Source organism: Haliotis rufescens, unplaced genomic scaffold, assembly GCF_023055435.1.
Source record: "Haliotis rufescens isolate VD_foot unplaced genomic scaffold, xgHalRufe1.0.p SCAF_19, whole genome shotgun sequence".
NCBI classification, from domain to species: domain Eukaryota; kingdom Metazoa; phylum Mollusca; class Gastropoda; order Lepetellida; family Haliotidae; genus Haliotis; species Haliotis rufescens.
The window spans coordinates 15,491,211-15,635,389 of record NW_025963879.1 but is presented as its reverse complement, the minus strand read 5'-3'; the positions used below and the strand labels follow the sequence as shown (position 1 = coordinate 15,635,389).

General features: G+C 40.1%; 8 protein-coding genes across 15 annotated transcripts; 4 read left to right on the top strand and 4 right to left on the bottom strand.

Annotated features, from left to right (window-relative positions):
* Positions 1 to 1,985: 1,985 nt before the first annotated feature.
* LOC124127553 (methyltransferase-like protein 27) lies at positions 1,986 to 7,217 on the bottom strand. Its single transcript, XM_046490952.2, has 6 exons — positions 7,149 to 7,217; positions 6,128 to 6,276; positions 4,645 to 4,773; positions 4,033 to 4,168; positions 3,010 to 3,108; positions 1,986 to 2,662 (listed from the first exon to the last, which is right to left on the bottom strand). The coding sequence occupies exons 2-6, from the start codon at positions 6,269 to 6,271 to the stop codon at positions 2,475 to 2,477; spliced, it is 696 nt and encodes a 231-aa protein (XP_046346908.1). The 5' UTR covers positions 6,272 to 6,276; positions 7,149 to 7,217; the 3' UTR covers positions 1,986 to 2,474.
* A 20,458-nt stretch (positions 7,218 to 27,675) lies between these two features.
* LOC124127551 lies at positions 27,676 to 49,883 on the bottom strand. The gene is made up of 7 exons (XM_048398737.1): positions 49,843 to 49,883; positions 49,026 to 49,142; positions 31,440 to 31,597; positions 31,105 to 31,233; positions 30,511 to 30,646; positions 29,247 to 29,345; positions 27,676 to 28,090 (listed from the first exon to the last, which is right to left on the bottom strand). Exons 2-7 carry the CDS (start codon positions 49,081 to 49,083, stop codon positions 27,903 to 27,905), a joined length of 768 nt encoding a protein of 255 aa, XP_048254694.1. The 5' UTR covers positions 49,084 to 49,142; positions 49,843 to 49,883; the 3' UTR covers positions 27,676 to 27,902.
* Positions 49,884 to 61,963: 12,080 nt separating this feature from the next.
* Positions 61,964 to 66,315, top strand: LOC125381704. Its single transcript, XM_048399148.1, has 3 exons — positions 61,964 to 62,357; positions 62,896 to 64,286; positions 66,283 to 66,315. The coding sequence occupies exons 1-3, from the start codon at positions 61,964 to 61,966 to the stop codon at positions 66,313 to 66,315; spliced, it is 1,818 nt and encodes a 605-aa protein (XP_048255105.1).
* Positions 66,316 to 71,382: 5,067 nt separating this feature from the next.
* On the top strand, positions 71,383 to 95,047 carry LOC124148249 (methyltransferase-like protein 27). 2 transcript variants are annotated; one of them, XM_048398929.1, is made up of 6 exons: positions 71,383 to 71,421; positions 87,455 to 87,588; positions 92,236 to 92,364; positions 93,164 to 93,299; positions 93,382 to 93,480; positions 93,800 to 95,047. In XM_048398929.1, the coding sequence occupies exons 2-6, from the start codon at positions 87,457 to 87,459 to the stop codon at positions 93,985 to 93,987; spliced, it is 684 nt and encodes a 227-aa protein (XP_048254886.1). In that variant the 5' UTR covers positions 71,383 to 71,421; positions 87,455 to 87,456; the 3' UTR covers positions 93,988 to 95,047. The 2 variants fall into 2 exon arrangements, with proteins under 2 accessions (XP_048254886.1, XP_046375195.2); XM_046519239.2 differs by lacking the exons at positions 71,383 to 71,421; positions 87,455 to 87,588 and adding exons at positions 87,861 to 87,991; positions 89,695 to 89,799.
* On the top strand, positions 84,687 to 85,869 carry LOC124148242. Its single transcript, XM_046519230.2, has 3 exons — positions 84,687 to 84,809; positions 84,973 to 85,043; positions 85,505 to 85,869. The coding sequence occupies exons 1-3, from the start codon at positions 84,751 to 84,753 to the stop codon at positions 85,867 to 85,869; spliced, it is 495 nt and encodes a 164-aa protein (XP_046375186.2). The 5' UTR covers positions 84,687 to 84,750.
* An 8,360-nt stretch (positions 95,048 to 103,407) lies between the features above and the next one.
* LOC124148250 lies at positions 103,408 to 110,680 on the bottom strand. 6 transcript variants are annotated; one of them, XR_006862941.2, is made up of 7 exons: positions 110,531 to 110,680; positions 108,231 to 108,377; positions 107,289 to 107,417; positions 106,386 to 106,521; positions 105,909 to 106,007; positions 105,296 to 105,381; positions 103,408 to 105,004 (listed from the first exon to the last, which is right to left on the bottom strand). XR_006862941.2 is itself a non-coding variant. In XM_048398928.1 (6 exons), the coding sequence occupies exons 3-6, from the start codon at positions 108,369 to 108,371 to the stop codon at positions 105,721 to 105,723; spliced, it is 693 nt and encodes a 230-aa protein (XP_048254885.1). In that variant the 5' UTR covers positions 108,372 to 108,377; positions 109,269 to 109,355; positions 110,531 to 110,680; the 3' UTR covers positions 103,408 to 105,720. The 6 variants fall into 6 exon arrangements, 4 of the variants coding, with proteins under 4 accessions (XP_048254885.1, XP_046375197.1, XP_046375196.1 ...); XR_007221950.1 differs by having other exon boundaries at positions 105,296 to 106,007; XM_048398928.1 differs by adding an exon at positions 109,269 to 109,355 and having other exon boundaries at positions 103,408 to 106,007.
* A 571-nt stretch (positions 110,681 to 111,251) lies between these two features.
* LOC125381633 lies at positions 111,252 to 115,569 on the bottom strand. Of its 2 annotated transcripts, XM_048398736.1 has the most exons (5): positions 115,420 to 115,566; positions 114,161 to 114,247; positions 113,123 to 113,269; positions 112,181 to 112,309; positions 111,252 to 111,413 (listed from the first exon to the last, which is right to left on the bottom strand). In XM_048398736.1, the coding sequence occupies exons 3-5, from the start codon at positions 113,261 to 113,263 to the stop codon at positions 111,267 to 111,269; spliced, it is 417 nt and encodes a 138-aa protein (XP_048254693.1). In that variant the 5' UTR covers positions 113,264 to 113,269; positions 114,161 to 114,247; positions 115,420 to 115,566; the 3' UTR covers positions 111,252 to 111,266. The 2 variants fall into 2 exon arrangements, with proteins under 2 accessions (XP_048254693.1, XP_048254692.1); XM_048398735.1 differs by lacking the exon at positions 114,161 to 114,247 and having other exon boundaries at positions 115,420 to 115,569.
* A 12,834-nt stretch (positions 115,570 to 128,403) lies between these two features.
* On the top strand, positions 128,404 to 132,108 carry LOC124148235 (methyltransferase-like protein 27). The gene is made up of 5 exons (XM_046519224.2): positions 128,404 to 128,605; positions 129,074 to 129,202; positions 130,031 to 130,166; positions 130,599 to 130,697; positions 130,973 to 132,108. Exons 1-5 carry the CDS (start codon positions 128,474 to 128,476, stop codon positions 131,158 to 131,160), a joined length of 684 nt encoding a protein of 227 aa, XP_046375180.2. The 5' UTR covers positions 128,404 to 128,473; the 3' UTR covers positions 131,161 to 132,108.
* The last annotated feature ends 12,071 nt before the right edge of the window (positions 132,109 to 144,179 follow it).

Here is a 144,179-nt window from a genome sequence, read left to right as displayed (position 1 = left end):
AATTTATTGTACAGTTTGATTGTTTTAACAGTTCAGATATATTAATCGTGGGAGGGATACAGACAAGTACCGGATTCTAGAGCCACGATGTGACAGACAGTGCCGAGCGACTGATGTTTCGAGTACAGTTCAAAGCCGGTATCACGTCCCGCGATCTCGAGACCAGGTACAAGATTTTTTAGTTCATTGAATAATTAATAAACTCGTTATTGAACTTTACCTACTTGTTGTGTGATCCTTCTGCATTTCGCTAGTTTCGACATTCGTAACTTTGTAGATCCTTGTGATATATTTTCGCTGAACCTCGTCTCCAAGCTCTGGTAATTATTTTGTCACATTTTGTGACTCGTGGCAGCATCCATTTATTTTAGTAATTTGTCCACAAGTAGTTATCGACCAGTCTTTGGCCGTTCCGTTACAATAATCTCTTAGTTCCTGAGAAGATGTCGTTTGAAGCAATAAAGCCAAATTACCCCTATCTGGCCCCGCCCCTCAGCCCACCATTTGTAAAATTTAGAATCCCCACCACCTAGGGATGTTTCCAGTCAAATTTTGTTAAGTTCCAATTAGTGGTTCAGAAGAAGAAGTCGTTTGAAAAAATAGTTGACGTACGGACGACGGACGCCACGGTATGGCATAAGCTTACCTTGGTCCCTCGGACCCGGTGAGCTAATAGTTGTAGCGCTAATATAAGTTCATTCTGTGAAAGTGGATCCAGGAGTTCATCTTTTGACAGTGCTTTGGAAAGGTTGGCCCCTCATTTCTTACGATCCGGGGTAGAATAGGTCTTCAGCAACCCACGCTTGGCGTGAAAGGCTACTATGCTTGTCGTATGAGGAGACTAACGGCATCAGGTGGTCAAGCTCGCTGACTTGGTTGATGCATGTCATCTTTCCCAATTGCCTGGTACCCGTGAAGACCCGGGTTAGAATAGGTCTTCAGCAACCGAATCTTCACGGGTCTTGCCATAAAAGGCGACTATTCGTGTCTTAAGAGGCGACTAACGGGATCGCTTGGTCAGACGCGCTGACTTGGTTGATGCATGTCATCGATCCCAATTGCGTGGATCGAGGCTCATGATGTCAATCGATGGATTATCTGGTCCAGACTCGATTTTTACAGACCACCGTCATTTAGCTGAGTGTGGCGTTAAACAACAAACAAACAAATTTGACAAGCATGACATCTTGTGATTTAGCCACCATGACATAGCCATCTAAGAGTTTGTTCTTTGTTTCCCTGTTGTCATATAGCTGGAATATTGTTGAGAGCGACAAACCAACCAACTGTTGTTTAACGTAGCACTCAGCAATATTCAAGCTATATGACGGCGGTCTGGAAATATAATCGACTCTGGACCAGGCAATACAGTGATAAATGTCATGAGCATCGATCCACGAAATAGGGTTGCGAGTGATTGAGTGTGTTAAGGTACATCGCAGTGTTTCAGCCATATCCCTATTGTTTATCAGCCGATTGCAATGACCGAGAATGAGCCACTATTGAAAATGGAGAAGGAAATGAGTTTCAAAATGTTTATTGATACATCAAAATATTCAAGTAAATAAGTATATTCTTATGTAAATTCAGTAAATAGGACCGTGACGATCTGGGGTAGAATAATGTCTCCAGCAACCCATTAGAGCCGTAAAAAGCTTGTCGGAAGAGGCGACTAACGGTATTGGGTGGTCAAACTCGCTGACTTGGTTGATACATGTCAAGACACCGCCGTCATATAGCTGAGTGTGGCGTTAAACAACAAACCAACCAACAATCTTTATTATTGTTAGTTCAGATCTTAAAAATAATGTACATTTCGTGTATTTGATAGTGATTCATAAATACATGCCTATTCAGTCGGAATGGTAAGCGACTTCAGCTTTTAGCAGAAAAGTATTATGATTAGTTTGTTGTTGTTTTGTTGTTTAACGCCGCACTCAGCAATATTCCAGCTATATGACGGCGGTCTACACTTATATAATCGATTCTGGACCAAACAATCCATACATTTTGATATCATGAGCATCGATCCACGCAATTTGGATCGATGACGTGCATCAACCAAGTCACCGAGCCTGACCACCCGATCCTGTTAGTCGGCACTTACGTTGATTATTATAAGTATCGCTTTTATGTTCATAACGTTCAAGGAATGTGTTGCTTCAACTGCTTTTCCTAACATTGTAAGACAAATATAAGATACGATGAAGCAAAAGAACAGAAGGAAGTTTAAAATGTCCATATGTATAATGAAACGGTGCTTATTACAAACGTAGATACAACTTGAACCAAAGTAATACATGTACAATAAAAGATAACGTGTTCAAGCGATTATGAACATTACTTCTTCGCACAATGTATCTCACCAAGCCATCAAATATTAATGAATTACCTTGTTACACGAGTACATCATTACGACTTCTTGCACATACACATGTACAGTTCCAAGATACATTTTGTTTGTTATCTTTGCATTAAAGGACTTTGGTGACAAAAACAGCACCATCGTCACCACTAACATAACCCTTAAAGCGCCTCAGCTCCACTTGCTTCCACTTCCCTTGGGATTCTAAAGTCTTCATGTTGTCTCGAAATATGACTGCTTCAGCATCGCCGTCGTCAGAAAACAGCTTGTGGTAAACTGTATTAATGATGTATCCTCCTGAATTAAAATACAGGTAAAATGTTACATCAGAGCAAAACTAATTTTCTATGGCTAATCTTAAAATTTTGTAGATCCGGAGTATAATAGGTCTTCAGCAACCCATGCTTGCCGTAATATCCGGCAATATTCCTGCTATATGACGGCGGTCTGTAAATAATCGATCGCAATTGGGATCGATGACATGTATCAACCAAGTCAGCGAGCCTGACCACCCGATCCCGTTAGTCGCCTTTTACGACAAGCAGAAACACCTTTTACGGCAAGCATGGGTTACTGAAGACCCTATTACCCCGGAATCTTCACGGGTCCAAGACAATACTAACCTGGTTTTACACAATACTTACCTGGTTTTACAATTCGGATAAGCTCCTCAAATGCTTTTCTTGGCAATCTTTTCATTACCATAACGCTCAACCCCGATATAGTCACAGCATCGTAAGTATCTGAGGAATATATGAAACATAACTGTACTCGTCGTCTGTATCATATTGTGAAGGCATAACTTCTGTTCTGAACGCAAATATGCATTCCTACCGTATTACGCGAACCAACGATAAACACAACATGTGTACATGCCCGACGATGAAAAACTAAAATATCATCAAGCTTTTTCATTTATAGTTCAAACTGCTGCTGACACAAATACACACATTCTTTAAATAGATAAACTGTATTGAAGGACCTTCATGTTCTTCAACTTGATCTGAACATCACATTGGGATGAAATACACTGGGGAGATACTTCTCTTGATTTGGTTGGTTGGTTGATTTGTTGTTTTACGCCGCACTCAGCATTTTTCCAGCTATATGACGGCGGTCTGTAAATAACCGAGTCTGGACCAGACAATCCAGTATTTAATATCATGAGCATCGATCCACGCAATTGGGATCGATGACTTGCTTCAACCAAGTCAGCGAGCCTGACCACCCGAAGATTCCGGAGTATAATAGGTCTTTAGCAACCCATGCTTGCTGTAAAAGGCGACTAACGGGATCGGGTGGTCAGGCTCGCTGACTTGGTTGATACATGTCATCGATCCCAATTGCGTGGATCGATGCTCATGATATTAATCACTGGATTTTCTGGTCCAGACTCGATTATTTACAGACCGCCGTCATACAGCTGGAATATTGCTGAGTGCGGCGTTAAACAACAAACCAAACCAAAAACCACCCGATCCCGTAAGTCGCCTCTTACCACAAGCATAGACGCCTTTTTCGGCAAGCATGGGTTGCTGAAGACCTATTCTACCCCGGATCTACTCACGGGTCTACATTTCTTGAATCCAGAAAACATGTTGCAGCAATAATGTTCGCAGATCAATATACTCGATCATGGCAAATAATTATTACAGAGAAAGACTCACCACTTTTAATGTCCACGTTATTTTCTCCCAGCATCACGTTAAAGTACCGACCATAAATGCCTTTCTTCTTTGCCTCTTGAAGCATTTGTACTGACGGTTCTAATGCATCTATTTTGCGAAAACCGTGCGAGTAGAGCTGAGAATTAAAACGACTCGTATTAGCATTCATATTTGATATTTAGACACATTAAATGCAACCACAAAGTGTGATCCCGTGACGTCACTTTCTGAAAGGAACCCTTCAGAGTTCAAAACCATGCTCTTCAAGATAGATTAACTTGTTTGTTTGTTCGTTGTGTAACGCCGCACACAGCAATATTCCAGCTATATGACGGCGTCTGTAACTAGTCGAGTCAGGACCAGACAATCCAGTGATTAATATCATGAGCATCGATCCACTCAATTGGGATCGATGACATGCATCAGCCAAGTCAGCGACCCTGACCACCCGATCCCGTTAATCGCCTTTTACGATTAACTTGAAATTAAGCTATGTCATACACACTAAAAACAGTAGTGATGATTCGTTTGTCAATTTTACAAAGCAAATTACAGAGCATTCCTATGATTGTGGATTTAACCAGATCAAAGAAGCAACTGAAGTAGGCTGACCTTATCTGCACAAAGTCCTGTTCCGGCAGCAACGTCCAGAACATAAACGTCCTCTCTGTTGCTTGGAAACCATTCAGCAGCAGACTGGGCACTCTGGACGTGGCCTGAGAAGTTCATCGTTAGCAAAACCTTCATAGACGATAACAGAAGCCTTTGTAGGAATGATTTGTATTTCAGAAAAAAACAACAAAAAACATAAATGAAGATATACTATTACGATCGATCGGGAAGGGTTAACGAAAAAACGGCAAAACATCGCGACTGGGCATCAATATAATTATTATGTATAAAACATCGAACCAGTTCCTTCAGTTTCCCTACTCTGTATTATTCATTTGGTTGATAAAACTCGACCTTCGTTGGCGAGGCCTTCTAAATTAGTGTTAAATGAAGGCGAATTGAATTGGTTAAATTACACAAGCCTTAAAAGGCACCTAACCATATGGTTTGATGTAAACGCTAAAAGCTTAATATATGTGCAAACATTCAAAGATCGGTTTGTTGGTTTGTTTTTTAACGCCGCACTCCGCGATATTCCAGCTATATGATGGCAGTCTGTAAATAATCGAGTCTGGATCAGACAATCCAGTGATTGACATCATGAGCATCGATCCACGCAACTGGGATCAATAACATGCATTAACCAAGTCAGCGGGCCTGACCACCCGATCCCATTAGTAGCCTCTTACGACAAGCATGGGTTGCTGAAGACCTATTCTACCCCGGATCTTCGCGGGCCACCTATTGCCTACTCGGATAGCAGGAACAATCACGCAACTCCAATCAACACGGCGTCAAAACGCCGTTTCGCAACCGGTTGGTAGGTTTACGCCGCACTCAGCAATATTCCAGCTATATGACGGCGGTCTGTACATAATCGAGTCTGGACCAGACAATCCAGTGATTAATATCATGCGCATCCACCCGTGTGCAATTGGGATCGATGACATGCATCAACCATGTCAGCGAGCCTGACCACCCGATCCCGATAGTCGCCTTTTACGACAAGTATAGTCACCTTTTACGGCAAGCATGGGTTGCTGAAGACCTAATCTACCCATGAATCTTCACGGGTCGTTTCGCATCCGGACAACATTAGTTGAAGTGAGAGAGTATTAAAGTGTTGCACGTTTCACTATCTACATAACAATACATAGTATTCTGTCTGTTAAAACCGTTCTCCAGCGTATATGGCCATTGTCCTCTTTAAGCCTATTTACTATAAATGTGAAAATAAAATATTAACATACAACCGACCAGTGAAGACATGCTTGCTTGTAAATGGCGACTATGCTTGTCGTAAGAGGCGACTAACGGGATCGGGTGGCAAGGTTCGCTGACTTCTTGATGCATGTCATCGTATCCCAATTGCGTGGATTTATGCTCATGATCTCAATCACTGGATCAGGGTGAGAAAAGATCTTTACCAACCTATGCTTGCAGTAAGAGGCAATGCTTTATTAAATTTTTTTACAATACCCACCTTCTCGTACTGATGACTGTTTTCGGAAAACCTGTCGATGATGACGCTTGGGGCAGTAGAATCATCTCCGATTAAATAGTCAAAGGCCTTTTCGGCTTCCCCTCTCTCTTTCTGCGTTGTGTTTGCTGCGAATTTCTCACTCATGGCTCCTGTTAATTCGAGAGTAACAATTTAAGTTGGTTTGTTGTTTAACGCCATATAACGGCGGTCTGTAAATTTTATAATGGAATCCGGGGTAGAATAGGTCTTGAGCAACCCATGCTTGCCGTAAAAGGCGACTAGCGGGATCGGGTGGTCAGGCTCGCTGACTAGGTTGATGCATGTCATCGATCCCAATTGCGTGGGACCCGTGAATATTCCGGGGTAGAATATGTCTTCAGCAACCTATGCTTGCCGTAAAAGGCGACTAACGGGATCGGGTGGTCAGGCTCGCTGACTTGGTTGATGCATGTCATCGATCCCATATGCGTGGATCGATGCTCATGATATTAATCCAAAATAATCGAGTCTGGACCAGACAATCCAGTGATTGACATCATGAGCATCCATCCACGCAATTCGGATCGATGACATGCATCAACCAAGTCAGCGAGCCTGACCACCCGATCCCGTTAGTCGCCTTTTACGACAAGCATTGTCGCCTTGTACGGCAAGCATGGGTTGCTGAAGACCTATTTACAGGCCGCCGTCATATAGCTTGAACATTGCTAAGTGCGGCGTTAAACAACCAAACAACCATACCAATGCATGTCATCGTATCGCAATTGCGTAGATCTATGCACATGATGTCAATGACTGGATTGTCTGGTCCAGACTCGATTATTTTCAGACCGCTGTCATGTATAGCTGGAATATTGCTGAGTGTAATAATAATTAATAATAATTAACGACAAACAAACACATCCCAGTCTCGGGTAAGTTTTTGGTTGTTTAACGCTGCAGCTTTATGCATAAATTCAATAAACATTTAAAAATATTCCTGATCCCTAACATATTTTTGTTGAGTATATATGTTACTTACCTGTATCCCTCTAAATAAAAGTGAAGCCAAGTGACAACCTAGCTGATTTGTATGGCGTCAACACTACAGTCGAAGTTTATGTAGGGACTGTTCATCCAATCATATTTAGGGACGTCATGAATAAACACTCGTTTCTGATCTGATAATGGCTATGTCGCATCTGCAGGCATAAATAACACGAGCATGTGATAGTTTCTATACATTTGCATGATTCTTAAAAAACTTTGTTAACTTAAGCCATACATTTCGTATGATGCGAGAACATCATTTCCGATAATGTGTATTTGATTTTCTTCAAACTTTCTGTTTATGTTACATTTGCATTTGACAGTTGAGCATATTACACATATAGTTGTTGTACTTTAAGAGAAAAGTAAATGATAGCTTGACCAGTACCTGTTGAAATATCCAGTAAGAAAATGTTTTTATGTTTAACGCCGCACTCGGCAATATTCCAGTTGTATGACGGCGGTCTGTAAATAATCGAATCTGGACCAGACAATCCAGTGATTTTGTATGATGCGAGTACATCATTTGCGATAATGTGTATTTGATTTTTTTTAAATTGGTTGATTTAGTTGATGCATGTCATCGGTCCCAGTTGCGTGGGACCCGTGAAGATCCCGGGGTAGAATAGGTCTTCAGCAACCTATGCTTGTCGTATAAGGCGAGTAACGGGATCGGGTGGTCAGGCTCGCTGACTTGGGTGATACATGTCATCGATCCCAATTGCGTGGATGGATGCTCATGATGTCAGTCACTGGATTGCCGGTCCAGACTCGATTATCTACAGACCGCCGTCAAGGTTAGAATGGTTGGTAACTTGGCTGGTTGAATGTCTCCCAGGGTGCAAAGACTAGGCCCATATATCAATAGCTGGTTTGTATGTGTCAGACTGCTTTAATTAGTTTAATATTATTAGAGGTCGCCGTCATATTTTGAATATTTCTGAGTGCAACGTTTCACAAACAAAACAACACGTCCCTAAACATTGAAACATTACTTTCGGTCGTTTCTCACATTTCCACGTTCCATTGTCATTTCCATGTTATTACATTTTCTAATCTCCTGTATCATGCTGTGACAGTTTCACATTGCGAATTCCATTATCGTGTTTTTATCAAAGCAATAAAACAGAGTCCATATTGAACGATTCCGACAATATTATAGACATAGACATAATTAAACGAACATGTGTTGTCGACATAATTTTATGCAACGAGTGTCAGAATTTTGTATTTACCGAGCGAGAGCGAGGTAATACATGAATTCTCAAACTAGTTTCGTAAAATCAGCGTAACATACATGCGAGTATAATAATGTATATATTACCCATTATTTCTTAATTCTTTTGAGATCCCCTTTGAAAATTGCTCCGATCACGACTGCCGTCTCAGGAAACCACAACTGTTGAATGACGTCAACAATCTTCAGCTGTAACGTCGTTTCTAGTGTGACGTCATTCCGACCTTACGTCACAATCAGATTCGAAGGACGTTAACAATGCCGTCAACATAACGTAAACAATACGCTGGTGCGCTTGACGTGATATTTGTTCCAGTGCATGTACAATTTTTATGAACTTAGTTATTGTTGCTATTTGCTGGACCCGTGAAGATTTGGGGTAGAATTGGTCTTCAGCAAACAATGCTTGCTGTAAGAAGCGACTATGCTTGTCGTAAAAGATTCCGGGGTAGAACAGGTCTTCAGCAATCCATGCTTGCCGTAAAAGGTGACTCTGCTTGTCGTAAAAGGCGACTAACGGGATTGGGTGGTCAGGCTCGCTGACTTGGTTAATGCATGTCATCGATCCAAATTGCGTGGGAACCCGTGAAGATTCCGGGGTAGAATAGGTCTTCAGCAACCCATGCTTGCCGTAAAAGGCGATTAACGGAATCGGGTGGTCAGGCTCGCTGACTTGGTCCATGCCCAATTGCATGGATCGATGCTCATGATATCAATCAATTGATTGTCTGGTCCAGACTTGATTATTTACAGACCGCCGTCATATAGCTGGAATATTGCTGAGTGGGGCGTTAAACAACAAACCAAACCAACCAACTATATTACGAAATAGTGTTAAATGGGGTGTAAAGTACATTAACTCATACATGAAACTGTAGGTTGGAGATATAATCCTGTTAAACAGTTTTACGAAACAGACAGCGAAATATGACAACACATATGTACAAAGATAATTTTCCATTTAACCCTATTGGTTTTGGTTTGGTTTGTTGTTTAACGCGCACTCAGACATATTGCAGCTACATGACGGCGGTCTGTAAATAATCGAGTCTGGACCAGACAATCCAGTGATTTACATCGTGAACATCATACACGCAATTGAGATCGATGACATGCATCAACCAAGTCAGCGAGCCTGATCACCCGATCCCTGTAATCGCCTTTTACGACAAGCATAGTCGCCTTTTACGGCAAGCATGGGTTGCTGAAGACCTATTCTACCCCGGAATCTTAACCCTATTGAAAGAGTTTCAAACGACATGAAGTTCAAATAAAAGAACTGTTGATTTCTACCAAAACATAACTTTTTTCAGTTGCTGACCATGACCTTTGCTGATAGAAGTCATTTCGAAGATTCGGATTAACATCATAATAATGACAAAGCCAACACACTGTGTTTGGCTGATACAAGTCCAGACTCACTAAGAACATGGGACGAGTTGGTTCAATGGTTTAACCTCATGGTGCCTGGACGTCAGGCAGCCTGTACACCGCTCAGTGCCGCACTGTGGTGACGTCGCGGTTACAAAAACGTATTTATTTTATAGAAAGTGTACAACGTTCTTATTTCTTCACACGACGTTACAAAATTCTACGATATAATAGATTCTTATATTGTCTTTCGGTAAGTTGTTGGAAAATGAGTTTATTTTCATTCTGGTGCCATCGTTGAAAGTGTGAGTAGTCATAATTTCGTGTTTTTCTTACTTGTGAATATTGAAACATCCCCATGGCCGGGCCTGTGTCTTTGTCATGAATATATATGTTTTTAGAAATGATAACATTTGACAGGAAATAACTTTATGGTTCTAACAATATGACATTTATTTATGTGTTCCAAAACAGAGAGACACGTGAAGATTCCGGGGTAGAATAGGTCTTCAGCAACCCATGCTTGTCGTAAAAGGCGACCAACGGGATCGGGTGGTCAGGCTCGCTGACTTGATTGATGCATGTCATCGATCCCCATCGCGTGGATCCCAATTGCGTGGATCAATGCACATGACAATTTCATCGAAAATGTACATAGGCATGCTTACACGAAAAGGTAAAGTATACATAAGTCTTCAAGTGAAACTTTTGTTGTCAGTAGGTTTAATATTGATGTACCGCTCATGTATTCCAAAGAATCTGGAGCCGATGTACCACAGGCGAAACCGATTTGGGCACAATTTTGTTAAAAATGGCGTCGAGTTCCATTTTCATTTTATGAGGACATGTTTAGAAACTTAAATGTTCGGTAAAATGGCAACAGATGTGAATATTTATACACATAATCATGAAGTGTAATCAATCGTGTGTGTCAATTCATAATATTCTATGCTTAATGATAAGTGTATGGAGTCGAAATTAGTGGCCAGACAACGCAAACTCACTGGAATAAAATTATGCACAGCAGTCATGTAAAACTTAATTCGTTATATTGTGTTGTAAAATGAAAATATATTTTTACATGTTTTCTAACTGGTGTTTTATACAGTTTAATATATATTGTTAATGTCAAATTTTGTTTCGTCACGATATGGCTGAAATATTGCCGATGTGACGTTAAACTTTAACTCACTCACGTTACGTTCTTTCGTATGTCACACATTTTCCAATTGTGGATCATATCCATAACTTACACTAAAATGGTGTCCACCATCAAAGCATTCTTTCTGTACGCTTGCTTTTCATAATTTCATTCAGTGAACGTCGTAAATGTAATGGAGGTAGACACTGTCATTTTCTCATGTGTACCGACCGTTCCGCCATTACAGATAGTCGATAAAAATATACAAAACGTGTAAATAAACCTGTTCGTAAAGGAGTGAACGGTAATGTATTTACGTGAATAAGTACACAGTTGTGAGAAACATGTCTTTCTGACCACTCAGGTCATATTATTTCTTATGAACAAGGATTTTGTCTGAAAATATTTGCGTGTACGTGACATGGATGCATAATCAAAATTCGCCGTCATTCGCTTGGAGTTCAAACATGGCAGAGAAAGGCCGAGAAGCGGGGTAGCCACTTTACTAGTCTCGCCACATTTCGCAATCCGTAGCATTGTATAAAGTATGAGTTGCACGATGTTATAGCTATGATGATTGGTATGATGATTTAATTAATTTTGACTTTGTGCACTCAGAGTTTGATATCTAAATTTACAGTTACATGTAAAAAGGGCGTTTTCATGATGGTCCCTAGACACTATGCGGGTGTTGGTTGGTTGGTTGGTTTGTTGTTTAACGCCGCACTCATCAATATTCCAGCTTTATGACTGCGGTCTGTAAATAATCGAGTCTGGACCAGACAATCCAGTGATTTACATCATGAACAACGATCCACGCAACTGGGATCGATGACATACATCAACCTTGTCAGCGAGCCTGACCACCCGATCCCGTGTGGCTTTAAAGAACAAGCAAACAAAACAAAATAAAAAGAGACATTCTTTTGTCAAAGAGACTATGTGTACAATAAGGTTGGTAGTGTTATAATAATTATTATGTAAAATTCTTAATATTATGATAACAATCATTGTGACATTATAGGAACTCCGATTTAACCCATGTTGGGACTCTGAGCAGGCATTCAGTGTAACAAGTTTATTTAACCGTCTTGGTGCCACGGGACCATATATGGTCCCCCCCCCCCTTTTTTTTTCACACCCGCATAGGACCCGTGAAGACGCCGGGTAGAATAGGTCTTCAGCAACCAATGCTTGCCGTAAAAGGTGACTATGCTTGTCGTAAGAGGCGACTAACGGGATCGCGTCTGTTGCAATAAGTACGGTATTAATTTTTTTAGTGGCACCTATCTTGTACATCATTAATATATATAATTATATACTCCTTAGTCAGGAGTGTGAAAGACAATACTTATGACGAAACGTGATTCGTCATTCAGTAATTCAGACGCCAATGACGAAAAATAAATTATCGGTTATTCTTTTACTTGGGGAATAACGTTTCCGCAATGAATATGTTCACATACTGGTCGGTAATATGGGAAGTAGGAGTGCAGCCATTTTAGATTTTGCATATTATCATTCACATTCACAGCTACTTCAATTATTTCATTTGATTTCTACCCGTGCAGATTCCGGGGTAGAATAGGTCTTCAGCAACCCATACTTGCCGTAAAAGGCGACTATGCTTGTCGTAAAATGCGACTAACGGGATCGGGTGGTCAGGCTCGCTCCCTTGGTTGATACATGTCATCGATCCAAATTGCGTGGATCGATGCTCATAATGTCAATCACTGGATTGTCTGGTCCAGACCCGATTATTTTACAGACCGCTGGAATATAGCTGGAATATTGCTGAGTGCGGCGTTAAACAACAAACAAAACAAAAAAATAATTTGATTTCTTACATATATCCGACGTGTCATTGATGAGAGAATGGTCACAATCGGTTGTTAACAGCATGTTTTGCGGATGCAACAGATGTTTGAAATGCAAAACTTGATATTATTAATTGGTACGGTGGGCTAAACACAGGCTATGTGCATGGAATCTTATCTTAGCTATTAATTATAGCAAACAAGAATATCATATCATTATGTCCGTTGCATAACTAATTAGGGAAGCTTTTGTGAACGTGTGTTGTAGCAATTTGAATACTTTTTATTGTGAATATGGTTGAACAAATGTATTTGATATTGACATCGACTAATCAAGATTTTTTAATATTGTTAGAACCTGCCTTAATATGTTAGAATACAGACATAACCAATTTATATATATATATATATATATATATATACTGAACAGCATTGAAAACGCACCAGCATTAAATCTTGAAATATTACAAAATCAACTTGAGCAATGACCGATTTTGATTAGAACAGACATAGACGGTTTATTAAGAAAGACTACAAAGGAAACAGGAATACCACACAGTAATTACAATTACGTCATCAGTGTAAGGAAGACACATAGGGTTAAAATGAAAAGTCAATATCTGGTATGTCAGCCATTGACAGTGTTCTGGGGCATTCCACTCTTGACTTCAAGTTCTCTCAGGTTCTGTACTTGCGGGGGACGTGAGAGGCGTTGACCCAGGTAATCCCATAGATGTTCAATTGGCGATAGATCGGGTGACAGGGCTGGCCATGGAAGCGAGGCACATTATTGTTCGCTAGGTACTGTGTTGAAACACGTGCTGTGTGCGCTCTTGCATTATCTTGCTGGAAGGTGTGCATACCCTGGTGCTGATGAAAGGTTATGACTGATGCCGCCCCACACCATGACACTTCCCCCCCCCCCCCCCCCGTCATTGTGGTAACGTTATCCACGTCGACGCCACACTCGCAGTCGACCGTCAGCATTCCGTAAATGAAAACGGGACTCATCAGAGAACAGCACACAATGCCACTGCCGCAATCTCCAATAACGATGCCTTTTGGCCCAGCACAGACGTTCATTTCGATGTCGATCAGTGAGTATGGGTCCAACATTAGGACGTCGAGCACGTAGCCCTGCTGAGCGGAGACGTCGACGTACGGTGTGAGCACTGATCAATTCCGTCGGCTTTGTACGGTTGCTGCAGTCCTGGTAGCAGGAAGTGTACGATCACGAAGATGCCGACGAACAATATGGCGATCCTGAAGTGGTGTAGTTACACGACGTTGACCCGGACGTGGTCGATCTCTGGTGGTTCTTGTCTGCTGGTATCTGCTCAGTTGCCTGAGGACTGTTGAATGATGACATTGAAACCGTTGTGCAACGACTCTAGTTGACGTACCAACTTGAAGCATGCCCAAGGCACGTTCACGTTCCTCTGCCGTTAATCTTGGCATTTCTTGTGTCAGTACCCTTTACGTCTGCAGCAACAAGTGATGTGGCTTTTAAAAGTCTGTCTTTTATAGCCCTATTTCTGCATGCTTCCCGTGAAACAAAACACGTGTTCCATGATGTGCACGCAATTTGTTGCGCTTTGGCGATTTCGCTCACAAAAAAATTAGGAATGTGTTTTGACGAGCTGTTCTTCTTCATGCTTCGTTCAGAACGTCGTATATTACTCATTCACTTATATATTTTCATATGACAAGCCCGGATAAAAATACATCCATTTTCATGGTGGTGCGTTTTCAATGCTGTTCAGTATGTATATATAGTATATATATATATATATATATATATATAATGTGTGCATTAATTTGAACTTATTATAACGTCTCTCGTGGATTCATGGGGGCACGGGTGGCCCAGTCGTCTAAGGCGCCGCGTTTCGCAGCGCAGAGTTGCGTCCCTTGGGTACGCCAGAAGCCTATGATTGTGGGTTCAAATCCCGGTTCGTTTCTAGGTTTGTCAGGACCATACCCAAGCTTGTGGGTTTCACTGAAGTGGTAAACGTCTGAGACCTGCATCACTTCGGGCTTTCCTCTTACATTAAGCTGACACGTCGCGATATAACTGGAACACTGTTAAAAGTGGCGTTAAACCCAACTCACGCACTCACTCATGGATTCATGGATTCATAGTAGATCTCATCATTCTGACATGGAGGTATTATAACATGAATTGTTTTGTAGAGCATTGTTTTAACGGCAGCCCTACCCTTTAAGGCTAGTTACCAGAGTAAGGTATAAAAGTTGTGAGCATGCTGACCCCTCAAAACTTTTGTGAATTGCTTATACATCTGCTATGAATCCTTTTATAACTTTGTGTTGTGCAGTGTTTACCGGTGTGCCATTTAAATGAAATAAGAACATATAACATAATAATTAATATATTTAAAGAACAAAGACTCTATAACAGCCTTAGACTGATGTACAAAGTTTCATGGAGAACTACACAACAGAACTGAGGTAAAATTGTTAAGATTGCTTCCATTTAATTTAAGTCTAAATGTAAAAAAATATATTAAAAAAACAAAATAATTGGGGGATCATAATAGCAAAATGCACATATACACTACATGGGCAATGTGTTTACCACGTTTCTTTATAATATTTCAATTTCCATTTCTACTCCGGAAATGAAACCCATTGCTTTCATTCAGTTCAGGGACTAAGTTCAAATTTATACACTACACATAAAATAAAGGAAACATTCGTGGGAGTCATAAATAGCACCACTATAAACCCATGAAGATCCGGGGTAGAAAAGGTCTTCAGCAACCCATGCATGCTGTAAAAGCCGACTATGCTTGTCGTAAGAGGCGACTAACGGGATTGGATGGTCAGGCTCGCTGACTTGGTTGATGCATGTCTTCGTATCCCAGTTGCGTGGATCGATGGTCATGATGTCAATTACTGGATTGTCTGGTCCAGATTCGATTATTTACAGACCGATGTCATATAGCTGGAATATTGCTTAGTGCGGCGTTAAAGAACAAACAAATCCTATCGTCCGTCGCAAAACTGTTCTGTTCATTGACATGTTACACCTAGTTACACCTAGTCCTTCCTTTTTCTTATCCATCCATTACCATCATTTAAAACCTCTTTCTGTAATCATCGCTAAAATATATGATAGTATATCTTCTGAAAGGGTAGAATGATCGTATGATATAACTTTTCGACATTAAATCATGTGCATTTTAGCGATTCTTAATGCTGACTGGTCAATTAACGCCAAATGGCGTCACAGTGCTTTCATCCATTGTTCATGACGTCATAAATTTATTACATTACGTCATCTGAACAATGGACTGCCACCAGTGACGTTTCTCTGTAGGATTGACATTTCATACGTGTTTTTCTTCATTATTTCTTTTAAATTGTCAGCGAGTGACATAAGGAATACCCTACAAGAATATACCCATCGGAATATCAGAATATCTGTATTAACACCACTCATTCACTCGCGACAGATAATCCGTAATGCCTCGTAGCTTGTTGGTTATTCTTTAATATACGGACATGTGTAGGCTTTTTTACTTCAAAGTAACAGCTCAGTGAAGACAAACACAGACACACACAAGGTTCGATCTTGGCTGCCGTCGAGTTCGGACGTCTTTTGCTTCTCAGCAACTTGTCTAGTGTTATACAACACACTTGACTGTTTATGGTACTTCCTTTTTGGTTCTTTTGGCTTTTGAATTCTCTTGTGTTGAAGTGCATTCAAACTTTTATTTGGTGTTTGCTGTTTGTTACAGTTCGTTGTTGTCCTCGACAATGGCTGACAACAGAATGGAATGTGAGGAAGGATTTAAGGTGAGGGTGGGTTCAGGGAGGAAGCGAAAAATGGTCGTATTCCAGATGGTACTTCTAAAAAAGCTTGTGTTGCCAATCCACCAAATACTGTACCTCCTACTGCATTGTCTGATCTTACTTTTGTATTTGATGATCCAGCACGGGTCAAATCAACCACTGTCATCTTTAAAGCTAATGTAGATGAGTATGATGATGGTTCAACGACACTCTGTCAACTTACGACAGATCGTGCTTTGGCTAGAGCCTTCGGTAAGGTCACTTCAGAAATAGTCAGTGTTAAGCAGATGGCCATAGGAGATGTTAGTGTTACATCAAAAACTGTTGAGGCTGCCAAAACACTTTTGCATGTCACAGAACTTGATGAACATTTTTGTCACCACTCATGAACCTGAATCATTAATGAGAACACGTGGAGTGATTTACGGTATTGATCTGGATATTGAGATGAGTGAAATGAGGACGAGTTAAAACCTGTGTTACCTCTAATGTGCTCTGCTGTGCGTCTGACTCGTAGACCTGATAAAGTTCCCACCAAATCTGTTCTGCTTACATTTACTGGTCAGTCTTTACTAGATCATGTTGTCATTTTCTTTCAAAGATTTCCAATCCGGGTGTATGTTCCTCCTGCTCTGCGATGCTTCAAGTGTCAGTCCTTTGGGCATGTCTCTGCTAAGTGTAGGAGCACTCATCATGTTTGCGCTAAATGTGGAGGGAAGCACAAATATGAGGAGTGCAATGAAAGTTCTCTTAAATGTAAGAACTGTGGTGGTGCTCACTCTGCAGCATATAAAGGTTGTATTAAATACCAGGAAGCTGTTCAGATCCAGAAGGTCAGAATTGTCTTATTTTCAGGCGGTTAGAAAGGTGCGTGGAGATTTAGATGTTGATCAGGTTTCAACAGTCCCAAAACCACCTCCTGCAGCTAAACCACTGTCTCAGGTTGTTACAACTTCTGACGTTGTATCTCCTCAAGTCATGGTGACTGCTAGTACTCAGACTGAAACTCTGGAAGTTGAATGTCAGACTGATCCTGTTATTGACTTTATATCTGAATCATCTTGAAAACCTCTCTTCAACAATGTGTCTCCTGTCTCAACTTTGTTATTTGTATAGTTGCTAAAATTGGCACTGCTCGTGCATTCAAGTCTGATGGTCTCCCATCTTCCCGAGGCAAGTGAGTTAACTGACTATAAAAGTCCAGTTTCCACCCTTGCCGAACTAGGCTGGTATTATGGAGTTACATTTTGGCTGGACTAACGAGTCTATGCATAGTCCAATCAAAATCGCGCAACGAAATCCAAATCCTGTTTGTAAAGTGTCATGCAGATTTCGGTCGACTGCAGGATTTGCAAAGCATGTGCACCGCTAACTCGTTGTCGACAGATATTTTCTAAATCTTTTCATGTTTTTAATCAAGGTGCTCATGTGATTTGATGCACTTCGCGATGTAAGACTCGTTTTATCACAATATTGATCTTGATTATCGATCAGATCGTCTTGACTGTGCGCCACCGTTTTGTTTGAAGCAAATGCAAGTGATACGAGAGTTTGAATCTGATTGGTCAATAGGAGAGGCATAGAAAGGACATAACTCGTAAAAGCCACGATCGAGCCCAAGAATTCCAGCTAAGTTCGGCAAGGGTGGAAACTGGACTTTTAAAGTCAGTTAACTCTCTTGCCTCGGGAAGATGATGGTCTCCAGACGATCGCGTTAGCTGCCCAGTCCCTCTTGGGGTTAAAATTGTCCCCTGATGATCTCACGAGCATGGTTAAGGGTCAACAATGGAAGTCTTAATCCTTTTTATGGCTCTCTTGATCCTTCAGTGGAATGCTAGATCAGTAAATGCTAATGGTCCGGGATTCAAGGTTTTTATTAACAGTCTTGACCCAATGCCTGATGTTAAAAGTCAGGAGACGTTCCTCAATCATAAACAGCAATTCCGTTGGGAAGGTTATGTCTGCCTACGTAAAGATCGTCAGGTTGGTTTTAAGAGGTGGTTGTGCAATACTCATAAAGAACACTTTGTCACTTTGTAACTCAGGTTGTCAATTAGAAGCGAATGCAGTCAATATTCATTTGAAGGATAAAAAGGTCAGTCTCCATTTTTAATGTCTATAATAATGCTCTTGCTACATATGATGACTATATTTCTCTTTTGAACATGTCAGACAATCTTACAGTAGTGTGTGGGGATTTTAATAGTCATAGTCCATTGTGGGGAGCTAATAAATTGGATGCTGGAGGTAAAGCCATTGAGACACTACTTGATGAAAAGAATCTGCTAGAGTTAAAGCCATTGAGAAACTACTTTATGAAAAGAATCTTCTCCTTCTTAATGATGGTTCTATGACCCGGTATGACTTGGCTTCTGTTTCATTTTCGGCCCTGGATTTGACCATTGTCAGTCCACAACTGGCGCCATTGTGATTGGGAAGTGTATTTGCAGGATTCTTTTGGTAGTGATCATTATCCTGTGTTTACTAGCCTTCAACTTGACCCAATCGCTGAACTGAGTGGTACACCTCAGCGGTCAAATACTTGCAATTTTAGCTATCATTTCTGAAACCGGAAGTACGTACCGCATGACGCATCGATGCAAAATAGGCAAAAGTTGGTAAGCTATCAGAAAACAAATTCCGAAATAGATTCAAATTCAAAAGAATATACATAGTTTACTATTTTTCGATAACTGTTTACTATTTATTGATGTGGATAGCAGTCTTCACTCCTATATGTTTCATACTTATTCGTGATTGCCGCCGGTGCGTAACATCAAATTTGTAAGTCTAAATCCGAAACCGTAAAGGATTCCACGCTCGATGATTTGAAAACAATTTTCTGAAAACGACGGCAGCGGGAAGCGATATAACATATTGATATGCCATAATAATAACAACAAAATATTGTTATTGGTCTGTCATTGAAAGAAGGACAATTTAGAATATAAAGGAATGTTTTTAAAACGTTTACTCCCCCTCCCCAATCTTCAGAACGGATGAAAGTAGACACACACTTCGACTGGATGAATGTAGGGCCTATGTGATTTTGTACCCAAGAAAACTAAACTAAATCTGTTTGATCATATTTATTTGTTCATGTTTATTGCAAACAATGGGCTGAACATTATGATAAAACATTTCATCAAGTTCATAATATGACTAACCTCAATGTACCTGGTCCTTGAGTGAAGTCAGTCCACATTGGCACAACTCAATATGACTGATTGTGATATGAAAGTAATACATTCTTGTCACTGGAGAAGGAGGCCAGTAAATTGGAAAACCGTAAGTTAATTGTAGATCTTGTGTTTTGACAGAAAAGAGATAATAAATTAACTTTTTTCTTACAAAAAGCAATGTATAAGTTTGAAACTACAAAACTGTAATGCAAAAATATTCCGGGCACAAAAGCACATGCCTGTTTGGGTACAAACTCTCAAGACATTTTAAGTGGTTGTCGTAGAGGAATTCCATATAACATTTTAAACAAAGTATTTGTTTACGTAACCAAGCTCAGGTAGAGCTCAAATCTGAAAAATATGGACATCTCAGAAATGAGGGTTTTTTAAGTTATAATTCTATTTAACCTGTCAGATGGTTTGATGTTGGTCCATCAAAGAAAAATCCTTATGAAATTTAAAAAATAATAATTTACGATACTAAAAATTTCAAGCACCGAACCTAAGATTATTCAAGGAAGGACAAATGTGGTTTTTTTTCCATTGCAAATGCTTTTGTTTTTGGCATTTCTTGTTTCATGATGGCAAGGGCACTTTTATACACGCCACTTGAGGAACCTTGGAGACACCAGCTGATGAAGTTTGATTGCATATACAAGGGAAAAACAGGTTTGCAGCAGTACATGTATGCGAAAATTAAACACAAAAGGTGACATAAAGTCAGGGTGTGTGGCTGACAAAGCTAATCATGTATACAGGGACATTTCTTTTCATTCAACCCAGAATGCTGAGAAACACAGAACATAAGGACATATACTGACTGTATATTCAGAAACACATCAAAATGATCAAGGATGTCAGATCCAAAGCTGGTGATCATCTGCATATATTTTGAATTTTTGTACATTATATTGACTGATAGATGAAAACCTGTTGATCACATTTCACAATGGTTCATGTTCCTTCAGGGGACATACATGAGTGTCACTGTCAAGCACACGAGAGCATACTGCAACAAAAGTCCTGCCACACTAATTACAAATTATTTCATTGGTGAGAACCCAGAAAAAATACATCAGGTAGGATATTTCCATGTACTTTTCTCCAACAGAACAGAACTGCACGAATTGTCAATGTACGTATATGTGCCCTATTCCTTTTTCAAAAGATAACATTCTCTTAAAAATATATATACTCTTAAAAAAAGAAACTTGACATAGATGTAAAACCACTTTTTGCCAAATATCTAAAATAATTACATTAAATGAGAACCAAATAAGTCAAAAAGAAAGATGATGTGTCTATAATTCGCGAAAACACATGCAAAGCACATAAACGTAGCGTTTGGGGATCAATTTTACAGCTTCATCCAAACGCAACCGCCTGTAAAAAACGTGCAGCACAGGATCCTGCATTTAGGCATGCAGGCCCCCCTGCTGAATGGGTATAAAAATCCACATCAACGGCTGTTCATACAGTCCTTATAACGGCAGTAGAGGCGGTGACAGAATGCCAAGACTGAAGGCAGCTCAACGGAACAACGCCATTGGGAGATCACAAGCTGGAGCAACTCAGCAAGAAGTGGCCAGGCACTTTGGCGTATCCAGACAGACAATCTCCGCACTGTGGACCCGATACAACAACACCAACAGAGTTGCCGACAGACCAAGGTCAGGAAGACCAAGGGTGACAACCCAAGCACAAGATCGATACATCCGGCTGCGACACCTCCGAGACCGCACTACCACAGCCACGTCTACAACCACACAGATCCCTGGGGTACGCAGAATATCAGATCAAACGGTACGCAACAGACTGAGGGAGGCTGGACTTTTTGCACGAAGACCTGTTCGACGTCAAGTATTGACCCCACGTCATCTGGCGGACCGTCTGCTTTGGTGCCAACAGAGGGTTAAATGGGCACGTGCAAGGGGGAGAAATGTACTGTTTACTGACGAGTCCCGTTTCCTACTCACACGTGCTGATGGGCGCGCACGTGTCTACAGACATCGGGGTGAACGTTACGCCCCCAACTGTGTGCAGCAGGTTGTCCCATTTGCGGCGGGAGTGTCATGGTATGGACCGGAATTCATCACGGTGGTAGTACGCCTCTCGTGCATGTGGCAGGTGCATTGACAGGTGTGCGTTACAGAGACTTGATCCTACAGCCTTACGTTCTTCCTCACGTCAACGTTCATGGCGGACAGTTCCAGCAGGACAACGCTCGACCGCATATTGCACGTGTTTGTCAGGACTTCTTACAGCACAACAACATCCAGACATTACCTTGGCCAGCCCGGTCACCAGATTTGTCCCCGATTGAGCATCTGTGGGACGAGTTGGATAGACGCGTTCGCAGAAGGAATCCACCGCCCCAAACACTTCCGGCGCTTCTTGATGCACTTCAGCATGAATGGCAGCACATCCAACAGCGTGTTATTGACAACTTGATTGCATCTATGGGTCGTCGGTGTCAGGCGGTGATTGATGCACGTGGTGGGCACAACCGATACTGACATTTTCTGTACCCCTGTGACATTAACTGTATCGTGTACGTGTGTCTGTCTAGGTGACACGATTAATGTTTTGAACATTGTGTACATTGATCTTCAAACAGTGTTTCAATTATGGTTCTATGTCCTATTTAGAAACAATCGCATTATATTACATTTTGAAAGTCAGTGTGAAGTTTCTTTTTTGAAGAGTATATGTGGCCAACTCACCAGCTTAAGTGCCACCGTGGTTCTTGTGATTAAACAAACAAAAATAACATGTTCTGTTACAAGAAATTAATGTATCGTAGTCATATTACAATTATATTTAAAAATTAGTTTTTTGGAAACAAACAACTTCATACACAAGATTAATGTCCTTGAGTTGTGTATGTATAGGTTCATAAGGATCTTATCTATTTCTTTATTTTTTATGGAATACTAAAACTTAAATAATGACATCAGACAGTTACTTATTCACATAATTTATGTTCAGGTGAACGATAACAATTGATGAATAAAATATGTTTAAACTAAAGATAATAATTAGTCTGATCAGTTACACTGTGCATTGACCTGTTGACCAATATTTAGCATCCATACACATAATCATTGTGGAAAAAATAGGTACTAAATATAACTTAATATTTTAGAAGCTGTGAACAGATGTTAATATACTCACACGCAAAAGAAACGCAAGTCGAGTATGCAGTATACATGTTATTTATTTTCACCAGTAAAGACAAGAAATAACAATTAGGGAAGATTGACCCAAATTTGACTGAAGACAGTTTAATGAATTAAAAGGCAGATGACATAATTGTTTTTTTTCAAATGTTGAGGGCTTACACAGTTTCGGGTCAATACCGAAAATGTCAGTCAATACCTGGTGTGACCACCATTAGCATTGATCACTGCCACACATCTCCTGTACCATGAGTGAATCAGGCGAATTGTGAAGGCCTTAGGGATCCCCCTGCACACACCCAGAGCAGCTGTGCGTAGTTCATCGGCAGTTGTAGGGACTGGGCGCACATTGTGCAGACGCCTTTGAACCTCATCCCACAAATGTTCGATTGGGTTCAGATCAGGGCTGAGGGCTGGCCACGGTAGAACACGGTTGTTGTGTTGTTGCAGAAAGGCCGTGGTAGCTCTTGCAACATGGGGACGAGCGTTGTCCTGTTGATGTGCAAAAAATGGAACAACGTGGGGTCTGATCACTTGGTCGATATACCTCTGAGCAGTGACTCCGTGTCCCCGACCTTGATCAACATTCAGAAAGCACATGGGTCCAAGTCTCGCATTAAGTCCAATCCCTGCCCATATCATGACGCTAGGTCCACCCCATGGATCCCTTTTCCACAACGTTTCCGTCAGCGAAACGATCACCTCGATGCCGCCTTATTCTGACTCTTCCGTCTGCATGGGAGAACCAAAAGCGACTTTCATCAGAGAAGATGACACGCCTCCACTCACGATGACGCCAATTGCGATGACCCTGTGCCCACTGAAGACGTGCTTGTCGATGCCGTGGTTGGAGAACAGGACGACGTGCTAGTCGGCGACATCTGAGGTTGTTGGAACGGAGACGTCGGATCACAGTGCCCCGGCTAATGTGTCGATTATGTGTTCCTATGGTCTGTCGAGCACTTTCACTTGCTAGCAGTTAGGAACGGATGTCGCTGGTGTTGACGGGTAATCTGCCGATCTTGTCGAGGTGTGGTGACCCTAGGACGACCGCTACGAGGAAGGTCATCTGTGGTCTGTGTAGCATTGTATCGGTGCAGGAGACGGTAAATTGTGGTTATGTTAACGTTGAAATGACGGGCAACATCTTGGACAGACTCTCCAGCTTCCAAACGTCCGATAGCCTGGTTTCTCCGAATTTGAGTTAGGTGTGGCATTGTTGACCAAGGAGTGGTAGGTCCAAGAATCGGACACAGTTTTATACCCACTACAGTTCGTGACAGTTCGTGCATTTTCGATTTCGCGAGAAATGGGTGCATGATACCCACATGCATGTTCATTGAAATGGTGCGTTTTGGCGATTCGTTTTTTATGTTGCGTTTTTACTCGGGGCTTCCAAAATGCAACTAAAAATATTGATAACACCATCAGGCTTCACTACATGCTAAAACTCGTATCAATTTATGGTTCCGTGTTTGTTAACTATTTGCTTAAAACCACTTGCGTTTCTTTTGCGTGTGAGTATAATTAAACATTAACAAATATATCATCAATAGGCAATCATGGCGGTCTCTATATTGATGGAATAAATTTTCAGATGATCCGTTAATTGTGAAATCATGCTAGAATCGATAAATGTATTATAAAAGGGAAAATTCTTTAACTATCCCACATTTAATTAGAAACTAACACTAAAAACATGTATATAGTATTTTATTGATATATACATCACCCACCTGCGTATATCCTATCATATTCGGCATCTCATGAATGCTAGTTTAAAACACGTTTTGTCACGCCTATTTTCGCACACATGTTGTGGGTTGTGATCGTTGCCGATCGACGATTTCTATGGACTTATTGCTTCACACACATAATTCTTATAGTGAAAACAAAATCATCAGCATGTACATCGCAGATACACGAATCATATCACTTTGTATTAAACGTAACATGGAATGGTGATCCTTATATATCAACAAAAGTTCAAATAAAAGATACCGAGACACTTGCATGTGGCGTGTCGATTCATCTTCTCCCGTTTCCGGGTCACGGGAGCATGTAAGGTCAAACAGATAAAAAAATGGGCCAATTATATCGTGAAAATCACTTTGTAATATCATATTAGTGGTGATTACTGATAATATGTAGTCATTTGTGTTTATTCTGTATAATACAGGCGAAATATTTCAAAATTGACTGTAATTGTTTTGTTCCGAATGATTATCAGCAGACTACCCCTGTCTGTGACATCATATCCGGTGACCTTTGCACAAACTGAAATATTGCTGTCAGAATTTACGATCTTTATTTTCGTTTTTCTCTCGTCATAATGAAACAATCTTCGATTGAGAAGATCGTCAACTTTCGCCAAGGCATATACAATGAAGACAGTGTAAACTTTGTTGATATTTAAATAGCAATAAGTTTTGCCGAGGTCGGGCGAAGCGCGCCATGTTTGATGTTCGAACGTCTGCTAGCATCATGACACGGTACTTGTATTTTCGTATATCGCAAATATTCAACCAAAACTCTTGAAATAAGGATTGGTGAATATTAATGAGTCATTTATTGTTTCTTGCAAATTTGATAACATGACATGTTAGATTAACTCGAATGTTCGTATTTCTGCAACTGACATGATGACCTCGAAAATTTAGTTTTTTTCTGTTTAACGTTTGGATAATAAATTTACAGAAATGGTTCATAATTTACCATCGCGCTGTTATTTACCAATAAAAAACATCGAATTTATACTCAGTGAAAATTAAGACATCGGAGATCTGATTATTGAAATCAATTTGCACAAATTTAACGATTTAAAGAGGTTCCTAACATGAAACGTAAACCACCTTCAATAACGTCATTCAGGCAAGATCATGAAAATTTACAAATTTTGTGTTCGTTTTTGTCTTAACCTTGGTATGATTGAAAACATCAGGAATTATTTACATAGTAACGTGTATTTTTCTATCAGGAATAAGTGTGCAAAATATTTCTTCAATTGGCCCTTGTATAATAAAGCACCAACTGTTTGAAATCACCCACCCTCTTTTACAGCGCCTTATGCTAAAATTAATCCAGCAGGCAGGGCTAAGAAGTGTGAAAACAATTCAGCAGGCTAAAGGTTAAGGATAAAACCGTTTGACGTCTCAGCACCCTTGTACAGTAGTAATATGTGAGGCTAGAGGAAATCATTGATTTTAGGCACCGTGCCTGTGCTCTTGGTGTTTTTTTTAATTTGACCACATAAAAACGTGAAGGTTTTGCTGCTAACTCTTGGTGTTGAAGCCAACTCACCCAAAAGCAAACAAAACCTCATGCAGAAAAAAATGCATTTCTTCGTGTCGACACTAAAAGTTAACATGTTACATAGACCCGTAAGTGAGTGAGTGAGTTAAGATTTATAGTCACATCGGCAATATTTCAGCCATATCGTGACTAAATCAAGTTGGACATTACTAATACAGAAATATAGACATTAAAATCTGTCGACAAAGGACAGTAAAAACACTAGCCTATCACAGATGAAGAATGTAAAACTAGCATATCATAATAAAATTCATAACAATACACAATAAAAATGGGCTATAGATCACCAATAGTCAAAGGTAGGTCACCATACTAGGTACCATGGGGACTTACGATACTTCTGCTACCTACATGGTAACCCAGCAGGATTTACACCATCGCTCTGGCTACTGGTGATTGTCAGTAAGTTTAAGCCAAATCAGTTAAAAACAACAAGAATTCTACGATTAAAAACATGGAAAATGAAAAATACTTTGAATGAAATAGGACTTATTAGACCCGTAAGTGTACTCAAACCGGGTTCATAATGAAATGGAAAATATTGCTTCACTTATTATCCCCCGCGAACTTTGTTGGGCGGGGGATATAGAAACGGGCCCCGTCCGTCCGTCACGTTTCGTTTCCGGAGCATAACTCAGAAACCGTTAAAAAATTTGTCATCAAACTTTGCAGGTCTGTCAGGTACATGCTGAAGTGGTGCTATTGCTATTTAGAAATTTTAGAAATTTTAATTACTTTTCGTTTCCATGGCAACAAGATGGACTTAGGTTCTGTGAGGGTAGGGTTCGTTTCCGGAGCATAACTCATAAAGCGTTCAATATTTTTTCATGAAACTTTGCCTGTGTGTCAGGTACATAATGAACTGGTGCCTTTGCTATTTCGATTTTTTTATTTTTTACGTTTCCATGACAACAAGATGGACTTAGGTTCCCAAACTCTTCTTTTTTAAAAATTTCCATGACAAGTTCCACCTCGGTTAAAAAAGGTTAGTGTTTGTTTAGATTTAATTATGTCATAAATTCTGCAACAGCTGCGGGGGATATAGCCACGTTAGTGGCAAACTCTTGTCTTAATTTTTGTTTGTTTGTTTGTTGTTTAAGGCATCGAGCTGGAATAATCGAGTCTCGACCTGAGCATGGATCCACGCATACGATGACATGCATCATCAACAAAGTCACCGAGCCTGACCACCCGATCCCGTTAGTCGCCTCTTACTGGAAGCATGGGTTGCTGAAGACACTTATCATAATGAAGTAAGCATAACATAGTGTCTCATGACGTCTGGTAGTCTAGTGATTAGGACGTTGGTTACACCGAAGACCCGTAGTTCGATTCCCCAAATGGGTACACTGTGTGAAGCCAATTTCTTGTGTTCCCCCACTTGGGAATTTGTAAAAGGGCATAAAACCCTCCTCATTCATTTACTACAACATCTGTGTACAAACATTTAAAAATAACATATAATGCATAATAAGTTTGTTTTATTGTCATGAAGGGATTGTGACAGTTTTCCAGCAATCAGAAAATGTAGAGCATTTATCGTACCAATTTTCTCATCGTTGAGAATTTCAAACTTTTAGCAAATTATCAACATAAATACCGTGTCGTTATGAACAAGCAGTCAGTGTTTAGAATTCCAGAGAGTTAATTGAACGACGTGTGTTTCGATTTTCCAGTTAAACGTTTGTACATTAAAGGACTTGGTGAACAGCAACACCTCCGTCATCACCGAACAGATATCCTTTGAAGTGTCTGAGCTGGACCCGCTTCCACTTCCCTTCAGACTCCAGCGCCTTTACGTTCCTTCTAAATATGGCCGCTACGGCATCGCCATCTTCCGGGAAGAGCTTGTAAAAGGACGTATTGATGATGTACCCACCTGAAACAATATTCCGGAGGTAAATAAACGTATTGTGCGCTTGGTCTTTCTATCTAGACCTTGGACTGGTTGTTGAATGCTGATCATCCCATGTTTCACATACTTTCCGTATTCGTTTGTGTTTCAGTACCGACGACCATATGAGTGACTGGATATGGAGTATAGACGTATGCGTGTCCTCGGGGGTTATGTGGTCATCACGAACCTTGCCCATGAATAACTATTTCATCAGTAATGAAATACATTTATGCATGTATTGCGGAACATTGTTACCACAAGATTTTGGACGAACATCTCTCAACCATTATGTGACGGGGCACTGAGAGAACCAATGGCAATTTAAATTATCCAATTGTGGTATATGAACGTTAATTATTTTTTGTACGTTGTCAACATAGTCTCGATCCCTACAGAAGATCCATATGATGCCTCCTACACCATCTCTAACATTAACCCCCAAATCGTTTCGAATCCATAAATTTATCAGTGCAGCCAGGCATTCAAATTATATGTTTTCAGCAATGATTTTGATCTCCAATGTCACTTTATGTGTTCATATATGTTTGTGCCAACCAAACATCTGCCATTGCAAAATGTGTGAAAGAATCAGCCTAGACCTATTTCCGTATCTGTGGATCGTTACATGTCATTACTAAATATCCTTAACATGGAGACACCAAAACTGTTGCTAGTTACACCTAGTTACACCTAGTCCTTCCTTTTTCTTATCCATCCATTACCATCACTTAAAACCTCTTTCTGTAATCATCGGTAAAATAAATAATAGTGCATCTTCTGTAAGGGTAGAATGATCGTATGATATAACTTTTCGATATTAGATCATGTGCATTTTAGCGATTCTTAATGCTGACTGGTCAATTAACGCCAAATGACGTCACACTGCTTTCATCCATTGTTCATGACGTTATAAATGTATTACATTACGTCATCTGAACAATGGACTGCCACCAGTGACGTTTCTCTGTAGGATTGACATGTCAACCGTTTTTTTCTTCTTGTCTTGCTTGACAACGGTATGAGGATTTAACCGAAACGTCGCTATTACAGTATGATAAAGACGTTATCATTCATAAATTGTGTCAACTTTGTCATCCGCCAACTTCTAAACAATGTGTATCAAACAAAATATACTTTCCTGGTTTAACGATTCGGATGAGCTCCTCGAAGGCGTTTTTTGGCATTTTTTTCATAACCATTACGCTTAACCCAGAAATGGTCACAGCATCGTAGGTATCTAAAACAAATCTGGATATAATCAGGACAACACATTTTATTGTACACTCGATCACTCAGAAAATATTTATGCATTTATTCTGATGTTCAGAAGAAAAGCCAAGACTTAACTTTAGTAAAAATGAATTTTATTAGCGTCATGGAGGTTTTCACGTTCAATATAATTAATGTTGTAGATGTGAGGTGAAATGGGGATTAACGTCGCATTTAAGATTTCTGCACTGTGTGTGCATGTGTCTGCTAGTCTGGACTAATGCCGATTTATAGTGTTAGCCCACTGGGATACCATACCATTGTTTCATCCCTTTAATGCCGAGTGCCATCTTTAAACTTATTTTGGTGTGACGCGACCGTGGATCGAACCCCCGACCTTCCGTTCTCCAGGCAGACGCACTACCACTAGACCACGGAGGCAAGATCCGGGGTAGAACACGTCTTCAGCAACCCAGGCGTGCCGTAAAAGGCGACGATGCTTGTCGTAAGAGGCGACTAACGGGAACGGGTGGTCAGGCTCGCTGACTCGGTTGAAGGATGTCATCGTATCCCAGTTGCATAGATCGATGCTCATGATGTCAGTCCATGCAGGAAGCCAAGGCACTGGAAGTCCCCATGGTCCCTTGTATGGTGATCTCCGTCTAGTTACTGACGATCTCTTGCCAATTTTTATATTGTGTTGTAAACTTAAACTTTCTGCTTTTAAATATTCTCAACTAGTTTTAACTCGAATCTTTGATATTCTAGTTATTGTACTGTCCATCGTCGTCAGCTTTTTATTTAGTCGAAATGTATGTATTATTAATGTATAACCTCTCGTCACGATATGGCTGAAATACTGCCGATGTGACGTTAAATATTAACTCACTCACGATGTCAATCACTAAATTGTCTGGTCCAGAGAAAATTCTTTACAGATTGTTGTAGATATTGATTGTGGTAGTACAGAGTAGACAAATTTCACAATCCTAATTTGTTTAAAACAAGACACGGTTTGATAATACACAAATGGGTTAGAAGGGTATATATTTACGTTACATTCGGAACAAATATATGTGAGGCAAATGGTAACAAGAATAATAACAAGTAAACTGCGACATACCTGATATGAGATGATGTGCAGATTGAAACGAACAACACAGACATCTTGTCAGATGTTATGTACTACTTACCACTTTCAATATCCAAGGCATTCTCGCCTAATATAACGTTAAAGTAACGACCATAAAGGTCCTTCTTCTTGGACAGTTCAACCATTTCTGATGACGGTTCCAAGGCATCTATTCTGCGAAATCCGTGAGAGTGTAGCTGTAAATCAAGGACGAGTGCGTTTTACTGACATTTCTATAAATTTCTGTGTCGTACACTACTGTTCATAAGTAACGCCCCCTCGATTGCGATCGGGACTCGGAGGAAGCCCTCGATGCAATTGAGACCCTATCCTGATTCGAAAATTAAAACATAAAATCTCTATAGGATCGAGGGTTATACAACGTACTCTTCGACTCAATTGAACATAAATCCAAACCTACCGGTGATACCTTTGTCCGTATCACGTAAAAACGTAGAACTGGTCTTCAAACTAATTAAATAATGCAGCCGGTAACAAACTCCCCAAAACGTAGTAATCGCACAGTCTAAACTAAAATGAGTTTTTCTTGTTATTCAGCTTGATGATGTTTGAGTCATTGTTACAGCTATAACATAGCATTCATATGACATCGACATGTCAAAATTAATACATCACTCAACTGTTTTCCACTTACCTTTTCTGCACATTGACCAGTTCCAGCAGCAACGTCAAGAATATAAACATCCTCTCTGTTGTTAGGATAGAATTCAGCAGCAGACTGGGCAGTCTGAACGGGTCCTGTGAAGTTCACCCCTCCCAAAACCTTTATCAAACGGAAACAAGAAACATGGTGCGAAAAAAGGATCTACCACCTGTTCCATTTTGAGCTTTCCTTCCACCTAACGCTGACTCGCCGTGAAGTTATAATCACTGAGAGTTAGTATATATTACAATGACTATATTATATGTCGAAAATTCGCATTCTAAATACATGTGTAAAGAACAGTTGTCTTTACAAAACTACTTTACCTTTTCGTATTGATGGCTGTTTTGGGAAAATCTGTCAATGATGTCCTCACTTCCAGTCCCATCATCTCCAATCAAATAAAGAAAGACCTTCTCGACTTCGTCCCTCTCCTTCAACGGTATGTCTGCTGAGAACTTTTCATCCATTGTTCTTGCCGGGTCTAGGATAACGATGTAAATGTTGATATACACATTTGTCATATTTGAAAGAGAAGTTAATGGTTTGTGTCTCGTCGGTTTGTTAAAAATGTTTCCCAGGTGTTACTTTAAATCATGTCTATTGCCAATAAAATCTTAAAAAGTCAGTTTTCCGAGTCATGTGAAGGAGACTTTGTTATCCATACTTGACAACTGGTATTGTACATTGTATATTGAGCCGAGTTTCATGTGTGCCCGTATGTGCGCTTGTTGGTATTGTTGGAGGGAAACAAAGTGATCATACGTCATCATGTTCGTTTTAAATGTTTGTTTGTTTGTTGTTTTTTAACGCCGCACTCAGCAATATTCCAGCTATATGACGTCAGTCTGTAAGTAATCGAGTCTGGACCAGACAATCTAGTGATTGACATCATGAGCATCTATCCACGCAATTGGGATGCGATGACATGCATCAACCAAGTCAGCGAGCCTGACCACCCGATCCCGTTAGTCGACAAGCATCGTCGCCTTTTACGCCAAGCATGGGTTGCTGAAGACCTATTCTACCCCGAATATTCACAGGTCAAATAGATAATGCACATCGGACATAATCCAGAAGCAGTATCTCTCATTTTGCTGGTCAGATAGAGTGTGGCTAACAATTTTTAGGCGTTAATACCTTTATCTGTATCTTCGGGGTCTTCCCAGTTAGCTCAAAACTGAAATTCGGAAGGACATAAGGGCCTGGGGATTATAATCTGTTCCTGATTGGTGATAGATATGCTTCTTACAAAAGCTTAGAAGCTGAAGTAAGCATTTGACAGTTGAATTTTGTGTGAACACCTATCACCAACTGTCTGCAACTGTTTATCATCCACCCTTCAAATCACACGTACCACGTTTATCTCCGTGGCATACTAGCCACTGATAAGCTAAGTTTCTTCATAATAGACATAATTTATAAACACTTTTATCACCAATGCATCGGTCAAACTAAATTATATCATTCTGTCGCCATCAAAGTTTACAATAACTACTTTATCGTCAGTATAATCAGAAAATGAGGTAGTAGCTGTAATGTATCACCATATTCAATGTCTTTAGCGACTCGCTTTTGTTGGATGTGACTTCCTGGCATAGACATGCGCATTAAACGTCTTCCGTACCCCTCCAAACTTATGATCGTCAGTATACATAACATGGTGTCAGAGGCCAGGATTTGTGAAAGGATTACATCACGTTATGGCTGAAATATTGCGGATGTGACTATAAATCTTAACTCACTCACTCCTAAAAGATTACAAGCCATCTGACAGTTTAAAACTCTGTACATTGATACGAGAGACGATATCAAGAGGAATGGAAGGCGATTCAAATGAGGTAAACCAAAGACATGGAAGAACTTTAGAACACACGTGGATTCCATGTTAGGAGGGCCGTTGAGTAAAAACATTGAAGAGGAAAAATCCAATAACCTCAAGATATCGGTCAGGGAAAAAAGAAGAATCATATTTTCGACCTGGACCTTGAATGATGATCAGGGGAAACTTCAACAGAGCTATTACGGCAGGTTTGAGTTTCACGTTGCCCCTAAATCAAATTGCATATTTTCCAGACACAAATTTCACAGCAGAAGTCAGTTAGAGACAGATACAGTTGAAGAATGTATTATTACCGAACTCAGAGTGCTCGTCACAGATTGTGTTCACAATGATCCTGAAGATATGGTACGTGATAGAATTAAGTTTGGGACAAAACATGCTTGGGTGAGAGAGAAATACAGAACAGAAACACTAGGTGAGTGTTTCAAATAGAAGAATATAATGTAGTAGGACAAGGAAATGACTTGTTCTTTGGCATAATCGTCATGATTGGAGAGCCAAATACAGATTTGTATTCAGATTGGACGGAGGAAGTAACAATCAATCTTAGAACAGTAAGATTTCAGTTGGATACAGGTGCAAACCTTTTTTTTATCCGAATGTAGTACTGAACAGTAATGTTTAGAGGCCCACTCAAGAAGCCACTGCATTATGGATCAATCAGGAGTTATTCAGGTTCCATGCTACCCATAGAATGGACTGATACCCAGAAGAGTGCAGTTGGAAGTAGAGACAATGTTCATAACATTACTTTTAATGTTCATAACATTATTTTTTATGTTGTTGATGTGACTGAAATACTTGTGCTTGGAGGTGCAACCTGTTCAGAAATTGAGCTGGAGAGTTTGTCTTGTAGAAACAAACAGTCAAACTGAAAACAACATGCAGAAAGTGATGAATGATGTATTTGAAGGTTTGGGATGCCTACCAGGGACATATGCCATTAAACTGAAAGCAGAATACATTCAGTGACTCACCCTCCCCTAAAGCTTGCTGTTGCTCTTCGTCCCAAAGTCAAGATGCAGCTATACAGAAAGGAGAGCTCAGGTGTCATAGTCAGACAAACAGCATGGTTGTAGTGGTGAAACCCAACAAAATGCGGTTTTGTCTGAATCAAAAAGATTTGACCTCTCCTATTCGTAGAGAATATTTCCTTTTGAAGACCACTGTGGAAGTCGTGGCTCTTATGCTTAATGCTACAGTGTATTCAAAACTGGATGAAGTCTACGGGTTTTGGCAGATTTGTTTAGACAATTAGTCGTGAAATCTGTGCATGTTCAGTACCCCCTTTGAAAGGTGGGGGCACGGGTTGCACCGTCATCTAAGGCGCCGCGATTCGCTGTGCAGAGTTGCGTCCCTTGGCACGCCAGAAACCTATGATTGTGGATTTGAATCCCGGTTCGCCCCGATTATGTTTCAAGGTTTGTCAGCACCATACCCGTGCTCGTGGGTTTCACCAAAGTGGTAAACGTCTGAGACCTGCTTGGGGCTTTCCTCCCACATTAAGCTGACACGCCGCGATATACTGTTAATAGCCACATTAAACCCATCTCACTCACTCACTCACCTTTGGAAGGTATAGATTCGCGAGAATGCCGTTTGGTATTAAGTCTGCAGCTGAAGTGTTCCAGAAAGTTATTTCGAAGATTTGCCAGGTGTTGAAGCTATAATGGATGGCATACTGGTATGGGGTGTGAACACAGCAGAACATGAGGCAAACCTTGCAAGGCTACTTTAGTGAGTGAAAGAATACAACTTGAAGTTGAATGAAGAGAAGTGCAATTTTAGGGTCAACAAAGTACAATATGTTGGACATGAAATAACAAGTGAGGGTTTATACGTCCAGATCGAGGAGAGATCCGTGCAGTATCCCAGAGGGAACAACCCAGGAACATCAAAGAACTCAAAACCTTTCTTGGCTTTATTCAGTATCTTTGAAAGTTTATGCCCAACATGTCAGATGTCAGCCAGCCACAAAGAAAACTGACAGTCAAAGATGTGGAGTGGCAGTGGGAAGAGGAACAAGAGCGCAGCTTTCAGCGTCTGAAGACCATGGCTACAACGGCACCTACACAAGCGTTTTGACCCAGAAGCACCACTTACGCTGTCAGTTGACACAAGCTCTACAAAACTCAGAGCCACAATGATACAGAAGGGCAAGCCTATTGCCTATGCGTCAAGAGCTCTGAGTGACGCACAGACCAGATACGGTCAAATTGAGAAAGAAATGCTTGCCATCTCATATGGCTTTCAAAAATTTAGTATATGTACATGCGAAAAGTGGATGTTAAAACCGATCACAAGTGCTTCATGATGCACCTCTATGGTTACAGAAAATTCTGATGTCAATGCAGAAATATGAACTGAATGTTCATTATCATCCAGGCAAGAGTTGCTGATAGCTGATCATCTCAGTAGACCTTACCTGAAAGAGGTTGACAAGACAGAACTGCCTGAAATAGAAGTGAACTTGATTGCTTTCCTGCCTACTTCCGATGAGAAGTAAAAAGAATTTTAAGAAGCGACAACCGAAGATCCTAAAATGAGTGAATTGAGAAACTATGCCAAGGACGGATGGCCAATGAATTCAACTGACGTCAGCACAAGAGTCAGAAGATACAGGACGTACAGAGAAGAAATCTCATGTGTGGCTGGTCTTCTCTTCAAAAATCATAAATTAATAATGCCATCTAGTCTGAGAAGAGAAATGATAAACAAAATTCATGAATCACACCTTGGAGTGGTGAAATGCAAGGGCAGAGCAGGGGAAACACTATTCTGGCCTGGAATGGCCAGTTCATTGCCAGGTGGGGTGTATGTGCTTCATACAATAAATGCAACCCAGCGGAGATGCTGATCAAGAATGAAGAACCAAACAAACATTGGGACTGATCTATTTGAGTACAAGGCCAAAGAGTCTAAACAGTCTTCTACTTCTCAAAGTTGCCAGATATAGTTATCCTGGAAGACACAAGCAGCCTGAGAGTGATCAACCACCTAAAGAGCCAATTTGCAAAATATAGGATGCCTGAAACTGTTACGGTCCACAGTACAACAGCGAAGAATTCAGGAAATTTGCTGAGGACTACAAACACGTTTCAAACACGTAACATCAAGTCCCGAGTTCCCACAGTCGAACGGACAAGCAGAACACACAGTTTAGTCTCTCAAGTCAATTCTGAGAAAGGACAAGGACCCCTACAAACGACTTGTAGATTATCGCAACAGCCCTATTAATCGAATTGGTAAATCACCAGCTCAGATATTCCTTGGCAGAAGATTGAGACCCAATCTTCCCAACTCAGTTCCATAACTGAGATATGGTCGTTTAGTTTCAGACATCCAGTCTCTCATGACAAGAGAAACCAGTTAGCAAAAGTATCATGGAGGTAAAACAGACCTGACCCCATTGTTCACAGGCAGTCGAGTCATGATGAGAGATGACCACAAATGGGTTCGAGTGGAAGTTGTCAAAAAACATGAAACGACGAGATCCTACATCATACAGACGAGTACTTACCGACGCAATCGTAAAGATATCAGACTGACTCAGGTGGAAACTGCAAGGCAACCTGAGATAACATGTACACCCACAGTACAACCACCCACACTGCCTACCTCGATAACACTACCTAGACAACCTACATTGCACAGTCGGAACGACCAAAAAGTCCACAGTCACATCTGTGTCCACAAAAGCCAAACCAATAACAACCAGGTGTGGACGACAGATTATAAAGCCTGTCTATTCACAATGACAGACTTTCAATGTATGAACGAGTTTAAAATCCGAGGATTTCAAGATTTAAGTCCGAGAAGTGACTTTGTTGGTGTTGTGATTTATAGGTTTATTTTGAAGGAAAGACAAGTGACGTTTGTGCAGGTCAAAATTACCCGAGGACTTTATTTTGAATTTAACCTCAGTATTATCGTGATCGCAGTCAGTAGTATTATAGTTTATTGGTTGTATAGTTTACCATAAACAGCATAAGACGGGTCTCGAAAAGAGAAAAGATGTAATGTATCACTATATTCAATATCTTAAGCAGCTTGTATCGCATTTGTTGTATGCGGCTTCCTGTCATAAACATGCACAGTAAACATCTCCCGTACCCCGTCCTTGTGATCGTTAGTATACATAACAGTAGCTACAATAGGTAAAAATACGGATGACAGACACAAATCATGTTGTGGCTGTCTACTAAACTAGCCGTTTATACCCTCAGGTAAGAAACGTTACAATCTTGTAATATGTTAAATGTTAACTATATGTCCCGAGGCAATACTCCAATTTTATTTAGTAATTGAAAATGTCATACTTTTGTGTATATTTTAAATATTCCCATTGCTGAGAACAGATTATGCCAACTCTGTTAACTTCAATACGTTGTATACCGTTGACTATGTATCGTGACTACTGTAAAGTAATCGATTATAAGTTCTCTATTTTTGACTGATGATATACTGAATCGCAAAAGAAACATCACCCCAAGTAACATTGCATGAAAAGTTGTCATTTAGATAGCATGGTAATTTTTTTCAAAGCTTCTAAGATTTAACATAACATGTACCTTGTCCGGAAAAAGGAAATTTGATAATAAAAACCCCCAAAGCAGATGACAATAAAACCGATCGCCCAAATGCATCACGGCAACGGCCATGGTAACCCGATGCAGGTGAGTTCCATACAAATTGAAATGCACATGTGTTCCCCCATTTCTTGCCCTATAAAAATCCATCCAGATCGGATAACATTCATTCGTTATTGAATTGCTAACACATGCCAATTTGACAAGAAATCCGCTACACCAAGCCCTTGGACGATTGCAAGCTGGATAAACCTCCCGGCAAGCAGCCAATGCATTTCAAGTCCACGTAAGAACCCTATACAGGTCTAGCAACGGTACCAGACCACCAACACTACAGATGACCGACCACGTAGTGGAAGACCAAGGGTCACCACCCGACGTCAGGATCGTCAGATTGTGCGACAGCATCTTCAAAATCGCTTTGTTAGAGCTGCGGAAACTGCTCGACAGACCATGGGGACACACCAGCGACACATTAGTGCGGACACCGTGCGTCGACGATTGACGAGCAGGCATCTCCACTGTCACAGGCCATACCGAAGACACATTCTTACACCTCGTCAGCGCCGGGACCGTCTTCAGTGGGCAACACTGCACCAGCATTGGCGCCACCAGCAGTGAAGAAGTGTCCTCTTCTCAGACGAGATCCGTTACTGTATGTCAAAAGCAGATGACAGAGAGAGGGAGAGAGAGAGAGAGTCTGGCGACGCCGTGGAAAACATTATTCGGATGCTTGTGTTGTTGAGAGGGACTCGTGGGGTGGTCCGAACATCATGGTGTGAGGTGGAATTGGTCTTGCACAGAGGGTCGGCCCTGTGGTCTTCCAGAACATCGGTCCTGGGAGAGGCAATGGTGTCACAGCAGCTCAGTACATTGATCAAGTCTTGAGACCAAACGCAATATCTCATTTGGCACGTCGCCACAACCACGAGTTTCAGCATGATAACGCCCGTGCCCACATGTCGAGAGCCTTCCTCCAGCAGATTGGCAGCAGAACCATTCAGTTGCCTGCCCTCAGTCCCGATTTAAATCCCATTGAGCACCCGCGGGACGAGATTCAAAGACGGCTGAATGACGTTCGACCAAGGAAGACAACTGCAGCTGAACTTCCTCACAGTGTGGGCTCAAGTGCCTATGGCCTTCATCAACCACCTCATCCATTCCATGTATCGACGTTGCATGGCAGTCATCAATACACATCGCGGACACATGAGATACTGACTTGTGATGCCATTTTCTCAGAGACTAGTGTTGTGTTTCACTTTAAGAACATTTGACACTTTAATTTCAACCTTGATGATCAGTTTTACCAAGTTTCATCTTTTTAATATGTCTCAAAGTACGTTTATAGTGTTTGGACAAATACGGTTTCTCATAAATCTATCCATGGTGACGTTTCTTTTGTGGTTCAGTATATAAACGATTATGTGGCTGTCCAATAAACTGTCTGCTTGATTCAATAAGCTCTTGTACTGTTGTGTGGCCATGGGTTGGCTGAGCATATGGTGCCTCTGCTAACTCTCGATTCTTAATACATTCATTCGTTCGATGTTCAAACAACGTACGTCGAAAGAAATTTGACAGTATAGCACATTTTAATATTACTACTTCAAATATTCGTCCTTTAGCTCAAACCGAAATTTACATTGACTAACAAACTGAACCTATTGCATGCGCATTTAACCTCGAGACAATCTCATTAAAATCAGATCTAAGTTCTCGCTGCCGTTTAACAAAGATCTGAGGACATTTCATTACGGGTCACGTCAGAACGACCTTTAGCGAACTTTGACCGACGACTGAAACGACTAAAAAGAAGTCAACACCATCCAATTAGAAAGCAGCTTTCTGAAGCTTTATGGCACTCGTTTCAACCTGGCGACTTCCATTTTAGACTACGCTTGAAAAATATGTTGACACAGTTCTCGATAAAAAATTTGAAAACTGAACAAACGAACATTCCGGAATGTCTAATATATGGTAGCGATTGTATGGCATTGCTTCCCACGTACTGTGCAACGCCTCCTCCGTTCAAATGTTTATCCAACGGAAGCGAGAGAGAGACGATAATTTTGACGGAATCAGTCGTACGGGCCGTAACTGTCGTTTGGAGTACCCCCTTCTAAAATTTTAGAGGTTGCATGATAAGAAAATACATTCCGACTGTCACTTTCATGATCTGGTAAGCGACGCTTTGATTGGTCGGATGAAAGGTCGTTCTGACGTGACCCGTAATGGGATGTCCTCAGATCTTTGTTTAGCCATAGCGAGAACTAAGATTTGATTTAATGAGATTGACCTGGAGATGGATTTTATTCAAAATCTATATGGTGTGAAGTCTGTCCAAGATCCAAGTTTCATCACTTCGACTTAAGCATTCAATATTACAAACGACTCAACTAGCAAATTTAGATTCTTTATCGAGCTGCGCTGTGCCGACACGCATGGTTGAAAACGATCTCCTTTCATGCTTATCTGTCTGCAAAGTCATTTTTATAGCTATAGAGTTAATTACAATCAGACCCGAAAAGATCCGGGTTAGAATAGTTCTTCAGCAACCCATGCTTGCCGCAACAGGTGACTAATGGGGCCGGATGGTCAGGCTCGCTGATTTGGTTGATACATGTCATCGTATCCCATTTGCGTAGATCGATGCTTATGATATCAATCACTGGATTGTCTAGGACTAGAAATAAAGAAGACCAGTGACACCGCCTCGTCTGCGCACACACGCACACACACACACACACGCACACACACGCACACACACACACACACACACACACACACTCTTGTTGGGTCTTTTTTACCTCGAGGAGAGATGGTACATCACTGGGAAATGCATGTATATTTTAATAATTATACATTTAATTATAAATTTTGGTTTTGAACGCAAGTTATCGCCTAGGAAACCTAGTTATGCGATAAACTAATTTTAGACGTCATTGCATTGTTTACACAGGAAAACATTATCACCTCTGTGACGTGATAGGTTGTTTATGTCACTGATGTATTCGTTATTGTTATCAAGTGTACGTTCGTCTGGAACCTTATTACGGAAATAAACAATTATGCTATGCATTTCTCTGTCACCCGTTAATTAAATGTCAAACATATATGATTAATAGAGAGCGGAGTATTCGCATCATACATAAACTATTAATTAATTGTTAACTAAAGACCTAGTGTTAAACTTGTCTGCAGATTTGACGTTGTTGAAAATCACAACCAAGTCAGCGAGTCTGACCAACCGATCCCGTTAGTCGCCTTTTACGACAAGCATAGTCACCTTTTACGGCAAGCATGGGTTGCTGAAGACCTATTCTACCCTGGAACCTTCACGGGTCCCACGCAATTGGGATCGATGACATACATCAACCAAGTCAGCGAGCCTGACCACCCGATCCCGTTAGTCGCCTTTTACGACAAGCATAGTCGTCTCTTACGGCAAGCATGGGTTGCTGAAGACCTTTTCTATCCCGGATCTTCACGGGTATAAGGTATGTGTAGGAACTGTTCGTCCAATCAGCTTTAGGAGCATCCTCTATTTGTAATGTGATGCATGTCATCTATCCCAATTGCGTGGATCGATGCTCGTGATATTAATCACTGGATTGTCTGGTCCAGACTCGATTATTTACAGACCGCCGTCATAAAGCTGGAATATTGCTGAGTGCGGCGTTAAACAAACAAACAAACAAACAAACAAACAAACAAACATCTTCACGTGCAATGTATAACATGTCAAATTCCGAGATTAAAACATGTAGGTTAACCCCAGATATTAGGACATACAAAACTGAAATGTGAAATCAATAAATAACCACACACGATCAATAAATAATTTCCGAATTACATTGAAACACTCAGGATTAGGCTAAACATAAAAACCAAGGCCATGGGTCAAACTATGATGGATGCAGCAATACCTAACAGGCCCTATTACATTCGTCAGTACACTTACGATGTCCACTATTTGTCTTGATCACGAATGAGGCCCGTGCTCCGTTCGAATCAAGGAACGGTGTTGGAAGCAGGCAGAGTTAGTGAGTGAGTGTTATCAGATAGGTATCGCATTACACTTTCAAGACTTGAGATTTTATTAGCTCCTCATAATTGCTGCCACTAACAATCATCAGACATGACCGTACACTATATTCTGCCGCATAACAAATGCCCTTACTGAAAATGTGGAAGAGTATTGGAATAAGCCCATTCCGTCCCAGCCCGGTGTCATATAAAGTCGAACAACTGTCATTCTTACAGTTTCACGATTCTCTTAGGGTGTATCATTTATCTCGGCAACGGTCTAAGGGGTACAACTCCATCCTTCTTCCAGGATCACGCGACTTAGAGTCACCTCACGACCAAATGCGTTTACCTCATTGGCTGATGCAGCTTTTTCAGCGTGGTCTTATGAATACAGATATACTGACCCAAATACCTCATGTTTTTAGGATAGTATTACAATGTATGGTCGAAATAAGGCCACATTATGAGTAATAATGTATATCAGATTACCTAGATTTGAAGTACTATATTTGTTGACCCTGGTAAATGTTTAAATTGAGTGATTTGATAATTTCATGTTGGCACTACCCGCTCGGTACGCCAGGTTTGTCCAGACTACCTGGTGGCAAAGGTCGTTCAAAGTAAATGTACTTGTTTTATCACTCCATATAGGCATATGTGAGGAAATTCGTTACCTGACCTGTATATACGCTAAAGCAATATAATCTGGATTGCTAAGACGCGAACAGTATTTTGTCCAAACACCGCTGTTCGTGGGTTACTGAGGTGATGTGACCTGACATCATTTCACGCACATGCTTTGGGCGTAATACAAGTGAGTGCGTGAGTGAATATGGTTTTACGCCGCTTTTAGCAACATTCCAGCAATATCACGGCGGGGGACACCAAAAATGGGCTTCACACGTTGTACCCATGTCGGGAATCGAACCCGGGTCTTCGGCGTGACGAGCGAACGCTTTAACCACTAGGCTTCCCGACCGCCCCGCGTAATACAAGTAGATGTTGAAGATACAGAATTAAATCTTTAACTACCTCCCTGCTTCTTGTGCAAATATTGTTAATTAGCCCCTTCTATTTAATTAGGTACATCAAATTAACTTCCCATAGCCATTATAATTCAATCTGTCCCAGGGATGACTCTGATTGTCCTGTTTTACATAGTGATTTGAAGGACGCTTCAATTATGCTGTGATGTCCTCTCAATGTAATATTCTTCACTCGTGAAGGAATAAAGCATCGGGAGGATCTATTTTTGTGAAGCAGGGTGTCATTTACAGCCCCGTTCCTCTTGATGCAAATCTTCAAGCTGTTGCTGTTCGTTTAACTTTGCATATAGGGTTTACTCTGTGCTCATTGTACATTCCTCCGTCCACTACACTTCAACAATCTGATCTTCAAAATCTATATGATCAGCTCCCTAAACCATGGATAATCATGGGTGATCTGAATGGACACAATAGTCTACGGGGAAATGTGAACACTAACACTAAAGGAAGATACTTGAGGAATTAATTTCTGACAATAATTTATGTATTTACAATAATGATTCAACCACCTATTTACATCTTGCCACTGGAACGTATTCAGCACTTGATTTATCACTCACAGATTCAAACCTATTAAGCGATTACTTTCCCACCATTCTTAAAGCCATCGACCCCACTGCTGATCCATCTACATCTCGCTGGGATTTTACAAAGGTAGATTGGTCTTTGTTTGAAGTATTACGTACTGTACAACTAACCCTTGTACAATTCAAAGATATTGAAGATCTGATTAAATTGTTTTCAGATAAGCTCAATGAAATAGCTGATCAAACAATTCCTAAGTCCTCTGCAAATCCACATATTTCATTGTATTCTGATGACTGCAAATAGACACATAAATGTAGGAAGAACGTGGGAAAATATTTCTGCCGGCATCCTAAAGTTCATAATTTAGATCATGAAAAAATTACAAATGTAAAAGCATAGCGTGCTTTTAAAAAAAGGAAGCGTAAATCTTGGAGGAACTATGTCTCCAAAATATGTTCCCGCACTCCAATGTCGAAGGCATGGAACATGATACAAAAACTCAAAGACAAAGGATAGAAGTCTTCTGTTCACCATCTTAAGGAAGGTGATCAGTTATTAACTGATGTATTCAGACATTGCCAATGAACTTGGTGAAACATTGGCAAAACATTCGTCATCGACTAATTATGTCCCCGATTTTATAAAATATCAGAAACAACAGGAAATAATAATTATAATTCTGATGATGGGGAAGACTATAACGAAGTATTTTCATTACATGTGCGACATACTGCCCTTGGGCAAGCTCATGATACAGCGTGCTGATGATATTCACTATCAGTTCTTCAAGCATTTGCGTCAACCATGTTTCGAAATAGATATGTTTGATCAAATATGAATTTTCCCCTTTCGTGGCATGATGCCGTTGTGGTCCCTCTACCAAAACCTAGATCGGATCATACGGATCCGTCTAATTACAACCCTATATCTTTAACCAGCAGCTGTGTCTATACAACCATGGAACGTATGGTAAATATAAAATCAGGATCAGGGTGTTGCACAAGGCAGAATCCGTGTAGATCCGGGGTAGAATAGGTCTTCAGCAACCTATGCTTGCCGTAAAAGGCGATTATGCTTGTCGTAAACGACGACTGACGGGATCGGGTGGTCAGGCTCGCTGACTTGGTTGAAGCATGTCATCGACCCCAATTGCGTGGATCGATGCTCAGACTCGATGGTCCAGACTCGATTATTTACAGACCGCCGTCATATAGCTGGAATTTTGCTGAGTGCGGCGTAAAACAATAAACCAACCAACTAAACCATCAAGGCAGTATTTTGTCGCATTGGCACAGTCGTTACACCCGTGAGTATTTGTTAAACGGTGAGGATCCTCCGTTCTGTGTCCCTTGTGATGAGAGAATCACAGTCAAGCATGTTTTGCTTGACTGAGTTGATTTTTCTCTCATTAGGGATAATTACTATCATTCAACGTCATTGTGCCCATGTCGGGAATCGAATCCGGGTCTTCGGCGTGATGAGTGAACGCTTTAACCACTAGGTTACCCGACCACCTCGAAAAACGTCTGAAATTCCATTGTGTAATATTGAAACACTTATAATATCTCCATGTCAGAGTGATGAGATCTGATTGGTTCACGAGATCTTCATTGAATACAACATATCTCTCACAGACTAAGTACAACATTTATACCCACTTCTAAGCACACAGACGCACCCAAGTCAATGAAAGTCACGTGACATAGTACACGTTACCCTCAACTCAATCCAACAGCTGTTTTCTCTCAATTTTGAATTTGTAGTAATTCTTTTACAACGTCATATCAAAACATGTTGGTGAGACAGATTCTTTGTTTCAGTATCACTCGGAGTACATTTGGTTATAGACGTCCCTCGTAAGATTTTATACCACTCACCCCGGCTCGTGGCATGTACCCCGCTTGATACTCCTACAGCTTATATCATACTTACAACATATAACTCACATATTTCTCATTTAAAGTCCGATTATCTACGAATATATCTACGTTCTTGGACATTCTTTTCCCAGAGAATAAGAGGATTTTGTTTCCAGGAATGTTTCAAACATCATGTTCTACATGCCGTTGTAATTTGTTCCTTATGTTGTAATCACCCCGAAGCAAACTAATACAATTACGAGGAGGATACAGAGATTCCGATCAGAAAGTAATTAACATCCTTATACCTTACAAACAAAATTGATCAATTCAGCATGTATCCAATTCCATAAATCCGTTTGAGCACAGAACAACTTGGTATTCGTTTAACATATCTTGTGAACTGAAACAGCCCCATCGTTCATCATATCTTGTGAACTGAAACAGCCCCATCGTTTAACATGTCTTGTGAACAGAAACAGCCTCATCGTTTAACATATCTTCTGAACAGAAACAGCCTTATCGTTTAACATATCTTGTGAACTGAAACAGCCCCATCGTTTAACATATCTTGTGAACTGAAACAGCCCCATCGTTTAACATATCTTGTGAACTGAAACAGTCCCATCGTTTAACATATCTTGTGAACTGAAACAGCCCCATCGTTTAACATATCTCGTGAACTGAAACAGCCCGTCGTTTAACATATCATGTGAACTGAAACAGCCCCATCGTTTAACATATCTTGTGAACTGAAACAGCCCGTCGTTTAACATATCATGTGAACTGAAACAGCCCGTCGTTTAACATATCATGTGAACTGAAACAGCCCCATCGTTTAACATATCTTGTGAACTGAAACAGCCCCATCGTTTAACATATCTTGTGAACTGAAACAGCCCCATCGTTTAACATATCTCGTGAACTGAAACAGCCCAATCGCGGGCTTGGAGATACTGATGAAACCGCCTGACTTCCACTTGCTTCCACCGACAGTTATCGTCATGACATCCTATATATTGTATTTCTAATTGTTCCTATGATCTTAATCGTGGCGATTTACGAATAGCTGGCTATTTACCTTAGACGCACAGAGGCCAGTGCCAGCCGCAACATCTAACATACATACATTGTTTCTGTTGCTTGGAAACACTTGTGCCACTGTTGCAGCTGTTTCCTTGGGACCGTTGTCCCCCCGGCCACAGCCTGTCAAATAACTGATTATCATAACTAGGAAACTAATAAATTCATAGCTATACAGCACATCGTAAATATACAACGTCAACGCCAAAGATTGATTTAGTCTCGATTATCCGCTGACACGTATTCCAACGGGCTTAGGCGGCATAACAGCTGTAAAAAGTGTATGAATAATCTCGAAATACGTGGCTAGAATTTCAAATGCAATGGAAATGATATATTAAGGACTATCGAATGTAACGCATCGTCTGGCTGTAACGAATGAATCTTTTCTGAAATGCATATTTATCATGTCCCCCTGTATAATAGTTATTTAAAGTGGATAGTAAGATAAATAAAATTACTCAGTTACAAAATCCATATTTTTTCATACTGATGACTAATCTGCGAGTAGCGTGTAGCGATCCAAGACCACTTTGGGATTCACTTTCTTGTCACGGACAGTAATTTGGTCCAGAATGTCAAGGGCTTCAGCTTTTTCGTCTTCATTGTACTGCGAGAAATATACTGTCGTCATTTAGTCCTGAAAATGTTAAAATATGCCCCGAATTCGATAGATTAAATCTGATGACATTTGTAGGAAGGTGATTCTAAGTAATCTTTCACGGAGTAAAGTGCCTTATAATGACAATGAGCAATATTTTGAGTCCTATGGTCCTAACAACCCAAGCCATTCGGTTGTTGTTTTTCATAAATAGCAAATCTCTGTTACATGTTCACCTTTAATTCTCACTGCTGCCACTTTTATGTTTTAATGACGTGTTACACGTTGTTGTTTCACCAGACAATGAGTGTGATGAGGGTGACACTTGGTTATCTTATCAGCTACATCCTCCCAGTGTATTCCTCCTTCCCCACGTCTCCTTGGTGGTCCAAGTATCCCTATATCTGCAACTTAACTGTTAACATGATGGAGACGACAGATGCGGATAGACTGTTTAAACCCGTCGGTTTTCCAGCGACCTCATCTTTTGATCTGAGCCGAGGAGACCCCCATTACGGCTCTTGTTGTGGCGGACCCTATGCGGAAAGAATGCGTGTTGTATGTTTGCGGTAGCAACCAAAATGATTGTGTAAATTTTTTAATTACGATTTGGTTACTAAAGTACTCACGGAAATGTAAAAAAAACTGTTTTTTCGATCTCAGATTTTAAATAAATGCAGTTAATATACAAAATATATAAATATTCAAACAACTCAATTAGTACTAATTGGGCCTTGGCACAAATACAGCGTATCAAAGGTTTTTATGTCTTTTTACACGTAAAAGTGTGTAAAAATATGAACAAAACAGACTATTATGAAACTGAGCATAACCAGGTGTTAGTAGATCAAGGTGAATGTCCATGACCTATGACACCTTGACGACAGGTGAAAACAGGTGCTTGACACCCACGTGCATGTGATTTGTCAGTGGTTAGTGATTTGTGAGTGGCATTGTGGGATAGTGAATCATCGTCAAAATATCAGAACGTAAAAGTAACATATTCCCTTCTCAAACAACAACTTACATGTCATTATTATAATGTACATAAACATAGCTGTTTTTTTTATTGTTGTTTTGATAACTTTTTCCCAGGCTAATTTGCATAATGCCTATAGCCTGTTTCTGCCATGTCAATTTGGACTTAGTTTTATTTTTGAATGTTGAAAGTGCCTACAAATTACCTCCTGTAAAGTACATTTTGTATTGAGCACTGAGATAAAACTAGCAAATCCAGACTAGTACTTTTCCAGTTGTTTTGTTAATTCGTATTTACATCCTCATAATGCTTTGTGTCAGTATTAAATCCAGCAAAACAGTTTTTTTCATTTCCATTTGTACTTTAGGATGCTATCTTAATGTATAAGGGAGGCATCTGCTTGCCGCCTTGACAGTAACAGCGACATTGCTTTTACAGGGCATATCCTTGGATCTTGTTGGGCCATAAGATGTGGAATGCTTGCCTAACCTTGCTTGTCTTTTTTGGAGAATCTTATTTTTAGCGTAAGATGATCGCGGGCTAATATAAGGTGAGTTCAACAAATCTTTACGTCTTGAGGTGCGTGACATGAATAATTTTATTTATTTTACTCGAAAGACAAGAAAAGAATGCTAATGCAAACAAACTGTGAAAAATAAGTGACCAAGGGTGTTTGCCTCAATGGGAGTGGTTATGGGCGATTGATGGTCAAGTTGTTAAAGTTGTGGTTTGTATGCTGCTACAATGTGGGTAATTGCGTGAGAGTGAGTGAGTGAGTTTATGCTTACGTCACATCGGCAATATTTCAGCCATATCGTGACGAGAAAATTGCATGAGAGAAATTGCACAGATAAGACATAAAGCTCATAAAGCTGACATCAACTCTTAACATTTTAAATTTATTTCACTGCCCTTTTCCTCACCTTTCTAGCTTGTTTACATTCGGTGTTAAACCATGGTTCACTTATATGTGGAATTATAGAAGATTTAGGTATACATTTGTCAGCAATTCAATTTAAAACGTCAGAAAAATCTTGAATAGGATCAGTAACATTAGTGAAACATTCGGGTTTAATTTTATTTAAGCACAGTGTTTGAAATAAAGACCAGTTGGCTTTTGTAAAATTCCATCTTGTAGAAGGAGGAACATCAGTCGGATTAACAGTTGATAGTATAGTTGGGAAATGGTCACTTCCACAAAGATCATTGTGGACTGACCATTCGAAATCATTAAGTAGAGTCAGTAAAATCCAAAGAAGTGTAAGTGCCAGTTGCTGAATGCAGATACGTATGGGAGTCATCATTAAAGATACACAGATCATTAATAGATATAAAATCTTCAAGTAATTTACCTTTAGTATTTGTGTTAGTACCACCCCAGAGTAGATTGTGGACATTCAAATCACCCATGATTACACAGGGCTTAGGGAGCTGGTCGTAGAGAGGTTGAAGATCCGACTGCTTGAGAGCTGAAGAGCACGGAATATATAGTGAACACAATGTAAATGCAACGTGCAAAGTAAGTCGCACTGCAACAGCTTGCAGATTAGTATTGAGAACAACAGGACTGTGGATAACATTCTGTCGCACAATGATTGAAGATCCTCCAGTGGCCCTATCCCCTGGAGGAGAAAACGAATGATATGCGCTGAACTGACATAAAATAAAATTGTCTGTCTGCTTTAGATATGTTTCATGTAAGCAGAATGCTGATGGATTAAGATCCTGGATTAATAGATGTAATTCATTAATATTAGTCTTTAATCCTCTACAATTCCACTGTACTATATTTGTTGAAGACACTATCTTTTAGGGGGATTGACTGGGGACCTACCCCTCACCTTCCAATGAGGGCGACAAGCTGTGTGCCCTGTAATGGCTCATGTCGGACACATCCGTGTCCTCAAGACATCCGAAATTATTAAAACGTTAGATCTTGTTATTTGCCCCTTTTGAGGCTCTTCCACTTTGATACTTTTTAAAAGATTCTGTTTTAGGTCTACATTTTTTCTGTGCAAGTCGTTTGACGGGTATTTCTGATTTTGATTGTTCAGATACTTTTGTTGATGACCGATCCTGAGATGAAGCTACATCTTCATAACAAGATGCCATGGATTGGGTCAGTACCTGTAATGTTTGAGAGCTGGAGTTCTCTTGTGGGTGTCTCACCTGGGCTGCTGCAGATAATAAAGTAGGACCAGAGGTTTTTGTCCACGTGTAATCGGTTTGGCTACCTGTGGAATGACAAGTAACATGTTTGGTCTTAGTAACCTGCAGTGAAGTAGAAACAGCAGAAGCAAAATATGGTCCTGGTTGTTCTTGAGCAAGAACAACCTTCTTTGCTTCGAAAAGGGATATGTTTTGTTCATATCATATCCTTGAAATTTTTGACTGAAGTTTCCAAGTAGGACATTCCTTGGATGAAGACGGATGATTGCCAGCGCAGTTGACACATTGAGGAGGTTTGTTACAGTGGGCACTGTCTTCACATGTTCCAGCACATCTATGACATGCAGCTGGATCATGGCATGACCTTGAGCCATGTCCATACTTTTGACACGTGTAACACCTCAAAGGATTTGGGATAAAAGTATCCACCCTTAAATTGCAGTAACTAGGGATTCTGGACGCAGTGGGAGACAGAATGTAAAAAGACAGGTGGTGGTTTTTATAACTTCATTAAACGTTTGACAGCAGTAACTCCTTGGGAGTGTAATTTCCATTTCAGTCATATCAGAAAGGCATCGTCCAATATAACGAACGATGCCTTTACTACAAGGTGTAACCTCAACAGGAACAGTAGCCAGAGATTTTGTTGAAAGAAGAATTTGGGACTGTAGAGACAGTAGAGAACCAGATCGCAATTTTTTTATTTCCTTGACTTCACCAACTAAACCTTCAATACCCTTTGATATAGCAAATGGATGTAATTTTAGAGGATCCCCATTCGGGGCAGTCATGACCAGAAAACGAGATCAAGCATCAGGATTGATGAAAGGTTGTGGAGAATCTTTATCCCCAGAATGTAACGAATCATCAGACTCGTGTGAACTTTTTTTGAGTGGGGGTGCCATGGTAGCAGTAAATATGATTCACCCTCCTAGTTCCCCACCCACCATGGAGTGTCAACGTGGACGATGCCACAAGTCCGTGGATCTCCGACAGACGGCACCAAGGATACCAGGAGGGTATACTCAAGCAGAAGTACTAATCAAAGATCAATAAATCCACCGGATTGGCCCATGAGCCACCGCCTTCTGGCACTGGCATCTAGGCAAATTTTGAATATAACAAGTAGTGTAAAAATCAATATTCATGTATATTCATATGTAACATTTCAAATAGTGAGAGCAGTGAGCAAAAAGTAAGGTGCTCAGGGCTTGGCATGACCACCCGCTTGATAAGACCGGGCCCATCTTACCACCCGTCTAGACGAAGTAAGGGTCGAAGTGGTGTATTGGGCAAAGGAACGCTATTCCTGGATCCAGTGCCCTCAACCACCTGTCTAGACGAAGTAAGGGTCGAAGTGGTGTATTGGGCAAAGGAACGCTATTCCTGGATCCAGTGCCCTCAACCACCAGACTACCGTCCTCCGCCGACACAGGGGCGCAACCCACGGCACACAGGCTGCCCAATTCGGTCGCCTTTTACGACCAGCAATGGGGTGCCGTGGACAAATTCTACCCCGAGTCCACACGGGGGAAGAGCTATTAGCGCTACCCAGCACTCACCACGAGGAGGTTGCTCTTTATGTGTGCCACGTTCAAGTGAGCTTAAATGGGTTTAACGTCGCGTCCAAGATTATTGCACTTACATTGCGACATGTGTGTGTGTGTGTGTGTGTGTGTGTGTGTGTGTGTGTGTGTGTGTGTGTGTGTGTGTGGCTGCTTGTCCGGACTGATGCCGATTTATAGTGCTAGCACACTGAGATACCATGCCGCAGTTTAACATGAATACCCCACTCAGACACAGTATACTGACTCAGAGCCGACCAGTCCTTGTTTTAAGCCCCTTAATGCCGAGCGCCAGACAGGGTAACAACAAGTACCATCTTTTAACGTCTTTTGGTATGACGCGGCTGGGGATCGAACCCCGGGCCTTCCGCTTTCCGGGCGGACGCTCTACCATTAGACCACGGAGGCAGTCACAACGTTCAAGGCCTCAGCATAGCTTTCGATAGCAGTGACAAAAATGGTGTCTGTTGCAATTTCCTATGTTTCACGTGTATCATATGTTGACTTGTGTAGGTGACGTGTGTCATCTGTGGGGCAGGATACACTCACCATTTCGCGGACACCTTATATCATCACTTATTGATAGTGATTAATAAATACGTGTTTATGATAGAGTTGGAATCCCACAATGGCAACAGCTTTTTTAGCTATGAATGGCTATGATAATGGTTTTGTCGCTTTGGTTTACATGTATGCGGTTATAGCGAAGGCACACCAGAACATGGGTCATTTTGCGGCCTGGTGATTTATGAACAGAGGCACTAATGCGAATATTATAATGGAATTCGCAATGTGAAACTGTCACAGCTTGATACTGGAAATTGCAATAACATGGAAATTATAATGGAAATGTGAAATGTAAGAAACCGTCTTATCTCTATGATAATTACACGAATCAACACCTTGTGATATATCGTTGGGAAAATTGGCGCGTAGCAATATTCCTGCGAACCTGCAACCACCCAAGACTCCATCAGACAATACCCGATAACCGGTTGATAAGGCGCCATTTAAAATCCACTCTCAAATCCGACACACCCATAATTCACAAACCTGAGCACTAAGCAATTCTCCTGCTCAAAATTCATTTAGCAAACCTGCAACCCGTTCACTGGCACCTAGATGCTCTTTGGAAGGGGATCCTGCGCCGGCCGATACCCGGAAGACCATACCGGGTCAACACTGGCAGTCCCACACATTCTCTCAATTTGTAGTAACCCAGGTAGGAATTGCGACGACAGTCACAAAGGCATATATAAGCAACAAGATCTTACAATGTTTATGCAGTCGTGGAATATGCAAAATATGAGAAATTTAGCCTATTCATTAGGTCATCCTAATAGTGAAAGAACAAGAAGTTTAGCTGGAATCTGTTTCGTTGGATAATTGAGGATGGTTATTCTCTGGGGTTGACGTTTTGTATGTACTTGAACTGGGTCGATGTTTCTTCTCGTGCACTGAAATCACCAAATTTCATCATAAGCTCAGTAGCATTTGACTTTTGTTCTCTAACGTCGACGTACAGGTTTATGCAAAAACGAAACTTGTGTATTGTATAATTGTGTATTTTGCCCACTTTCCCAGAAACCACCTATAGCTTCTGCACTATACTTCCTGTACACCCCTCAAACTACCAAATAGATCACTCCAGTTTTCAATATATAATGCTGCATTTGTGCTGTTATCTGAGTCAGTATTCTTCAACAGGTCGGTAAGTATGTTTTAATATTCAAGCAGCATGTGAATGCCATTGTATATTTCGAAACAGATTGCAAATGTATTCAGTGACAGACCGCCAGCCCAAAATACATACAAAGTATGATCGTGCATGTGCTTTTTATTTCAGATTAGCCCAACATTAACATGCCTACAAATTAATAGAATCGCCAACATTTACAACATTTCTTTTTGTAAGGGTTACAAATGGGTCGCTATAATTGCTACCTAAATTCAACCAAAAGTATGAAATGTAAACGTTTAAGGATCGCATTGTGTTCTACCCCTCTGTTATGAAGTGTTTGGGAAGTGAGTGAGTTGTGTTTAACGCCGCTTTTAACACTATTCCAGTAATATCGCGGCGTGTCAGCTTAATGTTGGAGGAAAGCCCGAAATGATGCAGGTCTTAGACGTTGACCACTTCGGTGAAACAAACCCGCACGAGTATGGTGCTGACAAACCTAGAAATAAAATTGGGGCGAACTGGGATTCGAACCCACAATCATATCTTTCTGGCGTGCCCAAGGAACGCAACTCTGCACAGCGAATTGCGGCGCCTTAGACGATTGGGCCAAGCGTGCCCCCTGTTTGGGAATTGCTTAAGCGTCCACCTGGTGTAATGGTCAAAATGCTTATTTCCATTTCCTATCAGTAATGATTAATGATGGCTCAATTGGCTAAGAGGTATAAAATCTGGTTTAGTATACGTCCACAAATTGTCTATTGCATATAACAACATTATTATACAATATTGAATAATTGTAATGGTTAAGATATTTATTTTAATTTCATAGTTTTGAATCTTAGGTTTCATTTTTTATCATGTGCCAATTTTATGTCAACCTTAATAAGAGGGGAGATAATCGCAGATTGGTGTGGTCAAATCACCATGTGGTTTGAGCAACATGCATGGGGAAGTCATGCCAGGAATGTCTGTGAGGTCTAAAGTAATAGTATTTGGCAATTCATGAATAGGAATTTGTTTGTATGTGCATCTTCTTAATTTCTACCACACATGGTTACTTAATTCTTCATGATTTAGATTTTATGGCTGATTTTGACTTGGCTTATGGAAATATTGCCTAGACTTCAACCTTTGTTCATAAGTATTCTCATGGCCAACGTTGTTATGAAAGGTATATAAAATATTGAGTGCAGTTTAGTGCAGTTAAGGTATTGTTTTTGCACATTTTATTGGACTAGTATGTACTTTGTGTAATTTCCAAGTTTGTGCTGTAATTTAGGTTATTGTCAAATGAACATGCCTATGTGAAGTAAACAAGCCCAACCTAGTTTAATATTGCTATATTATGAAGTAAATGTATTAACTTAAGGACTTTCAAAGCAATATGCTCAAAGAAATTATTTCTATCTGCTACAGTCAATCTTATGTTTGTACATCTGAAGAAAAAACGACACGCCGAAGACCCGGGTTCGATTCCCCACATGGGTACAATGTGTGAAGCCCTTGTCTGGTGTCCCCGGCCGTGATATTGCTGGGACTTCTCTAAAAGCGGCGTAACACCGTACTCAATGACTCACTGATCCATTCATATAATTTTCACCGCTATTTTGCCTTTTACGCCCGTTGGAAGCTATTGTTTGGATACTCGAAACTGGTTATTCTCTGGCGTTGACGCGTTTTATATTTGATGTTATTGTTGAGATGAAAGCCACCTACATATTTAGTCGGCGGTATATAGTTGGGCTCTGTTTGCAGAGTGCGGCGTTAGAACAAGTCAGCGACAGTTCGAGCCTCTTGTTATGTGTTGCCCTCGATGACCACCTTCGAACCTGATCAATGATGCCTGGTCGTCAGTCGGCTTGTATACCGCTCAGTTTCGCGTGGTCTCTTTCCATGTCCCTGCACATGAAGGCTAGGCTTTTTATTCAGTCAGGCAATCAGTTCAATTTAAACCTGTATATCAGTGACGATAAGAATGGGAAAGTGGTTGATAGAACAAGGAGTCAAGTGTTTCTAGTATTGCATTGCACGCCACGCCTTGCTTCACTAACCTTTGAACTAAGAGCCAAAATATCACAATAATTAATGTTTTTAGAGTTGCTCTGCTAGAATGCATGTAACAGGTAAATAAACCATTCACACTGTAGTCATCTTCAGTGGTTTTGACCATGTTCTCAGAACCTCTTCCACAGTACTACTTTATTTCGTTGTATTTGTTTGTTTGTTGTTTAACGCAACACTCAGCAATAATCCATCTATATGACTGTAAATAATCGAGTCTGGAGCAGACAATCCAGTGACTGACATCATGAGCATCGATCCACGCAATTAGGATACGATGCCATGCATCAACCAAGTCAGCAAGTCTGACCACCCGATCTCGTTAGTCACCTCTTACGACAAGCATTGCCGCCTTTTAGGCAAGCATGGGTTACTGAAGACCTATTCTTCACCCGGATCTTCAAGGGTCTCTCCATTTTGCAGATGACTCATTTTGATAAACAATAAACGCGAACGACAAAGTGGGATATTTCCTGAAATTAAGGAAAGTCGTGGAATGCGTCTGTTGGGCCTCAGTGTTGCCATCTGTGCTTCACCGCGTCAGAACATATACCGTTATATTCTAATACAATTTGAATCTTATTGTCCGCATACAAATTGTTCTAAACACCTAATTGCTTGTCCACCTTATCTTTGAAGTTAGTGTTTTGTCGGTTGATACTGACCCGTTTCACGTATTTAAGTTCCAAACACCTTTAGATTAAACACGTAAACCGGTCATTCCGTTTTGGATTTAAACACATTTCTAAGCCCTTTTGAGCATGTCTAGCATGTGTGTTATACCTGAACATAGGTTTGGACAGTGTTTGCTTGTGTAAATGCTTTGTTCACTCGTATCGAGGCTAAAAGTGGAATGACTGCTTCGAAACTCGCCTGACGTCCCATGGGTGTGTCCTCAGATCTTCAAGCAGGGAGGGATCCTATCGGAGTAGAAAATTGGATTTTAATCAGCTTGTCCTTCTGAGAATTGTCACCTATTCCCGAGGGAAGCTTAAGCTTCAATATCTATTGAACAAATCTGTTTCTAAGAAAGCGCCTTGCTTCAAGGACAAGCAGCATGTGGTGCTTTCATTTCCCCGAGAAATTCAAGCCTTACATTTGTTTGAGGTGTGTCTCCAACTTAAGTCCAACAGTAAACACCACATAAGAGACCATTGTTACCTTACAGGTGTGGTTGATACAAATGACTGTCGTGTTGGTACATGCGTCTTGCTATTGGTGTTTGAATGTTTGGGATATATATGAGGCCTGTGAACGTCAACATGAACACAGGTACACCCACGTGACTGTGTGTGACGCCTACCCGGTACAGGGGTGGGTTAACAGGGCACATAACAGGGAACACCACATAAGAGACCATTGTTACCTTAACCGAATCTAAGTGATATCATAATGGCAAGTTAGTGGAGACAGTGGTAAAAGAGCGCTACATTTTACATACAGGCTGTAATGGGCTGTAATGTTAACACTCATGTAAATATGCATTTTTCAGCATCTGACAAATCTGAGGAATATTAGATATATATCATATTATATTAGAACCAACCAATATCCAATATCTCTCAGCCCTTATTATGTTTTCATGAGGTTGAGGCACGTGGGAAAAAAATATTTGCATTTTAAGTAATAAAGAAGGTGAAGATGTATGTTGACATACGGAAATATTCTCAATTAATATTTTATTTTTGTTAGTCCTTTCTTCCAACTTCTACCTGGTAGTAGTGTAATTATAAGAAATATGCTCATAGACACGTTTCATGCCACGAACGTGAACAAATCAATGCAGTCTCGATAAGGTACGATGTATCTACTGTATCAGACTCACATGTTCTATGACGCCTAGTAACTGTACTTTCAAAGTACTGAAGTTGCCTGGTAGTATATCTGTGATGGTATAAACGTTTCTTTCAATAAACAATTTTCAATAAATACGTTCCTCAGAGTTATAAAGTTACTTATATAAGTTCATAATTTTCACAAATCTAGGTTTGGAATAAGTTTTACAACAAAAATAGCTCAATTGCTTTCATAGAAATGATTTGAATATGAAGTGCTGACGTGATTTATCCAAGGATTTCTTTTACACTCTACTACTAACAGAAATGTAATCGTAACTGACAATTTCGATCAAATATTTTGAATAACAATATCTGATCTATGTTGTGACCTCGAGTGGTAACGCAAAGCAAAGTCAGGGACAGTTGTGACGTGTGCAGCAAGTGACGTTGCTTCAGACTCGATGACGTCATCGTGTCCGTATAGGCAGACCAGCTGACATCGGTTTTTACAAGACTGTGCCTAGCCAGTCTAGGAATTATTAGACATTAGACATAATCCTAACATATATTTCATAAAAGAACGAGTTTTTTCGCGTGTACGAAATTTTGACCGCGAATGTTGAACCCCATTTCACCTCACTTCACCTCGAGTGTACTTTGGCGTATGTCTTGACTGGTTGAACTTATGCTAGCAGGAGTACTTGAAAATCTTATATCATTTTGTTTTTTGGAATATTCAGATGCTGGGAGTTTTGTCATATTACCAGGATGAGACTAACAATTTGTTTACGCACAACTCGTTTTTTTTCAAAACCTGAGGCAATATTTCTTTCCAGTACGAGGTGGAACAAAATATGTAACAGGATCACAAAGAAACAATGCAAATATTTAATATTTAGGGGGCTTGTAAAACAGAACCACATACATAGAGACCCGTGAAGATCAGGGTTAGAATTGTTTTTCAGCAACCCATGATTGTTGTCGCAAGAGGAGGCTAATGGGATCGGGCGGTCAGGCCTCGCTGACTAGGTTGATACTTGTCATCGTATCCCAATTGCATATATCGGTTCTCATGATGTCAATCATTGGACTGTCTGGTCCAGAATCGACAGACCGCCGTCATGTAGCTGGGGGTATTTCTGAGTGCGGACTTAAAGACCAAACAAACAAGGAAATATATATAGACGTTTGAGTGTGGTAATAAGCTGGTTTGGTTTGTTGTTTTACGCCGCACTGAGCAATATTCCAGCTATGTGACGGCGGTCTGTAAATAATCTAGTCTGGACCAGACAATCCAGTGATTTACATCTTGAACATCGATCCACGCAATCTGGATCGATGACATGCATCAAACCAAGTCAGCGAGCCTGACCACCCGATCCCGTTAGTCGCCTTTTACGACAAGCATAGTCGCCTTTTACGGCAAGCATGGTTTGCTGAAGCCCTATTCTACCCCGGATCTTCACGGGTCCGTTATTGTAGGGATTGAGGTGGGACGTGATATGTCGTCCAATGAATAAATATTCGTGAATAATTACGTTATTCATAAGTATTGTTGCCTTGCCTTTGCATGTGTTTGTGACGGGTGCTACTGAATGATTCGCTAACATTTTAGCCTTCATCTGATTAAAGTCACTATTCCAGAGACAAATGGACTTTTTGCTGAGATTTCATATGATTATGGAAAGGGTTAACACAGAGATTGAATTAATAGACAATTTCGGAAAATGTACGAACGCAAATATTAAATACAACACACTATTCAGCATTAAACATTCAGTGGTGACGTGATAGAGGAACAATGACAATCCTATAGACTGTTGATCCAAATGTTGTACAAGAGAAAGACGTTTCAAATGACTTTGTTTTATAATCCACGATTTGAAGGAAATAGTTCACCTTGACCTACCTAAACTACACAGAACACAAATGTTTCTTTTGTGTATATCAATAAGTGGCATGCTAACTCATACTGTTTTCGAGGTGTTCTCAAACAATAACTTAATCATGAAACTTAAAACTCTTTAATCAATTGAAGGATATAGGATTTTATAGAAGTTCAAGTCTTCGTGGGTTTTTTTCATGTCAGTGACGTCGACGTCAACACCATTTGATAAGAGTAGCTAAGTTATGTTGATACCCGTCGATGAGGTAACACCGCAGTTTTGCTACTTCAGTTGTGCGCTATCAACCAAGTGCCCAAGCTTCTCCGCCGCCATCGTATATACTCAACAACAAAATGAAACTGTACATCATGGAAAATCGACTCTAATCTATTGCATTGGAAACGTATATGAAATATACAAATTGTAGAAACACCATATTTTTAAACTTATCCTATCTCACACTATGCTTCTCTCTTTCTTCTTTCGATTCTGAGTGGAAACGTATCTGAAATAAAAGTTTCCAGCTTCTAAAGTTAATTAACCCTGTCATACCTCACATCGTCACGGTCACCTCCCAGATCTGGGTCATGCGCGCTATGCATGCTGGTTGACCTTCTTGCACTGATCACGTGTCTATCCCAGTCAACTCATTCTCTTTCAAATCGCCACGCAGTGGTGACGTATTGTTATTACAGGAATCCATTTTGGGTTTTTCTTTTCGCTTGCAAGCGATCTTCATATTTTTGTCGTCTAATTGCCTGCAATTTTACTCATATCCCTGTTTGGGATAGTTATTCATCATAATGGACGAGCAGTCCACACCGAGACCTGTCTGCACTTTGTGCCGACGTGTTTTCTCTCCGTCTGACCCTCATGCCCAATGTTCGGATTGTCGTGGATTATGCAGTTTTTTAGAGCGTTGCGAGCTCTGCTCCGATCTACCAGATGAATCCTTCAAACTCTTTCATAAATGTCGGCGTCGGGTGTCAGATCGTCTCTCTAAGACTGCAGAAAAATCCACGAAAGCCAAGAAAACACCGGTCAAGAAAGCGAGATCGGCCCGATCACCCTCACAGGCGGGCCAGAATACTAGGGATCAAACTGGTCCCATGATCTCGTTAGACGATGAGGGGGTCTCTGACTCTTTTCTCACAGACGACATGTCTAAGGTATCCACGAATCCACCTTCAAAGTCGAACCTACCCTCCACATCCCGAGACTCGGACATTCGACGAGTCCTCTCGTTAGACACGAGTGTGGATGACCGGCTTACGTCAGCCAACGTATCCAACCCGACCGAGGTTCGTACTTTCGACTCGTCGTGTTCTACGACTAACATGGAGCTCGCTCCTGTTTTACCTTCGGAGGGTACACATGGTACTGGTACCTCGGTCGACCCTATAAGTTTGGTCCGTCGTTCGAAATCTCCCATACGACGATCTTCGCAGGATCGATCCTCTCAAGACCAGGAGTCGTATGACGACTCATCGGATCAAGGTTCACGAACCTCCCATTCCCGAGAGGATTCACAAGACGATAGACATTCGTCCCGGGATCGACAAGCATCGACAGTCAGTGCACTTTATTCAGTGCAATCATCGGGGGATCGGCATTCAGACTGGGACCAACGGACTTCTCACCCTCGACACCGAGATGATTCACCGAACATCCAACCATCTAAGGTTCCTCGTACTTCCGAACCTCGAACCTCCGAACACCGAACCTCCGAACTTGGACCCCCGAACCTCCGAACCTCCGAACCTTGAACCTACGAACATTGGGCCTCCGAACCTCGATCCTCCGAACTTCGAACCTCCAAACCTCGAACCTCGAACCTCCGAACCTCGAACCTCCGAACCTCGAACCTCCGAACCTCATCGAACCTCCGAACATAACCGACCCTCCGAACCTCGTCAAACATCCGAATCTCGTCGAACATTCGAACATCGTCGAACCTCCGAACGTCGCTGTACTCCCGAGGTGCGACAGTCACGTTCGAATCGTACATCTTCGGACAAACTAAAGAGATTCGAGCTTCGTCGAACCTCTGAGGTTCAACGAACATCATCGAACCGAACTTCGAAGGACATACGGACTCCTAAGTATCGACACACTTCAAAGGAGGTTCAACGGGACACGAGAGTTCATAAAACCTCAAAGGAACAGAGACATTCGAGAGACTCGAATATGCGACGTTCACCTACAGATCGTTATTCGTCTTATGACAGGCGAGCGGATTATCACTCATCCCCTTATCATGTCTCAAGAAGGGACTATTCAGACCCATCACGTCTAGGCTCGGAGGATGAACGCTACAACGAGTCTATTAGCCATTCATCCTACATGTCTCGATCTTCTCCTTCACTCACCAATCCGGAGTTTCGACTAAGAGATTACCCTCACACTTTTGATTTTCATCAACGTGGTAATTACCCATGGAACACTACTTCATATAGTGCCTACGCACATGAGTTGGAACGACACCCACACTACAGTGATCCCCACCCTCCATGGCATGGGTATCCTCATGAGTACAGACCTTATCGGTCAAGCTACATTTCCTCTTCTCGTCATGAGGATTCTCCTCGGCGACATAGAGATAGACCACTCAGATCAGCTACCGTTAGTAGATGTCCTTCACCTAAAGATAGGCAGAGTTCTACTTCACCTACTCGTCGTACCGGCTCCCCATCGCCACCTCCGGTTCGACGCCCTCCTGTTTCCTCTGAATCACAGACTTCTGCAACATCACAAGCTCCATCTCAAGCTATCCCTACATCATGGATCCCTAGCGAACTTTCTGCTATTCCAGCAGAACAGATTCGTTCTCTGTTATAGGCTGTAACAGCAGTATGTCTTCCCCAACAGGCACCTGCTGTACCAACTACGGTACCTCTATCTGCATCGACACCCACTACAGCCCTTTCAGTGGATCAACCACCAGAATCAGAGTCATCAGACCACTATACCTCCCCAGCTTCGTCTTCTGGGAGCTTCGACATAGCGGATCCGATCACTGTACTTATCTGGATAGCAGATAAGTTACAATTGTTAAAAAGCACTTCAACGGAGGACACTTTATCATCATTTGTTGTGCCTTCAGCCTCGTCGCCGAACATCACACTCCCTCCGAGACCAGTCCTACAGGATATGGCCACCAATTTAGACAACGCATTTGGATCCTTTCGCCGTCTTCGTGATCGGCTTCAATCTCCACGCTTTGTATTGGCGGATGCAGGGACTCATGGCTTGTCTACGATTTCTCCCGAACTAGATGGTGACATCGCAACATTAGCTCCTAAGCGTCCGTACTCAGCTTCTTCAGTGGATGACAGGGACCTCGTTCACCTCGACACCACTGTTCGAAGGACCCTCACGTTGGTCTCCACTATTTTATCAGCAACTGAAGCACTTTCGTCGGCTCTAGCTCATGCATCTTCCTCAGAAGAATCCTGTATTCGAGGTGCTGTGACCCTCATCCAGGATAAAACGACAGCTATACTAGACCTCCTTGCTCACCATGCGGGATCTTTCACTTCTCTTCGTAGACGGGGGGTGTTACAACATTGCTCATGGGATGATCAATTTAAGAACAGGCTGTACCAAATGCCATGGTCAACACCCTCCCTTTTTGCTGGGCGCATACAGGAGGTCGCCCATGAAGTCCAAAGAGACACTTCCCTGCAAGTCACTGTTGACTTACTTCGTCTCCAGAAAAATCAACTGGAAGAACAAAGGAAAGACCGAAGACGACCAACCTTTACTCCTTCTCAACAAGACCTTAGAGAAGTTTTGAGTAATAGGTCTGCTTCTTTTCGTGGCCGTGGCCGAGCACGCCAACATCAGCGAGGAGGGAAATCAGGCGGACGCACTGTCTCCTTTTCAGGGACTAAAGGAAACACTAACTCTCCTAAGCCAGGAGACACTAACCACAAATGACTCACTACAACAGCAGGACGACTGGGACCTTCCGACTCCAGCCATTCCGATTTTCTCGTCTCCCGTAGGCGGAAGACTAGGCACGTTCGCTTTAAACTGGACCATCCTAGACGACCCATATGTGTCTCGTCTCCTACAAACAGGTTATCCTCTACCTCTTGCCACCACACCTCCGACAACGTGCAAACCGCCTCAACATCTGTATCCAGCCAAACAACTTCCAGTTCTCATAGACACCATAAACACGTTACTTGTAAAGAACGCAATAGAGTGTCTGGGCACTCAGCCAATGACACCAGGGTTCTATTCTCCAATTTTTCTGGTTCCCAAGAAAAACAGTCCTCAACTGCGTCTCATCTTCAACATGAAAACCTTCAACAAACTATACCTAGAGACTCCTCCACACTTTCGCATGACATCAATCGCTCTACTACGAACGATTATTCATCCCGGCGACTTCATGATCAGCCTAGATATACAAGACGCGTACTTACACGTCCCTATCCTGCCAGAGCACCGCCATTTTCTTCGGTTTGTGTTCCTAGGCCAACACTACCAATGGCGAGTGCTCCCATTTGGAATTTCTTCGGCCCCGTGGCTATTTACTCGCCTCACAAAACCCATCGTCAAGTTCCTACACACTCGAGGCATCGTCTTCGAAACGTACATCGACGACTGCATTCAAGCCAACAAGGATTCGAAAACTCTACTTCATCACCTCGATTTCTCTCAACGCCTACTTCATCAACTAGGTTGGATCATCAACCCAAAAAAGTCCGAAACTATTCCAACACAACGTCTCCAGTTCATCGGAGCCCTCTTCGACACGAGTCTGGGCAAGATGTTTGTACCCCAAGATCGTTGGGAGAAAATCCAACGCCTCGTTCCATTGGCACTCAAACAGCCAATTTCCTTACGTCAATGGCAACAACTTCTCGGTCTCCTAATATCAGCACAAGCCCTCACCAAGAGAGGTCAACTTCACTTACGGCCAATCCAGTGCTTCCTCAAGCCCTTCCTTCAGGACGACGATTGTCAGGTTCTAATATCTCTTCCAAACCATCTACACCCACACCTCAAATGGTGGTTAACTCCATCAAGTGTCTGCGAAGGAGTCTCCTTGCAACCATTCAGCCCGACCCTCCACCTGTTCGTCGACGCCTCAACCGTCGGATGGGGAGCTCATTGCCAAGACCTACAAGTGGCAGGGCGGTGGTCATTAGAAGAAAGCCAGCTTCACATCAACAATCTAGAATTCAAAGCAGTGATTCTGGCAGTGTCTCATTGGTCAACACTCCTTCAGTCCTCCACACTAATGATTCAGTCAGACAACCTATCTGTCGTGTGGTACATAAACAAGATGGGATCCACCAAGTCAACGTCACTTCTATCTCTAGCACTCGACTTCTTCAAACTGATCGACTCACTCAACATTCAAGTTCGAGCGAGACATATTCCCGGCATCGCCAACGTCATAGCCGACTCCCTGCCCCGACCCGACAAACCATCTCCCACGGAATGGCGTCTACATCCTGTGATTTTTCAGTGGATTTGCCAGTTATTTCCGTGCCCAGACGTCGACCTCTTCGCAACCCGCTTCAATACTCAGCTATCCCGGTTCGTATCTCCTATCCCAGACCCCCTAGCCTGGGACCATGATGCGTTAGCAATCCCATGGGAAGGACTACATGCTTACGCCTTTCCCCCAACCGGCATTCTACATCGGGTTCTACAGAAGATATCAACGACCAATCGCCTCACTCTACTTTTGGTCGCGCCCTACTGGCCAACACGCAGTTGGTTCATAACGCTCATTCGTCTCGCAGACAGAAAGTTTTACCATCTACCTCTAAGGGACGATCTTCTGCATCAACCACACTCTCAGCTCTGTCATCCGTCGCCAACAACCCTCAATCTATGCGTTTGGCGCATTTACAGAAATCATTGATAGCTAAGGGTTATTCTGAACGAGTGGCCAAGACCATTGCGGGGGCGCACAGGTCACCTACTAAAGCACTATATGACCATAAATGGAAGGCATTTGAATCGTTTTGTCATTCACATGACATTTCCACACCTGCCACGGCATCCCCGCAACAAATTGCTGAATACCTTCACTATCTTCGATCATCTCGTAAACTAAAAGGTTCGACTCTAGCTACCTATTTAGCTGCGATCAATTCTGTCATCGCAACTACAACGGGCACTAAGATTTCAACAATCGCCGAATTACAATCATTGATCAGATCGTACAAGTTGGCGGACCAAACATCACGTTTTCGACCACCAACTTGGAATCTAAACATCATACTTCGCCATCTAACGTCGGCCGAGTACTAACCTCTCGCCGAGAAAGATTTCGAACACATTTCTTTGAAGACAGTTTTCCTTCTGGCCCTTGCAACGGCGGCTCGAGTGAGTGAAATTCACGCTTTAGACGTCAACAGAGTACGTTTCGAACGAACTGCACATGGGAAAGTATTTTTGGGACTACGATGGGATTTCATCGCCAAAAATCAACTCCCTGGTCAACCCGATCGACTATTCAGTATCCCACCATTGACTGCCCTCTTAAACCCTGACGAAGACATATCGTTGTGTCCGGTACGCGCACTTAAAATCTATCTGGAAGCGGCGAAACCACTTCGTCGATTACGTAAGAGGTTATTCATCCCTCTCTCTGCGGCACATACTACGGAGGTATCCCGTACCACAATCTCGTTTTGGATACGCTCAGTGATCCTTCGAGCCTACACCTTCGCTGGCCTACCTGCTCCAGTCGCATCTAATCCTCACGAAACCCGTGCTGTCGCTTCCACCATGGCACTTCACAGTAATTGCTCCTTGACCGCAATTATGGAGGGATGTTTTTGGAAATCCGATACCGTGTTCGCATCCCATTACCTCCGAGACATCTCAGTGACGGACGTTCAAGGCCTTCACCAGTTTGGACCCTTGGTACTCGCACAACAGATCTCCAAGACACACCTGCGCAGATAGGGAGATGTATAACCAGATTTTCATTACATTACATCCATCTCTATTTATAATAAACATTTGTCATGATTATTGGTGTTTATTGTATTCATTCGGGCTTCCCAGACTGAGTATCCGGTTGGAGGGTATAATCACTCGTCTGTAGAGACCTTGGTCTTCAACTTGAAGTCGTCATTAGACGCGGCCGATTTCGGTGTCCCGATCCCTTATTTCAAACACCTCTACTTTAGGTATGTGTGTTGAGTAACGGATCGATGATCCTTTTGTGGATATTGTTGATCGTTTCCTCTTCTCGTTTTTTACCCATCCATTCAATCACTGACATGATTGAGGGTTTGACGAAGCGATAAAAGAGATGCCGAGCGGGTCCAACCTATCGTCCTCTGGAGATAGGAATACCCCGTCTTGTAGATTCGACGACTGGATGTATACTCTCTCGAATATAAGTCGTACTCGTTCGTTTTAGACATGCGATTACGCTTGATTACGTTTGAACATGTTACACATGTTGTACCCGACTTATTGTGTTTCAGTTGTTCACGTATCAGGATCTCAACATTCTTTGAGAGTGTTCTTCTTATCCTGTCTACGAGTTGTTGTTTTTGTGTGTTGTTTTTTGTTTTTTTGTTTTTTGTCTTACGACACTTAACTGTGTTACTGTATTAAGTATTGTACCACTGTTAAGTTCCAGCTTCCTCGTAAATATCCTACGGTTGTGATCTATAGACAAGGAAGTTGCGCCCCACCATCCAACCGTGGGATAAAATGCATAGTGTGAGATAGGATAAGTTTAAAAATTTGAAAATTTTATTATAAATGTATATTTATATACTTATCCTATCTCACACGTTATATGCCCACCCGTCCATCCCCACATCGCAATTCCTTAGTCTATATGCTTTTGAAAGAGAATGAGTTGACTGGGATAGACACGTGATCAGTGCAAGAAGGTCAACCAGCATGCATAGCGCGCATGACCCAGATCTGGGAGGTGACCGTGACGATGTGAGGTATGACAGGGTTAATTAACTTTAGAAGCTGGAAACTTTTATTTCAGATACGTTTCCACTCAGAATCGAAAGAAGAAAGAGAGATGCATACTGTGAGATAGGATAAGTATATAAATATACAATTTATAATAAAATTTTCAAGTTTCACCAAAATGGTAAGTGTTCAGTTCGTCTGTGACACTAACAGTCCAGACGACGTACCATCGTGCACGTGCATTGTCCTCGTGTTTTCAATGATAGTTTCAGCCCATGAAACACCAGATAAAACACACCAATGAAAAAGCCAACGTTGTATACTTTTGTTGCTGTTGTTGAGTATCTGAGTGCGGTGCTACGCAACACACAAACACACCGAGCTCCTGGCCTCCCGATCCATTCAATAACCTCATACAACAGGCATGGGTTGTTGGGGACCAAGGGATTGCCTAAAAGTCGGGCCAAGAAAAGTCGGGCCGGCCCGGGCCAGCGGGTAATAGTAAAAATGTATTGCAGAATAATAAAACGAAACGCGCATATCTAGGCAGATCTCAAATGTCCACAAACGAAAAGTTTTGCTCATTTAATTGAGTTTGAATAAAAATGCACCTTTAACAATGTAATAAACTGATGATTACGACTACATACCGTGAGTCTCGTAGAAAGTCAGTGTCTTGACTGTGTGTATTCTTTGATTAGACTTACTTACTTACTTACTTTGGAGATTTAACGTGCGCTTTCCGACTGATGCGTATTTCGCACACGGGCCCGGCCAGGCCATTTAATGTGTTTCCGAAAGGGGCGAAAGTGGTCTGTGCAACCCAAGAGGGGGGTTTAGGGGTTGCTTATATAGAATTTGGGAATTTTGAGATTTGGAATAGATGCCGATGGGGTTGGGGAGGAGGACTAAGGGAGCTGGGTATGGTGGATGTTTGTTAGTTTATGTGATTTTGATTTGGTAGGTTATTGTGTTTTTAGATGCGTTTTATTAGTTCCGTTTTTTATTAAGAATACGCCTAAGGCCTTGAAGTTTTCTAGTTTATTTTTTGGGTTTAGTATTGCTTCTAGAGTGAGAGCCTTGTTTAGATTGAGGGTGGTTTGTAATGCGGTTCGATGTGTTAGGCAGTGTGTGCAGTGGATGAGTGCGTGTTCTGGGGTTTCTAGTTGTTTGCAGACTCGGCAGTTACCTGTAGTGTGTTTTAATAATTTTTTTAGGTGGTTATTTAGGTTGGTGTGTCCTGTTTGGAGTTTAGTGATTACTCTGTCGATTTTTTTTGATGGATGGAGAATTTTTGGTTTGGTTAGTGGTTTGCTGAGCACTTTTTTGATTTGGCTATTTGAGTTTAGATATAGGTTATGCCATTTTTTTGTGATTTTTTGCTTGTTTACACTTTTAATTTCTGATTTTGAGATGGGTAAGTTTAAGCTTATTTCTGGGATTTTGAGGGATAGTTTAGCTGCTTTATCGGCGTTTTCATTACCGTATATTCCTACGTGGGCGGGTATCCACAAGTAGGTTATTTGTTTGCCTGCCTTAATTAGGTCGTTGGAGCTTTTAAGTATTTGATTTATTAATTTAGGTCGGTTTTTGGTATTTTTGTTTTGGAGGGCTTGCAGTCCACTTAGGGAGTCGGTGAGTATTATGATTTTTTGTGGTTTTTGTATTCTTGATTATGGAAGGCTGAGGCCATGCCCATTAGTTCTGCCGTGAATATTGATTGGTTGTTTGGGAGTCGGAAGAATTGTGTGGTTTTAGTTGGTTGTGTGGTATGGACTCCGAAACCTGTGTGTTTGGAGGTCGGATCTGAGGATCCGTCCGTGTAGATGTGACACCAATTTGGCCAATTTTCGTGTATGTATACTAGTGTGGTAGTTTTAGCTATGTTTGGGTAGGTTTGTTTATTTATTTGGCTAGCTAGTGTTGTGTCTATTTTGGGTATTTTAAGTTTAGGGGTGAAGATATTTGATTGTTTGCAGTTTTGTTTAAGATTTTTAATTTGGTGTTCATTTAGGTAGTTTGTTATTCTTTGGGATATTGGGGTAAGTAAGGGGTGTTTACGAGCTAGAGCTTGGTTTTTGGGGCTGATGTTTTGGTTTATTAAGTTTCTGATGAGAGGGTTTGATTGGGACGCGGCCCAGAAATTTAAGCTTAGCTGTTCCCTGCGTAGACTTAGTGGCATTTCTCCTGTTAAGGCCTGAAGTGAGGTGTTGTAGGTGCCATGTTGGGTGCGTGTAATTAGTTTGAGAGCCTGATATTGTATTGAGTCAAGTTTTTTAGATAGAGAGTTGTTTAGGGTGTTGTATATGGCGCAGCCGTAGTCTAGTTTTGATCTAATTAGTGATATGTAGAGGGAGAGGAGGGTATCTTTGGAGGCTCCCCAGTTAGAGCCAGTTAGGCATTTTAGGGTGTTTAGGTCTTTACTGCATTTAGTTGTTAGGTTTTGGATGTGAGCATCCCAGGTGAGATGTTAATCGAAAATAAGTCCTAAGAATTTGGTTTGTTTTTGAAATTTGATTGTTTGATTGTTTAGCTGGAGGATTGGGGAGGCGGGTTTCATGTTTTTATGTTTGAATACTATTCCTGTTGTTTTTTCTGAGTTAAGGGAGAAGCCCCATTTGTCAGCCCATTGTTGTATTTTATTAAGAGATTTTTGGAGTAAATTTTGGACCATTTTCATGCTTTTGGTGCGGATCCAGATGGCTCAATCATCCGCGAATTTTGATGTGGTTACTTTAGGGGATAGGCTCTCGAATAGATCGTTTATCATTATATTGAAGAGGGTGGGGCTGAGGATACTGCCCTGTGGAGTGCCATTTTCTAGGGGACATTGGTCCGATAGAGTTTGGTCTATACCCACGGTTATTTTACGATTGTTTAGGAAGTCCTGGATGTAGGTTATTATCTGACCTTTGAGTCCTATTTTTTAAAGTTTTTGTATTAGCCCATCGTGCCATACCATGTCGAAAGCTTTAGAGAAGTCTAAGAAGATGCCTGTGGTATATTGTTTATTTAGTTGTCCTGTCTTAATATCTTGTTCTACTCGGGCGAGTTTATCTAGGGTTGAGCGGCCAGGAGTGAAACCGCTTTGATCTGGGTTTATGATGTTATTTTGGGTTAAGTAATGTTGTAATCTATTTTTAGCCATTGATTCCATTACTTTACATAAGTTTGAAGTTAGGGATATTGGTCTATATGAATTAGTTTCATTAGTTGTTTTATTAGGTTTAGGGATTGGTATGTTGAGAATGTAGAGGGAAAAGGGCTTCACTTTGAGCCCCATGTTTTCTTTAAGTACAGCGATCTGAGACCCTACAAAGTGGTATTTAAGTAGATATAACAATAGTCTATAGATGTAAACACATTTGCAGATACATCTGTGAGGTTTAAGTTGATTTTGACCGCCCGGGCCAAGTCGGACCGAATACTTCAGACAGAGATTTTCTTAATAAAATACAGTAAAAGAGCTTGACTTTAACGGCCCAGTTTTCTTTAAATGCGATATACTGTGACATTATAAAGTGGTATATGGGTAGATATAACACTAATCTATAGATGTAAACACATTTGAAGATACATCTGTGTGTTTAAAGTAGATTTTGACAGCCCGGGCCAAGTCGGACCCAAGACAAGCCAAACACTTCTGATAGAGACTATGTTGAGAATGTAGAGGGAAAAGGGCTTCACTTTGAGCCCCTTGTTTTTTTTATAAATACTGCGATCTGTGATATTATAAAGTGGTGTATAGGTAGATATAACACTAATCTATAGATGTAAACACATTTGAAGATACATCTGTGTGTTTAAAGTAGATTTTGACAGCCCGGGCCAAGTCGGACCCAACACAAGCCAAACACTTCTGATAGAGACTATGTTGAGAATGTAGAGGGAGAAGGGCTTGACTTTGAGCCCCTTGTTTTCTTTAAATACAGCGATCTGAGACACTATAAAGTGGTATTTTGGTAGATATTATACTAGTGTATAGATGTGAATCCATTTGAAGATACATATGTGAGTTTAAAGTTGATTTTGACAGCCCGGGCCAAGTCGGACCGAACACTTGTGTGACTGTTGAGAGTATAGGGAGAAGAGGTCTACTTTAACCAACGTGTCTGCTTTAAATACGATGAACAGTGACATTATAAAGTGGTATTTACTTAGATATAGTACGTTCCTATAAATAGAAACGCTATGCCGACAGATTGCAATTTGTACCACGATAGCTAGAAGTATTTGATACGTTTCAAATCTTATTTCGTTTAACGATTGCTCTTTTACATGTTACCTAGATCAGCGAAGCTGACACACAGCTCCACTTTCTGGTTTTCAAGTGATTTACTCCGAATTACTTAATTATGGTGCACTTTATTGTTTGGTGATTGTTCATTAATGTCATGTGTGTATGTTGCATCAGTTATATGTAGGTATGATTGCCGATAATGAAGTAATAAGCCAATAACACTTTGGGCCGTCTTGGCCCGGCCCGGCCCGGCCCGACTTTTAGGCAATGCCGACCAATCCTAACTTGAAAATCTCAACGGCAATTGGGCCGTGATCACAGGCTGCATTATATGGAATATGTCAATCATATTGCATGGCCCCATATAAACAAACAACGACTGCGTGGTCATAGACACAGCAGTACGACAGTCAACATAGTCTGATAACTACAGCAGCTTTGGTGCTCAGTAAGTATACACTTATGTTCAGATATAAGTTTTAGGCACAGTAACAATTTAAGTTTTTATGTTTTGTCATATTTGTTAATTCACAATTATGTTATTAAATTATGAATAATTCCAGCACACTTGTAGAGTTTTCAATGTTCCTCCTTGTGCCAGCAGAGCTGGATCCTCAGGATTGCCAGAATCCTACATTCGTGGTTGGAAACATGCTCCGGTTATACTTGTTGGTTTGTCTGAACCATACTGTTTTGAATTTCGCCTACAGTTAGATGAAGTTAGGATAAAAATGATAAGGTACGGAAGCGTAGTAGGGCCACGGTGAAATTTGTTTGGGCTAAGTTTCTCCTGCGTAGGACTTATTATCTCCCACGTAGGACTTAGTATCTTCTACGTAGGACTTACTATCTCCTACGTAGGACTTGCTATCTCCTACGTAGGACTTAGTATCTCCTACGTAGGACTTACTATCTCCTACGTAGGACTAAGTATGGCCTAGAATTACTATTTCCTACGAAGGACTTACGATCTCCTACCTAGGAGATAGGAAGTCCTACGTAGGAGATAATTCCGGCGTTTTTTGTTCCAATCCTACCTCATGAACCAGTAGTCGGAAGCTCTTGAATATTTGTACCAAACAAAGTTATTTTAGCAAACAAAGAATGGCGCATGCATGCTTATTGGCCTCACAGCGTGTCAGCGTGCCTGATCATGAGTCCCATGCAACTGGGCCTGTCGAGTGCATATTGGAACGTGATCCATGTGCACGGTAATGGTATAGCGAGACAGCGGTAGTGCTATAGCGGGTTAAATAAGCTTCTGGTAGCGGGTTCATCCGAGAGCCGCGTGTTAGGTGCTTCAGACAAAACATGACCTACATCCCGCCCGAGAACACCTCCTTCATAAATCCTTCTCAGACTGTGGGATTTACGTTCAGGCAGAGACCATATAATATTGTCTCTGGTTCAGGTTTGTGATTGAAAGTTTGATATAACTGAACTCTCTTATTAATTTACTATCTTTTAAACGTAGTTGTCATAATTTTGTTACCACAACTTCAAGTCATACCAGACCGGTTATATGTTGTTCACTTCATGTTTCGACGGTAGCGATTTCTATAAGTTGTTTCTGTATGGATTTTCTTCACGCTGTATGTAGTACTCTCTGCCAGCGGGAAGCACGTAGTTTCGCGCACATGCACGTATGGAGGATACATCCAGTTGTGTGTAAAACGCATAACAGAACCAGACACCTTGTACGACAGTATATATGGAGAGCATTAATGTTTTCAGCTGGATCTACATCAACATCGTATTTTTTGTTAGTTAATGGTGCACGTGAAAGCTCATATCTGCATTGGCGCGAATTCACAATACACAACGGATGTTTATTGACCTCGCAGCGTGTAAAGCTTGAGGATGGGTCAGTCGATTGCATATTGGAATGAGAGCCACGGTAACGGTATAAGCAAGATAGCGGTAGCGCTGTAGCGCTCTAATTAAACTGTATTGTATTACCACAACTAAAGGTAATAACAAACGGGTAATCCGTTCACTTGATGTTTCGACGGTAGAAGTGACATTTTAACATGGAGAGGTCATGCTGTGGCTCCATTTAGACAGTCACACTTTACTCTGCTCTCCAGAAAATGTACCTTTTCAAGTAAATAGCACAACATGGGCAAGTGCAGACTATACAACAAACATCATCTGGAACTCAAGACAACAATTCTGCAGTAATATTTTGATGGATTAGATCAACAACCAAGAAAATGGACAATCATTCCATGCTAGTGCCAACCCAGGGAGCTACAACTGACAAAGATGGCGCCACAAGAGAGAAACCCTACACCATAAACAGGGCCAAGGCACTCAGAGCCAAGATGGATGCCACAGAGAGGGAGGCAGTACAGATCAGAGAAACAGGTGGGGGTCTTTGTTTGGACATGAATACTGGTACCTATGAAATATTCAGACACAATTGTGATGCATTCTTCTCAAATCACCTCAGCGACAGTATTCTCAGTGTTGATAAGAGTGGGGCCAAAATAGAAACAATCTATAAGGTAAACTGTTGTGATGCACAGTATACCATCAACCTCTACCACACAAGCAGTTCTGCTTTGGTCAATGGAAAAGCCACTGACACATTCCGATATACTCATCTACCATTCATATTATCACAAGATGACACCAGAGAAGGAAATAAGCTATCGATTGCGCTTCAAAAACTTCTTGTGAAGAATCAAACCAAAAATGACAATCCATGCCCAGTTTGCAATATACAAGATGATGAGGATCACCAGATCATGTGTGACACATGTGGAGGATGGTGCCATCAATCCTGTGACAATTTCACAGACGAAGAATATGCCGAGCACGTACAAAACCCAACCCTGAAATTTAAATGTACAGTGTGCAACAACAACAACCTGAATATCACCAGCCAGCAAAGTGATATCAAGGACACTCCAATATTTCATCGGAAGAAAAAGATCATTAAAGCAAAAGGTAAAACACCATGTTTCAGCACGAAAACACTGCGGTCAAACTTTGCGAAATCAGACTCAAGAAACACGTTTGCCATCCAAAACTTGCAAACAAAGGTGTATCAAATACAAGAAGTGACTAACTCCTTAGAGTCAAAGCTATCTGTAAGCTCAAATCAATGTTGTGAAACATGCAAAGGCGCCGATGAAACTGTAAGACAACTAAAAGAAGACATGAAAACAATGGGAAACCATATCCAACAACAGAGTAAAGAAATAAATAGACTAAAGGATATGAATTGTGGGGTGGATAAACTCAGAAGAGAAAACACAGCCCTGCAAGACAGAATATCCCATCTGGAGCGGATTATAACTGACCTCAAAAGTCACATGCTGATGTCATCTGATACTGCAGAAAATGTGCCCCGAGCCGCAAGTATCCCTCCTACCACAGCAGCCTCCCTCCCACCATGTCATGAACCCCCTCCCAAGGCTCAAGATGTCCCTCTTACCCCTGCACCTACGCAACAAGAAGCCGAACAAACAGGGAGACAGTCCCAACCAGCAGGAGGGGAATCTGACCCGGACGATGAGGTCAGCTTCACCATCAAAACTGACCATGAAAATACTCCTTCTTACAGTGCAGCATCTCATTGTGGGTGATTCCTTACTGAAGAACCTAAGTAGGAGGAAAATCAACAGTGAAGGAAATGCCCACGTTAGGACCTTCTCAGGTGGCACATATGAAGATTTAATATTATTTGTGCAGCAGCAGCAAAGACACCTTGAGACCAAAACAGTGACATGCCTTGTTGGGTCCAATAACTGCATCAGAAAATGTGATATGCTCCCTCAAGTCGAACGACTGCAACAAGCTTACACAGAGAAGTTCCCAAATGCTAGAATAGCCTTCTGTGGTATCCCTCCCAGATTGAATGATCAAGGCCGCAAATACAACAGGAATATTTGGAACCTCAATCACATAGTTGAACAAATGTGTGCTGAAAATAGTTTTGACTTCATACCCCTCGATAGCTACTTCACTGACAAAAATAATTTTGCCAAAACCTATCTATATACAGACAGTGTGCATCCAAATCACATTGGCTCTGCTGTTATGGGCAAATTAATGAAGACATTCATATATAAACATGGAAAAAGAATGCATAATCTTGTAAATTTGACTAATTCTCCATCATCTTCGAACACAGAAAGCAGGAATTCTAGTTGCAAAGGGATTTCACATGATGATGTAACATCTCAAGCTGTGAGCTGCACAGAGACAACAACTCCCAGCATCAGCCACCCAACAATGACTACTGAACACACCAGATCCTCTCCACCTGCTGTGACAAGACATACCTCAATACCAGATGTGACAGAGGATCCACCAAAACAATCGCAAATAAACCCCCAGACAACTTTTTCACCACCTCCGATGTTCCCTTGGGCACAACTACCACGACCCTGGCCCACAATGATTCCGCCCCCACCCCCTGGATACTCACCACCAAGAATATCACCATACTGGATGGGTAATCCCTATGTGAACTCCCTTACCAGTAACATGACTGCGTCACCGTTCTTGTGGAATCCCTGGGGACCTCATTGTGGAGCCTGAGATATACAGACTTGTTTGTGAAATATTGTCATATGACTGGACTGGGGGTATCCCTCAGCGTTTCTGTTCATACAACTTATTGGCATTAATCTCAGTTTGATGATATATTTGGACTCTGATATCCATATGATATAGTTAGAGTGTATCCACTTATGTTTTTACATCATATATTGCTTACCATAATCTCTATATTATACTTGCCCAAGTGCCTAGTGATTAGCTATTTCTTCGTTACAATCCAAAATGACAAATTCACTGACTTTTGGCTTTTGGAATATACAGGGACTAGCCAGCAAGACTAATGTACTTAGTAGTGTAGAATTTCCACATTTCCTAGGCTTAACAGAGTGCTGGATTAGCCAGGACGACATAGAAGATATTAGAAGTAGATTTAACGGTTATAATGTTATAGTTAATCCAAGAACGTGTGGTGTAAATACTAGAAGTAGCATATCTAGAGGTGGCACAGCTCTTATGTACAGGAAAGAGTATGAGTCTGCCATTCAAATTCTAGACAGAACTGATGGGGATATGCTGTGGATAAGAGTCAGTGGCAAGCCACTAAATAGCATCATTGGAGTTATATATATACCCCCAGAAAATTCTAGCATATGGAAAGTGAAATCACAAGACCCCTTTGCTTCTCTTGAACAACATCTAGCTAGTTATGGTCAAATAGGAAAACTAATAGTTGGTGGCGACTTTAACGCAAGAACGGGAACCTTAAGCGATCAAATTACATCAGAGCGAAACAATGGCCATTCTCCCCTACCTTTGCTAACTAACTACCCCCTTCTTCCCTTAAGCAGGAATAACACAGACCCTGTGACAAACAAATTTGGACGCAACCTCATTCAAACCTGTCAAAATACCAACACTTGCATCCTAAATGGTAGAATAATAGGTGACTTGTTTGGAAACTATTCATCCTTCCAGTATAATGGCTGCAGCACTGTGGACTATATCATAACAAAGTGTGAGGATTTTGGTTCCTTTAAAAGTCTGAAAGTACATCCACTTACCCATATGTCAGACCACTGCTCTCTGTATGCAACTATGACATTGTCATTAAAACCAAAGATTAAGAGCAGTTCCAAAGCAAGGAAGACACAGTCTAAAAGACTTTTCAAGTTCATATGGAAGGATGATTCAAAGACGACTTTTAGTAATAATCTGCTTTCGGTAAATTCCAAAATTCTTTCAAACAATGTCCTCATTACTCCGCATGAGAACTCCCAACGTGGTATTGATGATGCTACAGCCAACCTCAACAGTATTCTACTATATGCAGCACAGGGGGCTGTAAGACTTGTCCAAGTAAAAAAGAAGACAAAGAGAAAAAATAAATGGTTCAACAAAAATTGTAAAGAACTAAAAGATATAATGCAAGTCGCATGGCGGGACCTAGCAAAGGACCCGTATGATAGAAATAGACAACATCAGTTTTATAATGCCCGTAAAAAGTACAAACATTGTAGAAAATGGACAGAGAAGAAATATACGGAGGATTTACTAAACAAACTTGAAACTTTGTCTTCAAGAAACCCACAGGAATACTGGAGACTTGTCAGGGAACTCACTGAAAATAACGTTGATGAAAAACAAGGTGACATATCTACTGAGGAGTGGGAAAATCACTTCACTACGCTAAATTGCGACGTACCAGATAGCACAGAATTTCATTGTAATATCTCAGAATCCCTATTAAATCAGGACACAAGAGAAAATAAACTAGAAGATAAACCTGGAATATGTAATTCTCAAATAACAGCCTCAGAACTTTACACTGCTGTGAAGAAATTAAAACGTGGCAAATCTGGTGGCCCAGATTTGATTCTGAATGAAATGATTTGTAATTCTGTTACTTTATTGGCCGACCACTACCTGAAGTTATTTAATATGATTTTGGATAGCGGTATATTCCCATCACAGTGGAGAACATCCTACATTGTTCCAATATACAAGAAGGGGGATGTTGACGATGTTAATAACTACAGAGGGATTGCCCTCGGAAGCTGCCTATCTAAATTTGTGCTCGCTATTATCAACTCGCGAATCATATCACACATGGAATCATCCAAGTTGTTTGATAAGAGACAGGCTGGCTTTAGAAAAGATTTTAGAACATCTGATAACATCTTCATACTGCGGACTCTGATTCAGAAATATAAGAAGTCTAAGAAGAAATTGTATGCTTGCTTTGTTGATTTTAGTAAAGCTTTTGACACTGTGTGGAGAAATGGTCTAAGACACAAGCTACTAAATAACAACATAAATGGGAAAATCTATAATCTACTTGATAATATATACTCTACACTCTATTATGCTGTGAAAACTCAAGAAGGCTCCAGTACCCCAATTTGTTCTAATATTGGTGTCAAGCAAGGATGTGTCTGCAGCCCTACCCTCTTCAGTATCTACGTAAATGACCTCCAGGATTACCTCATGTCAGACAATTCTAACAATGCCCCCCTACTAAATGATAAGACCCTAACCCACTTACTATTTGCTGATGACCTTGTACTATTTTCATGCTCTGCTCATGGTCTGCAAAACAGTCTTAACAGCCTACAGACCTTCACTGAACATTGGAAACTTAAAGTTAACTTATCCAAAACTAAAATAATTGTATTTGGGGGCTCCTCAAAAGAACATAAACTTCAATTTAAATTGGGCCATCAAATCGTTGAGGTAGTGGACTCCTACTCCTATCTTGGAGTAGTACTAATGAGGACTGGATCTTTTAAGGCCGCTGTCAATACACTGAGAGGAAAGGCCATGCGAGCATGGTATAAGATCAAAAGTTCACTGAAATCAACTTCTCATCTCCCAGCAGACATTCTCATTCGCTTGTATAATGTCTTAATTGTACCCATTGCGTCATATGGAGCCGAGGTATGGGGCTGCAGCCTTCTAAGACCCTCACATGAAATGTATCATAACTGGTCAAAACAACTATGTAATGAGATCACTATCAAAATAGCAAAACAGATTCTAGGAGTACCAAAAAAGTCGAGTAATATTGGATGCCTCAGTGAATTAGGAATGTACCCTCTTACTTTACAAATATATATGTCCATGTTTAGATATTACCAGCGCCTGAGAGGCTTGGAAGGTGACAGGCTCTTATTCGATGCATACCAGGAGGATATTCTCTTGGCCTCACAAAAAATATCCTGGACATCCTCGATCAAATATATGATGGCACACCTACTTCCCAAATCCAACAGTGAAAATGCCCCTTGCTCAAAATTCTATGAAGCTCTTCAAACAAAATTTAGAAATATATTTCTCATTGAAAGTGACCAAGTAAACACTGATAACTCCCACAAACTTAGGCATCTAGGACTTATTAAAGATAAATTTGAACTTAAGAAGTATGTTTCAGCTGTAAAATGTAAAGATCATAGATTAGCTTTAACCAAATTAAGACTCAGTTGCCATAATCTGGAGATTGAAAGAGGCCGATACACTAACACGCCTGTCGACCAGAGAATATGTAAATTATGTAACCTAAATAAGATAGAAGATGAGAAACACTTCCTTTTGTACTGTCCAAATTATCAGAACGAAAGGCAGATACTTCTTCGAACACTAGACCTCCAAACCTGCAGAAATGATAATAAAATCCTAGCAAATATCCTGAACCCCTGTCCTGAAAGTGCAAAATATGTTTCACAAACTATCTCCGACATGTTTATTAAAAGAACCTCTCTTATAGACAACATCAAGATATGACCTTATGACTATTATTATGTCTTATCTGTACAGTATCAGCATCATTAAAGTACACGCTGCCAGCCACCTCATGATATATATATATATATATAAATGTTTATACACTATGAATGAAATAATATGTAATATTTATATATATAACGTACATTATGTATATATACCTCTCATGTTGATAGTTATATTTATTCCATATGTAGTTAGTTTGTACCCTGCTCTACGAGGGTGTTCCGTACAATAAAAATTCTTGATTCTTGAATTCTTGATTCTTGGTGTGAGAGTGCTCTAGATTTCTATAGACTGTTTCTGTATGGATTCGCTTCACGCTGTATGTAGTTAACTCTGCCAGTGGAAAGTGCACAGTTTCGCGTATTTGCATCGTAGATCCATCCAGTTGCTCCCTGCCTAAAAGGCAAAAGCCCTATTGTAATCGTTGTACTACATGTTTTGTTTATATAAAATGCCTTGTTTTTTCTTGGAACGGTTTTCCGCAGTATCAAATTACTTTTTTATAATGCGAACCTGTTCATTATTGATAATTTCATTTTTTTCTGAAAACATCCCTGATATAATGCCAACGTTAGCACGTGTTTTTTACCAACATCATTATCGTTTAGAAACCAGTCCCTTTCTTAACTTACTAAAGAAACTTTAATCACAAAATCTTGGAAGACCGGGGTTTTCTTTGCTGATTTGTTGAATTGCTTCAACAAGAAGATGACAAGAGGTGACCGACATGTGTTGTTACTGTTAGATAATGTCTCAAGCCATCTGGTTTGTTCTATGTCGTTTCCATATTTGTAAACGTGGGTCAGTGACGTTCGTTGTTCGTTAATTGCAGTAAATGTTTCAAAACCGATATTGTATAATTTAATTTGATAACAAATGCTATCCGTTTGAGCTATAATCACGCTAACGTTATTTTTAGGGCATTACCATTTGCAGAAGGCCTCGGTCTTTTCAACTGCTCTCCTTCGTCGGGCAGTTAATGAAAGGCCTCGGGATTCTGAAGAAAAATAGTGTTACCCTTCTACTATTGCCTGCAAGTTCCTGGAACTATATATACATATACATATCGCTAATATGTATGTGCCTACTTTCTTTCCTTGATGAAATACTCAAAACACGTAGCCCTACTGAACACGCATTATGCATGTGAATCGCACATTTCGACAGTAATCAATCAATCTCTAACTATTAATTTATTGCGGCCTTGCCATCTACGTGCTTGGCAAGTGTGTGATTTTGGCTTATGGATACAAAAGCACGAGAACGCGAGATCGCGACATTGGTCAAGTGTCGCGATCTCGCGTTCTCGTGTTTTTGTGCTAATTGCCTATACAGTTATATGTAACTATTTTCAAAAACACGAGAACGCGACACTTGCCCAATGTCGCAATCTCGCGTTCTCGTGTTTTTGTGCTAATTGCCTATACACTTATATGTAACTATTTTAAAAAACACGAGATCGCGACACTTGGTAAATGTCGCGATCTCGCGTTCTCGTGCTAATTGCCTATACATTTAACAAACCAAAAGACCCCGAGAGCTCTCTCACAGGGAACACTATCCCATACGTCTGCAGCTGTACAAATAAACTTATTCGACGTCACGTGGCTCTGTTACAATCATATATTTTAAAATATATGTATAGCATTCCTGGATATTATAACCCGTGTTCGTTTCTCAACTGATCACTAAGTTTGTTTCAGATGTTTCACAAAGGTGTCAAGTCTCATCGGTCAGCTAAGATAACACATGTGACAATTATGTTCATGATGTCCATGGAGTTAGAAAGCAATGAACAATCAATCAATTATCGGCTAATCCTTTGAACCAAGTATGGTGTTTTTACATCGGCACATGATATGAGTGTATCCCGTCTGCTTTAGTAAACCTACACATGTAAACACTTACTTTTGACAAATCCACTGTGCAAGATAACGGTGATTAATCAATGAACGTATTTTCTGTGGAACTTTTGATGGCGAGGAATGATCCGTTTACAAAAAAGTAAATGAACTGATCACTCCTATTGTCGGGCTGCCAGGTGAATATTACATAACATACATTTCACCTCACTTCAAACCTGGATTCAGATAAAATAATTACCCCAGACACAAGACATGCAAATGGGAACCTTTGTCAGGTAATCTGAGTGGTGCTACCACTAACTATACCTATAATAAGTTCATTAACTGAGCTTCGAGTGACTGGCAACAAAGACACAGGTGTAGGGTTATGCCAGAAAACGTGGATGACAACAAGAGATAGCAATCGTATTATCCGCGCAGTCCAAAATCCGAAAATGCTTTCACTGCTGGGATACCATTTTTTAAACTATTTAACTATAACCATATGGGGTATTTCCAAATAACGACATCTCATGAGCTTCCATCGTTCTTTTTGTCCGTTTGTTTAGGCAGAAGAAATTAATTAAAATGCGCCCTTTGTCTGAGTTTTCATAGAATACAGGTAACCAGTGTTCTTGAAGACGGTAGCCCAGTCTCTTGTCACGCTCAGTTGCGTCAGCTAGCAAATCGACTTACGGCAGATAGTGAGTCCCAGCTGGCAGCGTTAGACAGCCGAGAAGAAGATTAGTGCCCCTTTAAACGGACAAGCCGGGATATAACTGAAATATCATTACTGTTCAAAGCCGTGTTAAGCCAATCACACTCACTTATTCAGAGCAATGCCGGTCCCTCAGGCTGGATATTGGGGGTACTTTTCCAGTATAAGCATGCCTGTCATTTGGATGTTAAGGCCGCAATAAATTAATAGTTACAGTTTGATTGATTTTTTAAAAACATGGGAGACAGGAGGCATTTTATTTTTAACGTTTTATTTTGTTCTTATCGACCTACTTTAGGCATATGTGTACAATTGCTGTCGACGGGTGCGATTCACATGCATCATGTGTGTTCAGTAGGGCTACGTGTACGGAGTATTTCCTCAGGTAAAGAAAGTAGGAACACTCATATTAACGATACTTCTATTTCTAGGAATTTGAAGGCATTAGAATAATGTAAGGCAGGATGTTTTGTTGTCAGGCGGGAGCGGATGAAAATCTATTAATTAAAGTAGCGAATATGGTATCGTATAAAAGAAACATCGGACAATATCATTTTAGCCGAAGGCTACAAATTGGTCTGTGAGAATTGTATTTTAATGAATATTATAGCGCGTAAAAAATTACCTCATTGAGAAACTCACTGGCTTGTGATTATTATAACTGACAGTGTAGCCGCGAATAGCAATAAGCAATATTACTCACTCACTGACGGGGATAGTTTTGTTTCCAGCTTTCGGACACATTAATGTTTTCACTATCATTGGACATTCATGTACACAATTTCTTTTGTTAAATTATATTGAGCACGTTGAGGGTATAACAATAAAGTACATAGGAAAGTGTCACAACGGGAGAGGACTCTACTCTATTGCACATAGGACTTTGTGTTTGTAAATTGCATAGCATTTTCAAGCTCGTCATAATTTTGCTAATTGCTACTTGGAGAATGAAGAAGCATGACCAAAGGACTACTAACGTGCGCATGCGCCTTGACCTATGATATTACGCATGCGCACGGACAACGTCTGAAACGCGAGATCGCGAGAAAATGAAATGTCGCATTCTCGCGATTTCGTGGCCTAATTTGACAAGTCGAGATTGCGAGACTGCGAGATTTTTGCATCATGTCCAAATGTCGCAATACTGCGTTGTCGACTTTTGACAAAAAGTGCTATGTGATGAAAACACAAGAATGCGAGATCGCGAGAATGCGAGATTCTGACCAAATCTCGCATTCTCGTGTTTTGGGCATATTTACCACGTTTCCAAAGGTCGAGACCGCGAGAATGCGAGATCGCGAGAATGTCCGGGGAAGAATAGGTCTTCAGCAACCCATACTTGCCGTCAAAGGCGACTAACGGGATTCGGTGGTCGGGCTCGCTGATTTGGTTGATGCATGTCATCGATCCCAAGTGCGTGGATCGATGCTCATGATATCAATCTCTTGATTGTCTGGTCCAGACTCGATTATTTACAGACCGCCGTCATATAGCTGGAATATTGCTGAGTGCGGCGTTAAACAACAAACCAACAACAACAACAATACAATATTATGTATCCTAGCTTCAGCAAACTTGCTACATTAACCTGTAGATATGCCAAGCGCTCAATTCCACTTGCCGAGAGGCATAAGAAATATTGTATTTTATCCAACAATATACATATTAACATGGTAGAAGATGAATGTCATTTCTCAACACAATGTAACTTTAATGATGACGTGCTTTTATCTTTTTAAAGTCGCAATGCAAAAAAATCCTTTACTTATCATTTTAATGATGACGATAAGTATATTTATTATATACATAAGTATGAATTATATAGATATATAGTGAAAATATAAAAGGTATTGTGAAATAAATTTGAAAAATGATATTTCACTGCAGTGAAAATATAAGCTTATATTTTCACCGGTGAAAATATAAGGTTTGAACCGGAACTACTTTCATCTCGAGTTACTTCCCCTTGATACAAAGGGACATAATTTCATTATTACCTCCCTTGGATCGTCTGCTAGCCGAAATGAGCGACAACATAGAGAGAGGTGATGTGGATAATTTATTATCTGCAATAGATTACAGCATACTTGGTGATAAAAAGTATAAATCTATCAGTGATGATGATGTTTCAAGGTTTCTTCGAGATCTGGAAAATGAAAACACAAGAAAGAAGACAGATAGAGACATTAGAATTATCAGTGAGTACCTAGTGATGGTTGAGGGGGAAACTAGAAAAAATGAAGAAATCGATACAGTATCTTTAGATTCCTATTTGTCAAGATTTTTTTCTGTCAGTAAAAAAGAATGATGGATCAGAATATGAACCAGCTACCAATCTTCCCTACAAAGGTACTTGAAACAAATGGGTTCTACATTTAACATAATTTCCGATATCACATTTGCAAGATCTAGAGAAACACTCAAATGCAAACAAAAAGAACTTAAATCAATGGCCAAGGCTGCTGAAGAGCTGTCAGATATGGATATTGATGCCATGTACGATGCCAAGACCCTCGGAAGTGATAACCCACACAGCCTCCTTCACACCATGTGGATGATTTGTTGTCTGGACTTCGGCATGAGAACTGGAAAGGAAACCAGAAGTTTACAATGGGGAGACATTGACATTAGAAATGATGATGATGGATCCGAGTATCTTATCTTTATAAGTGAGCGACAAACAAAAACAAGACCTGGGGATAATCCTAAAAACATACGGCAAATAAAACCAAGAGCCTATGCAACACCAGAAGACCTGGAAAAATGCCGTGTCAATGCATATGAATTGTACAGACAAAGACGACCACCAGCCTCTTGTACACCAGACAGTCCATTTTTTCTAGCAGTCAATAACAACAGGAAGGAACAGTCGTACTGGTACAAAAATGCCCCACTTGGTGTCAACAAGCTATATGGAATTATGAAGGCTATGACAGGAGGTGCTGACATAGCTGATGACAAAAGATTGACACCATACAGGTAAATATTCAATATCTATATTAGTTTTGGATAAACACTTCAGTATAATATTGGGAAATACAATGACAATCAGCCATAAAGTAAGTCAAAATAAATTAGGTAATAAATATCAAATAAATGGCATGATATTGAATATACCTGAATCATTTGGGTTTTTTTTCAGTATGAGGAAACACCTGGTCCAGAAGTTGACAGACAGTGGCGTTTCTCCCAATGACATCATTCAGATATCTGGTGAGATGACAGCTGTAAACATAAAAAAATGAATTTATGAAATATTTATACTACATATATTAAAACAATCAAAATTATATGGAAAAAACATATTTAGAAATAGATTTTGAAGGTTGGTATTCCACTGAAGTGAAAATAAACATTAATTTTATCTACACTTAATTAATAGGTCTGGGGACAATAACAAATTTAGTTTCCTTTTTAAATATCAATTGTTAAAATGTGTTTGTATAAGTTAGTTATATTCATTTTGTTGGTATTTTGAATATTATGAGAACATATATTGGTAAAAAAAATAAACATTTGGCCTCATGCTATAAACTTGTTGTTTTAAGGCAATAAAGTAATGAAATACCAAATACAAAATAAAATACTCTTTAGAGAAATACAAATATCATTCATTCATCTTTCAAAATATGGATAAAATGTTATTTTGAATTATTTTGTTTTACAAATTTCAGGCCACAAAAACGTGAATTCGATAAATAATTACTCAAGTATGAATACTGAAAAGCAGAAGGGAATATCTCGCATTCTGTCAAACAGTAACACCGCCAGCAGCACAGTCACAACAGCTGATCGAAATCCGGACTCGGCACCAATGCAGGGTGAATTTGCGATGCAATCTGTGTCCAGCCGCCTTCAGAATCAACTTTTTCTGACAAGCTTATTGTCTGAAAATACCATCAACGGAAATGTTAACATATGTCTATCGCCTGACATGTTCAATGTATCAATGTCCTCCGAAAAAAACACTGCAAATGCGACAACATCGAACACACGTGAAGACGAGTTACCACCATTGAAAAGACCATGCTTGCAATAGATTGACAAGATCATCTTGAAATATGGCATAAATAATGTTCGTCATAAAATATTGACAACAGAATATGTTTGGACTTACCTTTTCACGTTCATATTCAGTGTTTGTTATATCCTTTTACGTTGTTGACTTTGTTGACAAAAGTTCAAACTTTCGAAGCGAAGCGAGTGCGCGACGTTGTTTTTCTCTGAACACAATCAGCTGACTATGGATTATTATGTATTCCTACGCATTGACGTTAGTGCGAAACATTGTTTGGACAATATGTTGTATACAATAATACATAAAGAAATTGATAAAATGCCAATTTGAATAAATGTTTTTGATTCACATTTGTATTTTGTTTTCTTTGACAATTTGAAATGAGTATAAATTGAGCGAACTATTTACTTCACCGTAGTAAAAGCGACAGATCGTATGTGAGCAGGTCGAGACGCGAGAAATATCGTCGTTCTCGTAATTGAAAGATCTTACTAAATTTCAATTTAAAATATGTAAAAATGGGAGATGTATATAATAAATAGACTACTTCAAGCTTTTTTGTCGAATACGATTTATATTTCGTCTCGTGAAGCCTCAAACCCCTTCGATCTCGAAACAATATTGGGTTTGAGGCTTCACGAGACGAAATCGTATTCGACAAAAAGCATGAAGTAGCCTCTATATAATCCTTTGGAATGATATCAATCTTCAAAATCTTTTCGCTTCAACACTTTTTAAGACATTTAAAGGACGGCAAACGATGGCAAAACATATCCCATATTATAGCTGTTATAAGTTACTATTTTTATGCCTCATATATGTGTACATATTTTAGTATAGTGAGTGCGTGAGTTAATATTTAACGTCAGTATTTCAGCCATATCGTGACGAGAAGTTATACAGTTACAATACTGAATATAAAGCTGTCAACGATGGACAGTTCAATAACTAGAATATCGCAGATTTGATTTAAAACTAGTTGAGAATATTAAAAGGTAGTAAATATTAGAAAACAACACAATATAAAAATGGGCGAGAGATCGTCAGTCACTGAAGGGTTATCACAATCCTAGAAATTCTCCAACACAAATACATATGCACATCGTGACGCCATTGAACGAAAATATAACGTTTACTCATTGCTGACACTTCACAGAGTACATCAAATAAAAAACTTGCGCTAGATTATTATCTTTTCTAAATTCATGGATCCGTCCCTGTAATCTCATTAATATACTATACAATCACACTAGTGTTCTCAGTCATGGCAGTGCAATTATACATGAAACCTAGGAAACCTTTAACATCTTGCACTCGAAATGTCCCAATAAATGATAAAATTCCCCACCATGTTCACCAAATAAATGCAGTGTTTATGTTGTGATAAAAATATTTCAATGACACTGCGCTCGAAGATATCTGAACCCAATAGGACGGTGTCGTGCACACATCGCGGTGATACCACTGTGGCAGGTGTTATTGTAAGTTCAACATTATATAGACTCTAGCTACATATAGTTTCAATAATTGGAAGAACGTGTTTCTCTTCAGGTGTAACATAGATGACTGTGGCGTAAAACAACTCACCCTTCTTTTGAATTAATAGACATGGAGAACTCCACCGACACACCACAAGAGCAGGATGCAAATGCTCTCGTTACCTTTCTACAGGGAAGCAATAACAGCACACCCGAGGCTATTGTCAATGGCTTTTCCAAATATAGCCAGGACTATGAAAAGGTGAGTATAATTCCAAAAGATTCGTGATCAAATTACCTAAAACTGACATACTATCAGACATAAGTATGTCGGTGAACATATTTGAATGCAGATCAAACAAAATGACATGTACATTTACATGAACATGAATTGTAAACCTATAGAAAATGTGTTCTGTGTTGTGATTGGCTAATTTGGGTCACATGACCAAATGTCAAAGGGTGAAAATACGATTTGCATTCCCTGAAGCAAGCGACCGAATCACTGTGTAGGAATCCATAATTACACAGCATTTTTTGCATACTAATTAACATGGACGCCATGGCTCAGCTGACTCAGGAAATTAATTTCTCGCGGCCTTCAGCAGAAGAAATATTTGCAGAAATGGATGAATCTGTTTTGCATCAACTCTTATCGGATGATTGTGAGTAAAGTTCATATTTTGTTTTCACTTTTAAAAGCCTATTTGGATTTTTTCACAAAACCATGATTGACACCTGTCAAAAGTCATCATCTTGCTGTGCTATCATTTTCCTAAACAATTTTAATCATAATGGTTCGTTTCCAACCCTTTAAATGATGAACATTCTTTTCAACGATAATGAAAATTTTATTCTATTAAAACATGACAACGTCTTGAACGCCGCGTCTGATGATGCTACGTTGCCCGGTTAAGCATCTCGTCAGCCAGATGTTCCCTTGGCTCTTCCAAAATGTGAAGCCCCCACTGGACGATTTTGCCAAACTGATGAAATCAAACTGCAACAATTAATGACAGAAACAACTGCAAAAAGCACATCAAGAAGTGCTATTTGGGCCGTGAAAGTCTTCCGGCGTAAGATTGTTTACAAGTACAGTGATGACAACAAATTAGAGTTATGCCCCTTCCCATTTGCTAAAAAAAATAAACAAAAATCACCTCAAACAACAAATAGTAAATAGTTTGTTAATTAATGAAATATTACATATTTCTGACTGATTTTAACTCCAATGTTTTAAAAACTAAGATTGAGTTCCAGTGACAATTGCTGAAGACCTATTCTACCCCGGAATCACATAATATTGTAAACATGGACATGATATTGTAAACATGGATCGTACAAAAACTCTACCGAAAATTTATGTTTCACCATGATTCCATGGAAACGGCAAAAATAAAAAAAATCAGAATCTTCAAACTAGCAGAAGGCAAAAGTACTCATTGTGGTAAATGTGTGTTACAAGCTTGATGAAGCTAGGATGCATAGTTAAAAAGATATGGGCCGTACAAAACACCCACCCTAAAAGTTAAAGTTTCTTAATGTGTCCATGGAAACGGCAACAATTAAAAAAATCAGAATCTTCAAACTAGCAAAAGGCACAAGTACTCATTGTGGTAAATGTGTGTAGCTGGTTTGGTGAAGCTAGGGTACATGGTTAAAAAGATATGGGCCGTACAAAACACCCACCCTAAAAGTTTAAGTTTCTAATGTTTCCATGGAAACGGCAAAAATTAAAAAATTCAGAATCTCAAACTAGCAAAAGGCACAAGTACTCATTGTGGTTAATGTGTGTAGAAAGTAAGGTGAAGCTAGGGTGCATAGATAAAAAGATATAGGCCGTACAAAACACCCACCCTAAAAGTTTAAGTTTCTTAATGTTTCCATGGAAACGGCAAAAATAAAAAAATAAAAAATTCAGAATCTTCAAACTAGCAAAAGGCACAAGTACTCATTGTGGTAAATGTGTGTAGCAAATTTTGTGAAGCTAGGGTGCATTGTTAAAAAGTTAGGGGCCGTACAAACGGACGGACGGACGAACGGAACGCTATATACCCCCGATTTACTTCGTAAACGGGGGTAAAATAAGGTGGATTAAATATATATATATACATGAATAATATGCTAAACAAATTAATTAAAAAAACATTACCTACAGAATGTCCTGTCAATATTGAGTTTTTTATGCCTAAATATTTACGAATACAAATAAGACTAATAAACGCTAACGCTTTCGGGTCTCGAGATGAATTCACAAGATGCAAATACTCGATAAAATCCCGGAAATAGACACACACATAGTATTTATCTTCAAAATAATCTAATTCTCAAATAAAAATACTTATCTGAATTTTTACTTTGTTTTCAGAATGGCTTGATGTTCGTGGCCTTGTTAGGGACTTTGAACTGCTTCCTGCTGGGGAGTTGAATGAGAGACTCCGGATTTTCTATGCAGAAGTGCGAAACACGAACGGTGATTTGTATTCCTAGTCGGCCTATGCTGGATTGAGGGCTGCGATTCATCGCCATAATCGTTCTGCCCCATTTGAAAGAACCATCAATATTTTAAGTGGCGAGGAATTTCATTCTGCCAATAACATTTTTCTTTCTATGCTAAGAAAGCTAAAAAAAGAGGGTCTTGACAAGTCCACGCTTCATGCGGCCATCACTTTGTCACAACTTGAATCTATCCGTCAGAGTTTTAATTTGTCCGACCCCACTATGCTCCAAAGAAAAGTTTGGTTTGACATCACTTTGGGATCTGCTAGGCGGGGGAATGAAAATCAGCGAGAGTTAAATGTTTCTTCTTTCAGAGTCGATTCAGATGAAGACGGGTTTAAATTCCTGGAAATAACTAATAAAATCACAGGGGATATGATAAGGACGGGATTGAGCCCCCAAAACGCGTTTATGCCACTGGTACTTCTTCTTGTCCCGTTGCTTCCTTCGAAACTTACATTTCCCACTTGAATGCCGATAATTCCGCGTTTTATCAGCAGCCGAAACGGCCTTTGAAGGCCTTGGATTCTGTGTGGTACACGACACGTCCTCTGGGCAAAAACAGCATTTCTCCACTTATGAAAGACATCAGCAAATCAGCAAATCTGCCAAAAACTTACACAAATCACTGTCTTCAGTAACTCTATTGTCAAACGCAGGCATTTCCTCACGCGAAATATGCAAAATCACTGGCCATCGAAAAGACCAGTCCCTGAAATCCTACACCTTTAATTCGACCTCTGTCCAAAAGCGCGAATATTCTAACATCTTGCAGGGAAACGAATCTGTATCTTGTAATCAACGCGAGCCTTTCTCAAATGTGACAAACTTCCTCAATTTTCATCGGAAACCGGCACATCACTTGGGTTGTTTCAACTGTCAAACAACAACAACATCACTATCAACAACTATTTTAAGTGAATTGGGTCACGACTCAGCATGGTCGCGTCTCGGCAACTCGGATGAGTCTAAATTGCGAAAAGGGGTGTAAGCTTTGAAGGCAAAATTAGTGAAATACTTAATTGTTACTTACATGAAAGTGAATGCAGCTTGCAAATTGTAATAAAACATGAATTTAAATGTGAAAACTTTGTTTTTATTTTTGATTTGATAAGCTAAACAAGCCAATGTTATTGAATAAAAACAGAGGTTAATTCACCCTTCCTGCAAATAGAATAGCTCAACCTTTTTGGATCGTTCCAAATTCTCAAAAGGAATACGATTTTCATTTATTTTCTTGATAAACCTAGTTTTCATGGATTTTTGAGAAATAAATATAATTTGAAAATAGAATTAAAATATGGAAGTGATAATCAAACAAAGCATTAATGAAAATAAATTTCTTCCAAATGGATGAAGTCACACAAGTCTTCCCCTCTTGTCAAGTGGTAGCAGCCACGTGCATCATGGCAACGATAGAACTTTTGGACGTTGACGCATCACAACTGTGATAGCTCGCTGAGTTAAAGAGTGCGACAGTTCTTTTGCATATTGAAATACAAAATTAACATTCATAACAAATATTTTGATTTTCTCTATTATTTTCTTTAATTAAAAAAATTATAATGAAATAATTACCAAAATCACAATCATCATAGCAACAACAGAACGTTCGATGTTGACGCCTCACAACCGAGTAAGTACGAGGTGTTAAAGAGTGCGCATGTTTTTTTCTTAATAAAACAATAGGTTTATAATATCGATAAATACTATGTGTGTGTCTATTTCCGGGATTTTATCGAGTATTTGCATCTTGGAAATTTTCATTCGAGCCCCTCAAGCTAACGCTTTCGGGTCTCGAGAGGAATTTCCAAGATGCAAATACTAGATAAAATCCCGGAAATAGACACACACATAGTACTTATCTTCTAAATAATCTTCTTCTCAAATAAAAGGCGATTATGTAAAAGAACTCTAGAATACTAGGCCCTAAATGCATGACACTTCTTGTTACAAGGGCTACTTCTTGTCCTTTCTTTATTCTCCTGATAAAGGGACAAGAAGTAGCCCTGAAATGTCGTTGCAAAGAAAAAAATATTTGTTATCCACAAAAGGTTGTCACATATTCATGTTCTTATGTATTCTAATTGTCTATCAAATACCTCTTTTATACCCCCTAATAATATCATACACATACTGACATAGTCGCCTGAAAACAAACATAAATAAAGATATTATCATCTTAAATCTGTGATGAATCATACTTTTAGCTATGGGTAATGTTTTGCTTCAGTTTTCGTCAATTTTTACCTTTTACGCCGAATTGAACCTGTTTCGTGGGATAATCGAGACGTTGACGTTATATATTTTATAATGTTGACATTGCTGATTGAAACAGCTGATCTCAATGTCGCATCACCGTGAAGGTGTATTGAATGAGCTATATTAAGTGTGACGTACATTTATACAGGTTTTTAAAGCAGTGAACTTCAACGGATATGTGGAAACAGCCCGGACTGCCGCCGAGTTGTTTCCCAGCAACAGAGAGGATGTAAACATACTAGACGTAGCTGCAGGAACTGGGCTTTGTGCAGGCGAGGTAAACAGATGGCTTCACAATTATTTAAAGACTTGATCATGACAGCGCGCAATATTTAATACCACTGTGAGGCTGTTCATAATAATTTATATAACAGAACCAATTATACGCAAAGTTATCAAGGTGGTTGAAGTATGTTCCTTCTGAGGTTGATGAATAGCCGGCAGCATCCTTTCCCTTGGATTGGCCTCGTGATGTCAAAGGATAAGTCAAAATAATGTATAAACAAACTGGAATACTTGTAATTTGAGCAAAACTTCAGCATAAGATTCCCGTCGCCAGCGAAGAACCCCTTTAAATTAAGACCGAAATTACAGCTGTTTACTTCCTGGTCGTGGGGCGTAAGGAAGGTAAATTTCGTCTGAGGCAAAATGTAATTTCGGAAAGTGAAAAATAAGTTAGTAAGAGGTTTTCTTGGTTTGTCCTTTTCAGGACAAATATACTTATAATTATACCGATACGTTCAGTGGGGTTTCTCCGAGGTCAGACATCAAGAATCAAACAAAAATATATTGTTTTGCTAATTCGGGTCAGAGTTGTTCCCCAGGAACAATGCTGTTCGTAAGGGTATCTGGTGTCCAACCTCGATGACTTAGCTGATTTGATATCGTCGTGCCCCCATGGCAAGGATCGTCGCTTCTTTGACTGCTCAGTATTATGATATTTATATGCGAATTCGTTTGTTTGATTCTCATGCATCTTTTGTCAATAAATTGAGATGATTTATTTGTTATATTATTATATAAACGAATATTTCATTACTTTCTTATTTCTTTACATCTGTAGTTTTGCATTACAGCTTTACACTCATGGTTTTCGGAAACTAGATGCGCTTGACCCATCGATGGGGATGCTGGATGAGGCGAGAAAGAAGGCACTGTACAACCAGTACTTCAATGTATCAATGGGAGAAAACACTTTAGATATTGAAAGTGGTACGTAAATATTTCTTGTATTTCCAATTTTCTATGTACACTGCTTTCTATGTAAATGATAAAAATAGATTAAATGTTACAGATACCTACGACGCAGTAACGATATCAGGGATGAGTACAGTGATATTGAAACAGCTACCGATAAAAGCATTTGAGGAGCTCATACGAATTGTAAAACCAGGTAATTTTGTTTTAATGAATTCAATTTGCTTATCAAAAACGCTGATTACAATACCGCATGTAAAAAATGTGGATAACAATACCAGAGAAATAATTGCTTATGGTGTATTCATAAGTTTTATGAAAATAAATAGTCACAATAATGAACATGACTCTCTGGCGTTGATACTACGTTGACATATTCTTGTTTGCATGGCTTAACGCTCTCTGTAATAGCGTGTACATTATCTTGTATTTAGACTTACATAGACTTTCTCTAATAAAGTAAACTCATACAGAGCCAATAACATTTTCATAATATTATGTTATTTTCTGTCCAGGAGGCTACATCGTCAATACAGCAAACATCAAATTGTTCCCGGAAGATGGAGACGAGCATGCCAAGATATTTAGAAGTAACATGAAGACTTTGACTATTCAGGGAAAATGGGAGCAATTTCAATTTCGGCGTTTCAAGGAATATGTCGAAGGAGAAGATGGTGTTGTTTCAACCCACAGAGTCCTATAGAGTCCTATGATTACTTTATCACAAAAAAAACGCACCTTTACTTTTGTCCAGCGTTATCATAACCTATTGTCTGCAATAGGTTTTGCAAGTGTATGGTTATTACCTGCTAGTTCCTGACACCCTCTACATTTCCAGAATTCTTTCAAGAAGAATTTGTAAACGGTAGCCTATTCTCACTGAAATACATCTCATCTGGAGTACCCCAAGGTTCTGTCCTTAGTCATTTTTCATTCCCTGTATGGATAGACGATTTGGCCGATAATCTCGTTTATTTGCTGATGACTGTCCATTAGTGGATCGTCTGTTAGAATTAACTATCTGGAAGAACCTTATGTGATGTACTGTCTTACCTCTACAACCGGTCACGTTTTTGGTTTGTAAAATTTAATCCCGACAAAATAACATTACACAAACAATGTTACCAAACCAAATTTTGTCCATAACAATATGTGTCCTCATCCTTCGAATACTCATAAACAACTCGGTGTTATTTTATCTCAAGTTATGAAATGATCTGACCATACTGACAGTATTAGCAGGACTGCATCGAAAATAATATTTTCTTTGCGAAAACTAAAGTATGTACTCGATAGCTCAACATTAACTGTAGTACATTATTGATACAGCCTCTTCTTGAACTGTACATTTGTAAACTCTCATAGCCTAGAAACGAGTCAATTGGATGCGCGAGAATAGTTAGTGATCTTGCCAAATTCGCATCTCGAACCAGCTTATATAATGAAACAGGCTGGGAAACACAATCAAAGAGAAATGACACACTGTACTTGATATATGTTAACATCTTGTGCACACATCTAAGGTGTTTTTTTCGAATGTTCTAATTATAATCCCATTACAATTTCATTATATAACAATATTTGATCTGTTGGAGGGCATTTTATCGATCCTAACAATTCTCTATGGTGATATTTCATGCTTATTAATTAATTTATGTTTAATATTTATGCTGATGTCCACTGTATGTTTATGGAAAGAGCGTCGGAAGTCGGAAAACTTTGGCCAAATTTGATCTTTTAATGTCAATAAAATATGTCACATACGTGTCGTTAATCATAAATTGAAAAGATGAGTGATTAATTGACAATTGGTCATCATTTAGAATCCCACCGATTCACATTAAAGTCCATCCTATCTTTGGAGCTGTGATAAGTATCCTTCTCATTTCTTTAGCCGACATACTCAGTGTCTTCGTTTTGGGTGCCCTAATGACATACTGTTATCTTCGAGGGTTGATTTTAACTTCGGAGCCTCATATAAAAAGACTTGACCTAGCTAAAGACATTAAAATGATTTATCTTTCAACATAATCCCATTCCACGTTGATATACACATGTGCTATGGCGTTAGCGAAGGTCGTTCAGAATAAATGTACTAGTTTTAGAGCTCCACACAGACATATGTTGGGAAGTTCGTTGCCTAGCCTGTATATACTTTCTGTTAGGCAATATAATCTACGTCGCGTAGGATACGAACAGTATTATTTTGTCCAAACACCGCTGTTCGTGGGTTACTGAGGTCACGTGACCTGTCCCCCCCATTCACGTACACGCTTCTGGCGTATTATTAGAAGATATTGAAGCGTGTAGAATCCAAATATTATAGACTACCTCCCTGGTTGTTGTACAAATAGTGTTAGTTACCCCCTTCTATATAATTAGGTATATCTTCACTCGTCACGCCGAAGACCCGGGTTCGATTCCCGACATGGGTACAATGCGTGAAGCCCATTTCTGGTGTCCCCCGCCGTGATATTGCTGGAATATTGCTAAAAGCGGCGTAAAACCAAACTCACTCACTAATTAGGTATATCAATTCCATAGTCATTGTAATGGAATCTGTTCTATGGGGTATTCACTGCCAATTTCTTCTCATAATCAGCTGTTAACTTTGGTGTCCCCAAGCACCGATACTCAGTGTGGTCATTGGGCAATTGTGCAAATAGCAAACACAAATGAAATCCTGTCTACATGGTCACATGCGATGATTGTTAAGATCACGCTGTCGACAACATCAGTCAACATGGCAGTCTATATTCTTTCCCAAGATCCTGTTATACTTATACTGTCATATTTCGTTCAGTGCCGGAGGTGGGTAGTTGTGCGGGGAGACAACTCTGTCGATTACTTTTGGGGTTTCTTATAGACCCTATTGGAGACAACTCTGATTGTCTTGTTTACAAAGTGAGTTGCAGGGCGCTTCAATTGTGCTGCAATGTCTTCTTGATAAAATGTTTTTCACTCAAAATCCATTTATTATAGGTGAGGTGAAATGGGGTTTAACGTCGCGTCCAAGATTATTGCACTTATATAGCGACGTGCATGTACGTGTGTGTGTTTGTGTGTCTGCTTGCACTAGTCCGGACTGATGCCGATTTATTGTGCTAGCTCTCTGAGATACCATGCCGCAGTTTAACATGAATACCCCACTCAGACACAGTATACTGACTCCGCGCCGACCAGTCCTTGTTTTAGCCCCTTAATGCCGAGCGCATATCTTTAGTGAAACACAAGTAGGATTTAGACCAGAATCTTCCACCATAGACCAACTATTTACTCGTCAAGCAACTGTACAGAAATACATCTCAAAGACAAAGGGTAGATTTTACTACATCTTTATTGACTTTACAAAGGCTTTCGACAAAGTAAACCACAACTATCTTTTAAAAAGTTTAAATCGAGTGGGAATAAATGGTAACTTTCTACGGTTACTAGTATCTATGTACTCTGATTAATAATCTTCTGTTCGATTGAAGGAAGTCTTTCTGATTATTTCACCTGTTATGTCAGTACCCGTCAGGGTTGTGTTCTGAGTCCGAAACTTTTAATTATCATTTCGAATGACCTTACAGTGATGTTGGAAAAAAAATGGTGGTCAAGGCTTACTTATGTATAGTGACATGCTACATCTATTTGCATTATTATACGCAGACGATGTATCATGGACAGTGCTTGACACTACAAAAGAGAATTATTGTTCTTGAAAATTTCTGCGTATCCGCTGGAATGGAAGTAAATTCAGAGAAAACAACATCGATCCATAGCTAGAGGTACAGCTATCTACAAAGGTTCATGACCATTGGTCAAAAATGAAAGCAAATGTCGTCTGAGAAAACAATTTGTGAATGCTTGACTTCCTCGTGATATGAGAACATCTAACGTAGGTTTCAGGGGTATTAATGACCTGATCTCGTTCAAAATTGGTCATAGTCAAATAGGAAATTCCCTTCACTGGTTTATGGCCTGAGCTGGAAATAAGAGATATGTCAAGCAATATTCCATAAGTTCCAGCTTTTGGTGTCTACATTTCACATCTTTTAAGGTACAATAGTGAGTGAATGAGTTGTTTGACAAAATTTGACATTTATAATATACATTTAAACTGTATAAAATTCTGCCGATGAAGGACAGTATAATAACTAGAATATCAAAGATTTACGTACAACTAGTTAGAGAGCATGTTCAAATAAATTAGCATTTTACAACACAATAAAAAAAATGGGCCATACATGTAGATCGCCAACAACTGAAGGTAGATCACTATGCTAGGGTCCATGGGGACTTACAGTACCTTTGCTTCCTGCATGGACCCCAGCCGGATTTACATCATCCCTTCATGATCAGCTGTTGTTGATTATTGACAAATTTAACAAAAGTTAAATAAACAAATATCCTATGATTAAAAATGTGGTGGAAAAAAACTACTTCTAATGACGTTGTCTAACATACCCTCTCTGGGGGACAATAATTTTACACAACTTCAACCCCCATCAAGGGTAAAGCCACAATCTCAGTTAACAAATTTCTTTCTACCCAGTCTAAAAGGCCATTTGTTAATTACAAAACATATGTTTCAAAACTTATCTGATAGTTCTATTTGTTTTAAAACATGTGTATACCGAGAATGGAACAATACGACATCGTTTTAAAATGACCTCTTCAAATCTGGACTGACAACCCAAGTGGGTGTAACCGATATTTGGTTTTATTGCATTTGAGTGTGTGAGTTGGCTTTAACACCGCTTTTAACAGTATTCCAGTTATATCACGGCGTGTCAGCTTAATGTGGGCGGAAAGCCCGAAGTGATGCAGGTATCAGACGTTGACCACTTCGATGAAACCCACGAGCACGGGTATGGTGCTGACAAACCAAGAAACATAATCGGGGCGACCCGGGATTCGAACCCACAATCATAGGTTTCTGGCGTGCCCAAGGGACGCAACTCTGCATAGCGAATCGCGGCGCCTTAGACGACTGGGCCACCCGTGAAGAGCTATTAGCGTTACCCAGCACTCACCACGGGGAGGTTGCTCGTCATGAGTGCCAAGGTACAACAGAGTAAGTTCTTTCTTCGAAGATTTCAAAGAGAGTCATACGACTCTTGCTCAAATGTGTTATGGTAAACATGTGGAGGACATTTCCAGTTCCAACTATCAACTTGTTCCATATACTTCCTTGGGTTTTTTTTTCCGGATGAACAATTGATTTACCTGTGCGTGTGTTGTGATGGATGCAACCGGTAGGGCCGGATATGCTCACCCGTTCGCAAACACCTAGTATTATCACTATTTGTTAGTGCTTCCTAAATCAATCCTAAGTCAACGACAGAGAAGAATTAACTCCATTATCTGAGGAAACGGTTTCAGTTGTCGTAAAATGAATCACTGAAAATCAGTTACGACACCATGCTTATGATACAGTCGGAATCGAACAATGTACTCTGATTTTAACAGATATTTCTTATGATTTTGGAAAGGATTTTGTCACGTTATGTCTTATCAATCTGAAAATTGTCATCTTAGTTATTAAAACATTTGCAGAAATAGGAGAACACATGCTGACATTCGAGACCACGAGATCGTTCATTAGATTGAGATGGTCTTTGTTGTCTTTTCATTGTTTCACAGCTGCATTAACATAATCGATATTACCTTTCACTTGATGCGATTATAAACAATCACATTGTTGTATTAATATTGGTGTTTGAGTCACCAATGTGGAGCGATATTGGCATCCCATTATTATCAATTTGTCTGTTTGTGGATTTGACATTAATTTATCGTCACATAGACTTCTGCGTGTAAATGTGTTTATATCGTATGAACGAGATAGTTCCATCCTAATTTCATAGGCATGTTAACGTACGATTGTTTAATGCTATAAATTATCTCATAATAAATACCCATTCCAAGTGTTAATTCAGTTTTAAGGTCTTTAACAAAGTATTTAAATACTATTCAATACAACCGTATACTTCGCCGAACAGAACAGAATGTATGAAAACATATAAAGCTTGCAATTTGTCCACGACCTTAATACTATATATACATTGTGTGAAAAGTGATAAGAGGACACAGACCGACTTTTGTCCTGAGATAGATGTGTTTGGAACAGCTATGAAATGAAGACATCTTTCAATATGTGAGAATAATTCTTTTTGGTGGTAAAAGAAATCATCATAAGAAATAAATATTTCAATTTCAACCAAACGATTTCTTTGTTTATATCTTATACATATAAGTATAGTACATCTGACATTGAGGCAATCCTTGTTTCTAATGTTCTTATTACAGTTTGTAACATATACTCTTATGCACTTTTTTATTATATTATTATATTTGCATGCAGTTAGGTCTATCACTGTCAATTTCTGCCATTTGTTGGGGATATTATGGATGTGGACCGCATCCGTGGTCAAATGGATGGAGCGTCTGCTCCAAGAGCGGGAGGTCAGTGGTTTGATCTCATGGACGTGTACGCGGCTTACCTAAAGACGTTAAAAAATGATAGCTCAGTGGGCTAATACAATAAAACCACCATCCACAAACAAACAAACAAACAAACAAACAAACAAACAGACATACCCATACAGGTGCGCGCAAATACATTCACGTCGCTGTGTGTATGCAATAATCCAGAACGAGACGTTAAACCCCATTTAATCTCAACCGTTCTGATGGTTACGAAACCAAGCAAGTGTAATTTCACTGAAGTTCAGGAATCTATATTTCAATAAGGATAGGACCTCGACAGTAATTCACTGTTGTCCAGTTGGACTGTGGTTCATCTTTAAACAGATTTTAGCTATTGTTTAATATTTTAGTTACATTCTTTGTATCCTAGGTGCGGTAAAGCTAATGAAGCTTACTGTAAATACTCCCGATGAAAGATGCGTATATCTTTCTGTGTCTGATCAACACTCGAAAACAAAATGGTTCATTATATAAAGACAATGATAGCAATGATATTTGAAATGAAGAAAAATCATATTATGTACATGTACATGTCAAACCCCCTCTGCTAACATGTGTTGTAGGGCAATTAGCCAAAAGCAAGATAATAAGGTGCCGATGGCGAGAGACTGTTGAATCATACTATTATATCTTTATCCTATATCAAACGTCTAATGCGGTTTGTAAAGCAATGGCCCGAACAGCGTTCGACAGACAGGCATTCCACTTTACGTAATAGTAACATTTTAAATAGCATATAATTTTTTCATGAATGAAAAACATGTCTGGTTCCCAAACCAATCCCACTATCCTTATCTAACATATAGGGGTGACACACATTTTGCTCCATGACAGGGCTTTAAATGTAACGCGCTGTCCTACTATCTACTTAGAACCCGACCTGACCTGACCCGAAATGGATGTGTAAAAGGGACATGACGTATCAAGGACATTCCCAACTGTATTATGACATCTGATCACACTGTCACTTGCGGGCAATGTTAGGTTGGCTCGTGCTTATACAATCGTTATTCAGTTATTCACATTCTGTCAGTTTGACGTGGGTGAGGTGAGGCGAAATTGGGTTTAGCGTCGCGTCCAAGGTTATTGCACTTTTAAAGCGACGTGCATATACATGTACGGGTGTGTTTGGCTGCTTGTACTAGTCCACACTAATGCCAATTGTATAGCGCTATCCCACTGAGATACCATGCCGTAGCTTTACATAACTAGCCCACTAAGACACAGTATATTAACTCCGAGGCGACCTGACCTAGTTTTATCCCCTTAATGCAAAGTGCCAGGCAGGGTAACAGCAAGTACCATCTTCTAATTATAACGTATTTTGGTATGACGCGGAAGGGGATCGAACCCCCGACACTCCGCTCGCCGGACGGACGCTTTACCACCAGACCACGGAGGCAGAATATATAGGAATATAGGAAGAAAGACCTTCGTAAATCAGGTCTTAGACATTGACCACTTTGGTATAATGTTCACAAACCTTGAAACATAATCAGGACGAATCATAAGATCCTGGCAATCCAAAGGGATGCAACTCTAGACAGCGATTTGTAGCGCTTTAGACAATGGCTTTAATATATGCGTGTTTCTTCTTAGCTGTCATTTTATGAGAATATTCTCTTCCTCAAAACATTTTGGTATGTAATCCCTGATACAACCAAAGTCCGTTGTACGATTCCGACTACATGATACCAAATACATATAAGGATTCACTTACGCAAACATGCATAAAAAATATGAACCTTACACATACAAAATCTCTTTCCCTCAAAACTACTAGAAATAATTTCACTATGTCCGCATTAAATAGACAAAAGGGGGCAGTATTGAACATGTAGGTACATGCAGCTGGTTGGACAAAACTTATATCAGCCCCATTCCATTAGACACAGTAACTGATTACCCTTAGCAAGTTACAGTTAGAACAAAGGAATCATCATGCGACTACAGTATGACATGCTCTGATACGTACATGAGAAATATGATCTTCAAATGAAATATTTCAGACTGGACACGGATGTCTGGTATTGCGATCAATTACCATTTGTATACTGCAGTGTTTTACTTCCAGGTACGGAATTCCTTGCATTCCGTCCGAGATGTTGTCCACGTGTATTCATTCCTAACATATACAATATATATCAAACCTACTGGTATTCGGGGCGGTCGGGTAGCCTAGTGGTTAAAGCGTTCGCTCGTCACGCCGAAGACCCGGGTTCGATTCCCGACATGGGTACAATGTGTGAAGCCCATTTCTGGTGTCCCCCGCCGTGATATTGCTGGAATATTGCTAAAAGCGGCGTAAAACCATACTCACTCACTCACATCCAACTGGTATTCGAGCATGAGGAATTTATTATGTAAATGCCAATGGTCTATTTTTATATATTTTCCTTCATGCCAAATGTTCATTCATATTTTGTAAAGTTGTGAAAAGGTAATATTAGGATTGTATTAGGCGATGGCTTATTACCAATTATTAATAAAAATACAGCACCAGTATCACAGCAATAGCTCCAGTAAGGCGGTTTGAATAGTAATAGCTTCACATTTGAACCACATTATCATCAATGAGGACTTGGCTATCAGTTAGAATTATCACCGTGAGTCAAGAAGTAGGCATGTTCTTGGGCTCCAACTGTGCTAATATTTAGATTAGGGATTTCTACACATTTCTACACAGATTGGCAACAAAGGAATTTGGCCAAGAACTTAAGCTTCGGGTATATCGAAATCTGATATCATGCAATACAACACGAATATCCATTTTCCTTCAACTGATTTACCCATCTGAACTAGAAATAAAATCGCCTAGTGCACCGCCTCATCTGTTTCATATTTACATCAAATGCCTCCCACAAGACTATGACAAGTGGGATGCCTACACATTTCCAATAGTCCTCTTTCCCTTTATGTCCATCAATATTCCAGCAGCTCTAGTTTTTGGTGTCAACATTTCACAAAGTTTGAGGGAATTTTTGAGGTACATGCCCGAAGGTTGTTTCACCAGGATGGCAAGCTTTAGAAAACTTCAAAATGTTTTATGGTGGACATGTGGAGGTCTTTCCAAATTCGACGCGATGTTGGTGACAAAAATTATGTCAGATGCATTCCCTTTTTTCCTTCCACATGTTCTCATGTTTTTTCAGATGAACAAACAATTTAATTTCCTTCGCATATGTTAGTGACAGGTGCCACCAGAAGGGCAGGAGATTCTCACCTTCTCGCGAACATTTGGTATCATCTTTGGTATGTAAACTCCAAGGGTAACGTTGGCATTGTTAAATGTGAACAATCCATGCAATATCTAAGGTGAGTTGAGCTGGTGAATGGTTGGAAGATCTCCAGAGAGGCAGGAGACGCTCACTTTCTCGCGAACATTTGGTATCATCTTTGGTATGTAAACTCCAAAGGTAACGTTGGCATTGTTAAATGTGAACAATCCATGCAATATCTAAGGTGAGTTGAGCTGGTGAATGGTTGGAAGATCTCCTCAAAGATGTAAAATTGAATGTGTCGGTGTATACATGTACGATCAAATCGACCTACATAACGTCCCCAAGCACATATTGTTCTCTATAATGTAGACTTTACCAGACGTCTATCCACAGTTCAAATGTAAATAAAAAGTCAAGCGACTTTAGAAGAAGTTTTGCATATTTATTCAACAGTTTGTAAATCAAATTCACAAATAAAGAACAGAAATGTTGGCAGACATACTTGGTTTGCCTGAACTCATGTGCGTGAAACAAAAATATGCATAAATATCACATACACTAGAAAGGTTCCGATTGGCTGATTTGCTGACAGAGCATACCACTGACTTATAAACGACCATTGCAGTGCCCCGGCAACAACGAAAGCAGAGCATTGCACCGCGTTTGCATTTTGTGATATGCTGATTCTACAAACACTTTCTTCGAAACTTCCAATAAAACATTGTGTTGCTTAATCTCGTGTCAATCAGTCCTATCGGATTCTCCCTTTTTTCAAATGAATATACATGTAATTGTACAAACGTCCGAAATTCCATCGTGTAATATTGAAACACTGATAATATCTCCATGTCAGATCTGACTGATTTACGTGGTCTTCATAGAATACTATGTATCCCGCCTCGGAGGGAAAGATATTTATCAGTGGGAAAATAAGTCCCTTATACCCTGCCACGAACAGAACACGGTGCACGTGGATTTTTGAGAGGGTGAATAAATCCGTTAAATCCCGCTTCTTAGCAAACAGACCCGAGTCAATGAAAGTCACTTGACATAGCAAACGTTACCCTCAGCTCAATCGAACAGCTGTTTCTTTCAATTTTGAAATGTTTTAATTTATTTACAACGTCATATGAAAACATGTTATAAATTCGTTGTGTCAGTATCAACCAGGAAACGTGGTTATGTGCGTCCATCGTTATGTTTAATACCTCCGGCTCGTGGCATCAAACCTAACGCGGGACGCATATAACCATATGTACACCTCCTGATACTGCTACATTTTATATCATACCCAAGGGGCGGTCGGGTAGCCTAGCGGCTAAAGCGTTTGCTCTTCACGCCGTAGACCCGGTTTCGATTCCCATCATGGGTACATTGTGTGAAGCCCATTTCCAGTGTTCCCCGCCGTATTATTGCTGGACTATTGCTAAAAACGGCGTAAAACCACACTCACTCACTCACAATACCACACAACAACATATAACTCATATATTTCTCATTTAAAGTCGTATTATCTACGAATGAAGTACGTTCATTGACATTTCCTACAGAGAATAATAAAAGGATTTTGTTTCAAACATCATATTCTACATGTTGTTGTAATTTGTTCCTTTTGTTGTAGTCACCACAAAGCACGAATAATACAAATTATTGAGGACACGGAGATTCCGATCAAAAAGTAATCAATTTGTTGATACCTTACAAACAAAATTGATCAATTCAGCATTTAACCAATTCCATAAATCCGTTTGAGGACAGAACACCTTGTTGTGTCAGAAATAAATTCATGCAACAGTGGTATTCGATTAACATATCTTACGAACAGAAACAGCCCCATCGTTTAACATATCTTATGAACAGAAACAGCCCCATCGCGGCCTTGGAGATACTGATGAAACCGCCTGACTTCCACTTGCTTCCACTTGCCCTGAGATTCCAGTGTTCGCATGCGTCCTCTGAAATCCTCAGTTTCAGTGTGACCGTCAGTAAACGTTGTGTAAAAGCCTGTATTGACAACGTATCCGCCTGTTTGAAACAATAATCATATTATTTCAACTGAACCTATCGAAACAATAAATTATATGATGAAAAAATGTATGACAATTACCAAATTGATATTCAGTCATGAATCAAAATCAATTTTACACCTGCATGTTCATTTAGCTGTGATGAAAATCGATACATATTGAAGTTAAAATTACATGATGGGGATGGGTTGAACATTTAAAGTATTCAGGTGCATTGGGGCATGTGGGCGTTATATTTTATAAATGTGGGAGGAAAGGTCGTATAAGACCTCCTTTCGTATATGTTTACCAATTTGGTGAGCACGGCGTAGCGACGCAACTCTGCTTAGCGAATTGCCGCACCTTAGATGACTGGCCACCTATGCCACCCATCAACTGTTTCAGATGATTATAACGAAGGTTATAGTCATAGCATTCTATATATTGTGTTCTCTAATTTTTCCTACCACCATAATCGGGGCGATTTACGACAAGCCAGCTATTGTATTAAATACCCTGTTTCAGGTTACAACAACGCACAGAACATTAAATACATCAATTGGTCATTATGTTGTTTTTTCCTAAAAGCAGTACTCAAACAAATACTCATGAATTTTGACCAAGTATGGCTTGTGAAAGGACAATCAGGCCAATAGCGAACTAATATCAAGTACATCAAAAGTCTCATGGCTAGCTAACGCTGCTTCGACATTGATTTCAAGATGATAATTCAAACTAAGTTAGAATACTGATAAGAGTAGAGAGACATACTATATGAATGTCAAGTGACATAAATTTTGTAATCAAGGATTGAAGCGATGTTTTTCGTTTTGGTATTTTATAAAATATTTTCAGCTTACAGTGTTGTATGTCGTTTGAAACGTTAATAATCGTTGTCAAGAATGCCGAGGCCATGCACACACCTTTTTTAACAATCCTAATGAGAGTCTCAAAGGCTTGGATGGGTAGTCTTCTCATAATGTCAGTACTAAGTCCACATATGATAACTGCATCATATGTATCTACAACACGCAAACACATGAATGAAAGGGCAAGTCATAGTTAAATATAATTAGTTAATGATCCACCCTGTAATTGTATTACATTTTCAGTTTGGGTGAGAATTACATGAAGATTTATGCACTAAGAAAGTACAAAACTATTATATAGGTAAGTAATTATATAATATTTAATATCATATCTTACAAAATACCAATCCTTTACACCATTTCAGTATGTTTTGAACATCGCATCCCACTGACGATTAATGCAAACTCAAAGCATACGGGATGTCGCATCATTCGTTGAATACACAGTCTGTTCTAGTACCGTAAACAGAACACACTATTTCTGTTTCTTTAACATTATGATATCTAAAACGGAACTATTTTATATATTACCGTCATTGATATCAAGTGCGTTTTCCCCTAAAACGTCAATGATGTAGCGGCCATAGAGTTTCTTCTTTTTGGCTTCTAATAACATTCCCTCTGATGCATCAAGCGCATCTAGTTCCAGGAAATTATAGTTGTTGAGCTGGTAAAATGAATACATGTTATCAATTTCAAAACATTATAACTATATATCATATAATGCATGTTTAATAATAATAATAATAATCCCACCACCCTCGCTCTTCCCTCATTTGCTTATATTTACTAGTTATATTGGGAGAGCGTGGTTTTGTGAAGCATGTCAAGGCTCGTGATGAAAACAAGGCATTCCATAGTTTCTTTCTTAAACGAGCCAAGGCTGTGGGACATAATCTTAATGTCAGTGTTGATTTTGTTGATCATTCTGTATTGCTGGACGGTACAGAAATGAGTGTCACCCCAAGCAGAAGTGCCATGTCAAATCGCCCTAGACTTGTGAAGGAGAGGCTATCTGAACGACCACTGCATCGAGTTGATTTGCAGTGTGTTGAAAAGAGAAGCAACCCTGCAGAGTCCTTCGTTTGGATGAAGTCGGCTAGCCTGAAAGGTGAAACAGAAGGCTTTCTGGTAGCCGCTCAGAACCAGTCGCTTCCCACTCGAAACTGCAGTGTTGGGGAGTCTTCACATTCTCCGAAACGTTCTCGTTGGGTTTGACTTGGCAGCGCTTCCTGGGAGAAGTCCATTCGCTGTTTGGGCTGCATGTAGAGGAGGCAAGGGCCCTGAGTAGATGATGAGCTTAACCAGCCTGACCAAGCCAGGATCACCCAAACCCTCATTGCTTTTTTTAAAGTTTCTTAACTTTCATTGATGATACGGTGGTTTCAGGTGTAAACATTCTGATTCAATTAGCTAAATATCATATACAATTACCTCAATCGCACAGAGGCCTGTGCCAGCCGCGACATCTAACATACAGACATTGTTTCTGTTGCTTGGAAACAGCTGTGCCACTGTTGCAGCTGTTTCCCTGGGACCGTTGTAGTTTATAACGACCATAGCCTGTCAAATAGTCAATGATCACAATTAGAAAACTATTCAATTCATGGAAATACAGCGTAAATGAAATATACGTTAACGCCAAAGAATGATTTAGTCGGGATTGTCTGCTGAAACAGACTCCATTCGTCTTAGGCGGCATAATAGCTGTGACAAGTACATGAATCATCCCGAAATACGCGGCTAGACTTCCAATGCAATCACTATTCTGTCTGCTATGGAAATTAAATATTAATGACTATTGAAGTAAAAGACAAAGGGCACGTAAACGTTGGGCACGTTGTGAATGAAAATATATCGTGTCTAACGCATCTTCTAGCTAAAAACGAGCTGTAATATAGGTATTTAAAGTGTTCGTTTTGTTTGTTGTTTAATGCCGCACTCAGCAATATTCCAGCTATATGACGGCGATATGTAAATAATAGAGTCTGGACCAGACAATCCAGTGTTTGACATCATGAGTGAGTGAGTGAGTGAATATGGTTTTACGCCGCTTTTAGAAATGGGCTTCACACATTGTACCCATGTCGGGAATCGAACCCGGGTCTTCGGCGTGACGAGCGAACGCTTTAACCACTAGGCTACCCGACCGCCCTTGACATCATGAACATCGATCCACACAACTAGGATCGATGACATGCATCAACCAAGTCAGCGAGCCTGACCACCCGATCCCGTTAGTCGCCTCTTACGACAAGCATAGTCCTTTTTTACGGCAAGCATGGGTTGCTGAAGATCTATTCGACCCCGGATCTTCACGGGTCGTATTTAAAGTGGATAGTAAAATATAAAATTGAACAGTTACAAAATCCATACTTTTTCGTACTGATGACTAATCTGCGTGTAGCGATCAAAGACCACTTTGCGATCCACTTTCTTGTCAGTAATCTGCTCCAGAATGTCCAGGGCTTCAGCTTTGTCGTCTTCATTGTATTTCGAGGAATATACTGTAGTCATTTTGTCCTGAAAATATGGAATACACACTGTAAAATATGCCTCGAATTCAATAGATTAAATCTGATGACATTTGTAGGAAGGCGATTCTAAGTAAGCTTTCGTGTAAGTAAAGTGCTTATAATGACAGTGAACAATTGCTTGAGTCCTATGGTCATAACAACCACAAAGCCATTCGATTGCTTTCATTAATAGCCAAATCTCTGTTACACATTTAATTCTACTGTACCTCTCTCCGCTGTTGTTTCGTTGTATAATTGAAGATCTGCGCATCGACAGAGTTGTACAACCAAAACAACCATTTATTCATGATCATACCGATACATCGTAGATTATCAGGCAACACCTGCCCGAACGTCGCGCAGTTTATTTTTCACAGATGGTACAGTTGACAATTTAAACCATCGCTGCGCCTGACTATCTAGTTTTGTGGCTATGATATGCGTATGACGACACTGAAAGCACACATACTCGCATCTTTCAAAGAGAAAAGTTATATTTTAAAGATTTTAATAATAACTGCCTTTGCAAGAATTCAACGCATTTGATACAGTCACATTCGACATTCTTTGAGCAGGGTTAATCATGCAGCTGTGGCAACATTTGGTACATCCACAAGGTAGCTTCCAGTAGGACTAAATGTAGACTCCAATAATTACATTGGCAGTCCCAGTCCGTTTTTTATGACACAATAAACCATGGATGAAAGTCCCTATTTTAGTAGCATGTTCGTCAAATGTGTATTTTCAAAAGCAAAGCGATATTTAAAATGATATTACAGGCGTGTTGGAAAGTCCGACTCGTCAAATCCAGATTATCGGACTAATTGTGGACCTCACACTTGAGGTCCCGCCGGACGCACTGAAAGGTCTGTTTTACCCTGGATCTACATGTACATACGTATTATGACAGTAGAGTGTGCGATGACCGAGTCGGGTCGCGGTATTGCCCTTTTACGTCCATAGCAGGAGCCGGTATCCCAGCTATCTGGATAAAACATTCTTGTCATGGAATGCATTTTTTGCAGTCATACATTAGTCACAGTGAATTCCTTTCGCTCTGACTCACACTACACAAAATCCACAAACAAGAAAAGGGTACACACAATCTACGTTACTACCTGCTATTGTACTGATTGAAAAACAAACTTTGGGGGAGGGGGATTACATCGATTTGGTGATAGAAGCGCCTGCTACCACCACGAGCATGTAAATGTATCTTACCTTTGAAATGGAAAAGCTTTTATTGAAGAAAAAAAACCCTTCTTTATTTTTTCGTGTGAGGGAATTAAAATGCAAATAAAAAGCGACTAAACCTTTTCAAATATTCATAAGAAATCTCTACGATGCACCCGCGGTGTGTCTTAAGTTGTTCCCCCAAAGATATAGCTAGGCTACGCAGATAAACGCAGTGGTCGAACAATCGCATATAAAATGAGGAGAGATATGACAATCGATATAAGGAGAAAAGGTACAGATGACCGGCGTGAGGATTGTGAAAATATGCTGGAAATACCAGATCTTACCCCACCTGTTAATAAAATGGACTTGTCCAACATTTTTGAGGACAGATTCTATTCAGGGAGTCATCATTGTAGTACATGATGTTGATATCTCATATAAGAAACAACGACTGGTCGTTGTTTATCTTACAATAACATACTGCAGGGAGAATAAACCACATGGGGCCGCGCCAATCAGAGTTTATTATCCCTGCAGTGTTTTTTTTTGTATGATAAACAACTCCCACTCGTCGTTTATTTCTTAAATATGGTATGGGGATTCCGGGTAAGAATACATGTCCCCATACATGTCGTAAGAAGCGTCTAAATAAAACGATGCTCAGGATGTCAATCACTGGATTGTCTGCACGTCACCATATAGAAGGGATATTGCTAAATACCGCGTTTAACAAGAAGCAAAGAAACCCATTGACAAGAGCACTCTGTCGGGGGATGCAAAGTAACAACTTGTGATAAATTATGGCGTGTTACATTTCTAGTTGCGCACCGTTACGTACAGCCTACTGTAAGTTGCCTTCATGAAAACATCACAGTTTGTAACATACCAGACACGGAAACAAACATAATACTACAGGCATTGCAGAGTATTCGAATAATTTCACAATGCAATTATTAATACAAAATCACGATTCATTCTTACCATATTTCTGGAAGAATGTCAGATGCGACCAAGTAGTCAGTTGTGTAAGTCTGAGGACCCAGTAAACACGTCACCTACTCTCTGGTTGTACAACGACAGACTGAAGGCTTCTGGAGAGGGTGACATCGACAAAAGTGACGGATCAGCTGATGATTCGGTAACATGGGAAAGAGATAAAGACCACCTGCTGTTGATAACATTTGGATAGTGACACAAAGGATAATTCCTTATAATGATTGCTGGAGATAATTATTATACCATAAAATGATTTCAACCGCCAACTGTTAGCTGCTGATAACATTTTTTATATATACTCACACGCAAAAGAAACGCAAGTCGAGTATGCAGTACACATGTTATTTATTTTCAACAGTAAAGATAAGATATACTAACAGGGCAAGATTGACAAAAATTTAACTGAAGACAGTTGAATGAATTAAAAGGCAGATGACATAATTGTTTTTTTCAAATGTTAAGGGCTTACACAGTTTCGTGTCAATACCCAAAATGTCAGTCAATACCTGGTGTGACCACCATTAGCATTGATCACTGCCACACATCTCCTGTGCATTGAGTGGATCAGACGATTTGTGAAGGCCCTAGGGATCCTCCTGCACACACCCCGAGCAGCTGTGCGTAGTTCATCGGCAGTTGTAAGGACAGTCTGTTCTAGTACCGTAAACAGAACACACTATTTCTGTTTCTTTAACATTATGATATCTAAAACGGAACTATTTTATATATTACCGTCATTGATATCAAGTGCGTTTTCCCCTAAAACGTCAATGATGTAGCGGCCATAGAGTTTCTTCTTTTTGGCTTCTAATAACATTCCCTCTGATGCATCAAGCGCATCTAGTTCCAGGAAATTATAGTTGTTGAGCTGGTAAAATGAATACATGTTATCAATTTCAAAACATTATAACTATATATCATATAATGCATGTTTAATAATAATAATAATAATCCCACCACCCTCGCTCTTCCCTCATTTGCTTATATTTACTAGTTATATTGGGAGAGCGTGGTTTTGTGAAGCATGTCAAGGCTCGTGATGAAAACAAGGCATTCCATAGTTTCTTTCTTAAACGAGCCAAGGCTGTGGGACATAATCTTAATGTCAGTGTTGATTTTGTTGATCATTCTGTATTGCTGGACGGTACAGAAATGAGTGTCACCCCAAGCAGAAGTGCCATGTCAAATCGCCCTAGACTTGTGAAGGAGAGGCTATCTGAACGACCACTGCATCGAGTTGATTTGCAGTGTGTTGAAAAGAGAAGCAACCCTGCAGAGTCCTTCGTTTGGATGAAGTCGGCTAGCCTGAAAGGTGAAACAGAAGGCTTTCTGGTAGCCGCTCAGAACCAGTCGCTTCCCACTCGAAACTGCAGTGTTGGGGAGTCTTCACATTCTCCGAAACGTTCTCGTTGGGTTTGACTTGGCAGCGCTTCCTGGGAGAAGTCCATTCGCTGTTTGGGCTGCATGTAGAGGAGGCAAGGGCCCTGAGTAGATGATGAGCTTAACCAGCCTGACCAAGCCAGGATCACCCAAACCCTCATTGCTTTTTTTAAAGTTTCTTAACTTTCATTGATGATACGGTGGTTTCAGGTGTAAACATTCTGATTCAATTAGCTAAATATCATATACAATTACCTCAATCGCACAGAGGCCTGTGCCAGCCGCGACATCTAACATACAGACATTGTTTCTGTTGCTTGGAAACAGCTGTGCCACTGTTGCAGCTGTTTCCCTGGGACCGTTGTAGTTTATAACGACCATAGCCTGTCAAATAGTCAATGATCACAATTAGAAAACTATTCAATTCATGGAAATACAGCGTAAATGAAATATACGTTAACGCCAAAGAATGATTTAGTCGGGATTGTCTGCTGAAACAGACTCCATTCGTCTTAGGCGGCATAATAGCTGTGACAAGTACATGAATCATCCCGAAATACGCGGCTAGACTTCCAATGCAATCACTATTCTGTCTGCTATGGAAATTAAATATTAATGACTATTGAAGTAAAAGACAAAGGGCACGTAAACGTTGGGCACGTTGTGAATGAAAATATATCGTGTCTAACGCATCTTCTAGCTAAAAACGAGCTGTAATATAGGTATTTAAAGTGTTCGTTTTGTTTGTTGTTTAATGCCGCACTCAGCAATATTCCAGCTATATGACGGCGATATGTAAATAATAGAGTCTGGACCAGACAATCCAGTGTTTGACATCATGAGTGAGTGAGTGAGTGAATATGGTTTTACGCCGCTTTTAGAAATGGGCTTCACACATTGTACCCATGTCGGGAATCGAACCCGGGTCTTCGGCGTGACGAGCGAACGCTTTAACCACTAGGCTACCCGACCGCCCTTGACATCATGAACATCGATCCACACAACTAGGATCGATGACATGCATCAACCAAGTCAGCGAGCCTGACCACCCGATCCCGTTAGTCGCCTCTTACGACAAGCATAGTCCTTTTTTACGGCAAGCATGGGTTGCTGAAGATCTATTCGACCCCGGATCTTCACGGGTCGTATTTAAAGTGGATAGTAAAATATAAAATTGAACAGTTACAAAATCCATACTTTTTCGTACTGATGACTAATCTGCGTGTAGCGATCAAAGACCACTTTGCGATCCACTTTCTTGTCAGTAATCTGCTCCAGAATGTCCAGGGCTTCAGCTTTGTCGTCTTCATTGTATTTCGAGGAATATACTGTAGTCATTTTGTCCTGAAAATATGGAATACACACTGTAAAATATGCCTCGAATTCAATAGATTAAATCTGATGACATTTGTAGGAAGGCGATTCTAAGTAAGCTTTCGTGTAAGTAAAGTGCTTATAATGACAGTGAACAATTGCTTGAGTCCTATGGTCATAACAACCACAAAGCCATTCGATTGCTTTCATTAATAGCCAAATCTCTGTTACACATTTAATTCTACTGTACCTCTCTCCGCTGTTGTTTCGTTGTATAATTGAAGATCTGCGCATCGACAGAGTTGTACAACCAAAACAACCATTTATTCATGATCATACCGATACATCGTAGATTATCAGGCAACACCTGCCCGAACGTCGCGCAGTTTATTTTTCACAGATGGTACAGTTGACAATTTAAACCATCGCTGCGCCTGACTATCTAGTTTTGTGGCTATGATATGCGTATGACGACACTGAAAGCACACATACTCGCATCTTTCAAAGAGAAAAGTTATATTTTAAAGATTTTAATAATAACTGCCTTTGCAAGAATTCAACGCATTTGATACAGTCACATTCGACATTCTTTGAGCAGGGTTAATCATGCAGCTGTGGCAACATTTGGTACATCCACAAGGTAGCTTCCAGTAGGACTAAATGTAGACTCCAATAATTACATTGGCAGTCCCAGTCCGTTTTTTATGACACAATAAACCATGGATGAAAGTCCCTATTTTAGTAGCATGTTCGTCAAATGTGTATTTTCAAAAGCAAAGCGATATTTAAAATGATATTACAGGCGTGTTGGAAAGTCCGACTCGTCAAATCCAGATTATCGGACTAATTGTGGACCTCACACTTGAGGTCCCGCCGGACGCACTGAAAGGTCTGTTTTACCCTGGATCTACATGTACATACGTATTATGACAGTAGAGTGTGCGATGACCGAGTCGGGTCGCGGTATTGCCCTTTTACGTCCATAGCAGGAGCCGGTATCCCAGCTATCTGGATAAAACATTCTTGTCATGGAATGCATTTTTTGCAGTCATACATTAGTCACAGTGAATTCCTTTCGCTCTGACTCACACTACACAAAATCCACAAACAAGAAAAGGGTACACACAATCTACGTTACTACCTGCTATTGTACTGATTGAAAAACAAACTTTGGGGGAGGGGGATTACATCGATTTGGTGATAGAAGCGCCTGCTACCACCACGAGCATGTAAATGTATCTTACCTTTGAAATGGAAAAGCTTTTATTGAAGAAAAAAAACCCTTCTTTATTTTTTCGTGTGAGGGAATTAAAATGCAAATAAAAAGCGACTAAACCTTTTCAAATATTCATAAGAAATCTCTACGATGCACCCGCGGTGTGTCTTAAGTTGTTCCCCCAAAGATATAGCTAGGCTACGCAGATAAACGCAGTGGTCGAACAATCGCATATAAAATGAGGAGAGATATGACAATCGATATAAGGAGAAAAGGTACAGATGACCGGCGTGAGGATTGTGAAAATATGCTGGAAATACCAGATCTTACCCCACCTGTTAATAAAATGGACTTGTCCAACATTTTTGAGGACAGATTCTATTCAGGGAGTCATCATTGTAGTACATGATGTTGATATCTCATATAAGAAACAACGACTGGTCGTTGTTTATCTTACAATAACATACTGCAGGGAGAATAAACCACATGGGGCCGCGCCAATCAGAGTTTATTATCCCTGCAGTGTTTTTTTTTGTATGATAAACAACTCCCACTCGTCGTTTATTTCTTAAATATGGTATGGGGATTCCGGGTAAGAATACATGTCCCCATACATGTCGTAAGAAGCGTCTAAATAAAACGATGCTCAGGATGTCAATCACTGGATTGTCTGCACGTCACCATATAGGGATATTGCTAAATACCGCGTTTAACAAGAAGCAAAGAAACCCATTGACAAGAGCACTCTGTCGGGGGATGCAAAGTAACAACTTGTGATAAATTATGGCGTGTTACATTTCTAGTTGCGCACCGTTACGTACAGCCTACTGTAAGTTGCCTTCATGAAAACATCACAGTTTGTAACATACCAGACACGGAAACAAACATAATACTACAGGCATTGCAGAGTATTCGAATAATTTCACAATGCAATTATTAATACAAAATCACGATTCATTCTTACCATATTTCTGGAAGAATGTCAGATGCGACCAAGTAGTCAGTTGTGTAAGTCTGAGGACCCAGTAAACACGTCACCTACTCTCTGGTTGTACAACGACAGACTGAAGGCTTCTGGAGAGGGTGACATCGACAAAAGTGACGGATCAGCTGATGATTCGGTAACATGGGAAAGAGATAAAGACCACCTGCTGTTGATAACATTTGGATAGTGACACAAAGGATAATTCCTTATAATGATTGCTGGAGATAATTATTATACCATAAAATGATTTCAACCGCCAACTGTTAGCTGCTGATAACATTTTTTATATATACTCACACGCAAAAGAAACGCAAGTCGAGTATGCAGTACACATGTTATTTATTTTCAACAGTAAAGATAAGATATACTAACAGGGCAAGATTGACAAAAATTTAACTGAAGACAGTTGAATGAATTAAAAGGCAGATGACATAATTGTTTTTTTCAAATGTTAAGGGCTTACACAGTTTCGTGTCAATACCCAAAATGTCAGTCAATACCTGGTGTGACCACCATTAGCATTGATCACTGCCACACATCTCCTGTGCATTGAGTGGATCAGACGATTTGTGAAGGCCCTAGGGATCCTCCTGCACACACCCCGAGCAGCTGTGCGTAGTTCATCGGCAGTTGTAAGGACTGGGCGCACATTGTGCAGACGCCTTTGAACCTCATCCCACAAGTGTTCGATGGGGTTCAGATCAGGGCTGAAGGCTGGCCACGGTAGAACACGGGTGTTGTGTTGTTGCAGAAAGGCCATGGTAGCTCTGGCAACATGGGGACGAGCGTTGTCCTGCTGAAAAATGTGTTGTTGATGTTGTGCAAAAAAATGGAACAACGTGGGGTCTGATCACTTGGTCGATACACCGCTGAGCAGTGACGCCGTGTCCCCGACCTTGACCAACATTCAGGAAGCACATGGGTCCAAGTCTCGCATTAAGTCCAATCCCTGCCCATATCATGACGCTAGGTCCACCCCATGGATCCCTTTCGACAACGTTTCTGTCAGCGAAACGATCAGCTCGACGCCGCCATATTCTGACTCTTCCGTCTGCATGGGAGACACAAAAGCGACTTTCATCAGAGAAGATGACACGCCTCCACTAACGATGACGCCAATTGTGATGACCCTGTGCCCACTGAAGTCGTGCTTGTCGATGCCGTGGTTGGAAAACAGGACGACGTGCTAGTCGGCGACATCTGAGGTTGTTGGAACGGAGACGTCGGATCACAGTGTCCCGGCTAATGTGTCGATTATGTGTTCCTATGGTCTGTCGAGCACTTTCACTTGCAGTTAGGAACGGATGTCGCTGGTGTTGACGGGTAATCTGCCGATCTTTGTATCGATGTAGGAGACGGTAAATTGTGGTTATGTTAACGTTGAAATGACGGGCAACATCTTGGATAGACTCTCCAGTTTCCAAACGTCCGATAGCCTGGTTTCTCTGAATTTGAGTTAGGCGTGGCATTGTTGACCAAGGAGTGGTAGGTCCAAGAATCGGCCACAGTTTTATACCCACTACAGTTCGTGCATTTTCGATTTCGCGAGAATTGGGTGCATGATACCCACATATTCATTGAAATGGTGCGATTCGTTTTTTATGTTGCGTTTTTAGTCGGGGCTTCCAAAATGCAACCAAAAATATTGATAACACCATCAGGCTTCACTTCATGCTAAAAATCGTATCAATTTATGGTTCCGTGTTTGTTACCTATTTGCTTAAAACCACTTGCGTTTCTTTTGCGCGTGAGTATACATACAATTGTTAATGATAATGCAATCTGCAAGCTGGTGTGAGCGTGTGTTCATGCATGCATGGGTTCACACATACATGCATGCATGCATGCACGCACGCACGAACGCACGCACGCACGCACGCACGCACGCACGCACATAATTCAATTTATATAGATCAGTTGAGACTCATTATTCAACCAACGCTAGACGTCCAAAGCCACATATCATGAAACTATCAAATTTCAATTAAACACATGTCATATCTACACTTATGAACCAGCAATAAATACAAACAATCGCGAACACATGTTCGCTGTGTAATGCCAAGTCCTGGTCATTTAAGGACATAGTGCACGTCAAACCACCAAGAGACATAAGGCCACACGATGTATTTTCTAGGTGATCATGAATATTTTCTATCTGATCACTGATACAGTGAGTGGGTGAGTGTGGTTTTTAACAGTATTCCAGTTATATCACGGCGTGTCAGCTTAATGTGGGAGGAAAGCCCATGGGCCAAGTGATGCCGGTCTCAGACGTTTACCACTTCGGTGAAACCAACGAGCACGGGTATGGTGCTGACAAACCTAGAAACAAAATCGGGATGAACCGGGATTCGAACCAACAATCATAGGTTTCTGGCGCGACCAAGGGACGCAACTCTGCACAGCGAATCGTGGCGCCTTTAGACGAATGGGCCACCCGTGCCCCCTTGTATACAGAGATTATGACATTGACATCATGGTTATCACGTCCTGCTTGAAACTATTACCAGGTCGATCATCAGGTGAAATGATACAGACATAGGCCCATCACCTCGCATCAGTGGAGGAAGGTGGAGATCCAAAAACAAGGACTGGTCGGCTCGGTGTCATTAAACCTTGTCTGAGTGGGGTATTCATGTTAAACTGCGGCATGGTATCTCATTGGGCTAGCACAATAAATCGGCATCAGTCCGGACTAGTAGAAGCAGCCACACACATACATTGATGACTGCCGTGCAACATGGAATGGGTGAGGCAGTTGATGAAGGCCATAGGCACTTGAGCCAACACGCTGAGGAACGCCTGACGCAGTTCAGCTGTAGTTGTCGGCCTTGGTCGGACGTTATTCAGCTGTCTTTGAATCTCGTCCAAATGGTGCTCAAAGGATTTTAAATCTGGACTGAGGGCAGGCAACTGCATGGTTCTGATGCCATTCTGCTGGAGGAAGTCTGTTGATGCTCTCGCAGTGTGGGCACGGGCGTCATCATGCCGACGTGCAAAATGAGGTATGGCGTGTGGTCTCAAGACTTGTACCGAAGACTTGTATCAATGTACCGAACTGCTGTGACACCATTGCCTCTCCCTGGACCGATGTTGTGGAAGACCACAGGGCCGAACCTCTGTGCCAATTCCACCCCACACCATGATCCTCCGACCACCCCACGAGTCTCTCTCAACAACACAAGCATCCGAATAACGTTCCCCACGGCGTCGCTAGACTCTCTCTGCCATCTGCTGTTGAGAAACAGTAACGGCATTCGTTTCAGAAGAGGACTCTTTTCCACTGCCGGTGGCGCCAATGCTGGTGCTGTGTTGCCCACTGAAGACGGTCCCGGCGATGACGCTGTGTCAGGATGGGTCCTCGGTGTGGCCTGTGACAGTGGATGTATCTGCTCGTCTATCGTCGACGCACGGTGTGTCGCTGGTGTGTCCCCACGGTCTGTCGAGCAGTTTCCGCAGCAGTAACAAAGCGATCTTGAAGATGCTGTCGCACAATCTGACGATCCTGACGTCGGGTGGTGACCCTTGGTCATGGGGGAAATGGGGGAACGCAGGTGCATTTCAATTTGCACGGAACTCACGTGCATCGGGTTACCATGGCCGTTGCCGTGATGCGTTGGGGCGATCGGTTTTATTGTCAAATGCTTTGTTTTTTTATCATCAAATTTCATTTTTCCGGACAAGGTAAGGTTAAATTTTAGAACTTTAACAAAAATTACCAAGATATTTAAATGACAACTTTTCATGCAATAATTAATGTTACTTGGGGTGACGTTTCTTTTGCGGTTCAGTATATTTTGAAAGTACATGTATCTACAAATGACATCGATCACATTTCGAGAAGTGTTAGCGATACAATCGAATTTCCCCTTGATTAACTTGTGCGAGAACTCTGCATGTTCCTCTGGATGGTTCCACGATACAAAGAGGCAGATTGAATGTTGATTGTTTGTTCTTTAACGCCGCACTCTGTAATATTTCAGGTGTATGACGGTGGTCTGTAAATAATCAAGTTTGGACCAGACAATCCAGTGATTGGCATCATGAGCATCGATCTACGTATTGGGATTCGATGACAAGCATCAACCATGTCAGCGAGCCTGACCACCCGATCCCGTTAGTCGGCTCTTACGACAAGCATTGGTTTCTCATGGCCATTTCTAACTCGGGTCTTTACGGGTCCAAAGAAACAGAGGAACCAGTTGAAGGATTAAGCAAATATACATTTCCGTACAGCAGTAACAAAACTTGTCATTTGATAATTAATTTCGGTGTCTATGTTTCTACAACGAGTATGTTACTTTGTCATCTAATAAAGTAGGTGAAATTCCCTGTGAACAGTTATATAAAAGAATTCCCAAAATAATCACACGTCACGAGTTATACTGTAATCACTTAAAGATAAAACTGAAACATGTGTGAAAGCAATTCATGTCGTGTGATTAGTTTGTGAGTTTCATTTACTCAGATTTGACCCTTCACTTTCTTTGTGCTGTATGCTATCTGTGAACCAATAACACTCTTTGTTTCGTTCTAAGGGATATCACTCCTCGCGCAAGTTCAGCGGTAAATAAACGCACTTGGACGTTTTGATGTTCAGTTCTTTTTTATGATAATGTTAAGAGAATGTCCCTTTTCCTGTCTGGCGAAAGTCACGTTGAGAAAACACCTATATATAAACGTTTGGGTGAAGCACACCTGCTCCGAAGTCAAGTGATCATGTAAAAGTCATTGAGCTGATAAACGTTTTGAACCAACCAATGATAAATCTGAAATTCCATTTTCAGAATATTTGACGTTGACAGCAATATTGTTATGTGATTGGCCTTTTAAATCGAGTAATGTTAACAATAGTCTTTACCGTTGCTTCGAGTGCTATGCGTAAAATATTACAGATCACTGAATTTGGGTTGGAGACATAAAATGTGGCTGTTTCGATGTAAGATGGTAAGACGAGATTCCTGCAGGGCGGTTAGGGTCACTTTGAAATGAAATATCTCGGTGATTTGATGCATTACAAGTCATCGTATCCAAACTGTGTGGATCGGTGCTCGTGGTGTCAACCACTAGATTGTTTGGTCCCGGCTCAATTATTCAGAGACCGCCGTCATATAGCTGGAAAACTGCTGAATGTGGCGGTAAACAACAAACAACAATGGCTTACACTTGGTGATGCATTGTTTGTGTCGATCAAAACAATTAATATCATGTAGAATTATGTATCAGTGTATTGCCAGTCTTTTTTACGACAGAGTAGTGTTGAACATGCAGATGTTACAAAACACAAAGCCATTTTTTTCACATGGTTATCTGCAATCCTTGTGTGAAAAGTAACATTCAAAGCTAAGTTCGCAATAAAACAACGTCGACATTTCCACGTCAGATACTTTTTCAAATGAAACCATATGGTTTTCTCAGTGTTGAAGAGGAGAATCATTAAACTTGCTTGAACCGGAATATTTCCCAAACAGGAAGTACTTTCATTGCGCTGGAAGTGACGTCAGTAGATTGGAAATTCCTTTTGGTTCGTCATGATATTAGCTCGAGCTTAGTACTTTAACCTGCCATACGGTTGTAATAGGCATGAATTTCACCAAATGAACCAAATGGGTACCTCAGTGGGGATAAAACACTTGCTGGTCACGCCGAAGACCCGGGGTACATTGGGTACAATGTGTGAAGCCTGGTTCCGGTGTCCCCACTGTGATATTGCTGGAGTGTTGTAAACATACTCACTCACACATTTCACGAAAGCAAGGTAAAGGCATCACACTGGAAATACATGGTTGTATGCATTGATTCGTGGCCTGCTGGCCATAACGGTGAAGGGGTTGCTCCTGTACCCACAAACACTTTTTCTACCTAAATTAATCTTTTTTTCTAAATGCAGATACTTCACAACTCTATCAACTATTTACAGTGCGATGTCCAGCGATAACATCCATACAGGTATTCCACCGTATACCACTGACGTTCAGAAAAGTATGCAAGTAAGAAAACTGACTTCAGTAGTAAATCAATTAATAACTAGAATCATGCACCTGTGGAAGAACGGCATCAAACCTGTATGTATTACATAAGAACGTCAAAGCCAGAGAATTAACGGTCTCGATTACCCGCCGAAACAGATTCCACTATGCGTACAAGGCAAAATAGCGTTGAAAAACTATATGAATGGATCTCTTAAATCAGTGATAACACCAGGTTTTTGCGAAAAGGGTACGCACTGGGTAAATGGTTATTTCTGGCAACTAGGATGTAAACTATAGTGTCCTTCCTGACACAGTGATATACTTGCCCATCGTACACCACTTGACAGTAAGTATGGTTAGTGTGTCCCTCCATCCGTTAATCACCATACATGTATCATCAGATACTCTATAATTCATTACTTGGTGTGTGTGTGAGTGAGTTGGGTTTAACGCCGCTTTTAACATTATTCCAGTTATATCACGGCGCGTCAGCTTAATGTGGGAGGAAAGCCCGAAGTGATGCAGGTCTCAAACGTTTACCACTTCGGTGAAACCCACGAGCACGGGTATGGTGCTGACAAACCTAGAAACATAATCAGGGCGTACCGGGATTCGAACCCACAATCATAGGTTTCTGGCGTGCCCAAGGGACGCAAGTCTGCACAGCGAATCGCGGCGCCTTAGACGGCCTTGTTGGATCAATCGGCCTTGTTGGATTTACAGCGCACTTATACATGCCCGACTGGTTAAAATTCACAATCTTTTTTGTGACAAAACTGAATCTTAATCTCTTTTTTAATCATTTACCAAAAGAAAATCCATTTACATTTCTTTTCAAAAATTTAATTTGAGTAATGTTTCAAATCGGAAACGGGCATTCAAGATGGCGGCTACCTGTTTCGAGTTATTTCAAACAGAATCCAGACTCAATGTTCACGTGTTAATGTGGAGTTAATATACATTATATTGCAAGATGTACAGTAAACTACGGTTATAACGAACTCAAAGGGACTACTTATTTTAGTTCGTTATAACCGTAGTTCGTTATAAGTACATATACAGCATGACTACAGCAAGTGGTCTGGACCAAAAAGTGAGTTCGTTATATCCGTCAGTTCGTTATAAGCATGTTCGTTATAACCGTAGTTTACTGTATGTTCATTGTAACATATTGCAACATATGTGATAAAGCATTAGGCATTTCTAAACCATGACTCGTGTTGAAAGTATATCACAATAGTTTTACAAAATGATGTGACATATGGTGAACCACAAATTAATTACCCGAGTTTTTACTGTCATAACGAAATATACACTGATCAATGACACACGAATGTGACTGGTTTAAACGTGTACCAACTTTGTACCTGAATGTACCTGTGTAGTTTCAAAACGGAGTTAATTACTCACAAATGCAGGGCAATATATTCATCATTATCAGAAAGAACATATCAAATAATGCCACATATAAGACCAATATGTCAACTGAGGAATAAATGTGACAGATCCACGTATAAGTACTATGAACTTTCGACCTAAATAAATGTCCATTCCTCTTTAGTTCTTGATTCCAAAACTTCATGAACATCCGTGCAAAGTCAGAGATATTTTGCTGGGTTGTGACCATAGATATAGATACATCTAAGAGGTTCAGAATAGATTGTCAAAACTGAAAACAAACGTCACCTGGAGTTTACTGAGAAACTATATGTGAAATCCTGGACTTCCTCATTGATAACATTTACATTTTTTGGAATTGGGGGAGAAGACATTTATGAAATAAGCAGGCATCCCCATGTGTACAACTTGTGCTCCCCTTCTTGCTGATCTGATTCTTTATGCATATGAATCGACATTTCTTCTTGGATTAGCAAAATCAAAACAGCTAAACGTGGTCAAGAAGTTTAACTTAATATTCAGGTATATCCATGATCTGATATGTTCAATAACAGTCAAATAGACAATTCCCTTCTACTGACTTACCCACATAAAAATAGAATTAATGAAATCATATGTTTCATATTTAGAGTGAGTGAGTGAGTTGGGTTTAACGCCGCTTTTAACATTATTCCAGTTATATCACGGCGTGTCAGCTTAATGTGGGAGGAAAGCCCGAAGTGATGCAGGTCTTAGACGTTTACCACTTCGGTGAAACCCACGAGCAAGGGTATGGTGCTGACAAACCTAGAAACATAATCGGGGTGAACCGGGATTCGAACCCACAATCATAGGTTTCTGGCGTGTCCAGGGGACGTAACTCTGCACAGCGAATCTCATATTTAGATGTATGCATAAAGATTCAGAGAGACAAACACTTTCCACAAGAGTATTTGACAAGAGGGATGACTTCAACTTTCTCATATTCAACTTTCCATTTATGTCGAGCAATATCCCTGCAGCTCGAGCCTTTGCTGACTGCATTTCAATAACCTTTAAAGTACAATCGAGCATGATCTTTCTACGATTTCAAAGACCCTCATACGACTCAAAAGTTGTTTGATCAAGGTTAGAACATTCAAGCCTCAAGGCGGACTCACACGGGTCGGCCTGTCGAATCGATATGCCGAATTCGACCGAGTCGTATCGTCCGAGTGATTAATCGAATTTGACAAAAAGGACAAATCGGCCGCTCGAACCCGCATCGATTGTGTCGCGAGTGCGTACAGTCTGTTCTAGCTAATCGGCAAGTTGGATGTGGCGCGGCCAATCAAATTGCGTTTTGATGTCACGTGATATTTGTTTACACACAAGTGGGAAACATGGCTTCGTCGACTGCGAAGAAACCACGCCTCGATTTTTCAAGAGAGGAAACCGAACGTTTTGTGGCTCACTATCTGAGTCACGAAAGCCTGTGGAATGTCTCAAGCAGTGAATATTCCAAAAGAGATAAGAGGAACGCTGCATTAACGGCGATCTGCCGGAAAAGTCACTAACGACAGTAACGAGTTAGTACGCAGACGTATATTATCAAATTGTTGACATTTGTGATGCTGTGTACGAGAGCACTTACACCTGGTAGCATGAAAGAATAACGTGTACGATAATAATTTCCCTATAATAATGCTTTAGACATTTTGATACCATGGAAACAAATTATCGTGAGATATCATGAGATCGACACTCAATCGGCAGATCGAATCGTGTGAGTGGCAGCAAATCGATTTGTCGATATTCGTTACAATCACCGAACATGTTGTAGAATGTATGGAAATCAGCATGTCGTTACGACGGGTCGACCCGTGTGAGTCGCGCTTCAGTAAAGCTTTCCAAATGTTTCTTTGGAAGACATGTTGAGGACATTTCCAAATTTGACGCATCAGTGACAAAAAGTTATATCCAATGCAAATATTTTGACTTGTACCATATGCTACCCATGGTTTTTTTCAGGTGAACGATTGACATGCTTTTGCACGTGTATGCTACATGTGCCACCGGTGGGCCAGGATACGCTCACGTTTTTGAGACTGGTATCATCGCTATTTGATGGTGATTCGTGATGTAAGGCGAAATGGGGCTTAACTTCACGTCCAAGATTATTGCACATACGTAGCCGCGTGCATGCACGTGTGTGTGTGTGTGTGTGTGTGTGTGTGTGTGTATGTTTGTGTGGCCGCTTATACTAGTCCGGACTAATGCCGATTTTATGGTGCTATCCCACTGAGATACCATGCCGCAGTTTAACGTGAATATCCGCTCAGACACAAGAAATTGGAAGTGTGAGAAAAAGCCTGCACTCTATGAAAGTTACAATACTCAAAATAATGATTCGCTCACTCTTTATCGAAATCCTGGTTTCATAACTATTTGATGTTCGTGATTTAGTCTGACTCGTACAGTGGACACAACTTTTAGCTGACATTTCTTTGGATTGTGAAATTTCTTTTGTCGCTTTTATTTCAATTATATCAGGTAGGCGTTTGCCTAGAGTTTCACATATCACTTCAAATAACCACTTCAAGATAACAACCCTTATGTTAATGTTTTGTCAGAAAAAAGTTGTCATGCATTTATCGCTACGATAATATCATGAGAATCATAATATGACGTGTATGATTGTACGCAACTGTAGTAACCCAGCTAAGAATTGCGATGACATTTACATATATACATAAATATATGTAACACAATCTTACAATGTGTTATACAATCATTGAATATGAGAAATTTAGCCAGCCTGTTACGTCTTGCAATGTAACGCAAACATCATATAGTGAAGGAACGAAAAGGTTACTTGGAATCTGTTTCGGTGGATAATCGAGGATGGTTTCTCTCTGGCATTGCCGTTTTGTATTTAATTGAACAGGGTCCATGTTTCTGAAGTCCCCAAGTTTCATCATAATCTAAGTAGCATTAGCCTTTTACGCACAATTAAATCTGTTACCGTGGATAATCAAGACAAGTTATTTTCTGACGTTGACGTATATTTTTATGTAAAAATGAAACTTGTAGATTGTATACCTGTGTATTTTACCTTCTTTCTCAGACACCACCAACATTGCTTCTGCACCATACTTCCAAAACACCCCTCAAAATACCGAATGGATCACTCCAGTTTGCAATATATAATGCCGTATATATGCTTTTCATCTGAGTCAGTATTCTTCAACACGTCGGTGAGTACTTCATGATGTTTTCAATGTTGAAGCTGCGAGTTGATATACTGTAGTCGAAATTTAGTTTCAGGAAAGAAAGATGCATATATTTCGAAACACATTGCAAATGTTTTATTCAGTGAAAGTGAGTGAGTGAGTGAGTGAGTGAAATTTAACGTCACATCGGCAATAGTTCAGCCATATCGTGACGAAACAGTTATAATAATTATATTTTGATTTAATAAAAAGCTGTCAACGATGGACAGTAAGATATCTAGAGTATCACAGTTTTGATTTTAAAACTAAATCAACAATACAATATAAAAATGGGCTATAGATCACCATCAACCAAAGTTAGGCCACCTTAATAGGGACTGTTCAGTGAAAGACCGCTGACCCAAAATACATACAAAGTATGATCGTGCATGTGCATTTTATTCAGATTTGGAAATGCGTGAGGTGCACTTATATAGCGACGTGCATGCACGTGTGTGTGGCTGCTTATACTAATCTCCATTTCATAGCCCGCTGAGATACCATGCAGCAGTGTAACATGAATACCCCACTCAGACACAGTATGCTGACTTCGAGCCGACCAATCCTTGTTTTAGATCCTTAATGCTGAGCGCCAGGCAGGGTTACAACAAGTATGTGATAGCAAATAAGGCGTTTACTTATTGCTGACACAGCAGATGGCATATAAAATAAAGGACTGCATAAAACATGAATTATTCTGATATTAATATTTGTCCATTATAGAATGTTTAAAAATATAATATTAGTTTGCTGAAATAACATTTTCCGCATGCTAAATGTAATTTTATGACTATTCTATGACTTTTATATATCACATTATATATTATATTCAACAGTTCGAAATCGAAAATGTACATATCAATGTTACAGGACAAGCTGAGTGTGTTTGGTTTCACGCAGCTTTTGGCAACAATTTAATATCAATCCAACTGACGTAAACGTCATATTGTAGATATATTGTGTCAAGGTCGGGTGCACATGTGTTATCTCGCCCCTAGATTCTGTCGATGACAAACGCGTTCCCTTTTTGCATTTAAGTTAAGTGAGTGAGTGAGTGAGAATGGTTTTACGCCGCTTTTAGCAATACTCCAGCAATATCACGGCGCAGGACACCAGAAATAGGTTTCACATTGTACACATATGGGGAATCGAACCCGGGTCTTCAGTTAGACGAGCGAAGTCAACGCTTTAGGCTAGCCCACCTCCCCCGCAGCACAAGGTATGTAAGCGCTTAACTTAAATGGGTTAAAGCGTTCGCTCGTCACGCCGAAGACCCGGGTTCGATTCCCGACATGGGTACAATGTGTGAAGCCCATTTCTGGTTTCCCCCGCCGTGATATTGCTGGAATATTGCTAAAAGCGGCGTAAAACCATTCTCACTCACTCACTCAATCACTCACTTAACTTAAATGCAAAAAGAGAACGTGTTTGTCATCGACAGAATCTAGGGGCGAGATAACACATGGGCACCCGACCTTGACACAATATATCTACAATATGACGTTTACGTTAGTTGGATTAATATTAAATTTGCTGTCATGTAATGTTCTGGTAGGATGACCAGAAGATTTACATGTAAGAGGCCCAAATTCACTGTAATGAGTTGCTTCCCTTGATGACTGTGGCCATGGTTTCAAATCAAATGGTTTTAATTTGATTAGTATGGTACTGGATTTTTCAGCACCGTGTACGTATTTTTCACTAACGCTGCAGTCATTGTCTGACACACAATGAAATACGTCTTGCAACAGTGTGTTCACGTTCGTTCTTGTGTAGACCATGCAGACTGGTAACGCATTATTTCCGTGTCAATTATACATACAATTCAAAAAGAGGCTCTCACACGCTGAGAAGGTTGGTTCTGTGACGCTTCGAATCTAAGACAATCACATTAGTGGTGTCATTCATTATACATTATACTATTTAAAATGAAACCTATAAAAATTTTCAAACTTTCCAATGACATTTATCCAAATGTCCAAATGATTAATAAATTCCTCACCATGTTCACCAAATATATGCGGTTTTCATGTTCTGAAGGGGCGGTCGGGTAGCCTAGTGGTTAAAGCGTTCGCTAATCACGACGAAGACCCGGGCTCGATTCCCGACATGGGCACAATGTGTGAAGCCCGTTTCTGGTGTCCCCCGCCCTGATATTGCTGGAATATTGCTAAAGACGGGGTAAAACCATACTCACTCATGTTCTGAAAAAGAAATGGTGACAATACTCTCGAAAGATATTTGAACCCCATAGGTCCGTGTCGTGCACGCATCGTGGTGATATCACTGTAGCAGGTGTTATTGTAGGTTCAACATTATATAAACTTGAGGTGCATATAATTTCAATAATTGGAAGAACGGGTTTCTCTTCAGGTGTAACATAGATGACTGTGGCGTAAAACAACTCACCCTTCTTTTGAATTAATTGCCATGGAGAACTCCACCGACCTGTCACGGGAACAAGATGCAAATAGTATAGTTACCTTTCTATACGGACGCAATGACAGCACATCCGAGGCTATTGTCGGTGGCTTTTCCAAGTATAGCCAGGTCTATGAAAGGGTGACTATAATTCCAATTGATTCATGATCAATTATCCTAAAGCTGCCAAACTACCGAAATGTGTCGGTAAATATTTTTAAATGGAGATCAAACAAAATACCGCGGTTATCCACGAATTTAGGTAACGGTTCTGTATATTTTACCTTCTTTCTCAGACACCACCAACATTGCTTCTGCACCATACGGTAAATATGTTTAAATGCAGATAAAACAAAATACCGCGTACATGTACATGATTCTGAAGTTCAAAGGAAAATATAAAAGAAGTCTATTAGACCTTGAATATACGACACCGTTTTATTGATAACAATTTCTTTCATACATTTTAACGACGATTCAGAGCAACTTCTTGTCCCTTAATTATTGACCTGATTTTGACATTGCTGATTGAAACAGCTGATCTCCATGTCGCATCACCGTGAATGTGTATTGCATGAGCTATGTTAATTGTGAAGTACATTTATACAGGTTTTTAAAGCAGTGAACTTCAACGGATATGTGGAAACAGCCCGGACTGCCGCCGAGTTGTTTCCAAGCAACAGAGAGGATGTAAACATTCTAGACGTAGCTGCAGGAACTGGGCTTTGTGCAGGCGAGGTAAACAGATGGCTTCACAATTATTTAAAGACTTGATCATGACAGCGCGCAATAGTTAATACCACTGTGAGGCTGTTTATATAACTTATATAACAGAAAACAGAACCAATTATACACAAAGTTATCAAGGTGGTTGAAGTATGTTCCTTCTGAGGTTGATGAATAGCCGGCATCATCGATCCTTTCCCTTGAATTGGCCTCGTGATGTCAAAGAACATGTCAAAATAAGGCATAAACAAACTGGAATACTTGTCATTTGAGCAAAACATCAGCATAAGATTCCCGTCGCCAGCGAAGAACCCCTTTAAATTAAGACCGAAATTACAGCTGTTTTCTTCCTGGTCATGGGACGTGAGGAGGTAACTTTCGTCTGAGGCAAGATGAAATTTCTGATTCTGAAAAATCAGCAAGTAAGAGGTTTTCTTTGATTATCCCTTATTACATAGGACAAATAGACTTATAATTATACTGTTACGTTTTGCGGGTTTCTCAAAGTTCACCAAGCATCAAACACAATGTGTACAGTATTGTATTATCTATTTCGGGCCAGAGTCGTTCCCCTGGACCCAATGTTGTTCGTAAGAGCCTATTGAAAAGGGTATCGGGTGTCTAAGTTTGATGATTTAGCTCATTGGGTACCATCGTGTCCAAATGGCAAGGTCGTCGCTTCTTTGATTGCTCAATCTAATAAGTTTTACATGCAAATTGTTAGTTTGATTATCAGGTAGCTTTTGTTAATTGAGATGATTTATTTGTGATATTATTAATAAATGATTTAAGTATTTCATTACTTTCTTATTTCTTTGCATCTGTAGTTTTGCATTACAGCTTTACACTCATGGTTTTCGGAAACTGGATGCGCTTGACCCATCGATGGGGATGCTGGATGAGGCGAGAAAGAAGGCACTGTACAACCAGTACTTCAATGTAGCAATAGGAGAACACACTTTAGACATTGAAAGTGGTACGTGAATATTTCTTGTATTTCCTATTTTCTGTGTACACTATTTTCTATGTATTCAGCGTCCGCCCGGAGAGCGGAAGGTCCGGGGTTCGATTCCCGGCCGCTTCATACCAAAAGACGTTAAAAGATGGTACTCGTTGTTACCCTGTCTGGCGCTCGGCATGAAGGGGCTTAAACAAGGACTGGTCGGCTCGGAGTCAGTATACTGTGTCTGAGTGGGGTATTCATGTTAAACTGCGGCATGGTATCTCAATGAGCTAACACTATAAATCGGCATCAGTCCGGACTAGTACAAGCAGCCACACACACACACGCGTGCATGCACGTCGCTATATAAGTGCAATAATCTTGCACGCGACGTTAAACCCAATTTCACCTCACCTTCTTTATATTCTCTGTGTGTTCTGTGTAAGTGATAAAAACATGTTACAGATACCTACGACGCAGTAACGATATCAGGGATGAGTACAGTGATAATGAAACAGCTGCCGATAAAAGCATTTGAGGAGCTCATCCGTATTGTAAAAACAGGTAAAAATGAATTCAATTCGCTTGTCAAGAACGCTGATTGCATTACTAGAGGAATAATTGCTAATGGTGTTTGTGTAAGTTTTATGAAACCAAAGAGTCACAATGACTAACATGAATCAGAGGATTCCTCGCTCGCGTTAATACTACGCCGGATGACGACGCTCGCATGGTTTAAGGCTCTCTGTATTAGCGCGTAAATTGTATCGTATTTAGACTTACCATACGAATGAACTCATACAGAACCATGAACATTTCATATGTTATTTTCTGTCCAGGAGGTTACATCATCAATGCAACATACTACAAAGTGTTCCCAGAAGATGGAGACGAGCATACCCAAATGTTTAGAAGTAACATGAAGACCTTGACGACTCAGGGAAAATGGGAGCAATTTCAATTTCGGCGTTTCAAGGAATATGTGCAAGGAGAAGATGGTGCTGTTTCAACCCACACAGTCCTATAGAACACATGATTACTTTATCACAAAAAACGCACCTTTACTTTTGTCCTGCGTTATCATAACCTATTGTCTGCTATAGGTTTTGCATGTGTATTGTTAGTACCTGCTAGTTCCTGACACCCTCTACATTTCTAGACGGAATCAAGAAGACTTTGTAAATGGTAGCCTTTAGAAGTGGATGTTTGTGTTTTACTTGCATGTTGCAAGTTGCAAGTGTTGTTTGCTATATGTTTTGTGTCTGGTTATTACATGCTGGTTCTTGTAAATGGTAGTCTCTCCTGAAATACATCTCAGCTGCAGTACCACAAGGTTCTGTCCTAGGTCCCTTTTTATTCCTTGTATTTATGGACTATTTGGCTGATAATCTCTGATGACTCATCTGTTGGTGGATCGTCTGTTAGAATTAACTACAAATTAACTTGTGTGATATTTATCTTACCTCTACAACAGGGCATCAACAAAGTTTAATCCCGACAAAATAACATCAATATTCAGTCACACAAACAAGGTTCCTAATATGGTCTATAATAATATATGTTTTCATCCTTTGAATACCCATAAACACCTAGGTGTTATTTTATCTCAAGTTATGAAATGGTCTGCCTATATTGACAGTATATTTAGCAAATCTGCATCTAAAATAATATTTTCTTTTCTAAAACGTATGTACTAGATAGATCAACATCCCCTGTTGTGCATAGTTTATGCAGCTTATTCTTGGCCCTGATAACATTGAAACGATTCAATTGGAAGCGATAGAATAGTTGCTGATCTTGCTAAATTCGCATCTCGAACTAGCTTATATTATGAAACAGGCTGGGAATTACAATCAAAGAGACGTGACACTATGTATTTTATATATGTTAACAACTTGTGAAAAAGTCTTTATTTTGTTTTTGTCCAATGTCCTAATTATAATAATGACATTACAATTTCATGATGTAACGTATATAATTTCTCAATCAAAACATGTTTTTACGGTCTTATTTCATTCTCTTGAATACAATTATTTAAAGTTTTAATTAAGTTATCTTTAATATTTACCCTGGTGTCCACTGCCTGTTATGGAAAGGACGTCGGAAGTTGGAAAACTTTTGCCCATTTTTGAATAATTTTTTTAATTTGAAGTTTACACGATATACGGCTTTTCCATTGGACGAGAGGTCGGTCACATGACCGCGAAATTGACGTTCATAAGTGTATGAACGACACAATTTGACGTTCATACGTTTTTCACGAGACTGTGTTCTTGAAATGACGTAAACACTGGCGCACTACTTCCACATTCCTGGGGAAACCCCTGGGAATTCCCTAGCACGAAAACATACATAAGCGTTCTTTCTGATCTTTTAGAACCTTTAATCTTGGTCACAACGTTTCAGTATGCATTGAGAAAAGTCAGAGAGCTTGACTGCATGATTGTTTTACGAATATCCTCGCTACGTCCCATCCTAATGGGCAAACGAAGAAATACACATTCAAACTATCGCAGTATCGACTCGATCCGTGTCTAGGCCGACAGTTACCGTCTCCAGCAATGGATGAATTTACCTTAGTGTCTGTTTGACGCATCTTTAATCAACTTTCAATGATCGGCCAGTTGATCAATGATGACTAACACATGTAACCGCCACAGGTTAATTAACAACTTCGGAAATCTCTCCCGTCACGTTTATCGTGTCAGCCATTTCGACGTCTTGTACTTCATGTAAATGTATTACGACGCTCTGCAATTGTGACTGACTTACTGAGGTAGTTCTTTACAGACCTTTCTCATCTAATGGTGATATTATCTGAACACATGTGTTGCGTAAGATATTTCTGAAGAGCAAGTTCTGCACCCATACGCTAATGTCACCTCTCCTTTTGAGGAACTATTTTATTCCGCGATATAGCTGGTTGTTGTATGGCTGTCAGTGTAAACATGAAGTCACACGTACTAAATATAATTGTGTTTAGATCTTGGCCTACATCCTTTGAGTTAAGAAATTGTCGCAAGCTCCGACGTTCATACCGTTTTGGCCCCCACTCTATGAAGGTTCATTCTCCAATGAACTCACACAAAGTGAAGGTCAATTCTTAATTGAAAAGTTCAGTGATTAATTGACAATTGGTGATCGTTTAGAATCCAACCGTTTCAAATTAAAGTCCAACCCATCTTTGCAGCAGTGATAAGTATCCTGATCGAAAGAAACGTTGCATTGACCGTGGGAACCATTGCCATAACTCTCGGCCATCAAGTAGACATTCCAGAATGTTCTCTTGTTCAATTTTCCAATTTTGCATCGAGGAATAGTTTTCAGAGCGTAGTCTGGAATGAAAAACACGCCAGTTTGTAACTAGTGTCCAATAGCTCAAGAAAACTGATTTCTGATTGGCTAATGTCGACTTCTTGTCAGTCATTTCATTGGTCGGTCAAAGTTCGCAAAATGACGTTCTGACATGACCCATAATGGAATGAGCACAGATCTTTGTTTAGCGATAGCGAGAAAAAAGATCTGATTTTACTGAAATTGGTTTGAAAACTAATGGAAGTCTATCGGAGCCAGATCAGGAGAAACAGGTGAGTCTGAAGGAGTTCAAAGCCACAGTCGTGTATTTTAACCATGACAATGACTGATTTGTGCACTAGCGCATTGTCCTGGTGGAAGAGCACGCCTTTTCACAACTTCCCACGTCTCAATTCCATCCCCTAATTGCCACAGAAGTGTAGGATAATATGCTCCGCTTATTGTCTGGCCTTTTGGAAGATAGTACATTCCACAAGTTTGTTAATGCCGTATAACATCATGTAATGTCCTCAACAAAATGTGTCACTATTACGCAATTCATTCTGCGTAGGGCTCAGAACGTACCAATCAACCTACATGTACATGTATGTATATATGATGAGTGTATGTTTCGGTTGATGGAATGTCAACGTATCCGAATTTTGTATATAGATGGTCATGATGTCAAACACTTTTCTTCATTTTTTGTTTAACGCCGCACCCAGCAATATTCCATCTATATGACGGCGGTCTGTAAATAATCGAGTCTGGACCAGACAATCCAGTAATTGACATCATGCGTATCGATCCACGCAGTTTGGATACGATGACATTCATCAACCAAGACAACGAGCCTGACCACCCGATCCCGTAAGTCGCCTACTCCGACAAGCATAGTCATAATTTACGGCAAGCATTTCAAACACAGGATTGCCTGGTCCGGACTCGGATTATTCACAGACCGCCATAATAAAACTGGAATATTGATGAGTGCGGCCTTACACAACAAACGAATATTGTGTATAGATATAAAATTCAGCTAATTCAACTATTTGATGGTGATTCATAAACAAGGAATCGTACAATGGAATCTGTTGTTATGAGAGCTTGCTTATGGTTATGGAAAACTGGTTTCCGCTTCTAATTTTGGCGACCGATACTGGATATAACAAAGAAAATAATGTGTGAATTTGCCGTTATAGGCGTTCGTTTTCCGAGCTAAACAGGCCTGAGTTGTCTCCCTTAGATTATGACGTAATTGGTGCCAATTTAACTGGGTCCCTGTCTTGTCACAACGCAAAAGATATCAAGTACCAGTTTATGGTGAGACAACATAGCATCCGATACCTTGCCTTGTCCGAAGAAGTTCCCTTGACCCTTCAAGAAATCGCAAAACCATACGATTTTGAACCAAAACGAGCAAGCTTCGCGTTATGGAAACGATGAAAATCAAGTGGAAACAAGAGAAGACCCACATCTACTAATTTGTCACCCGATCCCGACTCGACATCTACACAATTAGGCCGACCAGTGACAACGTGGTAAGAATAACACTTTGATGTGTGTATACCTAAATTACCTTTATGCTCATTATTACGTTTTCAGAAGCGGAAACGTAATATTCTAAGAGATTTTTGTCACGTCTGGTGACCCGCATGCTTCGTCAGCAGGCCTATTCATCCTGTCCCACCCTGTTCTATCGCCGGTATCGGCATTGTCGACAATCTGAGTTTGTCTGTTTTAGATGTAACTATTCCCACCACCTATAGGCTACAGATCAATGCTACTTGCCAACATCAAGAAACAAATACGATCTGTCGCCAAACGTTGTCTCAACAAGATTACACATTAGGCCTACCAGCTGATGACGAGACCATATGCTTAGAGTAACAGTATGTTTCTAAAGTCGGTTGCCGAGTGGAAACGTACTGGTGGAAAAAAAGATTCTTTTTGTTTTTTTCCCATCCGAGTTCAAAATACCTGCCATATTTATTGACAAGTAACTGGATGTCGTACTTCACACTTCACACTTCACACCGTCCCCATTTGAAAGTGAAAAGATAGATCATTAATTTGATGTGTTTAGTGTTTGAAACCAGTTACTGCAGTAGGCCTACAGTATCTTATTCTATTTAATTAATAATTGGTTATTGGTTTGTTCTGACAACCATTCATAGAAAATGCATTGCAACTTTGCAGGGAAACTATTTATCATCTATTATGAGGCTACCTCACCATCCTTTTATATGTTAACACTTGAAATAAAGTTTAGAAAACATACAACATGACTTACTTTCATCAGTTTATTTTATTATGCATTTTAAGATCTATCATGCACAACAAACAAATCTGACAAGTAAAATAAATCTCCAGTACCATAAATGTTTATTTGCCAGCAAGTTGTGAAAGCATATGTAACTTGTAAGGTTATTAAATTACATCAGTGATATTGAAACATGCCCACAATATTTCAAGAAGTATTCAAACCTATAGTAATAAACACATCATGTCGACATGATAGAACTATAAACTGTTTTGGTATTTATTGAATTATTAACATGTAATAAAAATTATGCATATATCATCAATACAAGTTACTTCTTATATAGGCATCCCTCCAGATTGAATGACAAAAATATATATGTAAATGGTATGATATTTTTTGTAATGTTATGTATAGCTTGACTAATAAAAGACACTTTTTCATTTCAGAATCTATCTACACCTCATAAACATGAGGTTCACTTTTGGGATTTGCAGAAATAGTTGAAGAATCAGAGAAAAGTTATTCCATCTTGTGTTGTAGAGGTGATTAGTGAAAGATTTCCATCCGATGTGTGTTATGCTTTTCTCTATGCTCATTAAAATAAACTTTTTTTTATTGAAATCTTGTTTTATGGTCTCTGACAACAAAATCAGCCTTTGCTGTTTCATTTGATAAGTTTCTGTGATACAGGGTAGCTGATGCTGGATGAGGTAGTTTTGCGCAAGGGCGAAGGCCGGGGAAAAGAAAATATCACAAGCACTGGCTAAATGCTCAGTGGCAACGTGTTAGTGCACTGGTTGACTATTTCAAAAGTACAGCTCTCTTGTTGTCTAAAGCACTGTACCTCACAAGACACTCTAATATTTGTAACTTGTAACTCTGCATGAAAATAACCACAATTTGCACAGAGTGAAAATGGATCTCAACACTAGGGATTTCTTCTGACACCGGTGGGCCAGGATACTCTCACCTATCGCGAACACCTAGTATTATCACTATTTGATAGCGATTCATTAACACGTGCTCATGATTTAGTCAGAATCGTACCATCGACTCTGTTTTTTACAGAGATTTCATTTGAATATGGAAAGGGTTTCGTCGCATTTATACTCTTCCATATAATCATTGTGGGACCTAAAAAATATAAAAATAATTTTAACATAAATTTGTCAAAATAATATGTACACTGACTAAATAATTGTAAGAGAAGGTGGTAATAATCTTCAGCAGTGTCAGGCATGTTACTAGGTGCCTGAATACAAATATCATTCTGTCATTCACAGCATACTTTCATTTGTTCTCCACACTACACTTTTACAACAATATAGAATATAATAGATACACAAAATAGTTCAATACAGAAATTATTTGCGTATAGTATTTACATTGTGTGATTATTTATTGTCAAAATATTCTTTTGTACTTTATACTGTTAAGCACGGTGTGCCATGCTTCTGGTGTACATTGGACAGCGACTGTACACCATGATGGACATAGGACCTGTACTTTCTGGGCATCGTTGTCTGGCATGACTTGGCTCGAAACTTCAAATTTGAAAGACACAACATAGAAACATTAACACTTTTGTCATCTATATCTCACTATCACAAAATTAAAAAATGGTAACTTGATTTTTTTTCATGTATAAATGAGCTATAAACTTTATATGTGTGTAAATTGCATTGAACATGAAATTTGAATATTTTGGGTGGTGGGTGGGCGATGATTTTGGATAGTGACTGGATATATTACATATGGTTTCAGAACCAGCAGGTATCTAAACTCTCACTGAAGATGACAGCAACTCAGCAAGAGCCAATATGCGCAACACAAATGAACGAATAAGCGCATCATACAACGGACCCTTCCAACCATAATCGCGAATCTTACAGTATGTTATCCATGCATTGTTGTCTTCTCAGTCGCGATTTTCGAAAACGAAAAATAATTGTGCTTAGCGTTGTATCTTGGACAGCTCGGCACCGAACAAAACAATAGGCTGCGCATTTGAGAAGATAGAACCACACACCTCTACATTCACCACGTGAAACGCGTCTAATTAAGTCTTATGACGTCATTCCTTTATCAATTGGCACAATTGACGTCATATTGCAAGGGGCATAAGCCATGGTGTGTTTATTATGGAAATAGAACTCTCTGTAAATGTGACAAATATGAACCGATTTTATGAATAAAATAAATTAGATACGTGTGATATTTTTTATTGTTTTGCCTCCGAAACTACTAGGTAAATACTTTTCATGATGAAAAAGTACAAGAAAAATAGGTTTATTTTCGTGTGAACTTGCCCTTTAACCTGAAAAAAATCCTACCAGACACTATGTCAATGCTTTGGGAATTTTTTAAGGGTAGGAACAGATTCTCAGTAAAGTGATCATTGTCATGCCCGGCCTTAGTATTTGGCATTCAACCCCATGCTGACCCCGCATGTCTGGTCTGGGTTCTTATCTGAAGGTTCAGGACTTTCACAATGCCTATAGATAAACAGATGGCCTTGCAAAAATTTCCTTCATGCTATGGACAGCAGTGCTATTGATTGTTTTATAAATAACTAATTTTTAATATAAAATAACTCTCACAGAAATACTGGAACAGAATAATGTGGCTTCACGTTTTATAGTCGGAATCATATTAATTAGGATTCTGGAAAGAGTTTTGTCGCTTTAAGTAAGAAAGAAACTCGTATACTGGATGAACCTGGTGAGTGAGTGAGTGAGTGAGTGAGTGAGTGAGTGAGTGAGTGAGTGAGTGAGTGAGTGAAATATTTAACATCGCATCGTTATTATTTCACTCATAAAGCCACGATGAAATCTGGGTAGTCCCTCCGAGGTGAAATGAGGTGAAATGGGATTTAACGTCGCATTCCAATTATTGCACGCATAGCGACGTGTATGATCGTGTGTTGCTGCTTGTAGTCCGGACAAATGCCTTTTTGTAGTGCTTGCCACATTCCGCAGTTTATGATGGATGCCTCACTGAGACAGAGTCTACGAGTCCTTGCTTTGTCCCATTGATGTCGAGCGACGGGAACTGTGACAACAAATACATCTTGTAATGTATGTTGGTATGACACAGCCGGGGATCGAAACACCGACCTCCCGGGTTCCGGGCAGACGCTCTATCCTCTAGAACACGGGGGCAGTCTTATCTTTAGAGGCAACAGTCGGTTGTCCATTTTCAGCATATACCGAGACGTTGTAAGTAGTGTTTTCTGTACAACTGACGAATGGTCACTGTGCAATAAATTATGATACTGTCAGTGATTATATGTTTGATAGTGATTTATAAACACATGCTTATGATATACATGTTATCGGATTCGTACAATCGACGCTGCTTTTGGCAGAGATTTCCTATGAATATGGAAAGTATTTTGTGTTTTTTATTTATTTCACAGATAATGCACCATGTTGACATATTCTAGGCTAAATGTTTAGCGGAAAATTAACATCTGTTCCTGGTCCTAAAAAACACCAAGAAATACAATCCGCTTAACATTTTGAGTTGTTTCACTCCCACCTTGCTCGAGAAAAGACATTATTCAATTAATCTATACATGTTGGCACTCTGACACATGACCTTCAGTGTCAAACCAAGATAACAAACTAGGTCATATGGCAAAATGCTCTGATATGACTGATTCAGCCCCGGTTTCTCGTGGAAGGTCAGGCCTATACGTACTTGGCCTGACAAACTCCAGAATGCCAACATCAAGGAACAACTTCGGGCAGAATACAAATGTAGACTTAAGACAATCTGGAGTTCTGAGCTCAAATGCTCATAATCAAGTCACAGGCCCAAACACTTATACTGTACCCGAACCGATTCTGTTGGTGTTGTTGATTGGACGAAACCAGAAATTTTGGGCATTGGCAACCATTAATTATAATGGGAGGGCGTGGTTTGATTAACGTGCAGGCTCTTCACGATAGAATTGTATTGTGCACCCTTTCCGCAAATTTATTTGCCTGATGATCCTCTTATGAAGCTGTTCAAAATGATGAAAGCACTCATGGTAAAAAAAGGCATTCCACAGTTTTCTTGAACGGGCCAAGGATGTAGGTTTTCATTTCAATGTCAGTGTTGATTTTGTTGATGGTTCTGTACTGTTGGAGGGTACGGAAATGAGTGCCACATCAAATCGGCACAGGTTTGGTTTCTCAAGGAGAAGGAGACCTCGTGAAGCAAAAGACTTCAATGTGTTTTAATGTATGTTTTCGACCCCGTAATGGCCGAAAAGACTGTATTCCCATTCGAATGTGTTTTTGGTGTGGTTGGTTGGTTGGTTTGTTGTTTAACGCCGCACTCAGCAATATTCCAGCTATATGATGGCGGTCTGTAAATAATCGAATCTGGACCAGACAATCAAGTGATTAATATCATGAGCATCGATCCACGCAATTGGGATCGATGACATGCATCAACCAAGCCAGCGAGCCTGATCACCCGACCCCGTTAGTCGCCTTTTACGACAAGCATAGTCACCTTTTACGGCAAGCATGGGTTGCTGAAGACCTTATTGAGGCCTCGTTATTAAAGCAAAGTTTGTGTCCTTGGTTACGCTAAGTAACATGGAGTAGGAAGAGGGATGAGAACAGTAACAATAACAGTAACAGTAACCGTAACAGTATTTCCACACACGGGACTGAGAAAGATGTCCTCACCTTTTGGTACAGCCATCTGAGCATGATCAATTGGTACGCTACCTATGGATTGGTAAACTTGTGTTGTTTTCATGGCAGTCCTGATCTTGATCAACTCGACAAAGCCGCTTCAAGAGTTCACTATCCGTCTTACTTTTCAGGCCTGGATTCTGATGACATTTGTTTCCGGCTCTTCAAATGAGTTTCGTTGAATGAAGTGCTCTGTTGGAAAGAACATTTATTTGATATTGTCGAGGTGCTATACACTATACCTCGAAGATATGCATGAATTTTCCCTTGAATCTGTTTCTATGGTATACATCTGAATCACTGGAAAGCTCTGTTTGCTGAACACAGTGCTTCTGCCAGTCAGTGATCATGGAAAAATACACCATTTTGCAAGTCCACTGCGTAGCTCATTTATTACGATAGAGAAACAAATAGCCTTTGGGTTAACATGATGACCTCAATCAGTGACCTTATTGAACCCCCTTAAGAAACGTTCATGACAAGAGAGGTGAAATGTTCCTTCAGTAATCCCTTTGTCTTTTAATATTGATTAAAGGGGTGTTTATTAGTATTGACCCGTTGGCAGTAGCAGTAGAAGCAGAAGCAGTCTTTAAAGTTGTAATCAAAGTAGTAGCGATAGTGTTTTTGTTGTTTCTAAATGCTTTACACAATATTTACCATCTGGGCCCCGTTCCAATAAGCGATGATAACGCTTAGGCTACAGTAACGGCCACACGTTAACATTGACTTACGACAGTCATAGCGCTAAGATAGCTTTGATGAACAGTTCCTAGGAGTGAGTGAGTTAGGTTTAACGCCGCTTTGAACAATATTCCAGTTATATCACAGCGTGTCAGCTGCATTTGGTAGGAAGCCGATGCAGGTGTCAGACGTTCACCACTTTGGTGAAACCCACAAACACGCGTATGGTACAGGCAAACAGAGAAACATGACCGGGGCGAACCGGGATTTGAACCCCCAATCAAAGGTTGTTGGCGTACCAAAGGGACAGCGACGTCTGGACCACCTGTTCCCTCAGTTGACGGAATAAGCCGAATGGATCGGCATGGGAACGTTTCGGACTAAGGGACGAAACTCCTGAGATACAGCGGTTTCCACTGGGACATTTTACCATTTTACTCGTGTTTCATAATCCTCTTGTTATCGATTTTCCTCAACATTTAGAAGTGTTTTGTAAAGTGAACATTTGGGTAAATTATATATGATGAATACCAATTTTAATGTGTTGAAGATTGTCTGACAATGCCGGTTGACAAAGAGTAATACAAAACATATTCCGATACCGCATGGTAAAACCCTATCTTCAGCATCATGGACTATAGAATTGAGGAACGATCTGCTTTCTAGAAGAGAGTTACTTCCCTTTTATTGTCTGAATCTATTAAGCCACGTATATTATGAGGTGAAATTGGGTTTAACGTCGCGTCCAAGATTATTGCACTTATGAAGCGACGGGCATGCATGTGTGTGCCTGTGTGGGTTTTAAGACACTATCCATATGCATGCTACATGCATGACTTCAATGTACTCTTATTGTTTTGTCTACTTCTGATGTATCCAATAATTGAAGCGACAAAACCTTAAAAATATCTCGATTCTCAACATGGGTACAATGTGTGAAGCCCATTTCTGTTGTCCTCAACCGTGATATTGCTGAAAGCAGTGTAAAAACCATACTCACTCACTCACTCGCTCTTCTGAAAGCAGACTATATCTCAAGCCTGTATTTCTCTATCACTATCAAATAGACTTGATATCAGGTGTTCTCGAATCCCCATAGGTAAACACATGCAACGGCAAGTCAAGTGTTCCCAAAATCACAGGTACTCAAAATAGGGAACTGCATCGGACATCAGTTTTGTCACTGGTGCGTCAAATTTGGAAATGTCCCCAATGTCAATAATAACTTTAAAAGATTTCACTGAATCCTTACATTCTGTAACCCTGATAAAATTTATCATTGTCCTACTGTAACCAGGATTGTGTAGGTGTACAGGAAGACCAGACACAGGCTACGGGTGTGAGACTTTATTTCTTTGTCTATTGACAGATAGACACCCAGAAACACATGTACGGGGAATAAACACTTGTTCAAGATAAACATATACACATATATAAATACATACAACAAATTAACAACACAAACCATTTCTATTACAAAAGGAGTAATTCTAGTATCGTTCCTCAGAAATCATACGCAATAAAAAATACTATACAGAAATAATGACAATGTCATCAACACATTTTAATTGAGGCAACCATCCAAGGACGATAACTCCTTTGTAAGACAAACACAAGGCAAATACTTCATACTAACGTACACGTTGCGATGATAGTTAAACAAATTGAATACTAAAGATAGAGAAACTTTGTATCTAACACAATTGCAATATAATGACACAATAATACGTTTCGTACCCTGTGGGTGACACTGGGGTGTAGATTATTCCAAATAGACAAATTTTGGGCAAGCGACATATGACGGTCGTTAAGCTCTTCGTAGAAAGAGCATGCTCAAAAGTTGAGTAGACACCAAAGTCGGGAGCTGCTGGAAAATTGCTTGACATAAAAAGTAAGTTGACAGGCATCATCCCTATTGTGATGGTATCTTGTCACTTGATTATATGTGCACAGTTATATTTATGAAACAGATGAGGCGGTTTTACTGGCCTCTTATATTTCTGCTTCAGGTGGGTAAGTCAAGGAAAAGAAATTGGGTATTTGACCGATGTACCCGACGTTCAAATATTCACTTCTTGGTGATACTGATTTTCCTAATCCAAGCAGAAATTCCAATTGGTTCCTATGGGCATGCCCACGTGTATCTCTTTCCTAAATGTCCTGTCCTCAATCTGACGTAATGTATGAGAAAGTCCAGCTTTCACATATCAGATGACATTTGCTTTCATTTTTCACAAGTTGTTCTGAACCTTTCACGTTTAGTGGCAAAGGTCCGATGGATCAGGGAATGATGTTTTTCCTTACGTTTGGTTTGTGAGATAGTAGTGTACAAAATTTGCACAGGTCACAAAAGCAATTATTTAAACAAATCCTTGAAAATATGAGAATCCAAATGGCATTATGCACTTTCTCAACCTTTGGGAAATTTCTTCTTCCGTTAACATACTGGCCTCATGTGTGGCATTATATCTCTTATACCAAGTTCATTGATCAAACACTTGACGTAGCGATGCTTCCACATAATGTTTATGTGATTTGAGGCCTTAACTACAAACATTTAAAGCATATCGGCTAGACTTCGGAGGTCGGCTGGTTGGGAAGAATTGGTTTGTTCCAATTGTTTTTCCTCTTTTTCAGTTTGTGTTAATGAATCCATATGTTACCTAACAAAATAAATTTGGAGAATGAACATGCTACATGCAAACAGAACGTCATTTTTGTTTTGACATACACTATTCCAGTTATGTCTATACCATGACGGAAACATATCGTTCAGTTGGTTATGGAGACAGACTAGTCAATAACGAAAGTTCTGCCTTAATCATTGAAGAGGAAACTGCATATGTGACATGGATACCCATCAAAATATACAAAGCACAATCATATCCATGTGGGGAATCGAACACGGGTCACGTGACGAGCCAACGCTCGAGGGGCAAAAGAAACTATACCTCTGTTGGTTTTATCAAATGTTTCATTTTGGATTGAAAATATTTACGCAGGCGATATTATAACCATACATTGGACTGAACCGGCGCTTAGTCAGCACTCAAAGAATTCTTCTACATGGTTTTATTTTTAAAATATGATTTGATTTAATACTTTTAAAAA

Bases quoted from the DNA above. Each gene is read 5' to 3' on its own strand.
- LOC124148242 (XM_046519230.2), top strand. From the start codon at position 84,751: ATGAAGGCTATGACAGGAGGTGCTGACATAGCTGATGACAAAAGATTG. The intron at 84,810-84,972 runs GTAAATATTCAA...GTTTTTTTTCAG, and splicing joins AAAAGATTGACACCATACAG to TATGAGGAAACACCTGGTCC. The intron at 85,044-85,504 runs GTGAGATGACAG...TACAAATTTCAG, and splicing joins TGACATCATTCAGATATCTG to GCCACAAAAACGTGAATTCG.
- LOC124127551 (XM_048398737.1), bottom strand. From the start codon at position 49,083: ATGGGTGATTTGAATGTCCACAATCTACTCTGGGGTGGTACTAACACA. The intron at 31,598-49,025 runs GTAAATTACTTG...TCGTTATCCTAG, and splicing joins TACTAACACAAATACTAAAG to ACCCGGCAAGAACAATGGAT. The intron at 28,091-29,246 runs GAAAGTATATTT...ATATTGTTTCAG, and splicing joins CATCCGAATCGTTAAACCAG to GTGGGTACATCATCAATACG.
- LOC124148249 (XM_048398929.1), top strand. From the start codon at position 87,457: ATGGAGAACTCCACCGACACACCACAAGAGCAGGATGCAAATGCTCTC. The intron at 87,589-92,235 runs GTGAGTATAATT...ACATTTATACAG, and splicing joins ATAGCCAGGACTATGAAAAG to GTTTTTAAAGCAGTGAACTT. The intron at 93,300-93,381 runs GTACGTAAATAT...TAAATGTTACAG, and splicing joins CACTTTAGATATTGAAAGTG to ATACCTACGACGCAGTAACG.
- LOC124127553 (XM_046490952.2), bottom strand. From the start codon at position 6,271: ATGAGTGAGAAATTCGCAGCAAACACAACGCAGAAAGAGAGAGGGGAA. The intron at 3,109-4,032 runs GTGAGTCTTTCT...TATATTCCTCAG, and splicing joins TAACGTGGACATTAAAAGTG to ATACTTACGATGCTGTGACT. The intron at 2,663-3,009 runs GTAAGTATTGTG...ATTTTAATTCAG, and splicing joins TATCCGAATTGTAAAACCAG to GAGGATACATCATTAATACA.
- LOC125381704 (XM_048399148.1), top strand. From the start codon at position 61,964: ATGGCCACCAATTTAGACAACGCATTTGGATCCTTTCGCCGTCTTCGT. The intron at 62,358-62,895 runs GTAGACGGGGGG...TCCTACAAACAG, and splicing joins GGGATCTTTCACTTCTCTTC to GTTATCCTCTACCTCTTGCC. The intron at 64,287-66,282 runs GTGATTTTTCAG...ATTGTGTTTCAG, and splicing joins CGGAATGGCGTCTACATCCT to TTGTTCACGTATCAGGATCT.
- LOC124148250 (XM_048398927.1), bottom strand. The intron at 107,418-108,230 runs GTATGGATTTTG...ACTATTTGACAG, and splicing joins TTAGTCATCAGTACGAAAAA to GCTATGGTCGTTATAAACTA. The intron at 106,522-107,288 runs GTAATTGTATAT...TCATTTTACCAG, and splicing joins CAGGCCTCTGTGCGATTGAG to CTCAACAACTATAATTTCCT.
- LOC125381633 (XM_048398735.1), bottom strand. The intron at 112,310-113,122 runs GTATGGATTTTG...ACTATTTGACAG, and splicing joins TTAGTCATCAGTACGAAAAA to GCTATGGTCGTTATAAACTA. The intron at 111,414-112,180 runs GTAATTGTATAT...TCATTTTACCAG, and splicing joins CAGGCCTCTGTGCGATTGAG to CTCAACAACTATAATTTCCT.
- LOC124148235 (XM_046519224.2), top strand. From the start codon at position 128,474: ATGGAGAACTCCACCGACCTGTCACGGGAACAAGATGCAAATAGTATA. The intron at 128,606-129,073 runs GTGACTATAATT...ACATTTATACAG, and splicing joins ATAGCCAGGTCTATGAAAGG to GTTTTTAAAGCAGTGAACTT. The intron at 130,698-130,972 runs GTAAAAATGAAT...TTTTCTGTCCAG, and splicing joins CATCCGTATTGTAAAAACAG to GAGGTTACATCATCAATGCA.